General features: G+C 39.7%; 4 protein-coding genes and 3 long non-coding RNA genes across 16 annotated transcripts; 4 read left to right on the top strand and 3 right to left on the bottom strand.

Annotated features, from left to right (window-relative positions):
• The first annotated feature begins 6,359 nt into the window (after positions 1-6,359).
• Positions 6,360-9,052, top strand: LOC102082207 (uncharacterized). The gene is made up of 3 exons (XR_269301.4): positions 6,360-7,494; positions 8,703-8,794; positions 8,981-9,052. It is a non-coding gene; the product is annotated as an uncharacterized LOC102082207 (long non-coding RNA).
• Positions 9,053-15,029: 5,977 nt separating this feature from the next.
• Positions 15,030-20,685, bottom strand: LOC102082149 (piggyBac transposable element-derived protein 2-like). Its single transcript, XM_005469974.3, has 7 exons — positions 19,651-20,685; positions 19,044-19,527; positions 17,439-17,490; positions 17,086-17,330; positions 16,929-16,986; positions 16,596-16,752; positions 15,030-16,509 (listed from the first exon to the last, which is right to left on the bottom strand). The coding sequence occupies exons 1-7, from the start codon at positions 20,310-20,312 to the stop codon at positions 16,233-16,235; spliced, it is 1,935 nt and encodes a 644-aa protein (XP_005470031.2). The 5' UTR covers positions 20,313-20,685; the 3' UTR covers positions 15,030-16,232.
• Positions 20,686-22,543: 1,858 nt separating this feature from the next.
• On the bottom strand, positions 22,544-25,558 carry LOC109202603 (uncharacterized). Of its 2 annotated transcripts, XR_003220556.1 has the most exons (4): positions 24,988-25,558; positions 24,280-24,876; positions 23,698-23,936; positions 22,544-23,382 (listed from the first exon to the last, which is right to left on the bottom strand). It is a non-coding gene; the product is annotated as an uncharacterized LOC109202603 (long non-coding RNA). The 2 variants fall into 2 exon arrangements; XR_002062545.2 differs by having other exon boundaries at positions 24,280-25,558.
• Positions 25,559-29,606: 4,048 nt separating this feature from the next.
• Positions 29,607-38,022, top strand: LOC102081898 (uncharacterized). Of its 2 annotated transcripts, none has more exons than XM_005469972.4 (6): positions 29,607-29,723; positions 32,987-33,087; positions 33,325-33,657; positions 35,519-35,617; positions 36,228-36,358; positions 36,916-38,022. In XM_005469972.4, the coding sequence occupies exons 2-6, from the start codon at positions 33,036-33,038 to the stop codon at positions 37,060-37,062; spliced, it is 762 nt and encodes a 253-aa protein (XP_005470029.1). In that variant the 5' UTR covers positions 29,607-29,723; positions 32,987-33,035; the 3' UTR covers positions 37,063-38,022. The 2 variants fall into 2 exon arrangements, with proteins under 2 accessions (XP_005470029.1, XP_005470030.1); XM_005469973.4 differs by lacking the exon at positions 29,607-29,723 and adding an exon at positions 30,905-32,579.
• Positions 38,023-41,646: 3,624 nt separating this feature from the next.
• LOC109202422 (sodium channel subunit beta-3-like) lies at positions 41,647-48,981 on the top strand. Its single transcript, XM_019359803.1, has 7 exons — positions 41,647-41,733; positions 42,996-43,129; positions 46,155-46,328; positions 46,569-46,901; positions 47,845-47,901; positions 48,247-48,350; positions 48,633-48,981. Exons 3-7 carry the CDS (start codon positions 46,277-46,279, stop codon positions 48,768-48,770), a joined length of 684 nt encoding a protein of 227 aa, XP_019215348.1. The 5' UTR covers positions 41,647-41,733; positions 42,996-43,129; positions 46,155-46,276; the 3' UTR covers positions 48,771-48,981.
• Positions 44,922-61,311, bottom strand: LOC109202423 (uncharacterized). The gene is made up of 3 exons (XR_002062344.2): positions 61,220-61,311; positions 47,067-47,120; positions 44,922-44,959 (listed from the first exon to the last, which is right to left on the bottom strand). It is a non-coding gene; the product is annotated as an uncharacterized LOC109202423 (long non-coding RNA).
• On the top strand, positions 53,252-125,251 carry septin9b (septin 9b). 8 transcript variants are annotated; one of them, XM_005469971.4, is made up of 11 exons: positions 53,252-53,482; positions 82,316-82,993; positions 108,200-108,376; positions 111,842-111,970; positions 112,135-112,216; positions 112,685-112,822; positions 116,226-116,343; positions 118,974-119,069; positions 119,281-119,377; positions 122,722-122,773; positions 123,234-125,251. In XM_005469971.4, exons 1-11 carry the CDS (start codon positions 53,461-53,463, stop codon positions 123,448-123,450), a joined length of 1,806 nt encoding a protein of 601 aa, XP_005470028.1. In that variant the 5' UTR covers positions 53,252-53,460; the 3' UTR covers positions 123,451-125,251. The 8 variants fall into 8 exon arrangements, with proteins under 8 accessions (XP_005470028.1, XP_005470026.1, XP_005470027.1 ...); XM_005469969.4 differs by having other exon boundaries at positions 53,252-53,488; XM_005469970.4 differs by lacking the exon at positions 53,252-53,482 and adding an exon at positions 68,477-68,621.
• The last annotated feature ends 8,168 nt before the right edge of the window (positions 125,252-133,419 follow it).

Below are 133,419 nucleotides of genomic sequence, written 5' to 3'. Positions count from 1 at the left end.
TAGAAAAGTAAACAAACTCCAGAGGAGTAGATTCATTTAGCTGAGAAAAGTCATCAGGTTGTTGCCAGGTTTCAGTTAAGCAGAAAAAGTCAAACTTACGGTCAGATAGGAGGTCTTGGATGAGAGGTCCCTTATTTGTCAATGAACGAATGTTTAGAAGACCGAAGTTGAGTGGAGTATTTTCTTTTTTGCTAATCGCGGTGGGCGCCCTGGGCAGGTGGGCTAGAGATCGATGATTGACAGCCCGATCAGGGTTCCTGCGAGGGAGGCGAGTAGCAGACCAAAACGATTTAGTTCCATTGGAGTTATGGAAAATCCTGCGGGACCCACGATGGATGTATCTCCGGCGAGGCTGGAAAGTGATGCCTGGGTGGTAGTGGAGCTCCGCCGGCAACGGGAGCGACAGCTGCCCGCGAAGGCGCAGGAGCTCAGCGGCTGTATAGCGGAGCAGTCCAGCCGTAGGATGGTAGACGAGCGTCAGGAGAATCCAAAATAGTGCCGACCAGCTCAGGAACATCTTGGCCCACATCTTCGATTATGTGGAGGAAAAGGAGCCGAGCCGGCCGGAGCGACGAACAGGTAGGCTAAAATAGCTCAAACAGTTATGCTAGTGCAGCTCACTAGACCAATACGGCAAGGCTGGGATGGTCCATTTGACAGTGGTATAATGCAGACCTCAATGATACGTAGCAACTAGAACAGCTCCGGCAGAACATGGCTAATGACCTCAGGCGGATTAAAAACACTGCACTCCCAGGGAAACTGAAGCTCTGGTGCTTCCAGTTTTGGTTATTACCCAGACTACTGTGGCCGTTGACTATGTACGAGGTCTCACTTAATCATGCCAATCGACTAGAGAGGCTAGTGAGTTCCTACATTAAGAAGTGGCTCGGACTTCCCAAATGCCTCAGCAGCGTTGCACTCAATACGACAGGATACTGGCATTGCCTATCCCTAGCCTGGTAGAGGAGTTTAAATGTGCAAAAATGAGGCTTGAGATGTCATCACGGACTCCTGGGACCCCATACTGAGAGGCACTGCTCCCACTCTAGCAATGGGGAGGAAGTACCCCGGCCACATGTGTGCTACAGGCCAAATCTGCTCTTCGGCATCATGACATGGTGGGTCACGTCCAACAGGGCAGAGGAGGATTTGGTCTTGGAGCAGTAACACCTCGGTGGCAACAGGCATCTGTTACTGAACGTTGAAAAATGGTAGTGGAGGAGGTGCGAAGACAGGAGGAAACAGCCAGACATGCTAGAGCTGTAGCGCTGGCTAATCAGGGTCGCTGGATGAATTGTGAGAGTGTTGTAAAGAGTACACTTTCGTGAAGTGAAATCTGGGGAATGGAGTCTATTAGACTAAGTTTCTTCATCCGAGCGACATACAATGTGCGATAATTATCTATCTCTGACAAAATTTGTTTCCCCTGCGTCGGGACCTTGGCACAACATCGGACAGGATTATTTAAATAAACCAATGACATTTTGACTGATCATTATTTGTATCCTTCTGTAACTGTACAGAACTGTACTAACCTAAAACTTCCAAAATTTCAGGAGCAATAAGTCTTTGGACAGGGGGAACAAATTCTGGCAGGATCAGCCTGATATTATTTGTATCCCACTGTAACGTTACTGTATAAAGAGCTAATATCTCCAAAATTTCTGTAGTAGTTTGTCATTATAAGCAGTGTTTATGAACTAAAAATCACGAATGTGGGATACTGTTTGTCCATGATTTCGAAAGGCCAGTGCAAGCTCCCAACGCAGGGGAAACAAATTCTGTCGGGGATAGCTAGTTTGGCACGACACCGGAATTTCAAGACATGGAGGACCAACATTTGAAGACAGTTCTTCCTCAGCGTATTGATCTTAAACCTTCGACAATGTTGTCATCAATGCCAACATCTTGTAGAGCAATTATCATCTGAAGCATTTCAGAAACATCTAAACGACTCAAAACAGTATCTACTGGTAAATTATCCCTCTCTATCTGATCTGCTTAAATGAGCAGAACTGACTGAAGTTCACACCAGTCCGCCATCCTCCTTGACTTTTGACCTAGCACGTTGTCGCTAGTTGTAGCAGCTGTCCACGGAGCAGGTATCCAGGAAAACCAGTCGATGGTAAACGATCAGCCTATAGGCGCAAAGGTCCAACCCACTCACACTGATTGACAGACAAAGTCATTCTGCTGAAAAGTCGCATTATGAGTGTCATGGTCCTGGGTCATTTTAACCCAGTGTTCTTAGTTTTCCTGTGGTTTTGTATTATGTTCTTTATGTTCATAGGATTCTTTGGTTTGGTTTTGGATTCCCCCCTGTGTCCTTGCTTATATTGTGGTGTTTGTTCTGATACAGTGTTCCCATCCCTTGTGTTCTGTTCTCCTCATCCTCTCGTGTATTCATTCTTGTTCTCTGCCTCTCTCTGTGCTCATCTCTGTGTACTCTGTGTTGTGTTTGAGGTCCACATCTTAGTGTCAGTATCTTCAGTTTCGTGTCTTCCCTGCTCTGTCATAAGTAATTGTCCTCAGCTGTGTTCCCCGTGTGTTCCCACTTCCCTCATTACCTTCTGTGTATTTATGTCAGAGTATCCCTTTGTTCCGTGTTGCGTCGTCCCTCTAGGTTGTGTGCATTCCCTCGTGTCTTCCCAGTGCCTCAGCTCTAGTTTCTCCTAAGTATAGTTTTGTATGTCTATGTTCCTATTAATAAAGACCTGCCTTTTGAGTTATCCCCGCGTGTCCTGAGCCGTGCATTTGGGTCCTCTCTCGCCTTCACACAGCCGCCGCATGACAATGAGATAAATAGGCCATTGGGAAAAACTGGATTTTAAAAATAAAGACTGACTTTGAAAAAAGGACATTTTGGGATAGAAACGGCTAGAAATAAATAAAATGCCTCAGCAATATTCTCTGTTATTGGGAAAAATAATGACCATGAAATAATATTTCACAATAATAAGTAAATTTATATAGCAGAATGCAATATATTTCACAATAATGAGCTTTTTTTCAAAATGTGTTCCATTATTTCACAATGTCATTCTCATATTAAATATCTGTGTCTTATTTATTCACATAGTTATTTATTTCATCATGTCCTATTTATTTATTTAATTTTGAACACTTTGGAGTTCCATAGTCGAAGGGTAGAGTAGATGGGTTTAACTGGGTGTTTTTAATCATTTTTCATGGGTTTCCATGTTTTATCGTTTCTAATCTTTTACTAATATACAGTGTTTTATTATTATGGTTTTAGTGCATGCTTTTATTGTAAATATTTCTTGACTTGTTCCGAGGAGATGCCTCCTCTTCCACTGCCCCCCTCCTGATCACTAATGTGACACACCTGAGAGGTCTCGACTGCAAGAATGACCAATCAGGGTTCGCAGGCAGACAGCAGCAATTAAACCAGCCACGTCTCTATTTTTTTAAAATTGATTTGTAAATTGCCTGCTGCACACAGCTGATCTAATATTTCCTGACATGATGTTCTACATAACATTTGTTGTTCTTTAAAAAAAGATCTCCACTATCAATGCTGCTATTTCATCCTTCATTCTAAATCATCACATCATTTTTCAGCATGTTACATTCAGTAGACACATGTCAGTATAAAAGATGAGCGTGGCCAACGTAATGTCACTCACTGATTTATAAAGTCCAGTTTTGAAGCCTTGACTTTAGCGTTGTTATCTTGGTGTTTTGAAACCAGATGTCATGAGGATGATCAGACTGAAACTGAGACACCCCATTCATTGCTAGTCATTGGCCATATCCTCAACAATCCTCCTTCCTGACTCTAAAAATTATCCTAATTTACAAAATGGACTTGATGTTGTGTTTATGAACTTAACAACTGGACCTAAAATACCACAGAGCAAAGAGCTAAAGCAGTTTTTCATATATGCTTTTGTTAAAACTGAAGTGTCTGTTTAATTGTTGCTGCCGGTTTTAGGCAGTTCAGTATTAGTTTTTACACCTGCAAGCTACATATATCTTTTAAAGTGGCTAAGAATATAACATGGAATAACTTTTTAAGCTACCATTTGGGCTACACTTCTGATGAAGAGGAAGAATATGTGGAAGAGGACCCAGCTGAGACAGAAGAATATTTCCAGACAAAGGATGAAAAATTGATCTGGTCTTTGGTTCCTTCCAGTGACAGATGATGCACGTTAACAATAAAGAGAGACAAAAGCCACCGTGGTCCAACCGCATATGCAAGGTCTCGTATTGATGACATAAATTCCACTTTTGACCTGGTTTTGCCCAAGTCTATTGAAGAGGTGGTGCTGAACATGACAAACAAGGAGGGGTGACATGTGTATGGCACCAAGTGGAGAAAGATGGATCGAATCGAGCTGCAGGCATATGTGGGTATGCAGATTTTCGCTGGTGTGTACCGCTCCAGTAAAGAAGCTACAGCTAATTTATGGCATGCTGAGTCTGGTAGGACAATTTTCTGTGCTAGCATGACACTCAAGATGTTTCATAAAATCTAAAGAGTGATTCGATTCAATGATAAAGACACAAGAGAAGATTGTCATGCACAAGGCAAACTTGCTCCCATCCGATATGTATGGGATAAGTAGGTGTCTCTTCTGCCAATGATGTACAATCCAGTCACTGATGTGACTGTGGATGAGCACCTAGTGCTCTTCATTGTCGCTGTCCATTCAAACAGCACATCCCAAGCAAACCAGGGAAATATGGAATAAAAATATGGGCAGCATGCGATGCCAGGTCTAGCTATGCATGGAACATGCAAGTATACACTGGCAAACCTGCTGTGTAATTGCACTATGGTTTGTTGTAATAAAATTTGACACCAGCAGCTGGCAGACTGGTTATGGAGAACCAGCACTTCTGCTCCAGCTGTACCTCTGCAGCAGTTCTTCCTCAACCAGCTGCCCCTACTGGCCCATCACCCAAAAGGAGGTGCAAATTCTGCCCTCGTAAGACTGATCTCAAAACATCAAAAATGTGCCAAAAATGCAATCCATACATCTGCAAAAATCAACCCATTGATTTGAAAAAGAAAAAAAATGAAGTGCTTTAAAACTAACATGCCATCTTAACTTTTACATATTACAAGTAAGTAAGTAAGTAAAATTTTATTTATATAGCACATTTCTAGATAGAGATCACAAAGTGCTTTACAAGATATAACAGATTAAAAAGACAAAATACAAACAAAGTTAGCAAAAAGCAATTTTAAAAAGATGTGTTTTCAGCTGTTTTTTAAAAGTAATCAATGAATCAGCGGATCGTAAGTCCTGAGGAAGGGAATTCCACAGTCTGGCGGCCACAGTAGCAAAAGCTCTATCACCCCTAGTTTTCAGTCTCGTATACGGAATGACAAGTAGGCCCTGACTACTCGACCTCAGAGACCTACTAGGGGCATAGGGCTGTAAAAGCTCAATAATATATGGTGGTGCTTGTTGTTGAAGAGCCTTAAAAGTTAAAACCAAAATCTTAAAATGGACTCTAAATTCGACGGGAAGCCAATGTAACTGCATAAGCAACGGTGTTATATGTGAATATTTTGAAGCTTTCGTCAAAAGTCTTGCTGCAGCATTCTGAACGATCTGCAGGCGCTCCAAGGAACCTTTGTTTAGACAAGTAAACAGGGAATTGCAATAGTCCAGTCGTGAAGAGATAAAAGCATGAATAACAATCTCCAGTTCGGTATAGGATATTATAGAGCTCAATTTAGAAATATTTCTTAAATGATAAAAGCAAGACCGAACAAGAGATTTAACATGACTATCTAACGTAAGAGCAGGATCAAGGATAATCCCTAAGTTCCTGACAGATGGTTTTACAAACGTTGAAAGAGGACCAAGAGCATTTATTATACTGGGTATATGTCTATCTGGGGCACATAAGAGGACTTCGGTTTTATTTTCATTTAGTTGGAGGAAGTTTTCAGCCATCCAGCCTTTAATGGTTTCCAAGCACACATTTAAAAGCTGCAGCTTAGAAGCCTCTTCCGGTTTAAAAGATATATAGAGTTGGATATCGTCTGCATAACAATGGTAACAGATATCCTCAAAAGGGCTCAAAATGTGCTGGAGAGGAAGTAAATAAACTAGAAACAGTAATGGCCCTAGCACAGAGCCTTGTGGCACACCAAAAGACAGGGACGCAGAAGATGATCTATACTTAGAAACTGCCACAGTAGAATATCGTTCAGAGAGATACGAGGAGAACCATTTCAATGCAGTCCCAGAGACACCGACCCAGTATTTCAGCCTGTTAAGCAAAATATAGTGGTCAACAGTATCAAAGGTCAACAGTATCAAAGGCCGACGTAAGATCCAACATTAAGAGAACAGAACAAAAAGAGTATGGTAATTTGGAAGACATTACAAGGGTTAAACTAATGGATTCAGATATTTGAGTACTTCCAGAATTCCCACCTACAAAGTGGTGGCTAGTAGTAGTGTAGTAGTATCAATGGCACCAAGAACTGTAACCCTGTGAGTCTACAGAGATACATTTTCAAACTTGTCTAAGAGATAATTAACTTACAGTCAATTCAGGGTCAACTGATCCAGCCCTAACTATGATCTTTATAACAAAAAACAAAAATTTCCAGCCTTATCTTAAAAATAGAGAGGTCTGTTTTGTGAATTCAAACTGGGAACTGACTTTATAGCAAAGGGGCCTGGTAGCTGAAGGCTCTACCTCACAGTCTCAGAGCAAAGTGTTGTGATATGGTGATTGATGAAATCTTATCATTCAGGATTAAGGAGGATTTAAAATTACTGTTTACTAATTGGTTAACAATGTCATGGTCTGTGTGAGTAGATGTATTTTTCTATAGAGCTGGAGCTTCCACCCCTAAACCCTTAACGGTCTGCACCTGTTTGCAATTTGGACTACCTGCATAAAAGACCAGCGCTCTCAGTGAGTCCTTGCCAGATCTTATGCTAGCCTGCGTTAGTGTGAGGCCTCCAAGTTGTGCTATGCTTTTATTGTAAATATTTCTTGACTTGCCTCTCCCTTCACCGTCCCCCCTCCTGATCACTAATGCGCATGTTAAACACAGCAAAGTGGCAGGCAGAGTTAACAGCTCTGCCCATCCGGGGTAAATCCTGATCAATTCTGTTTTAAGAAGAAACTCCGGTGAAATAAAAGAATAGTGACTGCCGCTGCTCCTCTCTCCTTTAGTTGGCACCAGAGCGAAGAGGGAGACAGGACGGGCGAGGACGCTGCCAGTTTTTGCACCTTTTTTGGGGGGGACTTTTAGTGGATTTTATTTTTGTGGCTGAGGCCATTGGACTTTTTAGCTGTATTGTTTTTATGCTTTTAACTTTATGTTCTCCCTGGCCAGGCGTCTTTTAACTGTTTTTGTCTTTTTCTGAAATAATTTACATTTTACAAATCTTTTATATTTTTCTATTGCCTTGGCTCCCCAACTGCTCTGTCCACTTTTGAAGGGTTTCCCTTCTTAGAATAACACCTGTTGTCCACACGCTCACTCAGGTCGGTTCCTGCAACAATAAATGAGTAAAGATTGTATGACCCAGAGGTGCCATTTCCACACCCAATTTTTTTTTATATAATAATAATAATAATAATAATAATGCATTGGATTTATATAGCGCTTTTCAAGGCACCCAAAGCACTTTACAATGACATTATTCATTAACGCTCACATTCACACACTGGTGGAGGCAAGCTACGGTTGTAGCCACAGCTGCCCTGGGGCAGACTGACAGAAGCGAGGCTGCCATATATGATTACAGTATGTGCCAGAGCGTAACACACACAGTCTGATAGTTTCATAATTTAGAATTGGGGACTGAAGAAATATTTGAAACATGGATTGTTTTTACACACAGCTGCTGCAGATGACGGCGAAAGTACCATTTCAAATGTTTTTACCTACAAGTCAAAATCTAGTAGAGGGAGATTGTTAGTACAGGCAGACAGCAGCAGTTAAATCAGCTATTTCTCTATTTTTTTTTTTTATTTTTAACTTGTAAATTGTCTGCTTTACACAGCTGATCTAATATTTCCTGACATGATAGGGGTGTCCAAATTCATAGGCTGCATCCACCGGAGGCCGCATTTGTAGGCCGATTATGTCACAGCGACGCGACGAAGGCTGTCCAAATTCGTAGACTCGTCCGACAAATGCATCCTCCTTTTCTCCAGATTTGAAGGATAGGTCGGGTGTATCCTTCGTGGCCCACCCTATCCCAGAATTCATAGCGTGGCCCAGCCAATTCCAGTTTCCAACAATGGCGGCAGCTACTTAGTTTTAATATTACTCTTTGTGGGTCACAAAATAAACTTAAGATATTTTCAGGCAAGAATGCAGCTGTGTAAACTTCAAATATCTGCTCGGTTTATCAAGACATCGCACATTTGCAAAAGTACCCACCAGCTCGATAGCTAGCCAGCCCAGAACTCATTGCGGAATTTTTCTCGGAACAATAGCGGTCGAAGCGGGAGATGAATGCACTTTTAAATGTACGTATATGAAAATCTGGTGGTACATAAGTTACATTTTTATAGCGGTTGTGTTAGGCTTTGGGCATTTACAGAGTTGTTTTTTTAAATTAAAACAATCGTCGTAAAAAAATGCCCGTAAAGTAGCTTGTATGGTGGGTCCCGAGGTTTTTATTGCCGCTTACATACAGCTAATTTTGATTTTTCCAAATGTACCTTTTTGTGATATGTTATAGGGACCAAAGAGCAAACGGCTGAATTCATAAAAATAAGAGGAGAAAATGACCACCTCTTCACTGGGGTGAAGAATTCAGCCACTAGGATGGAGGTACAAGAATAAATCAATTTACAAATCATATTCATATGAGTACGGTTTTAATAACCTTCATTCTGTACAGAACCTGTGATGTCCAGATGGTATTCCTCTTGTGTTCTGCTGTGAAAACCTTTGGATTTAGGGATTAACATAGTTGTCATGGTTTTCTCTCTTCTCTTATTTTTTGTGTGTGATCAGGACAATTCTGAAGAAGATGGGCCTGCAGGGGAAAGTCACCGCCTCGCAGGCCAAAAAGAAATGGAACAACTTCAAAAAAAAAAAGAAAGATACAAAGTATGTTGTTATCAAGAAGATAATTTTTAAGAACAATCTAATAAATGTACATTTACTAAGAGATGTGGTGTTTTTTTTTTTTTTTTGGTTTTTTGTTGTTTTTTTTTTTTGTTTTTTGTTTTTTTTATTTGTCTAGTGTCATTTCTGATTTCCTCTGCCTTTAGGATTGCAAGTATCCAGGGTCAGGAGAGGGAATTAGTGGGAAGCCCACTGCTGCTACTTGGCCCTGGTTTGCCCTAATGGATGAGGTAATAGGACAGAGTGCCTTCCATTAGTTCTCCTGTCCTAATTTCCTCCATCCCTGAGGACGCTCCAGGGCCAAGTGCAGTAGTGGGTGACCAAAGCAAAAGGGAAGAGGAGACTGATGAGGAAGAGTGTCAGCCACCCACAACAGGGAGGAAGAGGAGAAGAGCTCATCAGAGAGGACATGAGATATCAAAGGGAGGCGGAGGAGAGGATGTAGAGATTTTTTTTTTTTCTATTCTCTAAATGAGTTAAGAAATTTATTTATTTGAATATATTTGTTACTTTGTTCTATTTATTGTGTTATTTTAAAAGGTTTTTGATTATTGAATGTTAGTTCCCAAATCAGTTATGCATTAAGAAATGTATTTGTTTGAATACATTTGTTACGTTGTTCTATTTGTTGTGTTATTTTAAAAGTTTTTTTATTATGAATAAATTGATTTAAAAAAAAATGTCACTGAACTCATTTTATTTACAATTGTTTTTAACATGTATGAACATAAAGCCTACTTTAAACAGTTTTAAATTGATATTTATTAAAAGTAAATAACAATAAAAGAATATTTCTAAAACATGAACATTAGTTAAAGAAGGAAAAAAATAAATACAAATTGTCATGGCTCTGGGTCCGTTGGACCCAGTATGTTGAGTTTATTATATTATGATTTGTTCTCGTATTCTCTTGTTGTGCTATTAGTGATTATGATGATGATTATTACTTCTGGTTTAGGTTTTGTTTTCTCGCCCTCATGTTTAGTTCAGGTTCCAAGTGTTTTATTCTGTCTCTCTTTCAGTATCCTGTCTGCATCCTCGTGTAGTGTTCTCTTGTTTTATGGTGAAGGTCTGCGTCTCTTGTGAATGTGTTCAGTTTTACCTGTTGTCTCGTCTTGTTAATTACTCCCAGCTGTGTTCACCACCTGTGTGTAATCTCCCTGTGTTTCTCTGTGTGTATTTAAGTCGGGTCTTCTGTCTTTGTAGTTGCTGGTTTGTCTGCGTTACTTGGTATGTTATGGTCTGCGTCTCTCCGTCCGTCATTCTGTGTATTTCCCCATGCCTCCCTGCATCTCTGTTTCTGTTAGTTTTTCCCAGTTTAGGTTTTCTTAGTTTTACGCTCATCCTCGCCATCTCTGTTGGATTTACTTTTGAGTAATAAACGCACTTGCACCAGAGCTGCCGCATCTTGGGTCCTAAATAATTCACACACGACTTGCCCCGGCAACCCGTGACACAAATATTACATTTTTCACACAGGACCTGTTGCTGGACCCTTTTTTTTTTTTTTTTTTTTTTAAATAAACTTTGATCGATTACACAAAGTCTCTGTCAGTGCTGCTGGATCTGCTGAAGCAAGATCAGACATGGATGGGGTGCTGCAACTGAGACCTGTGGTTTGTCTTTTCTGGTCGGAGAGTAGAGAATCATACAGGGTGGTCTGCAAAGAGCTTTAGGATGCTTCCTCCTACTGGATAAACTTACAATGTTAAATTTAAAAGCAACCTAATTAATTGGATGACCTATATTAGTTTCTACGAATAACTACGAATAAAGATTTCAAACTAATCCACCCATTTTAGGGTGGAGCTTTTGGTTCGGATGAGATGAGAAACATGCACAACATTATTTCAGTCTCCTACCAGTCCAACAAATCACCAGGCACTTAACCTAACTTTTGTGTTAGATTTGGCACTGACCCATTTTAGCTTTTAAATACATAAACAACTTTAAAAGGCACTTTTATTTCATTAAGGCTTTTTCACTTTGTGGGGAATCTCTATTTAAAAAAAAAAAAAAAAAAAAAAAAAATCTATTTCACTAAATTATAAAATGCTCTGAAAATTATGACCTTTGTGTTGTTGGTATGGTCCAATTAAGACTATAAATTGGTGCCAAAACTGAAATAATAAACACACCGTGAGCACACTAACACTGTGAGAAAGTAGTTCAGAGTGAACTTTGGACATGGCTTCTACATTCAACACAGATGCTATCACAAACAAATCCAGGCACCAATGTCGTTGGTGTTGAATAAATTTATTTATTTTTTATTATATTTGTGTATGCTGTATGCATTTTGTCCAATCCTAAAATGTGTGTTTACACCAGGAATATTTCACAGCGCTGTTATGTATCATTATGAATCACTCAGACTAACGTAAAATTTTCAGTTTCTTTCTTTATTGAATAAACTCTGGCCATGAGAGCCAGTGAGACAAAGGCTACGTCCACACATACACGGGTATTTTTGAAAATGCAGATTTTCTATGCATTTGGCCCTTTCATCCACACGTAAACAGCGTTTTTGGTCACTGAAAACTGAGATTTTTAAAAACTCCTGCCAGAGTGGAGATTTTTTCAAAACTCAGTTTTTGCGTTTAGGTATGGTTGAGGAAGACGTAGATTTACTCATGCAACGTCAAAGCTGTCCGCTGTGTTCATTCCTAAGTTGTGAGTCTACACCAACTAAAATACTGTCTTCCGTTATTAACATTTGAAATGATGAAAGCACTTGAAAAGTGCCACAAAATTAGCTGCCTCTCCAGAAAAACAAAAAGTTTTCGGAAGTAATTAAGGTTTTGTGACGGCAAAAAACCCGTCTTTCCCACCCAGGCTTGTAGACTTTTAGTGTTTACATGTGGATGAAAAAGTAACACAAAATTAGCTGCCTTTCCAGTAAATCACAAACTTTTCAGAAGTACAAAACCCTGTTTACTCTTTCCATTTGCGTAACTTTGTGCTGAACATTGGGGGGGGGGGGGGGGGGTCAAGATCTCTGTTTAAATAAATAAATAAATAAATAAATCTGGGTAAATTCCCAGATGATTAAACATGCAACTATTTTGCTGGTAATACCTGAAATGAGTAATGAAAATCAACAGCCTATTTATGCAAGATAATTCATAATTTTATTGGGGGGGGTTATATTGGTTGGGTCTGATTATTGGGGGGGGTCATAACCCCCCTAACCCCCCTGGAAATTACGCCCCTGACTCTTTCCCTCCCGGGCATGTTGGGCATGTTCTTGACAGCATTTGACTTTGTTTTGTTGTGTTTACATGCGGACGGAAATGTTATTTCAAAACTGTACGTGTGGACGGGATTTTTTTTTTTTTTTTTTTTTTTTTTTTTTTAAACGAAAACAGAAAATCTCAGATTTCAAAAATACCCATGTACGTGTGGTAGCCCTTAAATAACAGAAACAAACCATCTTTGTGGTGTAATTATTTTGTGTATTATTAATTTATTTTACTGTGTAAGCATATTCAACATTGCTATCAACACATTTTTCAAAAAAGCCTCTCTGTGCAAAATGGATTTAAAAACATTTACAACTGTGAGATACCGTTTGTCCGTGATATGAACAGGGGGAACAAATTGTGTTAGGATCAGCCTGATATTATTTGTATCCCACTGTAACTTTACAATATAAAGAGCTAACATCTCCAAAATTTGAGGAGTAGTTAGTCATTATAAGAAGTGTTTTAACTAAAAATGAAGATTGTGGAATACTGTTTGCCCGTGATTTGGACAGCCCAGCGCATGCCCCCAACGCAGGGGAAAATAATTCTGTCGGGGATACCTACTCTGGCATCCACCGTTGTGCAGGTGAAGCCAAAGGCAAGATATGCTTCATCATATTTTTGAATCTTTGGCTTGGAAGGATGTTGGTTTGGAAGCACACCTGGCGGTGTTTCATCTTCTCCTTGTGTATGTGTGGGAGCCCCATCAAAAACCTGTCCTTTATGATAGCAGTGTCCAAACATTATTTTTTTTTATTCATACTTCGCTCTCCTTGCTATGGCTTGGGGCACGTGGGAACCACTGCAATCTGGTTTTTAAGTCTGACGTCATTAGCCTTGTCTGGGCCCAAACTCTGCTGCAGGTCCATAAGTCAAACGATCACTGTGGCATCACTGAGAGTTGAAAAACTGTCTAAATTCTTTCATCTCTAATAAAATGATCAGTGTGGCTGCTCTACCAGGTGTAACAATGAAGTTTAACATCTAGGCATCCGTGAAAACTGAATTTATTACATTTAACGAAGTTAGCAGGGAGTTAGCTCGCTATCTTCCATCTAAATATAATATAGCATGTCCTGACTGAGGGATTTCTGAAACAAATTAAAACATACAGCTCTGCTATCACATCCGACATAAATGAAGACCGAAAACTAAACAGCAGTGATGTTTGTAGGGTTAGTGAAGTTTGGCTAATTGGTATATAACGATGTGCTACGTGATCGCTAGCGAAACAGCTATGTTAGCATAATATAAACAGTAAAGCTGGAGGATGAACACTAACTTTCTTCCATTCAATAAAAGTTAACGTGAGGATTCTCGATGGTTAGGAACAAATGCAATCGCATGGCAGGATGCTGTAAACAGACCAAACTTCAGTCAGGAGAACAACTGAGATAATCCATCCACAATACGAGGTTAGCCATTCATATACTGCTGCATGGGCTGGGCTGTAGTTATATCGTAAGGTTTTAGAATGAATAGCGGTAATAAAAACTGAGAGAGGCCAACAGTGATCACTGACTGTTTTTAGAGGCTTTTTGAGATTAAATAGATCAAGATACAAGGTATTAAAACATGTTTAAAAACACAAAAGCCTTATTAAATGCAGGGTAGTTTGGGCTCGGAAGCAGGATTCGTCACACCATCACTTAAAGACCGGATACTTAATCTGTGAGCTGTTCCGTGAGCAAACAGGAAAGGGAAATGGATTTTAAAATGAGGAGTGGAATCACTATTTTAAATCGTGTTTTTAAAAAAACATTTTGAAAATCAGTGTTTTAATTTGGAATTCGAAAATGGTTTTTGAAATTTTTTTTTTTTTTGTTAATTTTCAATTTGAAGGCTAATTTTTGATGTCTTCTTAATATAGTTCACATCTTTGCTACAGCTTCATTTTCACCTTAAAATTGATGCTGTAATGTCTTATAAATGCCCTAATTGCCCCTCCCCCTGTCCACCTGTTCTGTCCTCAGTGGTTTGGTGATAACCACTCTTGTCAGTCTGTTCTACGTGCTGCTGTTGACGTTTATCATCCCAGTCATGGTGTGGGTGCTTATCTTTTAGTGTTGGCTGTAAAACCATTATTTTATTCATATGTTAACCATATTAGGATATTTTTCTATCTTATATAGAGGTTCATATAATAAACTCTGAAACTAATAAAAGTATAAGGAGCGCTTCAGAATTGAACAAAGGACATTTTTACATGTTTCATTTTATTTAAGTCTTAAAAGTCATATTTTAACATTTATTTTCACATTTATTTTTGTGAACTTTGAACATTATATGTTTACACAAAAAAACCCAAATAATTCAAAATTGTTGAACTTAATTTTTTTTAAGTTTATGTTTGTGCAATTTATATATGTTTTACAATTTTTCAATTTTAAAGGAAATAGCAGGCAGACTAACGTGATTTTTGTTTTTTTTAAAAGGTTCAGCTCTGTTTGCAGTCTTTCATTGGACAAGGCCTTGTATCCAGAATGATCAAACAGTACCCATGATAAAAGGACCTATCACAAATGCTGATAAGAATAATGTTCAGATATGTATATCATAAAAGATCCTTTAGAATATAAAATTTAATAATACAAAAGTATTTATATATTTTTGAAAATATAATTTATATTTTAGATATTAATAAAATGTTATACATTTTTTTTCAATCATCTGCAGTATCGACCTGTCAAGTCTGTGTCAAAGAAATATTATAGATGTGGGAGTCTGACGGAGACATAAAATAACTAGCATGAATGAGTACCTTGAATAGTACCATATAGTAGTGCTGTTTGTGCTATAACTGTCAATATTAAAGGAGGGGAGGGGGCACACTGACAAGTTTTCTGTCTTCATTTATTTCATAAGTTATAGCAGAGCTGTACGTTTTAATTTTTTCAGAAATCCCTCAGGCAGAACATGGTATATTATGTTTAACTGGAAACTAGTGAGCTGCATGCTAACTTCTAACTACATTAAATTTGATAAGTTCTGTTTTCACGGACGCCTGGATTTTAAACTTAATGATTCTACCTGGTAGAGCAGCTACTGCATAAATTTTAATTTAAAAATTTAAATTTATCCAAATTGCAACTTGTAAATTGTAAGCGTGTAAAAACTGCAGATAGTCAGATTAACAGCAACAGTATTTTGTCTATATCTGCCATTGTAGAAATTCATCTCAAGTAAACAATAACATGGTACACAGAGTGACATCAAAAAAGGCGCACACTTTTGACGTTGTGTGAATAAATCTCCGTTTTCCTTGTCCAGACGTAAACGCAAAAACTGAGTTTTCGAAAATCACCGTGGCAGGAGTTCTTAAAAATCTCCGTTTTCAGTGATTGAAAATGCAGTTTACGTGTGGACGAAAGGTGCAAATGCAAAAATACCCGTGTACGTGTGTACGTAGCCTTTGTTTCACTGCTGCTGAGCTGTTTTTATTGTTTTCAGTGTTTATTTTACACTTCTTAGGCTAGGTCTACACTACTCAGTTTTCCTTGACCAAAAAAGCCATCTCAGTGTGGACGGAAGGCCAAAACGGAGAAAAAAAGATGCGTTTTCACACGAATGAAGTGTGGACATAGCCTTAATTTAACATTCACCACTTTCTTAATGGTTCAATGTAAATTTTTGCTGCTGTGCCATTGTTTACATCTACATCATCTCTCCCCTTTAATGCACTAATTGTCTTATGCAGTTTCAAACAGCTGGAACAGATTCTGTTTGGCAGGAACTTGTGAGTTCAACTTTCTCAAAAGTTTTCCACTTTAACTTCAAATTTCAAATATCTTACTCCAATGACCGATTACCAGAGTTTTAAATGAGAGTGTATAGGAGTTGGTCACAGTGATCAACCCACAGGGCATTCCATCTCAAAAGACAAGCAAGGCACGTCAGAGAAACACCATGCCATGATAGAGTTCAGGTCTTAGGAGGTTGAAAATGTCTCTGCTGATGAGACCAGTGAATGTGGGACGACGGTGGAAAGAAAAAACTCCCTCCTTGAGGAAGAAATCTTGGGAGGAACCAGGCTCTCTGGGAGGACCCTTCCTCCTAAGGGCAATGCTTACTAATATTTGTCCTCCAGTCAGCGATGGTGGGCTGGGACGACTGCTTTTCCTTCTCAGCATGATGATGACCTTAACTTCCCCTCCACACCCTGTTTTAGAACTCAGAATGAAGACAAAACTGGTTAACAAGGAAATAGCACATTTAAAAATTCTCTCACTTCAGGATGAGATGCTGTGTTTTCTTACATTTCTCTTGTAAAACAGGATGTAGGCCGAGTGCTGCTGTTCCTCACAAACTGCAGATCCAGTTGTGTGGAGCACCTGTGCGTCATTATAGGTGAGCCAATTATCTGATGTAGAGTATGGACTCTCCTCAGGATGGACAGAATACAGATGTAGTGTCCTGAAATCACATTAAGACAAATGAATCAAACTTCTGGAAGTCGACTGATTCAAGCAAACAGTGATTTTGACTTAGTGCTTCTCAGAACATCAAAAGCTTTTGTGTGCGAGTCCTTCACTGAAAAGTAGCAAATTCTGTTAAATCATTTTCTGCTTGTAACAAGTCAGTTGTTTTACCTGATTCTGTGCCTCCATAATGACTGATGATGCTGACAAGACTGTAACAGCCACCACCCTGAGAAGGAACAAATCAAAAGAGTGTTAGTTTCATGAAGTCTCACATCAGTGCGATAATTAAGCCGATTCTCTGAGATGTTCTGCAGTCTGTTTTTACCTGTTTGGATGACACCACCAAGTCCCTCTGCAGCCTAACAGGATCATACACCTTCCGAAGCTTGTAGGTTTGTGTAAAGCCAAACCTCTTCAGGTTCTTCAGAGAATTCGGGCAGGAAAAAAAAAAAAAAATACAAACAAGGTAGAAAATAAGAATGAGTGTCAAACACAAACAGAAGATGGGAGAAAATAATTGCTCAAGAGTTGTCTTAAAAAACTCTGTTTGATGCGCCACTGTTTGGAAACCTGGTCAATCGATCAATTCGGATGTGACCTTACTCACCTTGGCAGTGTATCAAAAGATGACTTCAAGTTACAAGCTCAGCAAAGCACCTCTCCAACAGCCAAACCCACCTGTTCCCTGATTGGACTGTTGAATTTGATTGACATGACATTGACCAATCAGCTGAAAGGAGGAAAAATTGGGTCAAAATTCATACTTGTAAGATAAAACTGACACACAGCCAGGGAACTTTAGTGCAGAATTTTACATAGTTTTTTGTTTTGTATCTGTAACCAGAACTTAACAAAACAAAATTGTAAGTTGTGTAAATATATTTTTTACAGTCACACAAATTAGCACAAGCACTAAGTCATCTATAGATGCACAAACAAAACATTTTCAGATATTTTGGTTTACGAGGTTACAAACTCAGTTCACAAGTACGCATTTGATTTACAAATACAAAATATTTATGACCACAATTTGAGCCCATACGACAGTGATCACGGACCTTTTTTGGGGTCTTGTTCAGATTGACCCAGCATAAAAAAACAAAAAACGCTGTAAAAAACGGCATTTGCCCAGACAGAATCTGGTATTTTATGCCAGAGACGGGCATCTTGAACGCCCCTTCTGAGTGACGGAAAAAACGCCGTTTTTACCTGTCTTTGAACGTCGCTCTGCAGAAACTGCGGCAAGCCATCTAAGCCAATATTCGGCAATTTTCTAACTCGTTTGGTTAAGAAAGGGCATAAAAAATGCTATTTAATAATTCAAAACGCTATTAAAAACGGCGTTTGCCCCGACAGAATGCTGTATTTCACTCCAGCGGGGGACTGGCAGTGTTTGTTAAACAACAGATGGTGTAACCCTGGGCTGGGAAAGAACAACTCTGCAACAGATACATTGAGCTGTTAGCATGTGTGGAGGCAGCATGTGACTCTACCCACTCTGTGGTCAGCAGACTGCAAACGCAATCTCTGGGACTCCACACTGCCGACCTTCACCCAGTATGTGACCTGCCCCACCATAGGGAATAAAACTTTGTACTTACTGTATACGAATGCAAAAGAGGCATACAGTTCATACCCCCCCCCCCCCCCCCCCCCCAACCTGGTGCACCTTCTCCCTTGTGTATGAGCCCTTAGTGTGCAGGGAGCCACCAGTCACCCACACAGTGCAGAGATGGCCAGAGCAGAGCATGATCAAGCAATTAAATGACAGAATGCTTTTTCTGAAACAAGTGGAGTCCCTTTCTTTTATCAAAATACTGTTTTGCTCAGTTTAAAGTAATACCACTGTATAATAGCCTACAACTTTAATAATGTTAACCCTCTACTGCATGACTTTTTAATTTTTTGGGAAAAAAATATTTCACCCTATTTTGGGGGGAGCTTTAGGGTCCCTACTAATATATCAATCATAAAATTTGATTTGATCCCCCCCCCCAATAGATGTTGGTTTGTTGCTTCAAGGCAACATTGTGCGATAAGGGTAGTCAAACGCCAAGTTATTCTATAATAATATAAGTATTATTAAGTATAACTTTTATTTGTCCAACAAGGACGAACAAATAAACAAACAACAAATAAACAATGTAAACATTTCACAGAACTATAAAACACCAAAATACATCCAATATTTCATCAGGGATCTCTGAGGGATCTGTCTTGTTCATTCCGTGTGGAACATCAGGAAGCAGTTGCAGTCGGGGGTGAAGCAGAGGTGCACATTGCATTTGTGGCACCATTGCGCCCTGGCACCCTGCATCGTCCCTTGTCCTCAGTCATGATCAGCCAGTGGGCTGTTTGATCCAGGCGGACATCTTCGACTGGAATGGGAGCTGTGCATCCTTTCTTCCTCTTCTCCTCATATGCGCCAGCAATGGACTGGCTGGGACGACCTCTCTTCTTCTCCAGGCTTTTTCCACACATGCAGAGGCCCTCTGCAATGTAAGATTTGAAGGTATAGAGCCTCATTTGGTCTTTCTTCTCCATACCAGTGCCTTCACAGTCTCTTCTGTAGAGCAGCCAGGTGGTTACAATGATCATGTCCAGGAAGTGGAACACCAGCCGGTGGTACCATTTCTTGGATCTAACTTTGTTGCGGTAGAGTGCAATCAGTGAGTCAAGCAGGTCCACCCCACCCATGTTCTTGTTATATTCTTGCACCACAGCAGGGCAGGGGACAGTGATGTGTTTCTTCTGGTTGCGATCCCACCTGTAATGATAATAATAGATTATTTATGTATTTATTCATTTATTGCTTGACATTTTAAAACATAGTAACAGATAATCTATTTAGCAGAAGAAGATATTATAAGATAATATAAATTGATATCACCTGTCAACTTCGGTCACAGGGTTGGCTCCGATGTGGTCACTCAGAAGGGTCACAGAGCGGTTGTCATACCACTTGACAACATGCAAGGTGGTTTCTCTCACCATGGCTATCTTCTCTTCGAATGCCCCATGTCCTGCTCTCTTCAGATCAGCATCGCTCTTCAGGTTGATCCCAGGTAATCTGTTACCACGAACAGTGCCAGTGCACCGAATTCCCTGCTCATTCAATGTGACTACAAGAGGGACACTAGTGAACCAATTGTCAAAGAAGAGCTTGTAGTTCTCTTCCTTGGGGATTGGCAGGGCCAATCGAAGGACGACATTTCCACTAGCTCCAACATCTGGCAGCTCAAGATGTTGGTTGACTCTCCCAGTGTAGACCTCAAGGTTGTATGGTATTCCATTAGATCCTGCCAAGATGAGAATTTTATAGCCCCACTTCTTAGGTTTTGATGGTAGGTACTGTTTCAATCTGTTTCTCCCCTTGAACGGCACCATCTGCTCATCTATGGTGAGCTTCTCACTTATTGGGATGGAGACCAATTTGGATGTCAGGTGAGTGACCAGAGGACGTATTTTGTAGAGGGGATCAACTTGTTCCTGTCCCTCATTGTTGTTGATGTGGAGGGACCTCTTGATGGCTTCCCATCTGTTGAGGGTCATTGTCTCTGCTACTCTGGACACTCAGGTGGCTTTGTTCCAAAACATTCGAGTTGCTGGCAGGCCAAAGAGGGACATGTAGACCACAGAGTCGAGGAACTGCTCTAACTCGTTGGTGGTAAGGTTTAAGTGCTTGTTGGGGTCACACTGAATCGAATACAAATTGGATTCCTCTACAATAACTTGAAGAATGTCTTCAGAGAAGAACTTTCTGAAGTATTGGAGGGGGGACAGGATGTCATCAGCTTTTGGCAGCTGGCCCTGCCAGTCTGGGTAGGCATCAACGGATGTGTGTGCTTTTCTCCATCTTGGGAGGTGAGACACTTCACCGTCCTTTTCATCTGAATCCCCCTCTTCCTCAGAGTCACTAGCTTGTGGCTGGTGTTCTTCTGAAAAGAAGAACAAAGTATTAGAAAGAAAGAAAGAAATGCAACAGGAAGGTGCACATGCGCACGCGTTGCCTTGAGACAACGAATGAAAATTAACCGTTTTATTGTATAAATAAATTTAAAAAAAGTAGAATGAACAATCAAATACACTTCTTAACATATTCATGCACATGCAAGTATTTTTTATATGCATTTATTTCACTTTAAACATGTAAAATAGTGATCTTTATCTTACCTCCTAATGGAGATGCCTCTCATGTAGTGCAGCTTGCAGAAAGGGGTCCCTCTCCCCCCAAATGAAAGTCACACCACCTTCAACTTATCATTTTATTGGACAGAGATGTGCCTGGTAGCATTATTTGGAAAAAAAAAAAGTTGTTTTTTTTTTTAAGGGCCAGTGTGAGGCATCAAAATGTGGTTTGTTGTACGCTATGCAGTAGAGGGTTAACAGCGTCTCAGGAATATTTTTGCTCTTTCAACATGCATTTAAAAAAACCAAAAAAAAAAACCAGATATGCAGTTTGACTCCACCGTCATTGGCCTCATTCAGAATGGTGAGGAGTCTGCATACCGGCAGTTGAGCGGCTGGTACTCTGATGCAGTCAGCACAAGCTGGAGCTGAACATGCTTAAGACTGTAGAGATGACAGTGGACTTCAGGAGACATCCCTCAACATAGCCCCCACTCGCGGGGCGATCCACACTCACTTGCTCACTTGTCATTTTAACGAGATTAACTCTGACAGCACTACTAGAAATATATGGCAATCCTGTGTTGTGTCATTTTACATCTTCACTGTCAATAGATTGTTAACATATTTTGATCTGGCTTTTTTTCCTTAACTCAATAGACCTGGCACACATTCTACAAAGACTCAACTCCTGTCCACTCTTTACTTGAAGCAGCTAAAGGGGAGTCTGAGTTAGTGCAATGAAGGTATCTTGAAGTTAGTCACTTAAAATCTCACCTTTTCCCCTGCTTTTTCAGAGATTACAGGTCCATGTGTTACGTTTAGTTAAACTACCCTTCATCCAGTAGTAAAAACAAACTGTAGAAGCACTGGTGGCTGTATCCTTTGTGCACACACATTAGTGAAAATGAAATACATTAATTTGTAGAGTGATTGATCTATAAACATGTGCCACTATGTAATCCTGTCATGATCTTTGCAAGACTTAAAAATGGTTAAAGCTTTAAAGCTGTAGGCCAGACAGTGACGGTTCTTTTCAGTGTTTTCAGTTCCTTATCAGCAGAGTCAGATAGCATGAATATGAGGAGGCTTGTAGTGATGAGAATAGGCAAGCAGACTATTTTCCTGAGGTCGGGCTGAATGAACCTAGAACACAGGGAGAAACCTAATCAAGAAGAATGTACTTTAGCTACATATTGAAGCATAGAGAAAAATGACAGCGTAATACAGAAGGTAAGGGACCACAGGAAAAGCAAAGCAATCACTGAATTAAGACTGACCCAATTGCTACCAACAAACTTAGTCTAAGATATAATTTTCTTTACTTCGGTAATTATGCAGTTTGTGCCTTTTATGTACAAAATATAATTTAAATGCCAGTTCTCTTTATCTTGCTGAAATTGTTCATTTTTGGCTAAAAAACAAAACTGTTGCTTTCCAGCCATCAGCCACTTTCTCTGAAATCATTCCACTACATTTACAGAAATCACTAGAAAGTTTTTATGTCAACTTTTATAAATGTAAAATTAGGGTAGGAGTCTTTATTTTTCATAGTTCATAGTCAGCACTGACACATGTTCACATTTCTCAAATGGAGAACAGGTTAAAACCTATCAAGAACAGGTTATAGTCAAAGGTCAGCTGCCAATCTCAGAGTTAAACAACTCTGACTTCAAAGTTAGTCGGAGTTAAACCTGTGCTTTGTTCATGAAAGCAGCTGAACAAATTCAGAGCTTAGCTTTCAAGTCTGAGTTGAGATGGAATCTGAGTTCTCAGTTTGAATTTACCCTTATCTGTTCTCATTGAACCATTTACCTTGACTTAAGCACCTACCTGTGTACTGAACAGCCCTCGTCAATGATCCCAATACCAGTATTTGACATTACAATACTTTATTTCACTTTTGTAAACTAAATGTGTCTTTCGGTTCAAAGTTTGAACATAATATTTTGTGCATGGCTTGTTGCATGCATACCCCACTCTTGTCTTAACTGAACCATAAATGCAACTATATACAGAGAACAGTCACATTTGTTTAAAAAAAAACAACAAAAAAAACAACTTTTATACTAAACACTTTCCATCTATACATTTTAAAAATGTACAATTCAGGAGAAGGCAGGGTGCCAGGAGCAATCCCATTCAGGAACAGTGAGAACAACCCAACTTCATCCCAAAAGGCCACAGGTTTTAACCACAGCTTTCCAGAGATACTGTAAAGTAGTGCAGCATCAGTTCATGTAAATGCACAACTATGCCTTTCCGAAACCCGGGGATACTTTTAATGCAGTGTTTATAAATTGTTTCTCATCTGCAACACCTCTTGGAAGATAAAGGCATAAGCTGCACGTCGATGCGTAGGGTATGCGGCACATCCATGACTCCTGATCATAAAAGTCAGTGTTGCAGGACTGTGGGAACCCCAGTGGTGGAAGGAAGTCAGCCCCAGTTACAAAGACCAGCAGATCTTCAAATGTGTGGCCCACCTCTTGCTCTGTTAAAATACATACAACTAGTAAACCGCACAATGTAGGTTCATAAAAAAGATAAAACCAATAATTTTGTAAAAATAGTTGCTGTACAATGTTTCTTTTCCATTATAATACTTTATCATCTAAAAGGTCAATTTTAAAACTTTTCCTTATGCTCTAAGAAGGCGAGGATTTTGCAGAGTGCTAAGGTTTTATTGCACCCAAGTGTTGTTTATATTTCCTTGTCTCAATTTTGTATTGCGGACACTGTATGTAACATGAGATACCTCAAGTAATACACACAGAAACAACACAAATGTTGGATTCTATGTACACACCTTGAATGGCCATAAGCCACCATTCCCACTGAAAGATGGTGGTTTCCGCTTCTTCGCGTTTGTTACTCCCTGCAGGACTCCATGCAATGGTGAAGAGATTCTGGAAGCTGTTCCTCGTAAGTTTTTGTCCACCATTTGTAAACACAGGAAGGAACTGATTCCAGAATCTCTTCACAGTTTGTCAGAACTGACCACGTGAATCCATGCTGGCAACAAACTGCTGGATCATGCTAGCAACCCTGTTGACCACAGATTATGTTGTCAATTTATACCACATTGCAAAACTTTCAAATAAACCAAAAAAGGTTTGTTTTGTTAATTTAACCACCACCTTAACTGCAATACAGATATCAATTCAGCAGATTACTGATGTGTTTAAGTGTTAACTATTCAACTCTGCCAGGTCTTGTGGGGTGCTGCAGTTGGAAACCTTGAAAATCAGGCAGCTCCATAAATAAATATGTTTAAAGCATTCACCAACTGTACTTATATAATTTTGTTTAAGAGGTTCCACTTATGAGTTAAACTATGCATTGTGTTTCATGAAAATTGATTGACACCTCAACATGCACACAACTTTACCTTTTCTATGTTGCGTGTGATGCCTTTGTCCATCAAGACATCTACATTAAAGTTGTCAAGAGACGTCTTCTGGCCTCACATCATAAAGAACAGGTGTCTGTTCAAACGGTGAGGGCCTGGCCCATTGTGTGCAATGGACCAAGCAATCAGTTTTCCAGCTGTATAAAATTTGTTGCTTGACAGCAACTGTTGGCTATAGCTGAACAACAGATTCCCAGGCTTCCCCTCGAAAATCCCAAGGGAATTCTGAGCTTCTACCAAAAGTAACCTGCAGGGAAAGTGAGTAAAATATTTGTGTCATATGGGGATATCATGTTTATGACAAAAAACAACAAATGCATGCTTTCCATTACTGTATTGGAGAGATGGCACTTTAAGTTTACGAAAAAATTCCCGCCTTGGACCTCCATAATCCTCTGCCATTTCACCCATAAATTCAATATTTGGCAATTTATGCCAGGCAAAATATGATTTCGAGAGTGCCGTGCAGGCACTATGGAGGATTTTCCTCCATCGAGCTATTGTGGTAAAAGAACAGCAGGTGTCGATATGGGTTTGCTGGAAATCTTTCAGCACTGTAGCAAGGTCCATCTCATCCTGAAGAAGTTAAAAAAAAAAAAAAAAAAAAAGCAATCTGGTCATGACTACATGATGAAACACGTTATACACAGATACAGCAGTTATGGTGGTGTTATTCATTACACATACATCAGAATCATTTTGTTCAGGGGAAGCCAGCATAGTGTCATCCACGTCAGATACTTCTGAGTCTGCAGAGTCAATGTAAAACTCTTCCCTAAACAGAGCACAAATGTGTTTGATTTTTTTAATATCATGTACAAATATTGAAATTGAATGACTCATCTGATAATGTGATTTCACATTGTTTTAGGTACTGTACAGATACAGCCACTTAAAAAAAAAAAAACAGCAAGTACAAATACCAATATCACCAACTGTCACACCTAAAGAACAACCAGTTAAGAAATGCAATGTAACACATGTGGAAAAGCTAAACAGAAACAGAGGGAGGTAATCAAACCATTGGGGTAGATTCAGAATACATCAATTTTATCAGTTCAATACATGAAAGCGTATAAACTTCTACATAAACTACATAAACTTCTCCAGTCTCACCTCCTTATAATTACTTACTGATTGATCGTCAATATTTACAATCAATTTTATGCTGTGTGGTTTATAAGTTACAGTTGACACTTAAGTTTTATCATGTTACTTAATAAGAACCACCACTTGTTAACCTGTGGTTCCTGGAGGCCATGCCTACTATGGTGAGCTGTCTGGGTGTGGGTTTCATGCAGAACACTGCAATGGAATAACCGCGTCATATTTCATAGCAGTAAGAGCACCCAAATGCAGGATAGGCAGATAAAACTAAGGAACACAAAAGAAAAAAGTCACGAGGCTGCAGGCAGACGGACAAAAACAAAGTGAATTCCAGAGGGACATGACCAGTATTGCAACAAACTCCAGGAACACAAGAACACACAGGGACAAGTTCACAGACACTGACTAAGAACATGGTACAGTGTACCTGAAATATACTGAGTGAAAATCAATAACAACGCCAACTAACGTTTAAAACGGAGAAGATGCAAAGGACAAAAGATGAAATAACATAACAGTTGAATATTTATCAATATAGACTACACAAAAAGATCCTAAGTATAACACTGATAGAATTAGTTTGTACAAGTTACTGTGCGATCGAGATACATGTTTATGATGAGGTGGAATTTTAAAGTGCCATTTACCTGATAACCTGACTCCTGTACATCACGTCTGCTATGGTCAGGCGTGTCAGTGCCACGCAGCACACTGCAATATGGTAAATATTAATGATGACCATGTAATGCATTTTAAGTGCTACAGTCCAAAAGCAGCTGTCAATAAAAAACCCCAAAAAACCAACAATATTTACATTGGCATTTCAGCCTGCACTACTTGACCACCAGTTGACTCCTCACTGGCTTCTGTAATCTAAAACATTACAGAAACATTACTACAAAAATTGTTATTTTTTTTTAAAGAAATAAAATGGCACAACACAACAAATGAGAAACAGTAAGAACAGAGGACAAGTCAAAGAAACCAAAAAACAAGACCAAAATGGATGAATGCAGAACCACACAGAAGATCCCAGATTCTATTTGGGTAGGCAGAACTTAAGCTATTCAAGTACAAGATAGGATAACTAAAACAACGTTAAGGAGCAAAAAAAATAATAAACCAGAGAAACTAAAAAAGCCAAAAAGCAAAAACCCAGGAAACACCAGGGATTAAAAGAACAAATTGAAAGAAAAAAAAATTCTGACTAAACAAAAATTTTTATGAAATAAACGTTTTATGAAATAGATAAACATCAGCCCATATAAAAATTGTTACACCAAAGTTCAAGCTTGCTATACTGCATTTCACAGTTATTAACAGTGTATCAACTGATGGGGTGCATTATTTATACATAGCTGTCTCACAGAGTGATCAGATAAATGTCTCAAAACCTTAAGGGCATCACAGCATTTAGTATTCTGAACAGTGACATTTTACAAGATAGCTTAGACAATTTATGGGTGACTGGAGAGCCACTGAGTTACAGTAATAGTACTAACAATAAATTATGGCATATCAGCCACCTGAGTGAAACATTTGAATACCTTTAAACGGATATAAAGATTCGAGTGACACAGAAGGTTTCTGGTTCGAATTTCTCTGGGTGTCTCATCTTCAAGTGGAAGAATGAGTCGCTGTCCATTCACTTTGCAGAGCTCAAACTGCACTGGTATCTCAGGAATATTTTCCCGTAGTGCCTGCCTGAATTCCTCGGCATTTAGGTTGATGGGAATGGCCACCCAAGAAGCATGCGTGGCATCTGCCAACAGATTTAAACTAAGTTATCCTGCCATTTTTACTAAAAAGTTCTTTACTGAAAACGACAAAGGCTAAATTGTCACATTGTAGTGTGTCAATGTCAATTTATTGGTCCAAGGAAATAGCGATAAAAAGGTGATAATCTTTAAAATCTAAATGTCAAAATCTAAAGTTGCTAAACAAATGACACCATGACAATTTAAATATCGACCTGACTACCAGGAAAAAAAATGTTGTCCAATCAATTTTTTTTTTTTTTTTTTTTTTAAATCTCCCACTGTTTGTAAGTTAATCAGAAGACTGAAATAATTATGGGGGGTGGTATTTTTTAGATATGACATGTCCACTGCAGAGGACATAGGAAGGCCAAACATGTAAAACTGAACTTTTATGGAGCAGTCTGAAGTCAGGGAACTTTAGTGGTTTCTTCCCCCAAAACTGCAAGTCACTGCTATACTGAAGTCTTGAGTTGGTGATTGCCTGATCAAAAAAGTAGACAACTGCACGTACTGTCCATTTCTGAGTGCGAGAGGCCATCCTGTAGAAAGTCAACATTCGGTCAACAAGGTCCACGCCACCTATGTTGGTATTGTACTCAGCAAATGCCAGTTGCCTTGGCACCTTTACAAATCTTTTGTTTTTCTTGGACCATCTTGTGCGTGTGTCCTGAGGTTGATTGCCATAGGCAGAGGATGCCATTACAACTGACTTGTTGTCCAACCACTTAATGACAGCAATTTCAGGAGGACTTCGTCTGAGTACCATCTCTGATGCACCTCTTTCCTTCTTCTTGAAGAGCTTATTGCCTATGATCTTCTTCATCAGACAACTCAAGATCTGAGTTTCCCTCAACAAACTGCAATAAATTTCTTTCTTCTTCTAAAAAGGACTCCTTTTCTGGTCATTTAAAAAAAAAAAAAAAAACAGAACAAGATGGAGGAAATGACTACAAATGTCCATTATGGAGGACATTTTTTAAACACTTCAATACTATACTAAAATAAAGTTAGAATTAAGCGTACTGTGTTTTAATGTGTTATTAAGAGACTTATCTAAAATACGTTAACAACATTTATGGCCAAAAATTGCTGAACAAAAAGTTTTATGCACTTACTTTAGTTCGTCCCATAACATGTGCTTGCAGCGATGGCTGCCATGTTCCTTGATGAAAAAACTAGTTCCCAAAGCCCCACCCCTTCACATTTGGTCTGTAGATACCAAAAGGAGGTAATTCTGTAGTCATAATACTGTACGACATGGAATGGAAGGAGATGCGGACATAAATACACAAAAGGATAACGAGGGACATGGGAACACAGCTGACACAGATAATCATAACGAGACAGGGCAGGAGCAAACACAACATGACGCATACTGACGGGAGACTGTCAAAGTAAAACAGGAAGTACACAGAGGCGCAGACAGGAGGGGAGGAGAGAACCCGGGGAGAGCACAGACATAACGGGCTGGGGAAAACATGGAATAAAACACAAGGAGGACAAACGAGGCATGGGGACTCACAGATACGTGGAGGGGGACACATGGGGTAAAGTCACGTGGGCAAATCTAATAAGCAACACCTTAACAGAACAACCTAGGGACCCTTAGAATAAACAGTGGACCTAAAACATAATAACATCAAATGACAGCAATACAAGAAACACAAAATACCGGGTAGAAGTCCCGGGACCATGACAGTGCTATTTGTATTTTCCTATTGCAAACAGTGTATAACCAGGCGTACCCTGTATTACTTTGAGTTAGCAGACAGGCCATAAGACCGTTATTCACTTAAACTCTGTATATAAAGAATGAAGTCTTGAGCTTAAAAAAACATCTTTGAATCAAGCCAAGATCAGTGAGGCGGTGAACCGTTACAGGGCAAGTCATTTACAAACAATCACACCAGACTAGAAATGGAAGACTTCTGATTTCACCTGATTGACTGAGGAAATGTTTGTATCCATATAACACAGATGTATCGAGTCCATGCAGTAATTGTAACTCTTGGCAGTTAAACAGCATTTATTCTCACTTTCACTTCTCATGTTTATTATATATTTTGAGGATAGCACCAAGTTGTTACATGTTTATGTATGTGTGTCAATCTGTGTGTGTTGTTCTCAAATGTTACCAATATATATTAAGGTCACTTAGACAATGATATGTAGAAGTGTCTGAGACTCAATAATTGATGGAACTGTATGTTTGATCTGTGGTTTGACAGAGCAGTCAGGAAACGCTGGCCTTACTGTTATTGTACTTTCTGTTTAAATCATCATTTAATTGGTATTTTGGATTTTTATTGCAATGAATTTGTTATTTTCTTATCCTTAAGTGCCTTTGTTTAGAGAACATCTAGACATAGCAAATTTCATATCCTTTTTCTAACCACTGGTAAATTCATGTCGTTGCCACCTATCACATGATTCTTTGAAATACATAACATGTGAGGACTTTTTTGTGTGTGAGCCATGAAACTGATTATGTAATTTTTCACAGTTGTACTTTGCAAGTTATTTGCCAAACCAACCGACTCTACACAGCCGTGGTTGGTAAGATTTTTTTGTTTCATTTTTTTCATCTAATAGGAGCTTGAACAAAAGCTCTAATAACTAATTAGGTACTAATTTAATAACTCTAATAGGTCTGTGTTGCCTTGACGTCAGTGATATATCTCATCAACAAAATACCAGAGCAGGACAATAGGACAACTGGACACTGGAAAAAATTGAGCAATTGTCCAGTCTTATTACATATATGCTCAAAGGTATAAAAGATGGTAACGTAGTGTAGAATGTAGAGAAATACAATTAATCTAGCATATATCTCAGTTGCAACACCACTTGGATAAAAACTTAAAAAGTTGGTCGTAGGTGAAATCACCAAACAAAAATCAAAAGTGAACTTTTAAAATTAGATCCTTTTATTAAAATTAAATAAACTAACTTGATAAAATCATTAGAAGTAATAAAGGTGTTTTAGGTATGTATTATTGTAGGGTCTACCTTACAATATTATGCTATATACTTTTTAAGCATAATTGAATGCGTGGTGACCCTTTGTGGAGTCGAACTCAACTTAAATAGTTCTTGCAGCTGGTATCAGTTTTCATGACTGGGGCACGCATGTTTAGCCAGCGTGCAGAGTAATTGTGATAATGTACTTTTCAGGTTTGAACATTTAAGACAGGCATGTGGTCATCTTTCTCGCAAAGAGTATAGAAATCTACAAAAATCTCACTTCATGAAAATGATCTTAAACAGTTTAAACCTTTGATGACATCATGTTCCAGGTTTTTTTTTTTTTTTTTAATTCACCTGAGTGACAAAGCTAAATAAGTTGGTCTTTGTTACAGCTGCACCCTACAAGCTTGTTCTTTGGTCTGTGACACCTTTTATCGTTTCTTCTCTGTCGTTTTTGCCTTTCAAAAAAAAGCCTCTTAATGTGAAACTGACCTTTTCACAACTGTGCCTGTCTCTTTCACGCAGACAGTGTGTGCCTACACATTTTATCTTTAAAAGAAGACTTTATATAAGGTAACATGCTAAGTGATACAAAAGGCGCTGTATAAATAACATTTAATTGAATTATATTAGAACTTGTTTTCACTTATCATTACTTTTAGCTCATGATGGTTTCTTTCATCTCCATTTTGAATTTGTTTATGTCTAACTGAGAGAGGTACAGACAAGCATGTAAACATATATCTGCATTTGCAAGGTCACTACAGCACTAGTGAGAGGTTAGATACCTGGATTCTCAGAGGCCTGTCAGTGTTGAGCAGACTGCCTGTTGAAGACAGAACAAACAAATGTCCTGGTACCGCTGGCACACAATTTCAAATTTAAGTTCCCTTTGTTTTGTTTTTTACAGAAGTCTTAGTTACCACATAGCTGGTTATGTGCGTGTCCGTGCATCCTCCCAGCCTGTAACATGCAGTAGGCACTATAAATTTTGCTGTGCATGTTGTATACAATAATGTCACACATGGCCTCTTAAATGACATCAGGGAAATATCAAAAATAAAAGCTTTATTGCAGTTTGTGCACCCACATAACCACTGGTGTGCTTTCACACACCTGGAAAACTTTTATTTCTATGATTGTGACTGTGAGAAGAACTTTTGGTGTTTTGTCTTTTGACAAAACATCCACATCCCACTACCACACAAAATGTTGTAGGTGTACATTGTGGTTTTAGCTTAGCTGCAGAAGCAGAGGTGGGGCAGAGCATTTCAGAGAGCAGTGCCAGGTTGAGCTGAATGGTACAGCTGCTGCATATCTTCTAATCAGCTTTTCCTTTTTACTTAGCAGGCTGAAATTTTGAGACACAGAGACCACAGAGCAGCCACAGCCATACCAAGCTACACACCTGTCTAAGAAGGAAGTAGCCTGAGTTGTCGCTTAGCGTATTGTGGCAGACTGGATTTGAGCAGCACATGGCTTTTGTTTGGATACAACTGCATGTGGGCTTAGGCTGCTCTCAATTAAGATTATTTCTTCTGAAAGTCATAAATCCCTGCAGCTCATGAAGTTTGGATACGGACCCAAGATCTCTGGGAGTATCCCCAAAGCATCAGAGTTTTCCACATTAATGCACATGGAACAACAGTGGTAGCCTAAGCTTTTCCACAAAGTCATAGTTTTGCTGCAATATGGAACACACCAGCTTTAAAGCAAGTTTTTGTAAAGGAAGAACACACAAAACTTTCATGGTTGTTGTGATGGAGGAAATGCTGAAGGGTGATGTGACAGTGTAGGATGGGTGAGATGGAGGCAGATGTCCCACTATGTTGATTCCTAAATGGAGAGGCTGAAAAAAAAGCTGCTGTGTCGTTACTGTCGAGGTGTCCGAGAGTACCTGTATAAAGTAACTACAATATGGCAACACACAGATGTTACAGATGGTTCTGAAATCCCCAAAATAATAAAGAAATTTTTACAGATATTAGAACTTGCTTAAAGTGAACATTTCACTCCCCAAATGTTGCATTGTGAAAGGAAAACATCTCCAAACAATTATGTAATATAGCCAAAAAATAACTCCATGAAATAACTGTCCATACTTCCCAAGTCCAACAATCAGAGAGTCATAGTGGATCATCTGGTTGAGGCACCTTGAGGTGACCATTGTGAAGTGGTGTATGAATAAAATTGAAATGAAATAAAACTGAAAAAGCTCCACAAATAGTGGACCAAAAAGCTTAGTTCAGTTTCATTAATCGTCACACTCAACAATAAGTGCATTAAATGGAAGGCAGTTCTTTTTATAGTTTTTATTAACAGTATTTCTTCATCTTATGTTATATATTCCTTAATACTTATGATACTCTGATGATGAGCAGGAATGTGAACCGTGAGACAAGTTGAAAATCTACTGCTATTGTCTGTTGTCAACTTTTGTAAAAGGTGATTTGATTTACATCTACATTATTTACAAAATATTGAGGTAAACTAGGTTATGTTTTAAAAAATTTAAATTTTTTTAAAAAGCAGACATTGTGTCTTTGTTAGTAAAGCACAGAAATGAGATTTTTTTTATTGCTGTCATATTCTTCGTTGTCAGATTGCGCATGGCAATCTGCTTTTTGCTTTTAAATGGTACATCTGAGTCATTTTAAAGAAGTTATTTACAAACTTGTACCATATTTTTTCTCATGGACACATTTGGATCAAGATTTAAAAGCTAAACACGACTTCACGATCTAAAACTGAAACCAGTGATTTTATCCTACAAGATGCGCTAATCATCAGTCCAGACCATACATACAGGAAACATTACTCACTGTCTCTTTTGTCTGTGTGTGTGTATATAGAGAGAGAGCATTAGAAGCACAAGCAGTTTATGCTGCCACTGCTGCAGAGATGATGCGACTGTGTTGGGCCCTAGTGCTGATTTTTTCCTATTCCACTTCAGGTATGTTCATTTACTTTCCTATTCTGAAGTTTTCATTTTGTTTATGTCTGGATGAAATAACACTAGCTGAGAGAGGACTTTGTCCCATTTCTTAATTTGTTTCTGGTTTTAAATTAATGTCACATTACATTTTGATATGTGTCTATGAGTGCTTCCAGAACAACTGGTATTCAGCCACTGTTAATGCAGGTATCTTTGACATGTCCTTAATCAGAGACTTTGTCTCTTTTATAACAGAGAGCACTATAATCATCACAGAGCCTGGTGAGAGCATCACTTTGAAGTGTTCCTCAGAAGAATGTCCCCAAAACAATGGTCGATATGCTGGGATGTATCTGTATCATAGGTTTACTGAACAGAATGAGGTGTATTTCTATAGCAACCATGTTAACAGCAAAGTTACTGTGCGATCGAGATACAAAGGCAGGATGGAGTCAAACGGAGCTCCCATGAACCACAGCATCACCATGACCAATCTGACTGTGGATGATTCTGGTGTCTACACTTGTGTCTACAAAGAATCAGTAGACAAAAGTGTTGAGTGCAAAGTCTACACGGTTTTTGTAAGAGGTGAGTTTTTTCTTCTATCTAACTCCAAAATCTTGTCCAGTAACTAAAAGACTGCTGAGGTGCTAATCACAGTGTACTGCAAATGTACAGTACACAGTTACATATTCAAGAGGTGATTTTTACATTAAGAAATAGCAACAGTATAGAAAGTTGGTTTATATTTACCTACACAGTGGTGACATTACACATGGATGTGGTTATCTGGGCTCCAGGAAAGTCAGCTTTTTATAAACCTAAACTCCAATATGTAGTATTTTTATGTAGTATTTAGGCAGGATAGCACTCTATAAACACCACTGCTGCTGAAAAATATATTTAAGAAAGTTATTGTATCAGCAACAACTGTTTCAGTTTAATACTTTTGCATTTCTGATTCTGTAAAATATAACCTTTTTTTTTAAAGTCCACTGTGTAAAATGTTACTAAAAACAGCACACAGTGATTTGCAAATCTCATTTTATTCATAAAAGAATATTTAAACTGAAAATGTATAAAATTTAAAGAAAAAAATAGGTCAACACATCTACAAAACATTAGGACAGGGTCACATTTAGCACTGTGCAGCATACCTACTTTTTTTTAACAACAGACCAGTTGCTGGACTTTAGGAGAGTAATGTTGTCCCATTTTTGTCCGATAGCACTCTAGCTGCTCAACAGTCCAGGTCTTCCTTCCCATATTTTTCTTTTTATGATGCACCAAATGTTTTCAGTTGGTGAAAGTTTGGAATACAGGCTGAAGAGCTCGGCACCGTGTTGTCCACATTGGAACCTACGGTTTGTTGCTCTAAACCCTGTATATACCTTTCAACATCGATGGTGCCAAATGTACAAGCTTTCAGTTCCACAGGCACTAATGCATCCTCACTAATGGTCCCTCTCTTCTTTAGTCTGGAAAAGTTCATGTTTTCCAAAAAATATTTCAAATTTCAGTTCTTTTGTCCACAGAACAGTTTTTGACTTTGTCCATTTTAAACTAACTTTGGCCCAGAGAAGATGGCAGTGTTTCTAGATCACATACACATATGGCTTCTTTGCCTGATAGAGCTTTAACCTCCTTTTGAGGATGGCATGGTCAACTAACACAGCCAGTGATTTGTGGATGTGTTCCTGAGCCCACACAATGATTTCCAAGGTATCATAACTGTTTTTACTGAACTCCCACCTGAAGGCCCGAAGATCACTGCCATCCAATACTGATTCTCTGAATCTTTTGATATTATGTAATACAGATGACGAGATATTCAGTCTTCATGGTTTTACATTGAGGAACATTATAATTTTTTTCCGATTAGTGGCCCTCTGCCCATCTTTACTTCTTAGAAACTCTGCCTCTCTACAATGTACTTGTACTTGGTTATAATACTGACTTCCTGCGAATTAACCTAATTAGCAAGAGGTGAAATGTTCCTGCAGCTCTTTGTTTTTGCTACTACTTAATTTTACAGTCTTTTTTGCCTTCCACCATAATTTGAGACAAATTGCTGCCATCAAATGAAAAATGATTTAATATTTTTCATGAAAAAGTAAAATTTCTCAATTTAAATATTTGACATGTTTTCTGTGTTTATGAGATTTGCAGATCATTACATTCAGTTTTAATTTACACTTTACACAACTTCTTTGGTCGTATACAAACACAGGGCTCCTGTTTAATGTGTCTTCTATATGTTTCATTACTCTGGTTTGTAAATGATGTGACCTAGTCCACTGTTCTTGTCAAGGTGACATATACAAAAGCATACCAATTTTCTGTTGTCCTTCCTGACTATGAAGGATTTTGTATCAAAAAATTGTTGCTGTACAATTAAAGTACAATTAAAGCTATTCTAAATTTGTATTTTATTTTTTTTTCCATACAGCAATAACAAACAAACATAACAGAGAGCTCCAGACGACCGCAGAGAAGAGACGTCTACCTGGTGGTAATCGTGAGCCTAATACTACCGAGCATCCCAAAGGTCAGTTCGATTCTCTCAGCTAACAGCCTGTCTGTTACCTCCCAGTGCTGTTATCAGCCAAGTGAAGTGCACTGCATACAGATGCTTCCATTGCCACAAATAAGTTTGCACACTTTATGAAGCTATGAAAGACAGAAGTAACAAAAACAAAGAAAACTATTTTATGTTAAGCTTTACAATTCTGACATCTCTTATGGTTGTGGTCACGAGATCTTCAGTAGAGCTGAACTCAACTTACAGTAGATATAAAACATAATAGACCATAATTCACAATTATTGATGTGCCATTTGGGCTTGGTGACACCCTCAACAGTAATGCTGAATAAAAGTAATATAAAAGGCTATTGTTTTTTTTGTTTTTTTAAAAACAGTGACAACACAGATTTTAATTACTTTTAATTACTTTTCCTCTTCCTATATGATATACAAAGAGAAGAGCAATCTTCCTTTTATTTTTAGATGAGCTCTTCTTGAGGTTTTTTTTGGAGAATTCTGTATTACATTGCAGATTTAATGTTAGAACAGTGTAATGAAAGAAGTTCACCAGGATGGTAAATTTCTTGTGCAGCTGAATGAAGACATCACTTTTGTTTTCCTGTATTTCACACAGAACCATGTCCCAGACAAAAGGCGCTCTTGTCCACTGCAGAGGAGAGACATCTACCTCTGGTGTTAATCATCAGTATTTCCACCATCATCCTGCTGTTCATCATAATCTTAATCCTACTGATGATCCAGAAGGCGAGTTCAGTTCTTTCTACTTAAAGCTTTCTATGTAAGGTACTGTTATGTAATCCAGCCCTGCAGCTATGGTCTGCAGCAGTGGTTATCTTGCATCTGCAGACAATGTACACATTTATTAGCCTCACCGCAACCAAGAATGACTGCTGTAAACACTGTAAACGCTCTTGCGCTGACTTGCTGATTATATCAGAAACCACTGAATTATCTGTTTGGATCTTGAAGTGCAGCTGTGAAAGTGCTGCAGCTCCTTGGAAAGTGCATCACACTGTTCACGTCTTTCGCTCTGTTGGCTCAAGATGAAAATAATTTTTCTTTGTTACAAAACTCAACGTTAATGATACGCTAACACACCTGTCCTCTGTAAACTCCACTTCTTAAGAACTCCACTTGGCTTTGTACCCACTGTGAGCACTGTTTTGTTTTACCATGTGTCATATCATTTGTCAGAAATGAAAACTTTCTAGAAGTTAACTGGATGTACTTTTTTAAAAATCTGCTTAAACCATCATGCTATTTATACAGAAAACTGATACAGTGGTTTTTACTATTGACAGGCGAGAAAAATGAGAAGCTACAAAAGAAAAGCAAGACCTTCCCTGCAAGCATCCAATGATTATGTGTATGAAGTTATGATGAAGACCAACGGGTGGCCAGCAGCAGCTCCAGTGCAGCCAGCACAAAACCCCTATGAGCTTGTTTAGAAATGTAGTCGAATATTATTCACTTCTGGAGGGTTTCTTTTTAAGCTGTTGATGGGGTGTTTTTTTTTTTCTTTTGTTTGTTTGTTTTTGGTTGATTTTGGTTTTTGAAGTGATTTAAATCACAATGAACGCACTCAAAGTGACCATTCATAGTGTTGCATTGCCTCTGTTCCCTGATTATTTGAGAATTGAGAGGGCATTTGAAAAAAGCATAAATACATATTGTGATATCATAGGCACAGGGTTTGGGTTGTCACTTGTAAGCACCTAGGCCTCAGACAGCCATAATAAACATCAGCAGCCTGATTATTGATCTGTTAGTTTAGCACAAATGAACACAAATGGTGAGTGTTTCTTGTTTATGTATTATAACTTGGAGGGTGCATGCGAAGACATGTGAAACATACTTGTGGCCAAAAACAACCGAAGGTGGGCGGGAGGGTGGGGATGGGGAGGGGGATGAGTGGTTTATATTTCTATATGCAGATATCTCACATGATTATTAATTGATCTGATAACAATCGCATATAAATAACTGACATAATTAGAGTTCTGAAAGTGGAGATGAGACTGGATGATAACTGGTTAGACTGTTTATTGGAGTGGAAATAACAGACATGTTTTGAAACAGTTGTAGTTTTGTTTGTTTGTTTGTTTTTCGGTTTGTTTGTTTGTTTCTTGACTTGTATGCTTTATTATTGTTAATTCCAAACCTTCTCCATAATTTGTGCTCTGTGCTCTGGAATATAACAACAGTAATCTGAGGTATATAATAAAAAAACATTCAATGAAAAATATTCAACACACACACACACGCGCACACACACATACAAACAGTATAACTGGTTTAAGTAAATGCTGCAAGATCTTTATTGTTCAAAGGGGAGAGTGTACGGTATGTTCTGAATTAAACTCATTTGTCATTGCTGTCAATAAAAACCTGCATTATGTGGTGTTTGCACTTTCATAGAGTGAAATTTGGTTTGATTTCGGGTCTTGTGAGTGTATTTCCTAGGCATTGTTTCCCCACTTTTTCAGGTTTCCGGGCTATTTTCAACAGTGTCTTCTTCATATCATCTGGACTGAGAGGAATGTTTGCTTTGAGAGTGCTGATGGAGCAGTATAGAGAAGGTCAGGAGTTGTACTGCATTTTGATAGAGTGGTGAGATTTTCAGTAGGAGTCCCAGATGGGCTTAAGGTGAGGGTGGAATTACATCAGGGACTGACTCTGAGCATCTTATTGTTTGCAGTAATGGTGGGTAGGTTTACTGATGGGGTCAGGCAGGAGTCTCCATGAACTGATGTTTGCAGGTGACATTGTGAGAGCAGGGAGCAGGTGGACGTGTGCTCTGGAGAGAAGAGGTATAAAAGTCAGTAGAAGGACGACAGAATACATGTGAATGAGTGGGAGAAAGGTGTAACAACAGAGCTGTGGAAGTATAAGTAGTGAAGGTAGCTGTGTTTAAGTATCTGGGGTGTGCCATTCAAAACAACGGGCAGTGTACAAAGAGATGAAAAAAATAGGCAGGTTGGAGTGTGTGAAGACCAATGTGAGGGGTGATTTGTGACAGAGGAATAGCAACAGGAGTGAATGTGAGACCTGCTATGGTTTGGTTTTACCAACACAAATTTGGCAAGCAGTGTAATTTGTGAATATACATTTTAATGGCAGTCCCAGAGTGGAAAAAAGAATATGACCAATAAAGGCCACAATCTATTTGAACTCTTAGATTATTCATTCATTCACCAGTTAGTTTTGTTTTATTTGTTTTATTTATTTAGTTTCCTGCAGAGTAAAAGCCAGTGACATAGCTACTGATAGTCTCACTTTTAACAGCAAGAGAGCAGCATTTGACAGTTTTTCTATTGTAAAACACTTCCGGTAGGATCAGCAGGACCAGCACCCCAATACAGGAAGCCTGTATCAGCTCTGTGGTTAAAAGGTTGTCATTTCTGATCCTATAGGTCTTACCCAGAAGGCAATGCACAATTCAGATGGAGCTGATATGGGTGGGGGGACTCGCCCAGCTCTAACTACCTTGAAGTCTATGTGTCTTTCCTGCTTCCCCTGATAAGATGAGGGGAACTTACAACTGTGGACACCTTAGGTCCAATCTGCAGAACTGCTCACGTTTTAGAATACAAAAGGGAAGAACCCCATATCTCTTCTTCACTTAACTGTTCACCCTTTCCCCCCCTAGTGGACGTCACATCCACTGAGCTGACATCTGACTTCACCCATGCAGACATCCATGTATTTGTCTTTTGATGAAATGAAAAAGTTTCACTTTTCATAGGATGTTGATGCTCCTTATAACTGAGTTAGCTGATAACTTATGACACGTTCATGTTAATATGGTAACTTCAGGTTCCAAAAAACATCTGTCTTGGCAGCAGCCAGAATACTGATGGTCAAGCTTCAAAATGCAAAGGCTATAAACAATGTGTCACATCACAGCGACCACCTCCATCATTTCCAACATCAGCCCTTCTAATTTATCAAAACTGGGAATATGCTCAAAAGATAAGCACATAAAGGCATTTTAAACTTTAACCTATTGGGGGCACCACAGAGCTCAAAGTTCAGATAGAAATACTGCCAGGGCCTCCAGTTTGTGAACGAAATGTAAAAACTTTATACAGTTATTTTTTATTATCAGTTTCAGCTGTGCTTTTTATGCTATTTCTAAATAAAAAAAAACTCTGATGATGAAAATTTGTTTGTACAAGGTCAGTATGAGATGGAAAAGAATACATCTTAAAGCTTTGTTCAGAAGGGAGTATCTTGGATCGTCTGGCTGAGTGGTGCGACACAAACAACCTGCTGCTTAACACCGAGAAGGTGTTAAGCATCGTGGACTACAGGAGGAATGCTGACCCACATCCACCCATCCACATTAAGGGGACGGCTGTGGAGCGTGTGAGCAGCTTCAAGTTCCTGGGAGTCCACATCTCCGAAGATCTCACCTGGACGACCAACTGCTCCAAGCTGGTCAAGAAGGCTCACCAGCGCCTCTTCTTCTTGAGGACTCTGAGGAAGAACCACCTGTCCTCAGACATCCTGGTGAACTTCTATCGCTGCACCATCGAGAGCATCCTGACCAACTGTATAACAGTCTGGTACGGGAACTGCTCTGCCTCGGACCGGAAGGCGTTGCAGAGGGTCGTGAAAACTGCCCAGCGCATCGCCGGAGCACCACTTCCTGCCATAAAGGACATCTACAGGAAGCGGTGTCTGAAAAGGGCTGGGAAAATCATCAGAGACCCCAGTCACCCATCACATAGACTCTTCACCCTCCTGCCCTCTGGGGGGCGCTACAGGAGCCTCCGGACTAAGACCACCAGGTACCGGAACAGCTTCTTCCCCACAGCTGTCAGACTCCTGAACTCTGCCTCCTGACATCTGACCCACGTTAAACTCATTGACTGAACATACACACACCCACAACCACTAGCACTTTACCACTACTGTATAGTTCTGTGTAGATAATCATTCTGTACATACGATAATTTTTAATCCCACAACTGTTTATAACTTACATAGTTCACATTCTGTATAACTGTATATCTCAGATTTCTGTATAGTTTTTGTTTTATATTTATATCCTGTTCATAGCCTGTACATAGCTTGTACTCACTACAGCCTGTACATACTTATAGAATATTCATAACATACTTCACACTGTGTACATTATAACATACCATAATAGACCCATTTCTGTAATATACTTACACATCTCTATTATTGCTAATTTATATTGTAATATATCTATATCACGACTAAAGCACTTTCTGGATGGATGCAAACTGCATTTCGTTGCCCTGTACCTGTGACATGTGCAATGACAATAAAGTTGAATTCTATTCTATTCTATTCTATTCTATTCTATCTTCTCTTCTGCTACAAATTTTCCAGCCTTCGCTCAGTGATTCCTGGGTGCCGATGAGCCCATCATGAAGAAGCAGTCCTGTAGTGTTTCTTCGTCTAAGTACACAAATGACTCATTTTATTGTCCACAGCTTCTGGTTGGGATAAACCCAGATGAACTTCTTGACCGTGACAGGGTCCTTGACTTACTCAGTGTACCCCAGGACATTTGTTGTGTCGTCTTTCAGGTCATGTTGTTCCAAATATAAAAACTTAGTCTCTCAAAGCAGTCCTAATGAAAGGCCAGTTTAGGCCATATTTTTATCTTTGAGGTGGTAAGAGCACTTTTCCTGAGGAACCGCATGCTGGAATTAAGTGTAGGAACACGGCTGTGGTAATCTTACATATTGTTATGTGTGTTATAAAGTACAACCGAATACAATGAACAGATTTTACTTTAAAACTATTGTTGGTCCTCTTTTCTTTTTAACATGTGACATATTTGAGTCTTCTCAGAGTTATTTACACTTTTGCACTGCCTTTTTTTACGTCTTTACATTTCATTTTATAAGCCAATCCAAATCAGTAAAGCTTGTTACAACAAATGTAATGATAGGTCACAAGGAGCACATATCACCAATCCATATCAAACCATACAGGAAACAATGCTTACCATCTCTCCTATCTATGTGTACATACAGTGTTTGAAAAACCGTGATAAAAGTCAGCATATGCTGTCATTGCTGCAGAGATGATGCTGCTGTTTTGGACCATGGAGATGATTTTTCCTTATTCCAGCTCAGGTATGTCCATTTAATTTTAAAAAATATTTTAATATGTTAATATTGTTTAGATTTGCCTGCATCGAGATCAACTGAGAGCAGATCATTTTCTTAGTTTCATTATCTGTCTGTATACAGATACTGTGGATATATCACTCTCTGAGTGCTTCCAAAATAAATAAAAATGTTGTCACTGTTAATGCAAATGTATGTGTCTTATATTACACACACTCTTTTTTAACACTGGGCACTAAAATTGTCAAAGAGCCTGGTGAGAGCATCACTTTGAAGTGTTCAACAGAATGAAGTGCCCTGAGCAATGATGGATATGCTGGGATGTATCTGTATCATAATTTTACTGAACAGAATGAAGTGTGCTTCAATAACAAAATTGTGGAGCGACCAAGACTCAAAGTCAGAATTTGGGTAAATGAAGCTTTCATGAATTACCACATCACCATCACTAATCTGACCGTGGATGATTCTGGTGTTTACACTTGTGTCTACAAAGAATCGCTTGACAGGAGCGTTGACTCCAACGTCTACAGAGTTTTTGTGAGAGGTGTGTGTTTTGTTCTTCTATTTGTTAAAAACTCCACAATCTTGTTGAGTAATTCACAATGCTTCAGAGTTGGCTAATTGCAGTGTACTGTATGCATGCATACAGTCCCATTTCCATCTTCAAGACATGATGCTTATCTTTTTCCTCAGCTAAGAAAGTGAAAAGTGCAGAAATGTCTAAGAATAGGAAGAGCATAGAAACTTCCTTTACGCTTACCTACACAGTGATGATATTACACCCGAATGTGGTCATTTGATCTACATGAAAGTCAGCTTCTCATAACCCTAAACCTAAATCTCACAACACAGTCAGTAATTATCCCATTTGGAATGGGTTAGGGTCTATAAACCCCATTGTTGATTAAAAAGCATATAAAAAGTTACTGTATTAACACAAGTGTGGCACACCTACCCCTGTAGGTGTAGGACTTTTCATGTTAACATAATCTTTTATTGTTTTATTACTTTTTACAGTTTTTAAAATGATCTAAAAAGAGAATTTCACAGGTGGCATAGATAGAGATGGATGGTATACACCCTTCTAGCTATCTGTATGACACATACAACGAGAATAGAAACCTTTTTAGGGCTAGATGGGTTGTTCTTCAGTGCGCATTGCATATTGTTACAACATTATAATAAAAGATGTAACCCAGGGTTATAGAGTAATTACAGGAAAACAACTAATTTGTTATAACCCATGTCTTCCTATATTTGCACAGGAAATGCATGTACAAACCAAGAAGAGCTCCACACCACAGCAAAAAAGCGTTATCTACTACTGGTGTTAATCATCAGTACCGGTGTCCTCGACATGCTCTTAGTCATAACATTCATCATACTCATCGTCCAGAGGGTAAGCTCATGTCCTTCTGCTTAAAATTAATCTTTTCTGGAAAAAATAGTTTTGAAATCTATTCAAACTGTCATACTACACACACACAATCACTACAGTCTTGTTTTACTATTGACAGGTGAAACAATGGAGTAGCTGCAGGGCAATCCACTGATTATGTAATCAAAATTATACAAACATTGGTGTGCAACCTGCATCAGCTCCAGAGGAGTCATCCCAAAGCCCCCATGGGTTTCCTTCGCAGTGCAGTTAAATATTACTTTAAGGATTTTCTTTTTGTTGTTGATGATGTTGTTTTAACAATGTAGTAATTTCAATCAAAATAACTGAGACAAAATGTCAAACATTATCATGCTTAACAGCTAAACAATCAATTCACTCCATGTGCATGAAAATATTTGAATGGTGCAGAGAGATGACTACATTAAAGGATTTATAATCCTTTAATTTGTATCTACCTAAAAGTTGTATGCCCTCCACCCCTATCAGAAATTATACATTAGCTCATTTATCTTTATATTAGTACAGCAATTTATTTAATATGCTTATTCTTACTGGAAATTACTGTACTCCCCAGGAGGGAGCTCAGACTCTCTGTAATTAGTCATCACTAAGTAATCAGGGATGACTCTGACACTAGCCCAAATCCTTTGCTTTGGGGACAAACAAAAATACCTGATTTAAAAATTTTTGGTGCATTGTAATTATAATGATTATTTTGTCACGATCCTGGGTCTTTTGACCCAGCGTTTTGAGTTTTAGTTTATTTCTGTGTTTAAGTCATTTAGGTTTTCTGAGTTCATCTCTATTATGCCTAGGTTCCCATTACAGTTCTTTGTTATTAGACTCCACTTGTATCTTCAACCCTATGTTAAGTCTCCCTGCCCTTCATGTGTTTCATGTCTGCATGTCTTTTGTCGTCAAGTTCGTGTAGTCATGTCTGCTTTTCATTATGTTTCCTGTTTTATTTTGAAGAGGTCCTGTGTTCAGTGTGTTTAACTTTATGTTTCCCCTGTGACGTCGTTATGTTCATGTGTGTAAGCTGCTTCCCCATGTGTACCCACTTCCCTCATTAGCCTCCTGTGTGTATTTAGTCTGTGTTTTCTCATTCAGTCTTTGTCGGGTCATCTGTTGTTTTCCATGCTATGCTTGTAGGTTTGCATGTCCCACGTCTCAGGTATTCATGTCCAAGATTATCTGTGTTCATGTTAGGATCTTTCAAGTTGTGCTTTAGTTCACCCAATTTAGGTTTAGGTTTCAGTTTTGCCCTTGCCCTTTTGTTTGTAGTTTTTTGACAGCCCTCAATAAACAGCTCACTTTCTGTTACGTCAAGTTTTGTCTCTTTGCGTGTCTGCATTTGGGCCCACCTCGTCAATCTTACAGTCCGTCACAGCGAGACTGTGACAATTTTCTTTGTCCCCTGATTGCCAAAACTTGATACAACATTTAAAAAACAACAACAAACAAACAAAAAACATTCTAATATTAGGTGTTACGGTCATTACTGATGATTTCATAGATCTCAGACCACAACAAACCTGAAGACTCAGATTTTGGGCTTATTAGAGTTTAATTAAATTTAATTTTATTTATAAAGCACCAAATCACAACAACAGTGGGCTCAAGGTGCTTTATATTGTAAGGTAGATCCGATAATACATACAGAGAAAAACCCAATAATCAAATGACCCCCTATGAGCAAGCACTGGTGACAGTGGGAAGGAAAAACTCCCTTTTAACAAGAAGAAACCTCCAGCAGAACCAGGCTCAGGGAGGGGCGGCCATCTGCTGTGACCGGTTGGGGTGAAGGAAGACAGGATGAAAGACATGCTGTGGAAGAGAGCCAGAGATTAATAACAAGTGTGATTCAGCAGAGAGGTCTATTAACACACAGTGAGTGAGAAAGGTGACTGAAAAGGAAATACTCAATGCATCATGGGAATTCCCCAGCAGTCTACACCTATTGCAGCATAACTAAGGGGAGGATTCAGGGTCACCTGGTCCAGCCCTAACTATATGCTTTAGCAAAAAGGAAAGTTTTAAGCCTAATCTTAAAAGTAGAGATAGTGTCTGTCTCCCAAATCCAAACTGGAAGCTGGTTCCACAGAAGAGGGGCCTGAAAACTGAAAATGCATGGATTTTTTTGCGCGATCATGTAAAACTAGATCTTCAGTTTTTTCTCCACTTTGCCCACAAGAGGGCAGAGTTGTCATGGCAGCAAATATACAACTTAATAAGCACTCATATAAATGAGTGTAGAAACAGAGACAGTGATAGATAAATATGAGCATAAATAGATAAATATAGAGATATAGGTATAAATATACATATAAGTATAAAAGGACAACTAAATGTGTGTGTTTATATTTCCTTTTTTGGTTTATGCCTGTTAAAAATTAAAGAGAAATGTTCGATTTTAAAATGTCTCTGTTTAGATTTGGTTTAACTCCATCTCAGATCAGCTCTGTGAGAAGGATGTTGCTGTTTTTCACTAATGTATCAATTAATGTACTTAATATACGAAATATTTGAGCACTAGTATTAACCACGTGTTTCCTGCTTTTATAAGTCTTTAATCCAGGAATAAAATCCCAGGGATTCATGTGGCTAAAATGACCATTTAATCTGGAAAGCAATATTTATGAGTTAGTGTTCGAGTTAGACAAGGAGGATGAATTCAGTACTTTGTATCAATCCTGGAACTAAACGTAAATGTATCTTCTGGCTCCATTATGGCAGAATTCATGGTTTATACATGAAAATAATTCCTATATGAATGAATAAAACTATATGAATAGTTTTATTACTCTTTGGGATTCGTAGTAATAGCATGAATTAAAACTATTGTTGATTAACTGAGTTCCCCTCTTTTGCTTTTTAATGCTTGGCACATTTATGTGTCTTATTTTTTTGAGTTCTTTATACATTTGTAAACCATTGTTCTATTCGTACACATTTTCAGAGTGTTACACAAAGCTACACGCTGTCTAAATGAGTGAATGTAATGAATGATTTCATCTCACAGGATGCACACATCATTGATCTACATCAAAAACCATACAGGAAACACTGCTTGTTGTCTGAACTGGTGTGTAAGTACGCGGAGTGTGTGAGAAACAGAGACTTTATGCTGTTAGTGCTGCAGAGATGATACGACTTTGTTTGGCCATATTATTAATTTGTTATTATTGCTATTCAGGTATGTCCATTTACTTTTCTTGTAATATTTTCTTGTGTTGGTATAGTTCAAGACTGTTTGGAACAATATTTGCAAAAACAGCAGACAAAGATATTTTTATCCATACTGACTTATTAATGTTGATGTTTATATATTATATTATATTATATTATATTATATTATATTATATTTATTATATTATATAATATTATATATTTTTACACCCACTAATCAGATATTTTGTCTTTTTTTTAATAACAGAGAGCACTATATTCATCACAGAGCCTGGTGAGAGCATTACTTTGAAGTGTTCCTCAGAAGAATGTCCCCAAAACAATGGCCAATATGCTGGGATGTATCTGTATCATAGGTTTACTGAACAAAATGAGGTGTATTTCTATAGCAACCATGTTAACAGCAAAGTTACTGTGCGATCGAGATACAAAGGCAGGATTGAGTCAAACGGAGCTCCCATGAACCACAGCATCACCATGACCAATCTGACTGTGAATGATTCTGGTGTCTACACTTGTGTCTACACAGAATCAGTAGACAAAAGTGTTGAGTGCAAAGTCTACACGGTTTTTGTAAGAGGTGAGTGTTTTCTTCTATTTAACTCCACAATCTTGTCCAGCAACTAAAAGACTGAATAGGTGCTAATCACAGTGTACTGCAAATGTACAGTACACAGTTACATATTCAAGAGGTGATTTTTACATTAAGAAATAGCAACAGTATAGAAAGTTGGTTTATATTTACCGACACAGTGGTGACATTACACATGGATGTGGTTATTCGGGCTCCAGACGAACCCTAAGTGATCAAAATAAAAAGACAGAGTTAAGACAGAAGGAGATCCATTGAGCCACGACACGACGCTCCTGACCGTGGATGTTTCTCGTTCCTACACTAGCGTCTACAAAAAATCAGTCGAAAAGAGTGTCAAGTGTAAAGTCTACATAGCTTTTGTAAGAGGTGTGGTTTTTTCTCTTCTTCTTAAAAACTCTCTATTTTTATCCTGTAACTTGCATCTCTGTAGAGCTGGCCAAATGCACCACATTGCATAGATTTGCATATTCAACAGACAATGTTTTGTCATCTTGAATTTTGTGAACATGAGAAATTGCAGAAATATCCAAGAAAAAGCAATATCATAAAAACTTACTGTAACCTAACCTATGCAGTGGCGACATTACACTTGAATGTGATCTCAACTTCTTTACAACCAAAATTTAACTCCAATGGGCCAAAATATGTAAATAAAAGGCTCTTACTTTTATTATTGTCTTTCATATTGTTTTAATACTTCTTCCAGTTTCTAAAATGATGTGAAAAAGAAAATATCACTAGTCTACCAGTATTTTTATAATTTATAATGTTCTTCTCTTTCTGGGTTTTTTATGGTTTCTGAGAGTTATTTAACAAGCAAAAAATTTATTGATGGAAAAGTACAAAAGATTGTCGTGTACAAATTTTTAGGACAGCTGCAAGATTTGAGACATTTGGTGTAACTTACATTTTCCTGCATTTTGCACAGCGGTACAGGTAGTGGAGAACTGTTCCTGTGAAACTACCCCTATGATACATCCCACGAGTGAGTTCAGTACACCGTTATTGGTTTTAAACAGCCAAATTTCTATGATTTTTTGCAGTTGGCTGCAAAATATACAGGAGTTGTGGTTCTAATTTGACATAAAATAGTCCACCCTTACTTTTATTTTATTGGTTGTCTATATGATACATACAGTTTAGTTTTAGATGACCTCTCTTCAGGGTTTCAGAGAATTCTGTATTGCATTGCAAAGAGTAAAAACAGTACATTTAAAGACGTGTGACAAAAAAACTAAAAATAAAAAATTACAGCAAATTTCTTGTGTAGCTGCACTAAAATACCACAGCTTGTATAAGCAAATAACCAATTTTCCTATATTTTTTACAGCATATCCTGGACAAGATGACCAGCACATCTTGGTGTTCATCATCAGCATCTGTGTCCTCGGCATGCTGTTAATCGTAGTCTTCATCCTATTGATCATTCAAAGGGTGAGTTCAGTTCTGTCTGCTTAAAGGTTTTAAAGTAAGGTCATGCTCTGCAAGCTATCATGTGCGGCAGTGGTTATTTTGTATATCTGAAGATACAGTAAGTTTTCACATTCATCAGAATCACCGCAAATGCATAGAACTGCTGTAATCATTGTAAATCTTCTTGCCCTGACTTCATGATAACATCTAAAACTGCTGACTGCTCTGTGTGCATCTTGAAGTGCAGCTGCAGAAGTTTGCACACACATACATAACTATTCTGTGGTGTTTTACTACCAACAGGTGAAACAAAAGCGTAGCAGCAAAATAAGACCAAGACGTTCGATGCAAGAATCCAGTGACGTGTACGAAGTCATGACCAAGAGTGACCTCTCCCCTGTCTCAGAGCACTCTTCTGAAAGTCCCTATGAGTTTGATTAGCAATGCAGTCAAATGTTATTGGCTCACTGAAGTCTCATGAAGTCATTTCAATCACAGGTCAAAATGTCAAACATTTGTTTTCTTTTTACACTTTTTAAACACTGGTTAATTGAAACCACTTGAATTATTTCAAATCATTCTTAGTACTGATCAGCATTATTTTCACTGTTACATTTCATTGTATAGTATTGGTCTATATTTGAATAATGAAGCCAAGGGCGTCGATTTGGCATGGACGGAGGGGACATGTCCCCACCAATATCCAGCGATTATTGAATTGTCCCCACCAATAATTTGATCTCTGCGAGTAAAGAAATACAAACCCGATAGAAAGAAAAAATCGATCTGTCAGCGTCAGTCACCCAGCGGTGCAGAAAGAGTTAAATTACGTTCTCTACTGGAGTCCTACCTCATGTGACAAATATGGCCAATGTGATTGGCTGTGCCTTTCAGGGAGCTCTGTTTAGTTTTAGCAGCGGCAAACCTGAGCTGCGAGGAGGACAGGACGGTAGCAAAGAGGAAGAACGTGCATATAAGAAAGTATTTTTCAAAGAAACCTGTAAGTCACTTAAAGTCAAGTTCACTCATAAAATGTGTCCGTCATAATAACGTTACAGGCAATACCAGGCCATACATGCCAACACTCCCGATTTTTCCAGGAGAATCCCGAATTTCAGTGCCCCTCCCGAAAAGCTCCCGGAGCCACCATTCTCCCCAATTTCTCCCGATTTTCCACAACAAAATTGAAAAACCATATCCTAGATTGGCCCAGCCAATTCCAGTTTCCAACAATAGCTGCTACTGCAGCTACTTAGTATTAATATTACTCTCATTACTCTTTCTGGGTCGCGAAATAAACTTTTAACATGTTTTCAGGCGAGAATGTAGCTGTGTAAACTTCAAATAACTTAAACATGTTATTGTTTGGCCTTTTTCAGTGTTTTATTTGTTCATGAGTAAATCGGTTTGGCTGAGAATAAAGTTATTAGATTAGATTAAATAAAACTTTATTAATCCCTCGGGAGGGTTCCTCTGGGGTTTTCACACAGCTGAATAAATGTCAAACAGAAAACTGATTAAACAGAAGTGTGAGATGGTCGAGAATCTACGCAAGCGTCCGGTTATATTTTATTTTATTTAGACAGCAAGGAGCAGACGGCAGAGGTGACGTAATTATGAAGGCTAGACCCCCGAATTTCACGGTCGCTCATTTCCGGTCTACCCGGCTTTCGGAGGACCCGGCCCACTTAGCCTGCAAAGGCCGGGTCCTCAGTTGGACGCAGCCTCTGAATTTGGACACCCCCGGAACAGGCCGGTGACATTTAACTTATTTTTTTCCGATAAGTAAACACTGTAAAAAAACAAAAAAACAAAAAAAAAAAAACCCTTTGAATGTCTCCCTAATTCTGAGGTCTCAAGGTTGGCAGGTATGTGCTAGGCTTTGGCCCACATCAGTCTAAAACTGTATGTAACCATGAAAAAAGTGTTGCCATGTCCACCACGACAGTATAGTATAGACAGTATAGTATAAACAGTAGTATAGACTCCTTCACATAGTGGACATTGAGTTGTTGTGTGGGGCACCAGTAGTCCATGTCTGTTGCTGTAACAGTAGTTCATGTTTAGAATAAAAAGTCCCAGCTCACTGATTTGATCGGGGCAATAGTGCCTAAAAGGTTGCATAATTTTGCTGAGAGATCTTTTACTTTGTGGTAATCTTAGATGAGTGATTTTATGGACAAAACCCACCAGGTCATTCAGTGTTCCCTTAGTGCTAATGTGTAAGAGATGTTGGTGTACTATAACTGAAGTAATGTCCTTAAAGTCATATTCTTTTATTGTCATGACTCTATTTGAAGCTTTTTTTTTTATTTTTGTATGATACCTGATTTATATGGAATATGGCTGAAGTAAACTAAAGTCTAAAATCAGTCATTTATTTAATAGTAATTTAACATTATATAATTCACATATAAAACTATGAATTGTAATTTTAAATGGTTTAAAAGCATGTAGAATAGCATATGTAAGCAAGTATATTTCTCCCTTTTTTTCTTTTTTTAATGAAGAAGCAAAGACAAAAAGGAAAAAAAAAAAAAGAAACAGCGCAGGGTTCGGTGGTTGAATCATCCGTCCCCACCAATGCCAAAACCAAATCTACGCCCTTGAATGAAGCACAAGTACTGCATATAGATAAAGGAGTTGTCTGTAACTTATATAGTGTGGTAACTTAAAGCTTTTTTGTACTTACAGGGTAGACACAATCTTTTTTCTTTTTCTTTTTTTTGCTTATTTAATAGAAAATAGACTATTGTACTCAAAAATATACACTGATTAGTGTGTAAATACATCTTCCGTCAAATTAATGGATTCTCATGATTAATTAGAATTAATCCATTAAAAAAAGATAGGAATGGGTATAGGTTTGCAGCTGAGATGGACATTGTTGCTCTGCTTTTATATATGTGGCCAAAGACCAACCGTATACGTGGTACACCAAAACCAGAGGAGAAAGGGTCTCGTAGACATTTGCATGCCATGGAGGTAAGTTTTTAGTCATGTCTGCACCTTTGGATTTAACATATACCTATGTTTCACCAAGAAAAGGCTAAGGAAAGACATAGCCAAAGTTAGCTTCACTGACTCCTCCAGAGAAAATAGATATAGATGTTTCTTCCCTGGCATATTGACAGCTGAGGTAAAACGTGGACTGACAGCCTACCCAGAGTGCAAAAGTTTTTGAGGAGACTCAAGAGTAAAAACATAAAATATTGCAAAATATTTAATTGACACATATTTTTTTTATTTATTCTGAGTATTGATATTATTCAGAGTTAAAATATAGTTTGTGCTATTTGTTTTATTGATTTATTTTTTTACAGACATTAGAAAAAACATCCCAGCTGACTGTGACCATTTTGGGATACAGTCTATATTTACTCCCATCTAGCTTTGAAACTTTTACACGCAGTGACTTTAAACCCTATAGAAAATACTAAGCTACAGTATCTTTTACCTACACTGCTACAGCATCATGGTTATCAAACTATTTGTAACTGATTATGAGGCAAATACTTCTGAAGGCTAATGTGTAATAAAGCATCATTCTGATTATTTCATCTGTACAATGTAACAAAGGAATGTAAATTCTATCTAATCTATTTCTTTCACATCTTTTCTAAAAGTGTTATTTAATTCAAATATTTCATATCTCACTCTTTTATCTCCATTTGTTGTCTTTGTTGCCACAAAAAAATTAAATTTATGATGCTCTTTCCAGTGTCCTTGAGCCTTCCTGTCCAACTTCAACGTGCATTCTTCTAACATGGGAGTTTCCTCAGTTGACATAGTTCACCTCAGTCTGTCAGGCTATGAAAACTGGTCCATGTGCTCATGCTGTCTTTCATTTCCAACATCTGATATATACTTTTCTAGTTCTCGTTTTGATTAGCTGACAGCCTAAATACTTTTTACAGCATGCAACACTCACACACGCGCTCTCTCACACATACGCATATTTCTGAGCTCCACACCGATTTATAGTTTTGTGTTAACCTAGCTTTGAATAAAGTACATTTGTTTTAAGTAAATCTCTTGCCAGATTCTTACAAGTTTCATGGTAGAACATTATACTGCAGGATTTTGTATTAATAAAATGCTTTTATTACTTAAAATTGTATTCAGAATTAGTCCGCATTGCTTTTACTTGTAATAGACGCTTAATTATTTTTAGGCTTATTGGGTTTGACTATGTGGTTCAACCAAAACTCCCCCCTCACCGTTTCAAATGAAAAATGAAACCTATTACTGAAAAAAACTCTTCTGTCCGTTTGAATACAGCATCAAAAGCGTTGACCTAATTTCCAAATGTGGTCCTAACACCAGCTGTGACACAGCCAACCACAAGAGAGCAGCATTTTACAGCACTGCAACATACTTCTCATATCCATGGCTGATTTTAGTGTATATCGTGTCTTTCTGAGAGATCGTTTAAACATGACTGCATTTAGACTGGTTTAACTCTACATAAAAAGAAGAAAATGTGAGTTTTGTTATGTCAGAAAGATATGTGTTCATTTTCTTCTTTCTAATGGGAAGTATGTGGGAAATATTGCCTAAGCATCACATAAGCCTGTAACGGACACAGCCTACTAGCTTCCTTGGTGCTAAAACTTCCACCCTGACAACAACCACTGAAGCCGCTTGCTTATTTGTTTTTCGTCAAAGAAAAATAGCTTCTGGATGAACTCCTTTATATCTCTGATGCGTTTGTCACATAGATTTTATATCAGTGTGACTAAGTAAACAAATTTCCCTTGGGGTAAGCAGCCCAACACTGGATAGATCCTGTTATCTCCTCTTTGGATACGTGCGTAAAAGCGCGTCAGTGGACCTCTCCACCCGCCCCCCTCGTGCGCTCACATTTCTTTTAACATGGTCTTGCGGTCTCGAGAATCTCAACATCCCACTAAAGTGCACATCATTGAGCTTAGCGGCATATCTGCATCAGCGCTGCCTGCAGTCACACAGTGACTCAGAGCTTTCTGCAGAAGAACAAGTGCGGGGAAACTGAGGCAACAAAGTCAACTCCAATTTCTTTGGTCGACGTGGTGAGAAGGACGACCGACAGTTGCAGCTTCTCTGCTTTTACTGACGAATACCTGAAGTGCACCAGCAGGAAACGCAGAGCATGAAGAAAGCTCAAAATTCAGGTACAGGTGAGTCACGAAAAAGCATCCTTTGGAATATCACGTGCACTAAACTCTTCAAAAAGTAATTACAAGGGTGATTTTTGTGTGTAATTAATGGCACAGATTGAAAAAAAAGATTTATTATATACTTTTAAAGTTTTGGATATTGTAATACTGCAGTCAAGTACTTAAACGTACATTTCTGATATATCTTAGATAATTGTAGCTTTTCTGACTTTTTCTTTTCCGATAAAAGGAAAGGTCTTACATCTTAAATTCTACAGATCCAGGTTATCTTTTTTATAGTTCTTCAACTTCTGTAACTCTGACTCGGGATTTACCACATCTGTTGTTCTGGGCCAATCTGTTTTGTGGCTGAGGTAGCAACACTCAGGGGAGCACCTCAGGGTCTCCTGGCCTTTACAGTCTGATGTGCATCATCTGTCCTTTCCAGTCTGACCTTCTGAATGGATGCAATGGACCCTTCAGGCTGAGCTGCCTTCCTGGACTCGTTGCTGTCTGTGCGTCTGTGCGTCTGCGTTAACAATCATTTCTGACGTTTGCTTGCACATGATGTCAGATTACATGGTTTTGTGTAGCCTATATGTGGGACCCTGCCTTGTAAGTGCATGGCACAACATAGTCTGTGCGTGTTATACAACATGTCTCTGGCCTTGCTCAAGCCCCATCTGTGTGTTCACTCTCCTTTAACATTGGGAACTCAGGATGGGCTCTGGGGGGAAAAATAACATGCTCTAGATTAAACAGACAAAAATATGTGGCACAAGCTGATGCTGTTGGGGCTTGTGTTGAAAACAGGAGACAGGGTCCACACTGTAAGTGCTTGGACACTTAATGCATCAGGCTCTGAAAATAAGCAAATTGAAATAAAACAATAGCCAAAACTTTATTTGTGTTTGACGTGTTTACATGGAAAAGGACAGAAATGCTTTGAGGAGTCTTCCAACTTCATAGGGCTCAAAAGTAAATGGACACCTAACAGCTTTAAATATTTTTAAATTAGTGCTTGACTGTTTAGGGAATAAAGTTGTGGGAAAAGTGCATATGGATCTATTCGTGGCTACACCTGCACTGACACAGTATTACTATGCAATCACATTCAGTGATTACTATGACTGTGTTATATTTAACAGCTTGTGGTTCCACTAGCTTAGTATATGGTGAGACTACTGAGGAGGCGGGCAGAAATAAACAGTGTCCAGTGTTTTTTCAAACACTTACCAGAGAAAACAGTCCAGGAGGATTATCACTGCTGAGTGAATAACACAAACATTTTATCTCAAAGGTCTCCATACACTTTGATCATTAGAGTGTCTAGTCTGCTCTCCCTTTAGAAGAAAGAAAACCCATAAGACCTGGCAGCCACACTCACCCCTTTTCAGCTCAAAGCTTGTAACTCCAGCATTTTTTGCAGCATCATGACCTTAAGGTGTCAAATTTTCTCCCATGCTAGAGCATTTCATGGCTGAACTGAGTGAGAACCCAATTAGTAGTATTAAAAATACATTTCCCCTAATAAATATGCTTTAACAGGAAGTTTTTTGGTCTTTCTCCTTTTGCATATCTTTTTTGCAAAGTTTTAGTTGAAGTGTAACATTACCAGGACTGCAGATGTGTGAAGTTGTGCGGATGTATTCTGGAGTGTAGCTATAATCTGGTGCATTAGTTCAAACAGCCTAAGATAACAGACCATTGATGTGTAAAATCTTTCATTTTTCTTAATTACTTTATACCTACCTTCAAAGCTAAGGTTAAAAAAGTCCCAATGAATACGCCTGAGAAATGGCAATGCTTTCAGAAAGAGCAACCTTTTAGGAAGTGTCGGAAGGTTCTTTAATTTTCCCAGTCCCTGATGCTGAATTTTATACTCTAAGTGGGACTGTTGTGTTGTCCCTGGTGAGGTCACATATAAGATTATGTTAGCTTGTTCTGATTTATTAAAGTCCGGTGAGACTAAAAGTCTGTTGGGCTTGTTGAACTGGATGTGCACATGTTGTTCTGTAGTTTCATGTAATGTAAACCTCAATGAACAGTGAGATCCAGCGGAGTCAAAGAAGCACTGTTGTTGTTTTTTATCCACCTTTTTTCTCTTGCTCTTCCTACGCATGAGAGATCCCAGTCAGCTGTGCTATATTGTCATGCTTTTTGAAAACAGCCTAAGCTTGAGTGGACTTTTTTTTTTTAATGGTGGATTTTTGCTGAGGGCTGGTTGTGTGTATTTGCTCGACTTTAATAGAAGATTTCACAGAAAAATGCAATGAAGCAGGAGATGTCGACTTGTGGACAAAATACAGGACACTGAAAAATGTGCAGCTGATAATTAATTTCACATTGCACACATGTTTTTATAGGAATTTTGTTTTGTCTCTCGAAATCTCTACTGCAGTGCTTTGAAGTTGATATATCAAAGGACACTGCAATGGGCACAGCTTTATTTTGAGTACACAGTCCTACCTTTTCTAATATTATAAGAAAATGGGAAATTATTAATGAGTCAACTTCTCTGCAGTGCACCAGCCCGATGATGGCCAGGATTTAGCCTGCTGGATTACATGTAGTGGGAGGCATGGCCCACTCACTACAGTATACAGTAGAGTGAGCTGATTTTTGTTAGTACATGCTATACTTCTCATGTGACTATTTGTGTACCAGCAGTCAGACTTTTAGCAAATGTTTATTAAATGTAACTGTCATGTTAGAATGTTATTTTCCTTAAAAATTTTGTACATAATACAATTTAAAACAGAAGTACTGTCGTTGATAAGAATACCTTACTGTAAATATAATTAGCCTCTATTAAGTCAGTACAGACAAACAGTTATTAATCTAAAGTTTTGTTTTTTATTTGTCAGCAACCTAAAACTATTGATAAAAAATGGGGAACTTCCATCTATCCATGAGAACAGGTTGGATTTTGGGACATTATGACTGGATTTAAAGATTAATGAGCTTTAACAGCACAGTTAATATAAAAATAATCACGCGAAAGCATTTTAAACAGACATTATTAACACATTTACATTTAAATACACATTAACTGCACAGCCTAATCGTTTCTGGCGATGAAGGACCCTGGAATGTACCTCTTACCTTTTTTGCTCACTAGTGATTTCTTGGTGTTAAATATATTATCTCTCCCTGCTGGTAACCCAACTCCTGCATGTGTGTCCATTTCACACTATGGAGAAGCAAAGTGTGAAGTCACGGTGGACCGGCGTGTCTATTACATGGTTTCATGTCAGGTTGGAGAGGGAGCGTGTTTCCAAACAATCACAGTGGGATTCATAGTGACACAATTTTCAATGACTGTCATCTAAACATGTGACTTGCACATGGTAACAATAAATTTTCAACATCACGGTCTTTACCCACTGTTAGTATGATTGTACCACTAGCTAGCTGCTTGCTCCCCTTGGCTTATAGATGTTGCTCAGAAGAGAAAATAGTTCCTATGTTAACAGGTTTGCTCTAAGGTTTGTGAATTTTTTTAAGTAACTGGGTAAAAAAAATAATAACAATAATGAATTGGATGGATGGACAGATGATTTGTGAAGGGATGCTTTTGCACCTTTCAGATATTTTTTATTTTTTGGCTTTAGCAATGCATGACAAATGTCATCTGGTTTCATATTATCAAAGGAAATGCAGACACTTAATCTCTCCAAAAACTGGACAACTCACACCAAAAAACACTAGTTGGATATTTGATCATAGGGTGATGTGGCCCTACTGATCTAACCGCAAAGATGAATTTTGTGACGATTGGCTGTAGTACTATTGTGTCTAACTGGTTTCTTTAAAAATCCATCACACTTTAAATTCCACATCATGCAGCCTCCCACTAAACCACACCAGTAGGTCCCCTAGAGAAAGAGCATATGAGGGAAGTCAATGCAGCTCTTTATTTCTTCCTAACAATGGCTCTTTAGTGACAGCTAAGCTAGATTCCCTTCAGTCTGAGTCACATATTGGCCTGGACTGCATTCACTACTTCTCCCTGTGATAATAAGGCCGCCTTTGGAGACTTTGGTATTCATCGCTATGCGTCTGTTTAATTCACTACCTTAGAGTCAGGCTGCCAAGTTTTCCAGCTCATATAATCCTTATCACTTTAAAACCCTTGCTTGAGCGTTTGACTGCTTTTATCAGTCTTCTTTCATGACTGCCATGTACAAAAGCTCATTTTTATCCCATAGTGGCGCTCTGAGATAGAAGTTACTCAGCCAAGGTTTTACTCACTGAAAGGTCTGGACTTTTTCCCTCAGATATTAGCCTAAAACGTTCCCACCTACTGCAGGAAGTGTCATTTGATTTTGCTCTGTCTCTTAAGGTTTTACATCTCACTTTGTCTCTCTTAATATCTATAAGTCACATCTGAATAAAGTTAGCTGTCAGCTCTGGAAAGCTGAGCCATTCCTCAACAATGCATAGCCTACATGTTAAAAACAGATCTCACTCTTTGTTGCTGATGAACAACCTGATATACCCTTGCATATACCCTTGCGCTTAAGTGCATGGACACAGACGCACACATGCAAGTATGACATCATTTGCCACTGTGTCAGAGTTTGGCTATAAATAGAGAAGGCGGACGATGACGTTTCAGCTTAACAAAGCCCCCCGTGAGTAACATAAGGATGAAAACAGGCCATGTCACTGCTGCTTATCATGATGAGCAGCCAGCCAGTCGTGAAAAATGTTGCTGCATGTTCATTAAAGAAACACCTGATGTTACAAGCAGATGTCATTAGTTAAAGCATGGGATGATCATAATGAGGGCATCCACTGTCCCTTTACATGGTTATTACTTAGTGTATTACAGGGACAATTTTTTTTACAGTGAGAAAATGTTTCCTCTGAGGTATCAGACAAAATTCCAGTGATATAAGGTATCCATGTGAAAATATTAGCCTTACCCCTTTCACAAAGTAAAAAGACAGAAAGGATGATGAGTTGTGGAGGATGATCAATGACCACTAACAATCATCCATTTTTGGCCAGTATCTTTATCTACATCAAACTGAGATGCAGTTTCCATGAACATAAAGTTGAAATCATGTCATCTTATTTATTGAGCTGCAGAATACCAGAATGCAGTTGCAGTTATCAATTATAACTGTGGATATATATTTAAAAACAGACTCCAAACCTTTTTATTCACCCAGGCTTACACAATAGGTCCCATTCTTTTGTTGTATTATGTTGTGTTCACTGCTTTATGGCGTGGTAACCTACACATGTTTTTATGTTTTTAATCTTCTTGAGTTTATATGATGAAATGTGCTACATAAATACACTTTTGAGGCTTTTCTGTGTGATGTTTGTATTTTGTTCCCTTCTCTGCATGGCTTCTATTGAGTTACTTCAGCTTCCTTCCATTGTCTAAATACATCCATTGAATTAAACTAATTGGTGTGGCGGATTAATGGTATGCCATAGGTGTGAATGACTGTGTGTCTAATGTTGTATTGCCCTGCAACACACTGACAACCTGTCCAGTGTGTACCCCACTTTTTTCCCTATGACAGCTACATTAGGCTCCAGCTAGATTGTGACCATCAACTGGATAAGCTGAGGAAAATGGATGGACAATAAATTCTACCTTTATTATGTGAAAATGATAACATAATAATTTGCTCAAGATCTTGTATCACTTCTTGCTACTGTAGCTGCCATTACTACTATTATAGGTATTATTTGTGACTGTTGTGATTATATACTTAAATAAAATGAAATTCCAGCACAGATTGTTAAATGTGTTTAAAAACAGCAACTCCATTACGTCTTTCTCCCACTGCAGACCACTTGTGAATTTTTTTGGCCCACTCATATCTGGGTCACAGTAATTTAATAATAACTGAAGTCACTCTTATCCCAAAGTCACAGTGTAACAGTATCTGCCTCTAAAATCCAGCATGACTTGGGGTCTGTTAAAAATCTCACTAATCTTTTTTTCCGAATCTCTTTAGAAAAGTCAGAAAAATGTTAATGAATTCTCTTTAACCTCGGCTCTGTGCAACACACAGCTTATGTAATTGAAACTCTGTCTTCTTGCATTTATTTGGGACGTATTTCTTTGCCAATCTCCACATGAACACCGCAGAGCTCATGTGTCAGGCACTCGCTCTGTGTGCATCTGTGTGCATGTGCCTATGTGTATCTTTGCCTGTGTGTGATGAGTATGTGTGTGTGCTGTCTGGGTCCGAGTTGTGGATTTAGACATCAGGAGCTTGGCATGCTGATTACAGAGGTCTGAAGCCACAGGGAACCACAGGAACTCTCCTCTCTTTCTCCCTCCTTTTTCTTTCCAGCATTATCCCTCCATCAGTTCAGGCTAATTTGTAGAGATGGAGGTGAAAGCAGGAGGCCTGGGGCTTATGCGGCAGGATTCTGTGCCTTATGATAATCAGCCAAATCGCATAGCTTTGCTCCTCTCATCCGTGCTGTCTAAGCTTACCTTAGTCATTTACCTAATGCGCAGTTAACCACTGTGGACTGTAAGTTTATAATGCACAGTGAGGTATATTACACACTGTAGCAAATGTAGCATTGCTGACAGGCTGTTATTGTTAGAGTCTAACAAATCTCATATGGATTTGGGAAGTCAGTATTTCAGGCTGTTTTTGTTCTGGCTTCTGTGATAATCAGAACTCAAAAATGAGCTTTTTACAAAAAGAAGTCCTGCAAGGTTAATAACGATGCACAGCGGCTTCGGCTACTGTCTGCAGCATCTACTTAGTGTCCAAATATTTATCAGTTGCTGCAACAGACGCCTTATTTCCTGCAAGGGATCAAGAACTTTTAGGATATCCCATTTTATGCAGACTGCTGCCAGCCCACTATCACATCTAATGATTACTTTATGGTGAATAGGAAATAGCCAGCAGTGTTACCACAACCATGCTGGGATGGACAGACATGCAGACTGCACTACTAGCACTTTTACAGCCTCCAACAGTCCAAATGACCTGAGAATGGGATTTAAATTGTCAGAGAACTGGGAGAGAGGAGCCTGTGTGAGTTATAGCTTAAAGAAATGGGCTTTCCTGTGAACTGGATTTAGCTGGATGGACTGTGTGAGCGTGTTTCGCTGTGTGTAAGTGTGTGTCATGGATTGGTTCACTTCATGACTTTTTCTGGTTCTCACAGAGGATTGCTTGAGTGCATCTCAACGGGGATGTGCCAGCTGCTGAGTCAACATCAGTAATTACTTTGGCTAGGCTTTTTGTACTTTGTTATGACTGCTAATATTATGAGCTGTGAAACATCTTCTCGGGCGGAGCCTTAACTGTCTTGCGCTATTGGATGGCTTGTTTTGAAATTATGTACAGACCTCGGAGATACTCAAGGGATGAATCCCACTAAATCTTGGAACCCCCTTGAACTTGTGTTTAGCGTCACCACAAGTTCTGTTCAGGTTCATAAACACGCTAACATGCTTCAGTAAGCTGGTGATCATGGTAGACATTATACCTGCAGCACTGCTATATTTAATCACAGCCTCACCGTGCCGCTGGTGTGACTGCGAGCTGCTCTTACTTCCAGGCGGTGAGTGGTTTATGCCACGGCTGTTCCACTTTGTTGCCTTCAGTGGCCTCTAATGCATCTACAAACACTTTTGCAGGACAATCTGTTGCCTTTTCCTTTGTATAATCTCACCAATACAGAGGGTAGCAGTTTAAATAACAGGAAATACTTAGCAATACGACATGATTAATAGCGAGTTTGCTGACTTACGGCATCGTCATTAGATCGGGAACTGCTCCGTTTCTCTTCTGTTTGTTCTTGTGTTGTTTCTATAGTTTCCCTTGCTGTTCATTCTGTGATTGTGTCGGTCGCACAATGAGCAGTGGGAGCTTGTTGAAAAAGCAGAACCATCTTAAACTCCCAATTTAACACACAGAGCTGTGCACACTCACAAGAGTGGAGGCCATGTAGCTAGCCATAGTGGTTCTCATATCAGTAACACATCTGAGATTTATTTGTTTTTATCACCGTAGGTCAAATTTGTTGTGTTAAATTTCTTTACATCCAAGTCAATTATGACCTGTTTATTCTTCTTGCATTTTTTTAATATGATGAAAATAGCCAGAAGCATGCATAAAAACAATAACAGATTTAACGACTCCATCATGATTGGATTATAACCACAAAATAAACTCAAATTTAGTTCTTTACCTACAGGAGCTCTAAACATTGTGACTTGCATGTTTTAAAAAGGCGGTTTACGGTTTCTCGTGGCTGATTTCTTGACAAGGAATACAGACTGAGAAATGGAGACCGTAGGTGTTTGTATTGCAGATTCAGTCGTGGTTTGAGACCTCTAGTTGCCGCTCTATTTTTTCTCATGTTTTCAGTCTTTCGCACTAACATTTTGTAAATCCTTCTTTTGAACAACCCCAAATGTCGAAGTGGCTACATGGAAATCTCAAAGGGGGTTTCCCCACAGAGATTTATAAGGTTCATATAAATGAAAAGTTTACAATACTTAGACAGTCGTTTATTCTTTTTATTGAATCCAGCCTGACTTGATTCACTTAAGCCAACAGGTCAGCAGTTCAAAATCTGCATGATGATGAATGGGAAGCAGGCTGGGTTGTTCAGCTTCCATACATACCTGACATGTATTATTTCAAACATATCTGATGCATTGAATAGAAAAAAAAACTTCACCCAGTAGATTGTCTGCAGGGCCGTGCAGCTGGGCCGGGAGTCTACAATCTGGAAACCTGGGATAAGATCTTCTCCCGTTCTTTCTTTTTTCTAATTCCCAGATTGCTGTAACGATGAGCTCTCGCTGTCTAAAGTGTGTGTGAATAGCTCCTGGGCTTTTTGTGATTTAGTGACTGTTATTTTCAGTTCAGTACTGTAGCGTCTGAGTTCTTTTCTGTTTACAAAAATGCATTTCCTCGTGGTTTGTTTGAGCACATGGGCCCAGTTCTAAATTTGGCTTGTGTAGATGAGTGATGTGAAGTGTTGTGTCTTCCCTGTACATGCCCCAGGTTGTGTGTGTAGGCTGGAGCAGCAGAAGCAGCAGGGGACGTAAATGAGGAGGACAGCGCCTTTCTCTCTCTCTCTCTCTCTCTCTCTCTCTCTCTCTCTGTGTCTCACTGTGTGTATGGTGGAGATGAAGCAGGGGGAAGATGAGCGCTGCATAGCTCTGTGGTGAGGTCATCAGACTGTGGCTAACAGCACCACATCACTTTTTGTTATTATTGTTTTTTTTAGCTCTCCACCATCTCCTGAGTGCAGATGGGATTCTTGAATACTGAACGTTTGGAGAAAAGCGAGCTGTGCATGTGTGTATGTGTGTGCAGTTAGGCATGTCACTGTCTGTGTTATTACATATGAATATATGTGTTTGCATTGCAGCGTGAATGTGCAGTATAAATTGCAATGTATTTCTGTATGTCTGCCTGTGTTTTGACAGGTGCTTGTCTGTTTACTTGAAGCCAGATTTATTCTTACGTGTAAATGAGGTGTAACAGCAGAGGTCCATACTTATAAACTTTGCTCTGGCTAAAGTGCACCTTCTCTTAAATGTAACAGAACATCATGGTCACAACAGCGACACATGAAGATCACAAACATGATGACTGGTTATTGTGGGCTGAGTTTGTTTTCTCCTACATGACTCTAAAGACACCGAACAAGTTCAAGACAGACTCAGTTATTCTTTGTCTGAAGCCGATCTCGCCTGGAAGGCTCGTCTGTGCGAACATCATCACTCTCACGAGTAAATTCAAAATGTAAATAGGATAATTTGGCCTTTTAATAATCATCACATGTAAAGTAAATATGTGACATGTAAAGGTAATAATTCACTTTAGTTTGTAGCACAAGTGTTAGCAGGAACATTCATAATGGTTTTCTTGTTCTGTCCCTGTAAACCATACTTTTGTTACACTGCACAATGCCAGGACCCTGAAACTCAAGCAGCCAAATTAAATCCAACCATCATTCATTTCATTTTAAACTGTTCTCCCCCATCTCCCAGTAAAAATATCTTCCCATGAAAGCACAATGTTGGTAGATTTTCTTTTTGCAACTCTTGCATGGCAGTGGCTGTATAACTAGCTGAAAATAAACACTCAACTATAAATCAGTTTTAATTTGCCAAGTTTAGTTTTGTCTGTAGAGTGTGCAGTCCGAGTGTAGATCCATCTAAAAGGTGTTTTTCACTCCTGAAGACACAAGAAGCTTTCAGCTCTCACCTTTTCTCCTCTCTCTTTCCCCTCAATTTGCCTCTTTCACCGCTTCCCCTGCTCGCTCCTCCTCTTCTCATTTCATCTTTTATCTTCTACTCACTGTTTCTTTCTCCCTCATTGTGCATCGCTGCCCTGCAGGCATCCCTTTAGTGTTGGCTTACATGCTGGCGAGCTTTTTTCCCCGGCTGTTATATAACTAAATTTAGCATGTTTGAGTCACGTTTTGCCCATAGCTCGGGCTATGCAGTGACGGCTTACATTAATGTGCACCCCAAGGCTCTCCATCCACTCTTAGTCAATGTGTGATAACGTTGCGTTCATCTGGGCAGGGTGTGTGGGGGTTGAGCTTGTTGCACATGAGTGAACGAGCGCACGTGCCCTTCTGTGTCTCATGACCATCGGCCTCATTGGGTGAAATTATAGGCCGAGTATAGTGTTTGTGTATTTAAGTCAATGAAATCACTTAAATTCATAACAGAGGCACATACGGATAATAGAGGCTGATTGTGTGTGTGTGTGTGTGATAGGAGGGTATCTCTCCAGCAGGTTTCAATGATGGAGAAGTGTTGAAAGGTATGAATGAGGGAGGCCTCTGTCTGTCTCTGTCTGTTCCCCAAAACTGTCTGATTTATGTCTTTTACAAGCTCAAAGAAACAAATTTCCCATAAACTACTCACAAATTTTGTTTTGCAGCACCCAAAATAAAGTCTTTTAGTCTGTCACATACATCTAAAATGTTTGGTTTTTGCTATACAAAAGAGATTCTTTCTAGGACCAAGGCCAGTTTACTATGTATAGCTAAACAGAAGGCATATGTAAGAGAAACGAGGCCATAAATGTCATGTTTATTCACTGGGAACATGAATTCTCTCAAAACTAACACAGTTAAACCCATTTTTATGAGCTGTTTGAAGCTAATAATCTCCCTCTTTTAACTTGTAATTTACATTCAAGCAGGAAAAGCACATTTAAATAAATAAAGCTGAAAGGTCAGTGTCACTTTAAATAAAGATCCAAAGCACTGCTGCGAGTCATCTTCCAGCAACACTTCCCCAAACTAGGTTATGTGAGATTATTAGGGAAAGAAATGGTAATTAAACTCATAAATAAAATGATAAAATATCTGAAATGTTATTTTGGGGCTTTTTATCTTTGTTTTCACTTTCAGGTTAAATAAGTAAACGAAGTCATGCAATGTCTATTTATCCTGAAGTTATATTAATTTTATCTTTCCTAACCTTAGCTCCTGCATCCACATCATCAGCACCATTTAAAGGGTGTTTCCATGTAAATGTGCACAGTCCTGTGTACTTATAGATACCTGCACACATAAATCAGAGAAGAAGAGTGAGACATATACAACAGGGAGAGAGTGCAAGAAAGATGGTTCTGGGGCATAACTGCCATTTGCCTCCATCCAAAAACACAAGAAAACAAAAGTAGCTCTTAATGCAAAACGCGGCATTTAAACACATTTTACAGCATCAAAAACTACATTTCTGTTGTGTTATATGTGAGTGAGTCAACGAATGCATAAGCACATGTTGTGTGTTTGGTGTGGGGGGTTTTTTTTTCTGACCTTGTGATTAACTGCAGCTTTGTAAGTCTGGAAAATCATCGTGGGGCAGAAAGAGCCAGTGGCCAAAACAGACATATCTCTATTTTTAAACGCACACTTTTGTCACAACATTGACTTCCTGCTTGCGCCAAGACGGTCACTCACAATTTGTCTGTGTTTTTATTCCGATTTGGGGTTTAAAAGGTCTCCTCCATCAGAATTTTATCATCATCTAAACTCACCAGACGGGTGGAATTCAGAGCTGGGGTAATTGTTCTCAGCCCTTGAAAAAGTGGCTGATCTGAGGCAGACTTTCCAAGGTAAAAACATTGCAATGTATAAATGCATATGGATGTTTAGAAATCTTAATTACAACCAACTTATGAGACTAACCCCTAACCCTAAGATTTTACCAGAATCTTCTGCCAGGTGTTTGTATTTAAAGCCCTTTGTGCACTTAGGATATTTTGTGTAAACTTCTATAATCCATGTGTTTTTACTTTTAAAATAGTTATTTTGTTTTATTAATCTTGTTAAAAATATATAAAATTATTGTTTTTATTTTAGGTATTATTAAAACTTTAATTATTGCAATTAGCCACAGAGCCTCCCTGGAGCTAAAGCTACTTAAATTCTCACATCGCACCTACACTTGAATATCCCTAATCTGTTTCTTCTGCTCTGCTACTCACCTCCCTTTTGCAGATGTCAAATGATGGCCCCCGGGACTACAGAAGAGTGGAAGCTGTGTATTTCTTTGTATGTTAGTGGCGCTTCCTGTTTTGGTCAGGATGATCCACCCTCTACCATTTGTGTTCATTTCATGTGGAAAAGCGTGTTAAAAAATGTGAAATAATGTGAATAATCTTTCCCTTACAAGCCCTGAAATTTGAAACACAGACAAAGCAAAACAAACATTTGGCCACAAAAGACTGAAGATGAAAGTCCTCTGGTAAAAGGGCACTCCAAATAGAAAAAACCTTCTCATCATTACAGGAAATACAGTACTGCGCAAAGGCGCCAGACAAAAGGAGCCAGACCTAGCTGTAATTTTTTTTTAAAGTTGTCTTCTGCAATAATTCTCAAGGTTTTATGAATGTTTTTCTGTGGACATTGGCTGCTTTTTCACTCACTTTCAGACAAGTCCTTGACCATTTTCAGAGAAATGTGTGTTTTGTTAGGTCAGCCACTTAACGCTCACCTAAAAATCCTCTAAGCATAAAAAGGCATCTAACTCAACAGATGAACCAGTGTTGTATTTATTCATAACCCATTTTACTTACATCTTCGGGCCCTTTCTTACTATACTGATTGTCACTGTAGTTCTTTCTTTACTTTTATATTGTTATTTGTTGTAATGACCTGACAGGACCCGAGAAATATATCTGACTCATCCGAAATGATCTCAGTGGAAGTAAACATGGTGAAGGCTCTGTCACGGTTGGGTTCTGCATTGAGATCTTGTCAAAATTGATGGACTTGTGAAAACATAAAGTTACCATCAGATTTTGATCTACCATGCAGTACCATCAGGAAAGCTTGGGACTGAAAACAGCTTCATTTTTCAGCATCACAGTGATCCAATGCAGTGAACGCATACCTGGATAGAAAAACACACAATGGAACTCTATCAGTCGTGAACTTCTGTTCCAAGAGCCAAGAGCTCAACATCGTTGCGGCAGTGTACAATCATCTTGACAAAGTACAGAGCAAAAGGCAGCCAATATCCAAAGAAGAGCTCTGAATGCCCTTCAAGAAGCCTGAAGAACTATTCCTTAAGACTGTTTAAAGAAATTACAACAAAGCCTGTCTAAGAGAGTTCAGGCTGTGTTTGAAGAATGGAGGTGGTCATACCAAATATTGAATTTCAAGCTCATTACAATTGTATAAACTCTCTTTTTGCCTTGCATACTTTCCATTATGTTTGCACATGTTTCAGTAAATCGCTGCACGTATTTCCCATTTTCCTAACAAAATATAAAGAAATGACGGGTGGCTCGAGACTTTTGGACAGTACTCCTTACAGGTTATTTGACCACTTTGTCTGAATAAGGTCTGAATAAAGAGAGATGTTGTCTATCCGCTTGTTTTCATGTATTTTTTTGTGGGTGATACAAAGACTGTTTTGGTCAGGTTTATGTTTTCTGCTGACGTTAGCTTTGCAATTTAAAGAAGGGCTGTTCCTTCTAAGAAAGAGGAAGTGGGTTGTTGCATGTTAGTTTATTACTCCTCATTCTTTCCCAGACACAAAAACAAAGATGGATGCGTATGAGTTTGTTTTGCCAAGAGAGCAGCTCCCTAAGTGGCCCTTGACCTTGTTGAGCAGCAAGCAGAGGGTCAGGCATGATGTGTGAAGTATGTGTGCATGCTGCTCTGGAGCACCAGTGATTTCTGCTGCTAAATCTGGTTTTGGTTTCACAGAACAATTATGCTTTCAGACTGTGAAAAATGTTGTCATTTCCTAAATGCTGAGCTGAAAGACGCAGACACAGAGGTCAACAAGCTTGTTGGTGGAGATCTCGTAATGACGATTATTAGCAAGTTGCAAAGAAGCCTCATTGAGAGGCTCTTCATTCATGAGTGCCAGCACTGAAGTGTTTTTAGACGAGGTTGGATGAGAAATCTCTTTAATCCACTTAGAGACTCATCTGTGGTTTGAAATGTTGGCCTCGGTGAATGTAGGGTTTGTATATCCTGATAGCATAATTAGTATAGCAGTGATGACATGGAAACATGTAGTGTGTGTTCTTGGAATAGTGCAGGGAGTCCTTGTGGACTGTTAAGAGTATTTCTCTTGAAAAAGTGAGTTTATTTTCACATGAGGACCTATGGCCAAGTGGGCTGAAGTTCTATTTCAAAGATACAATACAGCCTCAGTGTCACGGGAGCAGGCGAGATAAAGAGAAAGGAGGACTAGGTTTGGTATCATGGGGATAATAAAAAAATACTGGAAAAAGAAAAACAGGGGGGAAAAAGGCGACAGTGAAAAAGTGTCCACTTATGATAAAAGTCTGTGAAATATGTGTGTAGGAGAGAAAAAGAAAATCAAGAGAGAGAGAAAGAAAAGAAAGCAAGAAAGAGGGACTCCATATGACTCGCACATGGCTGTGGTTGTCTGTTCTGTTCACTTGTTATTCTGACAGACTGAAGACATTAAAACTTGGAGGAAGTAAGAGCAAGAGAGACGGAGGGAGGAAGAGGAGGGAGGAGAGAGGGAGGGTTGGAAGAGGGGGACAGGGTGACTAAGTCAGGAGAAAGGGGAAGTCTTCAAGCAGAAAAAAGAGAGGGAAGGAAAGAGAGGAGAGAAAAGCGAGAGGGTTGCATGTGGCTATCTGAGGTAGCCATTGAGTTATGGAGCGAGACAGAATAGCCGGTAAGTTAAACGTTTTGTTCAGCGTAGCTGATACTCAACGGCTTTCCTCTGGAGAGGCTTCTTTTCTTTTTGTTAGACTTGAGATGGAAGCAGCTTCTTAGCCGTGCGACAGCGTTCAGCTATAGCCACCCTACTTGCGTTTGCTTTGCTTGATCTGTTGTGGTGGGAGCCGCTGCTTAGAGACCTGTGTCTGTTTGTGTGTGTGTGTGTGTTTGTGTGTGTGTGTGTGTCCGTCTACAGGTCAACTTTAACCTCCTGTTCTACGTCTCATAGATGTTGCATGAGCTACAAGCCTTCAACTTTTCTTCTTTGTTTATCATTGACTGAACGCACAGCCACATGTACAGTAGGCTGTAAAGTGCTCAAACTATTTCTATCAGCTATCACACACAAAGACCCAGTGAGTAAACCTCATGTGATGAGCTGTCAAATATGACTTCCCAGAAAGAGAAATCTTCCAGTTGCTGCTGAACTGAAGCTGCCAGCTTTGGGTACAGTTGATCCACATACACAGTCCATCAGTAGATAGACAGAGCTGAGTCTTCTTGCTGTCATCACAGCATTTTAAGCTGCACAGCCCAGTTGTCAGATTAGTTCTAGCTGGCACATGCAGCTTATTTTAAGTAAGTAAGTAAGGGGGATAGGAAGTAGAGCTCATGTTCCTGCTAATATGATTTAGCTCTGGAAAGAAAACTCTTTAAACTTTCTTGCATCTGCTGCTACGTAGTTCTCTTCAATTCAGGAACTCTTTCCCAAAAATGATTGATTCCTAATAACTCTTATTTAAATGTATGGATTTGTTAGTGCTGATGGAGATTAAGTGGTGCTTCTGTTCTGGAGCTAAATCTTTAATGTGACTTATTGAGCTTTTTTAAATAATTAAATCCTGGCATCAAGATGAGCAACAGTCTCTTTAATTCAGTTTTTATTAAGGTGTTTGAGCTCAGTCAGTCGCATTATGCATAGACACACATGGCACACCTATTTTTGTTTCCACTTGATGGCACTGTTGCAGTGTCATTTTATCTCCTGCACTGTAGTCACCATTTCTCTCAGTTTTGTGAAATTTCCCTTGTGGATGATTCATATTTTACAGATGAAGTGATTCTTATGGGAAGTTGATGAATTTAGTAAAGACTGTCACAATAACTGGGAGGCGGTCATGGGCGGTGTATTTGAGATATGAGGTGACAGAGCATTGTTTTGCCAACAAGAAAACATTGTAGTTAGATATGACTTCACCCTGGTCAATGCAAGACTTCCTCTTATTAAAGGAAGTCTTGCATGGCTGTTTCCTGGTTTTCCGTCTGTGCTGTGTGGTTTAGTTTGGACCTGTTGTCTTGACAGCTGCCCCAACCCTTACACCACCCATCGCTGATCCTCTCAGCCTCTGTTTTGTAAATGGTAAGAGCTAAGACTGTGATCCCTTAAAAGTGCAAAAATAATCCTTGTGTGCATCTGTAACACAACCATCTTGACTTGGTGTCTTCTGCGTTCCTTTTCTTCATCTGTTCGGGATTGAAGTAATACGTTCAATATGAGATGTCATCTACCATGGCTGTCCTGTATGGTGAACACATTGACTTGTTATAATTGCTTTGAAAATACAACTAAAGGAAAATGAAACAAAGCCTACGACTTGACATAAGAGATGTGTCAAGTTGCTTTATGTGTTGGCATTTAAACTGGAAGGAAATAGCCATCACTGTTGCGATTACATTAATTGCAGTATTTTGTGGCCTGTTTAGCATCAAATGACAATAACTCAGTAGATGTAAAAAGAATATTAAATAGGACAGTTAAAGCCCTCTTTGATAGTTTTAAAAAGACAAGTTGATACACTTCCTTTGGGAAATAAGGCAATAAACATCCCCTCACATTTGTTAAGATGAAGAAGTTGTATGATGCATTATATAAACTCTAAACAAAAAGTTAGTCTGTTCAGGTTTTCGTTCAGGTCTTTGTTAACACAGTGATGACCCAGCAAGTTCATCCAAAGCTCAGACTGTGCAATGCTCAGTAGAGTCCAAGCTGCATCTCAGACTCTGCAGGCCCCAGTTAGCATGTTAAATGTTAAAGTTCATGACAGTACAGTTAGAAAAAGACTGAACAAGTATGACTTGTTTGGAAGGGTTCCCAGGAGAAAGCCTCTTCTCACTAAGGAGATCAGGAAAGCACAGCTTAGGGTTTGGAAAGTTGCTACTGAACAAACCACACTACTTGTGTTCTTCTGAGAAGTGGAGATGTCTGGCCGTAGCGCACAGCCCCATGTTTGGTAAAAACCAAACATAGCATATCAGCACAAACACCTCATACCAATTGTCAAGCACAGTGGTGGAAGAGTGATGATTTGTGCTTGTTTTGCAGCCACGGGATCAGGGTACCTTAGAGTCAGTGAGTCGACCATGAGACCACATCGGTCCGATAGATAAAGCAGCATGGCTGAAAAAGTATTGAAAAATTGAGGTGTTGCTATGGCCCTGTCAAATTCCAGACATCAGCGTGATAGAAATGCTGTGGTGGGACCTTAAGAGAGCTGTGCATAAATAAATACTTGAAACTTCAATGAACTGAAGCAACACTGTAAAGAAGAGCAGGCCAAAGTTCTTCCACAATGATGTAAGAGACTGATAAAGTTGTACAGAAAAGGATTACTTCAACTTATATCTGCTAAATGAGCTTCTACAAGCTACTGAATCATGGGGTGTGCTTTTTCCCTCTGCTTTCACAGGACTGTATCTATCATTAAAAATGCAGTCCACTTTTTTTTACAACCTTTTGGTTTATATGAATACGACGTTTGCTTTTCTCCTCAAAGTTATTATATTTTAAAATACGTCTTAGGTGTCTAATTATGTTTGTGGCCATTCGTATTCGTAAACGTCAGCACGCAACGTTTAGCATTATTTTTTAATTTTAGCCTTCAGCTGAATCTGAGCACACAGTCTGCAACTTCTGTCTTTAATTAACTGTTCACTCTTTTAGCACATGAATATGAGGTTGTAGAAGTGCTGTTGTGCTGTATCCACTCTGAGCCCTGTATACCCTCACCCTAAAAGACACGTGCACATAACCCCACCCACATCCACAAATACATATGAACCCGGAGTTGAAGGAAATCAAGGAAATCACTCAGCTCACCATGTTCCATAAAAAAGGTGTACAGGATATCCTCTATGAGTGAACGCCTCGCAGTTCTCCTCCCGCTGCTCTCCCAGTATCTCACCTCATATTGTTTCTTTTATTATTACTTAGTAATGATAAATGAGGGAGCCATGAAAACAGTCAGTGCATAGAGTAAAGGAAACTGATAGGGAAGCCCCACCTTCGCTCCTCCTGAGAGAGGATTTCTGACAGGTGATGTTATTCAACATGATGGAAACCTGGGTTATTATAGAGGTGAGAAAACAGAGATAAACAAACTCCTCTGAAAAGTTCATTCGGGTACGAACAACTGTACAATAGTAGTAAAGTGTCAAAATATGAACATAGAGATAGCTGTGTATAGGGAACTTGTGGGAACATTTTATGGACAAAATACTCAGGCTTGCTTTTCATCCCTCATGACGTATGTCTCACCCAAAAAGTGTGTATATGAACTCTTTAAAGAGACTTTTAAAGAAAGGAGAATAATATTTTTCCCAATTTTTATCCATTATTAATGTGGAAGTAGTCTGGTAACTTCCATGTGACCCTTTGGTCAGACTCTATATATCTGTGTCAAAATGCCATTCGGGCTTAGGAGGCCAATTACTTACACAGGGACTAACATCCAAGTCTGCAGACCACGACAGCCTCCTGCCACTATAAATTGTCCACGCAAATTTTAAGCCAATTTATCTTACTACGATGGAGACAACATGAATCATTTTATGTTCTCGATAGTTTTTCCAGTGAACATAGTTAAAGCAAGGCCTAATGTGCCAGTGCTACCCTAGGTAACTGCAAAATGTGTAACTTTGATCCAGGCCTAATGTCAAATCTATAGAGAAAACAAAGTGATTAAATTACTTATTTCTTCCTAAGAGTATCTGTGATTTTGCTATGTTAGAAATACGCTACATCTCCAACACTTCAAAGTAAAAATTGTATTTGGATTCTTTGATGCATTAATCTTAAAATAAATGTGCAATTAAATGCTATGTTTTGGGAAAATCCCATCAAGGTGATCTCAGCGTGAATCATTAAATCCCACTCAAACCCCACTGATGAAAACATTAAACTGCTCTGGGAATAACGCATTGCTTAATGGGTTGAACACTCGCGCACAGGTAAAAGACACGAAGCAAACAGTTCTGGTGTCTTTCACTGCCAAAGAGACAGGACGCTGAATGATTCTGGCTCGGTTTATTACAGAGCTCTTTCAGAGACACTCGCAAACAAACCTGCGCCTGCAGTCGCAGTCAGTTTATACAAAGGCACATTTTCATGTAATGTTACTTACAGATTTGTCACTCCAGATGTCACTCTGGATTTTTGAGCTCATGCTGTTGCCCTGCCTGGATTGTGTATCCATGTTTGGATAAATACACACAAGCTTGAATGAGGTGTGTGTTTCACAAGCCGTGTGTCCCTTACTGCAACTACTGCAGGATCATGTTGCATATGGTCCACAGCGCAGCGCAATCCACAGTCAGCACACAGAGAGAGCCAACACACACACTGATATACGCTATAAAGACCTGAACACACAGCTTAACCCTTATTTTACTCTGCCCTTTATTAAGGTGGACTTAAAGCTCAACATGTGAAAATAAATGTTGCTATTTTACTGATGGATTTGGAATACACTGCATGTGCTGTGCTCTGTTTTTTGTCCTGAGACACCTTCACAGCAGTTGTATGAGGTAATGACACTGCACCACAAACACACAGTGTTATTCTGCATTACTGTCGACCTCTCGGGTGTTAGGGTTAGGGGCCACTGGGTGGGCTTGGCACCCCGTTAGTGCACCTTAAAATGGAGCTTTTCATTCAGATAGGATTCCGCAAATGCTTCTTAAAAGCTATAAATGTGCCACGCAACACTTAAGCCTCTTTGTCCATTCTTGTGGTGAAAGACGCCATTTAATTTGTGATATCTAATGTGTGACACTGAAGTGGGAAATACCAGCTTCCTATGGTTTATTTTTTAGTTTCCTTTGAATGCCAGTTGGGAATCATCTGCTACATTAATGCTTATGACTTCTACCATTTGTGTGGAAACTGTAAGACTAACCCAGGATCAGAGTGTATTTGCCACAATTCTCATTTGCAGTCATTCCTGTCTCTAAAGAGGAAGTTGTGATAAGCTGCTTACTCATGACCAATCATCCATTATCGTGATAGCATCACTGCTGCATTGACTCCGCTTTAGATTCCTGCATAAGAAAACCAGTAGGACATCCCACAGGGAGACAGTGGAAGTGGTTAAGTAAACGCATGGATAACTTTGATATTTCACCACTTTGGGTTGTTTTGTCAGCACCTTTTCAACACGATTTCTCTATCGCTACAAAGATCAGTCACCAAATTGGTTAGAGCAGCCTCAAGGACGAGCAATGTAACCATATCTACCACATCAAAAAGCAGGCTTTTCATCAGTGTCACTGCCAGAAGAAGTGCAGTAGTGCTAGATTACCTGTATCCACCAAGCTTGAATTCCCATGTTTCTGCTGATAACACAGTCACACAGGGCGGGCTGGTGCACAAATCACTTGCTGATTGCCCAGAGGCGCCATTGTATATCCCTAATGTCAACTTTCTCCTGGAAGTCTCTCAGGTTTTCGTGTCACAGGAAAGCAGCTACTCCTGAAGTGACTGCACTCTAATTAACATGTCAGCCAGTTTTAGAGGTTGTTTACCCAAAACTGAAACCTCAAAGGCTCACTTTAACTGTAGTCCCGCTCTAGCTGTGCCATAATGAAGGTATTCTTTATGAAGGTGATCATAACAGCCACAGTTGTAACAAAGATGTCTGATCTGAGTTTCATTTGGTTTTTGACATGCTGTCCACTTTGGCTCTCAGAGCTGTTCAGAGGCTGACTGAGGAAATCAGACCTCAGGTTGGTTGGTTGGAAAGGGTCTCAGAGTGTGACGTCTGTTGTCTACATGAGTGTGCATGTATGAGTGTGTGGGGGGCAGGGGCAACACACGTACACAGGACATTCGGGAGAGGGGTGGGTGTGTAACTACAGGGAGGAGGAGAAGGGAGGAGGCTTGCCTTTTCTCTCTCTCTCTGAAGTCTGAATGCAGCAACATAGAGAAGTTGGTGGGAAGTCAGAGAGAAACAGCTGATACTTTAAGAGAAACTTGTGGGCTCCGACTTGTTTCACACTGATTCTATTTTTGAGTTTGTTCAGAAGCAACAAACTTTCTTTAGAAGTTGAAAGAAAAAGTTTCTGCCTGAAAAAATGTCTGATTCTGGAGTCAACCCACACTTGGAGGGAATTATTTCAGATTTTGAAGGTTTGTTATGTATTTTTCTGCATTTTTTCCATTCCATCTGTAAGACATTTTCATTGGCTAAAGGCTAATATTGATCAATGTTTATATCCAGGTGGTGTTAATGTACATTGTGCTTATCTTAGTTTCAAATATGTTTTTGTGGGTGGGGGCACTTGTGCATGTATTTTTTTTTTTTAAACATAGTGCTGGATGGATGCTAGCTTCCTGTACCTTTTGTCTGTTATTGATTATACTGTTACAGCAGTAACAGAAAGAAATGACACAATACCATCACCGGAAAGCCTTCAGCTGTAAACACTAAAAGGGAGACAGTGAAAACCTCAGCAGTAAGAACTAACATCTGTCTAACCCCTCATCAAAAAACTCACAACGCTGTCTCTGCTTGTCAAGCCAGTGTGGAACTAGCACTGATTGCCTTTGTCCTCCTTTTCCTCTGCTATTCTGTCTTTCTTCCTTCCTCCTTGCTTGTTTCTTTCCTGTTCCTCCTCCTGTCAGTGCCTACAGCTGCTGTTTGGCCTGATGCTTACCATCAGACGTCATGGGCTGATGCTGACTTCTGTATCCTTGAGAGTGACCAGATTATTGAAAGTACACTTTTTTTTAGGCTAGCAGTGTTTGAATTGTTTAAGTAAACCAACTTCTACCCAGTAATCTGGTTTACAGTCATTTGATACATCTTTGCATGATTGTGTTATAAAGCTGTAAACGGGGATAATATCCATAGATTTAAAAAATATAAGGTGGAATGACTGTTTCATGCTTATTGTGTGTTGTGTCCCGGCATTCTTCCAGAGGTATTTACATGTGAGCTTGTTTTGGTCACATTCAGCTAAGGATTTTTTTTTTCTTTAAAACACTTTTTCAATTATATTAGAAAAGTCTCATCCACTGAATTGAATGCACTGATGCAGAAATTAGACAGACACTGGCAGCAGATACTTTGCATTGGGGCCTCTGTGGATTAGGCTTGTTAGGACGCATCCCATGGATGCTTGATCAGATTGGGATCTGTGGAGTTTGGAGGATGTGTCAAGCCTGGGTGTTTCTCATTTCCCTTCTTGAGCATTTTTTGCTGTTTCACAAGCTGCATTATCTTGCTGATGGAGAACACTGCCTCTGGGGAGTGTCATTACCATGGCAGGGTGTGCTAGGTCTGTAACAGCTTTTAGACTGATGAAACGCCTCAAAGCGACATCCAGATGAATGTGAACTTTGCATTGGTGGTTTTAATGTTGTGGCCATTCAATGTGTTAATACACTGACCACATTTTCCATTCAGGGTAGAGAAAGCTATACAGAGAGGTGCACAGCAAACACTTGACTGAGTAAATCTCCATATTACCCCACATCATAATGCTTTCCAGTACATTGCACTGCACTATATCTCACACTGAGGAGAAAATGGGTACCGAAAGGAAAAGGCAATTTAATTGATGAACCCACTGAAGATGTAATAATTCCTCTTCGGATAGACAAAATAATGGAATATGGGTGATTGAAACCTCCATAGAAACTACACACTGAAACAATATTATGACTTTCTGAAAGGAAGAGAACGTATCTGTCTAACCTTAGGAACAAGTCCATATTTATATATTCACAGAGGCCTTTGTACAGTGGGCCTCTCATGTTTCTCCCAACCTAAACTGAGCCAAGATATTTCGGCACATTATCTGCTTACAGGTGCAACATTTTTGTCCCGCGTGACATGCGTAGACAGAGAGGAAATTAACATTGAAATGAACAGAGTGTCTGTGTGTGGCACGTTTTCCAAACTTGGCAAAGAGGCAAGTGTGTTATTAAGTTGGTATGAGTGGATTATGTGCATATATACAACACATTCTTTACTGTTCTCTGTGGTCCTGTTCATTCTGAGGCAGACATATTACAGTGCAGGTGGTAAGTTATTGCTAATATGCCAGTTAAATAAAGCAGAGATTTCTTTAAGTATTGTATGTATGTATTCTCTGACCTGCAAGGAATTAGATTCCAGCCCCTTGTTAGTGAGTCTGTGTTTGCTGCTTGTGACATCATCACACCCAGAGCCTAGAGATACAGCTGACAGCGCTGGATCGTCACATCCTTTATCTGTTAGTTTACTGGCAGATTCAGTGTACCATCCTGCAAAAAGTTCTTCATTTGAACATTATCATTTCTACTTTGAGGTCACTAAGCTCCAGTGAATAAAGTGTTTAATCTGCATTTTGTCAACCACTTTCTCTCCCCCTCACTCCCTTTATGTCAGGACTTTAAGCCCAATCAGTTTGTTATCCACTGGTAAGTGGAATGCAACAATTTTCTTTATACCTTCACTGATCACTGATGTAAATCAGTTTATTCATGTGGAATACAGTTAACCAGTGGATGATCAAAGTACAAGAAAAAGGATTTATCTGTCTGAGGTTACAGCCTTGAGAACCTAAAGCCAAAAACTGGGGTAGCCTTTCAACATCAGACTCCAATCAGTTTGGAAAGTGTGCACATTAAAAAATCTAACATGTGAAATTGCCTCTTGGTTCTGATTAGAGCTCAGACCTTGGTTTTAAGCATCTGCTTCATCAACATTATGGCAAAAAATACAAATAAAAATGCAAATTTTGATCATTTCTTCACTCTCGCTTCTCCTCTCATGTCTTTCCACTTCACCACAACACCTATAACATTCCCAGAATTTCATTTTCCTCGGCCAGACCAGTGCAGACCAGTGCAGTAAATCTGACACAGTGAGATGTACTGCTCCTGGGCACCATTAGCTAACCTAACACCATCAGTGGGCAGCTGAAGGAAGTGTGTGTTTGACAGTTTAGCATTAAGGTTTTGTCTTACCAAGCAGAATAGCATAGTGTGAAATTCTATCGTTTATTGTTTGGCCTTGTCCTGTCAGTTAAAGCCTCGGTCATGTTTTTCCTTGCCTGACCACATCGATATATATTCAGTGGCTACTGACATCAGATAAACTGCACTGTGTATAAAATGGTCTTAAATAACCAGTGTGTGACAGACAGCAACTGTCTTAATCGCTTGACTTATGACTCTGAGGCTAGAATTACTGGACCCAATTGTGAGTTCAAGGCTATGTAAAATGAAGTACGCCCTTTATTAATCAAAATACTGATGTCCTGTTTTGTTTATGTTGCTGTTGTTGTTTGCACTGCAATATATGCAGTATATATGCAATGTACTTTTATATACATTTACCGTCTAAAAGGAAGCTACCACAATACTCAAACGAATGAAATGTTTGCAGGTGTGCTGTAAAACTACGCCTTTTATTTGACAGTCCTTTATTTGTAATTTTCCCAGTTTTGTCATCTTAGTTAAAAAAAAAACATAGTTTTCTAATCTGCTCCTGTTTATGGTGTTAATTTGCTGTTAAAGCAGTTTGCTGTTAATGCAAACTAAGCACTTTACCCATCTGTTCCACATTAGATGCCTTACAGCAGTTCAGATGCATAATCCCTTCCCTTTCCCAGCGGACTTTTATGGGGCTACATACAGAACAAGTGGTGAAGTTCATTAACAGGAACTGAACATCAATCAATTTAAAAATAAAAAAAATCAGTGTTTTTAATCACTGAAATAAGAACCAGTCATCTCTAAAACCTGCCAGCACCATATGCAATATATTTCATGTTGTAAGATTTTTGTCAATTATATTATTATATTTCCAGTCTTGCGACCTTTGCAGTCTTATTGCAGCAATGCAATAATGTGTAAATTCATCCCTTAACAAATGATGTGCACCTTTGACACACCAAATCAGTGTGGACAGCCCTCACTCCCAGCTCATGCCAGTAATAGAAGCGCTTACAGTTTTGTTTTGGCTTCTCCCACTTGCTAGTGTTCTGCCTTTCCCTCCTTTCTTTTGTGTTTGTTTTCCTCCCTCAAAGCCCTGACTATCTCTTATTAGTCCATCTGCACTGAGATGATACCGAATGTTTGCGTTCATTTGTTGGGATGTCCTTGAGAGTGAGTGATGACACTGATGATAAAGAGACAGCGTGGCTAGGCACCTGGGCTGCATATAGGATAAATGACTGTGAACAGCTGCTTCTGTTTTTGTGTGTGTGTGTGTTTTGTTTTGGGGTTTTTTATAGTGGTAATCCTGAGATACATTGTCTGAGCTGCGTTATCTTCCCACAGGAGATAGTGTGAGATACTGGAACACTGGGCAGTGATAGGTAGTGGAGGGACGTGGGGAGATGAGGCCTCTGGCTCCTGTTAATGAGTTTCCTCTGGGGTAGACTGGACCTCTCATTTCTTGCTCATAGTCTGGGAATGCTCTTTCACAGGGAACTATGCTCTTTCATCCATCTGTCAGTCCTGCAGAAATACTATTTCTATTGCTATATGATCCTGTACTTAGGATATTCTTTTTCCCTCTTTTTTCTTTGGCTAAACAAGAAAACAGAACGAGGTACCACAGACTTTATGAATAAGAATATAAGAGTTGACTGATGAGTGAATGAAAAATGCCCCCGAATGCCCTTTTCCACTCTCTTTATTCCTAGAAAAAAAAAGCACAGAAAGATTTAAATACGCTTGTGCTCTTAAATTATGTACACTTGGCTGCACGGCCTCTAAATACAAACAACCTGAGAGCAAAGCACTCAAATCCTTTGCTCCAGTCACGTGCCTGAAGGCATATAATCACAAAGCAGCCAAGACCAGAAATACTAATCTGCAATCACTTAACAGGTCACTGGAAAACATTTTGGTTCAGCTCTCTGATTTTGGTCAGACTTGTGAATATATCCCCCAGGTTTCGCTTCTCACACTTGCAACTTCTCCAAAGTTAAACAAAAGTCTACAGCAAGTGTCAAGAAAAGTTAAGAGTGTGCACGGGTGTCTGAAGTCCTGACTGCAGAGGAGGTTAAAAAGAATGCCTCACTGATTAGACTCATGCATGTATCACAGCCTCTTCACTTCCTGTGAAATGTGCAGACTGATTTTGGCACACCGACTCATTTTCTGGTCAGAGTTGAAAGTAGCCATAACCTTGGACTCCCTCTTAGGAATCATCAAAAACAAGACAGCAGGCGTAAGAAGGGCATAGTTCGGTTTGGACACCATTTACAGATTGCATATTCAAGTAATAGACTGTAAAGCTGGATAGTGAACTTCAGGCAATAAGAAACAGAATTGTGAGAAAGAATATTGTTAAAGTGTTTATTACTAGTTGTTAATGATCTTTTGTCAACATTTCAACTTTTCTTAGTAAAACAGATGTTTTCCACACATAACACAGGCGTTGCACAGCTACATTATATGCAGTGACTTCAGGTTTTATCTGCCTAATGGCTAAGACAACATTTATAAAACCAGTCTTCTACACAGTAATAGTGCCAAGGATGAAAGGTAACTGTACCTCAAGGTCCAGATGAGTGGTGTACAGGGAGGTGCGGGGAGTTAAAGGGATTTGTAAGACAAATCACCACGAACTCCAAGATGTGAGATCAGATTTATTTATTCCCGCAGTGCATGGGAATTTCCTTGGTGTGTCCAACTAACACAAAACGAGAACAAGACATTGGCTTTGGCCTGAATTTTTCTTAGACAGCAAATTGTATCAAATGTCCACCATGCTGGAAGGAGGCATCTCATGGCAGTAAATCAGATTAGGGATGCCGGCTGATGTGCGCGGGGAGACAGCTTTGATGTGATTGTGTTGAGTTCCACAGAGTTTTGAGAGCAGCAAAGCTGCAGCACTGTGTCCTCCCCGTGTGTGTAGTTGCTTAAAAATAAACATGTATACATTCCCTCAACACATACTTACATGTCTTTACAAGCGTTTTGAACAAAACTCCAAATAGTTGCATAAAGACATAGGCACACTTGGGAACACCGCAAGCCACAAACAGATCAAATAATCAGCACTGTGTTTTGGATTGTAAGAAACTAGAGATGCTCTTAAAGGGTGTGCGTGAGTGGACTAGTCTTACTAGTATATCATTATGATGCCAGCTCCTGGCCACTGGCTTGGCACAGCAACTCTTCGACGGGAAGGAGTCAAATTCAAGTTGACTCTCAGCCAGCGCAGTCTTACCAGGGGGTGATTCCATCCTTCAGTGTCTTCTTGGACAGTGCAGTTATTTTCTCACATCACAACTAACCTTGGGGAACTATGTGCCTTTATCTGTGTGTTGACTTTGCTCAAAAACAGGGAGTCTTGGGACTTTTTTTGCCCAGATGCTTGGCAGTCGATGTTTGACTGATTGCGTGTGCTATAACATGCCGTGAAACGCTTCGAGTGACTCTGTGTGAAAGCCTAGAATTTTATATTGTAGCGTACCACACACATAGCAAGCAAGGTCGTGACAAAGAAACGCATGGACTGGCTTAAACATGTCAGTCCATACGGCAGCGAAAAACTTGCTGCTGGTGATTGAGAATGAAATTAGATACAGTATACGGCTTAATTACTAGCGCATGCTGTTTCTATCGAGTGCCACCAAAATTGTTTCTACAGCTTCTCCACCCTCAAACTCCAGGCGCTTTACTAGTTGGGTGCTGTTCATAATGCCTTTAGAAAAACAGTTAACTTTTTATATTTCTCACTTAATTGGTTTGACCTTTTTGATGGCTTTTTTATGACTTTGTTCCTGCTACTTGTAAACGTCAGTCTCCACCCACCAATTGTTTGTAGAAAGATGAGCTTGATTTGTTTAAGAAATTGTACCAGCAAATTAACGCACTTTCAACATATCGTGCTCTGTTTTATGTGAAAAGTAACTATGTTAAAGTACAAGTTAGAGATACTGCTTGCTTGCATGCATTTGTGAAGCAGAAGAGTGTTTTTCCTCTTTTTTACTTCATTAAAATTTCCACACTTGTCATATATGTTTAAATCATAATATGATTTAAACTATTTTGATGCCAGACAGCAGTAAAAGAGCAAACTGCTACTTATGAATTGAAGCATTTCTATAAGGAATAACAATAGCTTAGTTATGTTGTCCATACATTTCTGAAGATTGTTTTTGTACTTATGTACTACTATTTGCTTACTTTAGTTACATATGTAGTGGGTAACTCTTTTACCAACATAGGCCAATACTTTTCTGTTATTTAATTTGTGTTTTAACTAGATTTTGTGTTGTTATTAATCAGCGCTTTTTATCTTATTTTATTGTAAATTCATCTACTTTTTGCTTTTTTTCTAAATGACTTGTAAAGCACTTTGTAACTGCTTGCGTCCACTTGAATGACTGTTTGAATAAAATGCTGTCTTGGTCTCCTTCATGCAGCCCTGAAGAGGTCCTTTGAGGTAGAGGATGTTGACACTTCATCTCACTCTTCACCCGGCTCCCGCCGGACAACCAACTCACCTCACCGTAACGCCATGTCTCCCACCAGCATCTACTATCGTGACCTCGGCTCTGCCACCCCGGCCGCTAACAACAACAACCTCAACTATACCCAGCCCCGCTCTATCATGGGTGGAGGAGGTTCCAAGACTCCGGAGCCTGTGTCCCGCCGTTCTGAACTCTCCATCGACATCTCTTCCTCCAGCAAGCAGGTCGATAATGTCACCAGCCCTGCTTCAACACGCTTTGTGAGCAACAGCGCCCTGAAACGCCCAGAAGTCCTGGGGCACTCCAAGACGCCCGAGACAAGCCACAAGAGGGAGGTGACTTTTGCCAAGACGCCAACTGACTCCCCGGTCTCACGCCGCAATGAGAGCAGCATGAACAACAACGGGACCAGCCGAGCCCCTGAGCAAAATCACACCCGCAAGTTTGAGCCCCCTAGTCCAGGGGATATCCGTAAACCTGATATCAGCATCACTAAAGCACCTCCCGAGAACAATGGCCACCATCCAGCAGTGCACCACCCACACCACCCCAACCCTCACCACAACACCATCGTCACCACTTTCCGCTGCTCCTCGCCTAACCATGGACGCAAATCCCCCAACCCTGACAGTAAGTCTGCTTTCACCATATATCAGTCCAACCCACGCTTATTCCACTCATATTTTTCCTTCTAGTCATGCCCTGAAATTATGTCTGCCTTTTTGAAAAAACACATCTGAAACACAGTAACTTTATGGTATCTCCATGACATTTGTTAGGTTACTTGTTAGCCTCTCATCTGCTCCTTGTATCATACACCCTTAAGGCTGTTGTTTCAGATAGATGCTGTTGGTTGTTGTTGATTTGGAAAATTCTCTTTGACAAACTGCTCAGATTTGTTAACATGCTGTCTACTCATGCATTCTAACGTCTTTAGTAAAGTGGTGCTTTGGTGCATTGATATAGTTCACCAGCTTGTGTAATTGCTTTAGCATTGACTTACCATATTGATGTGGGAATATCATCAGTGGAAAAGAGATTAAAAGGATTATAAAAGACTGTCTTAAAGTCAAATAAAACCAATTACATTTTCTCATGTGATGAGAAAGCAGCAACTTTTCAATCCTGACTGCGAGTTTACATTTGAAAATCCCCCGGTGAGAAATGTTGTCACATTTTCCAGATTGCATTTTATTTGATCTCTGATGTTATTGAACTTCCTTTTGGACTTTATTTTTTCCTTCTCCCTTCTGCACAAAGTGACCCAAGTATCAGATCTCTAACCAAGGAAAAAGCAGCAGCAAGAGCAGCTGGTTTGATTAATCTGATGTCTGCGTGTCTGTCAGTAATACAAGAAAACTTATCTTTGGAGGCCTGTTTCTGGGTAGAAACAGTAGACTGGGCTGTCTGTATTTGTGGTTATCCATGTCTCTCCTGAATAGCGTATCAGAGCCAGGGTAGTTTTGTAATATAATGAAAGCCTGACCTTTATAGTAATTATGGCAGCTAAATAGTATTTGTCTTAAATACAAGGTAAGAAAGATGAAGTAAGACCATAGCGATAAAAGAAATGATTTTATCCCACAGGACTGTGTAGTATTTTTGAGGAGCCGCTTAAAGCTCAAATGACTGATCATGATACAGAATATAATTTTTGGTTATGTTTATGTTCAGGTAAATGTGGTATTTGACAAACTTAAAACACCATCTTTATGTACTGGGTCTCTCTATGGTAGAGCATCACTTCCTGTTCATTTTACAACGCGCAGTTGTGTTTTTTGCGAAGCCAATTTAATTAAAAACCTATAGATAGCATCTCAAAACATTTATTCTGTTCATCTGGACATAGTGTTTTCTGAAAACTCTACATCCAGCTACATGCCTTGCGCTATGCTATGTGCCTTGCACCAATTCAGTGTAGAGCAGCTACCTGAACGCTACTCCCACAGAGCTCGATTGTCTTTTTAATATTTTTACTTCTTCACTGATACAGTAGCTCCTCTGAAAAAGAAAGCCTCAAGTCATACTTGGTTCCCTGGTATAACTCTCAAATGCGCACCTTAAAGCAGATAACTTGTAAGCTGGAGAGGAAATGGTGCCTCACTAATTTAAAAGATCATAATTTAGCCTGGAAAGCCCTCTGTAAAGCTAGAACATCTTCACTGATTGAAGGAAATAAAAACAACCCTAGGTTTCTCTTCAGCACTGTAGCAAAAGTCAAAAGTCTGCTGGCAGTAGTTAAAACGTTACTGAAAAAGCCACTACTTGACCCAACTGTCTTAGGTAATTATAGGCCAATCTCCAACATTCCTTTTATCTCAAAAATTCTTAAAAGAGCAGTTGTAAAGAAGCTAAATGATCATCTGTGGAGGAACAGTTTTCATTGAAGAGTTTCCTTCAGGTTTCAGAGCATACATTTTTATTGATATGCAGATGACACCCAACGTTATCTATCCATAAAGTAAGATAACACACACCAATTAGTAAAACTGGAGGAACGTCTTAAAGACATAAAGACCTGGATGACCTCTAACTTTCTGCTTCTAAATTCAGATAAAACTGAGGTTTTTGTACTCATCCTTAAAAATCTTAAAATGCAGTTTCCAACCAGATTCTTACTCTGGATGGCATTACACTGGGCTCCAATAACACTGTGAGGAACCTTGGAGTCATTTTTGACCAGGATATGTCCTTCAATACACATATTAAACAAATATGTAGGACTGCTTTCTTCCATTTGCGCAATATCTCTAAAATTAGGAACATCCTGTCTCAGAGTGACACTGCAAAACTAGTTCTTGCACTTTATTACTTCTAGGCTGGACTACAGTAATTCGTTATTATCAGGATGTCCTAAAAACCTCCTGAAAAGCCTTTAGTTGATACAAAATGCTGCAGCAAGAGTACTGACAGGGACTAGAGAGAGAGAACATATTTCTCCTATATTGGCTTCCCTTCATTGGCTCCTTGTTAAATCCAGAATTGAATTCAAAATCCTGCTCCTCACATACAAGGTCTTAAATAATCAGGCCCCATCTTATCTTAATGACCTTGTAGTACCATATCACCCTATTAGAGCACTTCGCTCTCAGACTGCAGGCTTACTTATGGTTCCTAGAGTATTTAGAAGTAGAATGGGAGGGAGAGCCTTCAGTTTTCAGGCCCCTCTTCTTTTGTACCAGTTTCTAGTTTGGATTCGGGAGACAGACACTATCTCTACTTTTAAGATTAGGCGTAAAACTTTCCTTTTTAATAAAGCATACAGTTAGCGTTGGATCATGTGACCCTGAATCATTCCTTAGTTATGCTGCAATTGGTCTAGGCTGCTGGGGGTTTCCCATGATGCATTGGGTGTTTCTTCTTCAGTCACCCTTTCACTCCCTATGTGTTTGTACATCTCTCTGCTTCTCTTCCACAGCATGTCTTTGTCCTGTCTTCCTCCTCTCCACCCCTCCCTGAGCCTGGTTCTGCTAGAAGTTTCTTTCTGTTAAAAGGGAGTTTTTCCTTCCCACTGTCACCAAAGCACTTGCTCATAGGAGGTCATATGATTTTTGGGGTTTTCTATTTTTTTCTTTGTATTATTGTAGGTTCTTTTCCTTACTATATAAAGTGTCTTGAGGCAACTGTTGTTATGATTTGACTGAATTGAATTGAAAAGGTTTGAGCTGTTTCAGCATAAGTGGCAGAAGTGAACATAAAGATTAAAACTTTTCTTCTGTACCAATGAACAAATACACATTTCTCTCACTGTCTTCTATTGTCTCGCTATATGCTGAATGATTACATCTAAAGCTCTGTCTCAGCAGCCCAAGGAAACCTTTGTAAGTGTGACCAAATTTTGAAAGAACAGTTAATTGTGCATCCACAATATTAAGCAAATATATAATCAATCCGTGGATGGCACAGTGGCGCGGCAGTTAGCATTGTCACTTCATAGCAAAAATACCTGTGGAAGGTCAGTGTCTGTGGGCATTGTCTCCAGGTACTCTGACTTCCTTCCACAATCCAAAAGCATGGATGTTAGAGTAACTGATGATACTAAATTGGGCATTAGTGTGAAGGTCTGTTTCTGTGTATTAACACTGGGAGAGCCCAGCAACCTGTTCAGTGATGGAGACAAATATGGATAAGGAATGTATGAATGGGTAGCTTTGTGGAGTTTTTGGGATAAAACTTAAACGTGACATTTTCTTTTTATTTCCTTGGAGTGTAGATTAGTTGGATCTGCAAATTAATTTGCAAATGGCTTTTAAAGATCATCATTAGCATTCATTTGCAAATTTACTACAAATCTCTCTCGCAGATTCCGGTGATGAGTAAGTATTTTAATCCCTGGGAGTAACCACTGTCACGTCACACTGTTTTCACAGTGTCATTTATTAAATTGTTATTATAGAAAAACTGGATTATGGCCACAGACTCTACACCCATCTGCTTTATTTGTTACGTTTTTGGCTGTACCTTTAGTCACGAATGCCAATTAAATGGCCATTAGCTTGCATCATTCCAAAACTAGTATAAAAATGCAAAACTATGCTGTACTGGATATATCAGCTTATTGCTATTATCAACATTGCCAAGTATTTTGCAATTATCACTTGATGAAACATAATGTGTGTGTTTTCCTGCTTATTTTAGACATTTAATTTTATATTTACCTGGTTTGAAATATTACACTAGTTTTACCATGAAAACTGCACTTTATCATTTGGCATTTGTTGTCAAAAAGTGTCCCAGTGCACTCATGTGCCTGTGCTGTAAGTATGTCACGTTGTACTTATAGTCTTTTTTTATTGCATATTACTATAAATCTCTTGACGGTGTGCTGAGAGTTTTAAATGGTTCTCTTCGATATTATGGGAGTTGTAGCCACTTATTTGTCCACAGGGAGAGGCCCAAATAGGGGTCTAAATGAGGGGTGACCTGCCTGGAGGGCCCTATGGCTGTGAATGGGCCCGCCCGCTTCTGCAGAAATGCAAAAGAGAATTGTGGCAAAAACACATCTGCAAAGTTTCACTTATAAATGCACTACTGTCACAGATTTGAAATTTCTGAAGTGTATCTGCCACATAGATAACAGAGAGTTATTTGCAACACTACAACTACTGATTATGATTTGATTATTTTTTCCATATGACTTTTTACAAGTGTTTTGGTTGACTCTGTTAAATGCCCTGATTTCCGGCCTATTCAGTTTTTCCAGAAAGATGACATTACACATCATTTGAGTGCATATGCACACATGCACGTGCGCACACACACGCACACACACACATAGTGTATGCTGTGCTTGCTTCCTTCCGTGTTCTCTCAGTGTGATTGTTTCCCCTGCAGCTGACCTCACAGCAGAGCACTTCCTCTCACAGGGTCATGTGATCTAAGTTAGTCAGCTTCCTCGACAATATCCCTCCGTACTTTGATGTGAGCATTAAGGGGAATGAAATACGCCAGGATGTTTAGGTAAAAGGTCAGCATGAAAAGAAATGTGCACGCACATCCACTGCTGTGTGACCTACAATCACTGGTAGATCAATGAATAGCACATACGTCATCTGAGGAGGGTTAAGTCAACAGAGGTCGCACAATTCTGTCAAATTTTATTATACTGCACCAAATCATAGCAACAGATGTCATCTTAGGCAACTGGACATACTAAGTTCATTATGGTGTTTTAGCTAGGGACGTGGACGGCTGTTCTACTCCCAACAGATGCACAAAGACTCAAATGCACATTTGGACTTGACATTAACACTTGTTGGAGTTTTCTTATATTTATCTGTAAGCCACTGTCTTCGGTTTATTCACCCTTTTAGTCTATTAGGTTCCTTAAAAAGTTTATTGTTAAAAACTGTTTCATTACAGAATTCTAGTCAAAATTTTGCTGATAATAACCAAGGAGCTGAACTGGGAGACACATGTTTAAATCTCAAACAAATTCAGAATTTCTATCTTGTATAATGTGGTGAAATATTAAAAGACCTCAATATTGTGCTCGATTCAGCTGTGATATATGGCAGCTTAAGTACTTGAAGCAGAAAGAAGCAGATTTTTTAAAGTAACAGCTTTAAACTGATCCAGCACGTCTTAGAAACGTAACAACAAAGCTTCACTTCAGGCCAGAGGCATTCTGATGGGTATCTGGTCCACTTGTTATCTTGACAGTCAGGCCTGCTATTCATCAGTTCATTGCAGAAGGAGCTGTAATATCTCTGGACAGAAATGCTTGAACCACCTGTAGTCAGAATTTTTTTAGCGATTTTTTCTGACACATTTTTCAGCTTTAATACAATTTCTTCTTGCCGGCAAAGCCTTCATTTTAAGATCAAACATGGACTTTTATAGTAACTCATTAGAGCGGTTGACCATAAATAGTCTTTATCTCTGGGATGATGGGACTGGTATAGGTTATCATTGGGGAAGGGTCACATCCAGTAACCTCATTTGCTCACTTCTTTAGTATTTTGTTGTGATAAGGGTGAAGAGGACATTCAGAACATCAGAAAGTGTCTTTTCATCACCTGTTTTTTGTTTTTTTTTACTGTTACCACACTAAAAATACAATTGGAAAGGAAACCAAGGCTATGGCTTTGAGAGTAAATGTGTATTTAATGGGTGTTACTGAGGAGTCGCTTCATGTCGTGCCATTGTGTCCTGTCTTCCTGTTGTGATGGTACGGAACAAAAGAGATATCCTCATTTCGGCTGGACAGAATGCTTTATTGCTGAGCTGGAATATGCCTGCCTATTGCCTTAATAGATTCCTATTATTATTTACATTTCTGTTCATAATTAAAATGTAGTCACTGTGAAAGAAAGACCAAGTGAAGCCATTTGTCTTTAGTTTGGACTGACCTTCTGAAAGTGGGGAGGAGGCGTCCACAGAGGGTGGAGGGCGATTTGTCTCTGCTTGTCTATAGGTCAAAAAAGGCCACACACGCACACACACATGCACACACAAACAAGCATGCTTTCTTAATCTCTCTTTTTTCGTGTGTGTGTGTTTTTGTTGTCTCTCATCGACACACACACATGCAAACATGCACCCTCCGGCAGAGGCACATGCGGGGTCAATCCTCTCCCAGTGTAATTACTCTGGACTGATCCCAGACCATTACTCAGTGTGACCCTTCGGGGGGGGGGGAGGCCTTTACCTATGTGCTTGTGAGGAGGAGCTGTTCCTTACTGGGAATAAAATCCTACTTAAGTTTGGTTGTTCTTTCATTAATGCCGAGAATCATTTTGTTTGAATTGTTTGAAAATCTTCTCTTCTGTTTGGTTATAATAAGATTTTTTTTAGATAGAAGTACATTTTTGCCAAATAATTCAAGGTCCTTGATCATGATGATGAGAAATGTCTGTGGCTTAAAATGACGCTCTTGCGCTGAAGGGGAAACTCTTCATGTCTGTGTCTTTGGCTGTGCTTCAAATTAATGAGCACTTTTGCTCATGTGAAGTCAGCAAGCCTCCAGTTTACATCTATTTTTTCAGTTCAAAAATGCCCTGCAGTGACAGCAGTGACAAGCGTCAGTTCCTATTATCTTGTGTATGACTTTCACTGTCGCTGTGCTTCCATAACAAGCCACCAGGAGGCAGTGTGTGATTAGTAAATCTTGAGTCTGGGTGGCAGGTAAAATAAAGCTGTGTTTCATGCTTTTTCAGACAGTTTAATTTACAAATGAAAAATGTTATCATACAACTGCGCTTTCTCTCATGGCTGGAGCTTAATAAAGAAAAAAGCTCCGGGGTCAGAAATTTGAACCACGCTGGTGCAGAAAAGAGATGTCAGGCTTTTCCATTCATATGTTATGAATGTTTTTAATACACCAATATATCAGTGGGATAGACATTTTTTCAATAAACTGCTTTGCAGTTCTTTGAAGTGTGCAGACACTAAAAAGACTTGACATGAAATGTTTTCCTTATTTGCAATGAACATCTTACACTGGAAGGTGGAGCTGAATAATGGGAAAGGGACAGCCCTTCTGCCCCAGATAAATAGTCACACACACACACAGAGACACAGACACACACAGTTCCCCTCTCACCCAGAAAAGGCTTTCGGAAGTTAAAGTTTACACTGAGCATCTGGGGGAAGTCAAGGGTTAAAGAAGTTTCCCACCACTGCAGAAAGACCTCTGTCCTGTTAAGTCATTATGCCAAATCCCCAAACTGCTGTAAACACCCCCTTCTTCATTCAGTTACCCCTGCATGCTGTGAACCCGAACATGTTCACATAGTTCTCCTTCACTTATATTTTAAAGCATATGTATACCCAAGCATGCACTACTTTGCATATACTAATCTCATCTGACTAGGAAATTGACTTTTGGCAAAACGTTAACAGCTCAGCTTTAGATTTTCACACACGCACACACGACAAAGAAGCAGCAACCTTGCCGTAAGAGAAAAAGACAGATAGTAGGATATGGGCCATCAGAGCCTAATGAAGGAAGGCAAGATAGCATTTAGTCTGTTGACATTATCTTCATTTATCTGGCCTTCCGGCGTATGATTCTTCCTTGTTATTTATCTAGATATGTGGCTAGTGATTCATTTGTCTAGGAAAAGCTGATGGGAAAATCATATCTCTTATCTTGGTCATGAAATTAAAGAGGAGTTTAAAATGGAATATGGCGTGCTATTATCAGCTATTGTTTTGTTTTTTCAGTAAAACTTTGATAAATTTAAAGAACTGATCTTCAGATATCTTCAGATGGTGAAACTGAGCATTAAATCCATTATCATCATATCAAAAACATTTACAAACAAACCTAAAATGTGACCAAAATGATGATGAATTGCATTATCATGATAGTAGGCAGTATTAAACGTATATAACTCAAATTCTGAAGCTGACAAAAACAGTATTTTTTCCCCACTTTTAAATCTGGTGGGCTTGTTTGGTTAACGCCTCTTGTTCAGTCAGGCTGTGATTAATGGTTGTGTGTGAGTCGGGGTAAAATACATTTCAGATCATGATTGCGTAGAGTCGTTTCAGTGCAGAATAAAAGTTCATGTGTTTGTCTCCACATTTTCTACTAATGAGGTTTTATCCACTTGTTGGCTGATAGAGAATATACTGAGCTCTATGTGTAAGAGGGGATGGGGGGCTGTTTTGTGCATGGACAGACAGATGGCCTTTTGCATCACAGACTTACCATCTGCTGAAGCAAGTAAGGTGGAGGGACTGGTGTGTTAGTATGTCTGAAGTGAATGTGCATGGAAAAGGACCCCAAAATAAAGATTGTGCAGTCTTGTCCCTTATTGTGCACCAACAACAGGTGATTATCTAATGGAGTGCACAGCAGATTTTGGTGAGTGCAACAGAATAGAAAACAAATTTCATCTAACTAATTAGTGTTTTATACCACATGGAGTAGCCAACATTCAGGTAACACACAGTGTATTTTACACAAAGTGTGTTTAGGACACTTAGAAACAGCACAGCACAGATATAAAAATGTGATCTTTATCCATATAATTTCAGAATTTCTCCATAAATAAGTATAAGTTCTGATATTACAGGCACATGAGTTGTGCCTGTGGGCCTGTAGGCAACGCTGAACTGTGCTGACTTTGCACATGTGAAATTTAAAAGTATAAAATTTCAATATCAGTAAATGACATTTACTGACAGAGAATGAAGTTAAGAAAAAAAAAAGCTGAAGTGCTACATAACTTTTTATATTAATAATCTTCATCGCCTCTTTTGCGCTCTTACCTTTTCACCCTGCTGATTAATGTGTTAGATTAGCTTTGTAAGCCTGATTCAGACATGCTGCGCTGCTGACTGATTGGTTTCTCAGTTCAGAAAGGGCAAGCATCATTACTGATGCTCAAGTCTTTACTTTCCAGTAATCAGCACAGACTCTAAAAGCAGTGATCTGAATCTTTTTCTATAACTGGGATTTACAATGATAGTTTAGGGATTTAGATAATATGCCTGCAGCTTTGTGGTTTTCAGTGCAATTACCTTGTTTGAAGAACCCCGTCATCTGTTGAGAAAAGAAATCTACCAATCGAGCTTGAAGGAACTTTGGGTGAACTTTCCCGTCCAGCCTTGATGGTGTGAAGGATTCGGTAATGGTACACAGCCAACTGTAGTCATCAGCATCACTCAGTGGAAGAGTGGGCAGATAAGGGTGGAAAACACAACTGCACAGAGAAATGACAAGTTTCCTCAGATTCATTCGTCTCTCATGCACCATCAAACTGAGGTTCAATGTTCAGTGGAAGCCTTATGTGGTATTTTTGTCCTGTCGACAAACGAATGCTGACACCAGTTACAAAAGAAGGATATTTATAATGTCAGAAGCTGAACTTCATTTTCCGTCTCTATCTGCTTCCATGTCTGTGCACATCCCAGGTTTCTGTTTAGATTTAATTAGCATCATAACATAGTTAGATGTTTCTCGAAGACATGCCGTGACCGCACAAACAGTTTAATCACAGAGCTCCTTCCGTCCTGTTCTCATTTTTAGAATTGAGTCATCTCCAATCCTGGCCCCTGCAGACCTAGCAGGGGGCTAGGGATTCCCCACAAGGCCATTTCTCTGTAGTTTTTCTGTTTAGTGGTCAGCAGGGAAGACTAGAGGACATTGTGAGAGATCACACACTGGCTTGTATGGACTAGAAGAGGCTGCTGGTTTGTCTAACTCCTGGTCTTTTACTTGTGGAAGTAAGAAAGAGGTGCAGAAGGAAAAGTGCTTTCAGGAGATATGACTTCTACTTGCAGTGAGATGTACAACAACCACAAGACAGAACCCCTGTGTGAGTATCTGTTCATTCACTGTCTTTTTCATATCTGCAGGAGAGCTTGGCTGTTTTGGACGATCTCCTTACGGAGGCAGAATAACTGCCTGGTTTCCATTAAGGCCAATCACGGAAAAGGATGAACAATGAATCCCCCTCAGATGGGGATGCAGGGAAATTGGTGCAGGAAAAGAGTTTTTTAAAACATTTTTTCAATTCACATTTTTGCAAACATCAGTGTTTTAATGTCTTATGAGACACCATTCTGCACTTCCTCTTACAATATTGGTTTCATTCCTATGAACTGGAAAAACATGTTGTTCTTACCAGAATGGTGATGTGGTTACATTTTAAAGGAAACATCTTTATAGAAGAATGAATGGGATTTTTTTTTTTAAATATGGTAATTGAAAGTGGAAGAGGCTTCTACTTCTCTTTGTCTTTTTAACTCGTCTCTGTATTAAGCAGTCCAGCTGGGAATGCTTTAGTGGCTTTTTAAGAGAAACAGTAAACCACAAGCAGACACATCTCTTTAAACAACTGCTCAGACCACAAAATCACTTTATCTTCAATGGTTCATCATTGTTAAAAACAAAAAGAAAGAAAGAAAGAATGAAGCACATTCGTTTCTAGTTTAGTACAGTAAAAAGCTAATAAAATACAAGCATGAGCTTGTATACAGCATACGTTATAGTAGCCTTGAGATAAACTGTCCAAGCTGCAGGCTGAAGAAAAAAACCCGGAGGAGTGAAATATTTTACTGTCAACATGTGAAGTAGCTGGAGATATATTTGCAGATTAATCCAGCAGAGCTGTTAATGTATGTTCATCGATTTTAACCAGAAGTTGAGTCTTGCGAGAACACTTTTGGGTGTCCTCGCTCGTCACACATGCTGTCTCCATTTGCACCACAGGAGAGCAGAGCAACCACAGCAAAAAAACACAACAGGAAGTCTCCAGCAGACCCAGCTATCTTCCCCATAGATATCTAGGCCAAGCCAGATGTTCTTCTTCTTTCCCCTTCTCTGTCTTGTTCCTTATTTTCCCAACCACCCCCACCCGCTACTTCTCCTGCTGCTATCTCTCTTCTCTGCCTCCTCTTTCCCTCCCGGCCTTCCTTCCCTTTGCTTTCTGCTCTCTCTCTCCTCGGCTCCCCCACCTCTCCAGGGGAGGATGTGTCACTGAGTCCGCTGAGTCATGGAAGCGACTCTTTTAATCAGCTCAGTATGTGCTCTGCCCTGATTGGGTGGCCTTCAGAAATCAGCTTTGGCTTTAAGGCGAAGCTCGTATTCCCCTCAGCCATCCCTACATATTAGCATTCGGTTACCACAGGTTTTAATGGCTTGACGTAGTTGAGCTGAAATTAAAGTGAAAGAGGAAACTCCTTAGATTTATTTATTTAGATTTACAGTGAAGCAGTGACACATGGATCAGGCCACAGATAGCACTGTGTGACTGAAGTAGAGGTGATCGTTTTCATGGGTTATTTTGGTCGTCTGAATCACTTATTTGTTGTGCAGATATGAGTCATAGCATTTTAACATGGGATGCATACTACACTCTAAATATACACTGATAAGTAAAGAAATCTATAATGCACAAACACACATACTGCGCCTGCTTTTTCTGAAATGTGTCTTTTAGGCTCTTTGCAGCACTAATAAACCATCAGACCTCTCCTTTGATGTTTGTTTCCTCCAAGAGGAAATGGGAACTTCAGACACTGGTGTGTCGCAAGGTCCATACTGACAACATTGTTTATTGTCTGGTGACAACTGAAGGAGATATATCTTCTTTGATAAAACGCAAATTTGTCAAAAAGCATGTCACCCAAAAAGGCATGGGGGACAGTGAAAACATTTATCTTTTTGGGTTTTTTTTTTTTCCTTTGGTAGAAAAAGTTCATTAGATTTATATTCATAATTGAAACTGATGACAGCTGTGGTTAAAGCCCAGGACATAGCCTAAACTGAACCTGGAAACAGAACTGCTGCATATAGCTAAAAGCTGTTAGATGCTATAGTCATATAGATCACAGGACAATTAACCATAAATTATGTCTCACAAAGTTATGCTGGTGTTCTAGATACAGACATCAGATAACACTGTTGAGCCAGTCTTGTGGTAAAGCTAATGTTTTATCATCGTCCGAGTGAAGGAAGTGAATGTAAACTTTCTGAGCAGTTGCTCAGTGTTAAATCAAGTTACCTGTTTCTACGTTTGAGATGTGTATCTTAAAAACTCGTAGCTTGTATATGCAAACTGATAACAGCAGTGAATATGTTTGGGTACCTGATACCCACAACACACCATATTGCATGTTTGCTTTGGTTTCATATTCACAACAAAACCGCTGCCAAGAGTCAGATTCAGCTCCATTTTTGACAGGAAGGAAGTATTTCTGCTGAATGTTATGAAAACCTCTGTCAGACCTTCAGCCTGCTTGCTGATGGAAAAAAAAGCAGAGCCAAGTCAACAAAGGAGCAAATTAATCACGCTCTTCTTCCAGTAAGTTAAGATGAAATCCACTTTGTAGCAGAAATCTTTCGTTGTCTTTATTCATAAAAATCTGTTCTCAGAAAACAGCTCCTCGCACGCTGACTGCGCTATTAGTATTTCTCAGTCGGAGGGATGGATTTGATCAATGTGAACCTCTGTGTTGTGGGAGAGGAGGGACACAGGAAGCAGGAGCGCAAGGCCTACAGATTTCCAAGGAACATTCGGGATTTGGAAATACTTTCTGCTGTTTTGCAGCCAATGCTTACTTCAGTGCAGCTTCACACAAGTACAGTCTAGTTCTTACACGACTATTTCATACACTGAGCGGTGCTGGGTTACAACAGCAAAATAAAAACAGCATGTGTAACAGGGGGAACATCCAGGACATTCGTTTTCTGTTGGAAGTACAAGTAGTTTGGCATCACTGGAAATAACCGTATTGAGTTTTTGGTTGCAGGTTATAGCTGCAAAGACTACTCTTACGTCTGCCAATTAAATGTGTACCTAAAGCCCACTGAGGCAAAGCTAAAGCCCAGCTGGCTAAGCATAACAACTGAAAAGAGAAGGAAACAACCAAAGTTAATCATTCTTTGAGTCTTTATATCAACCGCCTTAGACCACAGGAAGGCACTATACCTGGTCAACACATAACCCTCCAAAACAACACTCACTAATTGTTTGGTAAGCTTTAGAAGTATTACTGGGGGTGGGGGCGTTCTACCAAACTATGAGTTTATTTCCTTGTTCCCAGTTTTTAAGGGGAAACTGAAGCTGAAAAGGGAACGGTGTATAAAACAAGTAGATCCTTTTACAGCATTTTTCACAAAATATTCCTTTATATAGTTTTATTTTTATAAACTCTGAAATGTTCTGAATTAGTCATGGTTTTGGTCATGAGTCAGCTACAGCTGGAGGGAGGAGGATGCATGTTGGTGTGTGTGTGCTGCCTATTATTTCAGAAAGAGGAGCAATGCGTTGAGGACTGAAGGAAAGACCAAATGCTGTCAGTGTGCACACACAGATAATCTGTTACCCTCCTTGCTGTGAAGCAAAGCAGTTGGGGGTGGTAGAGAGCATATGGGCACACATAAGGACAGGGAAGTAGGTATTGCCTGTTGTATTGTGCAAACACACACTCTTCTTTTGTAATTTCCCTTTCCCATAAAGACATAAAACTTTATCTATAATAAATGTGGTTTAGGATAGCTCGCTATATCCACAATATTCTTCATTCACTTTCTTTGAATGAGGGGTGTGACTGCCGAATGCCTTCTTAGCCACTTGGGATGGCAGTCACATGACCACGTGTGGGCGTGGCCGGGAGGAGAAGCGGCAGCCTGGCCTCTACAGCTGAATCTGTGATTGAGAGGAAGAAAGAGAGAAGGAGAGGAAAGGGTTGGGTGAGTTGTGGATTTTTATGTTTACCGTGTACTTTTCTGTTTCGCACTAACAGTGGGGAATGGTTTTAGAAAAAGCATAAAAGGGGGCAGGCTGTAAGAGGGAGGGAGAGGGAAACAAAAGGGCGGTGTGTCGGTGTGTGGGGAGGGGGTAAATGTGTCCTCTGGGGCTGTTTGGTGTCAGAGTTAGTTTGCCAGGTGCTTCATGTGTGCTCAGCAGAAAGTAAAGTTTTGAAGCTGGGAGTAGATTAGATTTTTTTTTATTTTTTTTTTTTGGCAGGAGATCTGTACAGCTAGCCAAATTTAGTGTGAATACCTTAAATTTTCTCCCTTTCCCACTCTTCTTCTTTCCTATTGTTCAACCATCGGGAAGAGTTTGGGGGGTCAGCATTGCTACTCTTCCCCCTCCTTACTTTCCCCATTGCTACTCTTCCCCCTCCTTACTTTCCCCCCTCCTCCTACCCTCTCCCTTTCTTTCTTGCTTTCCCTCCCCATTGTGTCCTCAACTCTGAAGCATGCATGGGTAGTCAGCCTCGCATAAAGAGGCAGAGTGATTGACCAATCAGGGTAGCCCCTATTCCTCTTTAAGTTGCATGTCTCCAGGGTTCTCTGTAGTAAGGATCCCTTCTTTTAGCCTCAGCTCTCCTCACATCAGAGTTTCAAGGCTCAGTTTGATCCAGTGCAGTGGATTAGCCAAGCACCGATGGACCTAAGCTGTTGTGATGTGATTTAATTTTGTCAATCCCTTGTGTCTTCTCTCCAGAGAGTTTGTTGCCAAGTTCAGCTAAAGGTGAAGAGTCAAACAGGTCATGTAGTGAGTTTGAGATTTGCCTTGAGACTTTCTCAGGGAAGGACTTGTCTCTTCCTCTAACTCCTGTCAGTTGCTTCAAGTGGGAAGAAAATTGTGCAAGGATGTGATTAGTCACTTTGCTTTTTTTTCACCCTTTACGACAGGATAGCTGTTGAAATCCGCACTACATCTCATACTTTTAGGCATCTCACATGATCTTCTCTTACCCGTTTTTTAGTACAGTAGCTGAACAGTTGCTTTGTTAGATACAATGCCCTTAAATCCTACTCATTTCATAGCTAATGTAGCACACACAAAGTCTGCAGATGGATCTTTCCGCTCCATTTGCTGTCTTGTTACGTATTATTGGAAATGTTCTTGTTAACCAACACGAAGCAGCTGCATTTCATCTTAATGTCTGATAAGTAAAGAGATGCATTCATCCTTGCGTATTGAGTCTGCATGAATAAATGCATGCATTTTGTGTTGCTACCCTGAAGTCACTGTAGCACCACAATACCACCAGAACATTATTGAATTAGGAAATTAATTTAAATGTGTTTTTCCCACAGCAGTCAGGCTGCTGTCACTGTTATGGCTTATCACACAATGCATTTGATATTACTTACTCCTAATGCCTCACATCTGATTTACATGAAGCATTATTACAAAATCCTTTGGTTAAAGTCAGTCATCCATTGTTTACATGCTACTAATCAGATTACTGCAGCTGGATAATAATAAGTAATTCAATCACAAGAGATAAACAGTTCATTAGGATTCTTTGGGGCTAGCAGCACAAAATAAATGCAGGGGGTTACTTCCCCTTCTGTAATTAAGTCTTGCATTATCGTGAGCTTTGGCAAATGGATCATTTTCAGAGACTTATTGTTGTTTTGCGAGCACATAAAGACTTCAAACCTGATCCTTTAAAGGTATAAATCCACCCCTGTGGACACACAACCCACTGCTGGTGTCATTTTTGACATTCAACACACTTCTGGTGTTCTTGACCAAAGAATTTTCCCTGAAGGAAGAAGTGCTGAGCGGAGAGGAGTAGTGTGAACTTGTTTTTCTATTAAGAAACAGGCTGAGAATATGTTTTCACACATTAGCCTGCACACCTTTTACCCACATGTTAAAAGCTTGCGTGTCTTTCTTGTTTTTATTTATTCTTGTCTTTGTCAGTTGGCGGTAGGAAATAACTCTTTGTAAAATGCACGTGTCATAAATGTCACATTTAGTTAAAAAATGGCTTGTTTATCTGCCCACAGCTGACATTTTCTGTCTGCATGTATGTCAGTGCCTGGAGGAAGTCAGACATGTCACGTCCTGTCAGAGGTGACAGTTTGTGGGCCTGCCGACACTGGCTGGGTGGAGGGGGGAGAGTGGATTATTATTTACGGTGGTCTGCTCTACAGAACTGCACCAGTCTATAATATTATGCTCTGCTGTGGCATCTTGACTCTAAACTCGTAATTGAAAATGATAAAATTTGGCCTTTGGCTTGCACACAGATACCTCATGGTTCTTTAAATTAGAATCAATTTTTAGCTTTTGCTCACTCTGAAGTCCTGACTTGTAGCTTGTCTATATAATTGCATTGGAAAGGGTCAATTAATAGAGACCCGATTAGCTGGATGTTTTTCCTGAACAGATAAAGGGTACAACAAAACTGTCTTTAAGTGCAGAAGCCATTTGTGCACAGCATGTTGCTTCTCATTTCCCCCAATTAAGTGCTGCACATTGATATATGCAAACAAGCCAGCCCCTTTCCCACTTGATGCTTAGTGGTTGCTTGATTTATTCCTTTATGGTCTTTGTTTGTCCTTTGCCCTATCCTACTTCCCTTATTGCAGCTGTGGATGGTTCTGTGGCGAGACCCTCCTAGTTCCCCTTCCATGTTTTGCAGAAACACCCGGGCTTCTGAGTTACAGCTGTGGTCTCTCCGTCTGCTGAGCGCTGCCCAGAACAGCGGGCTCTCACAGTGGTACTCAGCACCACAGTGTCTGCCCTGCTGCGCTGGGCTTTGTATTCTCATATTGTTTTTCAGCTTGTCACTGATATTGTTTCATTTGGCTCATGTTTCTTTTCCTTTATTCTTTTCTTGACTCGCCCTTCACCTAAAGGGTCCTCCATTTACAGCTTTCTCTGGTCATCTACTCTCACGCTTTCAATCTTTGTGAGGTATTTTGGTAAAGGTCCTTACCAGACATTTACGAGTGGCATATCAACACCATCTGCTTTTGCTCCACATCGGGACAGCGGCTGCGTTCTCAGTGGGCTGTCATGTTACAAGACTGAAAGATGAAGTGGGCCAGTAGCATTTTCCAGACCTTTTCTTGAGTTCTTATTTTAGTTTTGTGTCAGCTCTGTCCTTGACTAACCTCACAAAATCAAGCCATTTTACGCAGAAAGGAGAACCTTTAAAAGTGGATCTATTAGGGTTTTGTTTTTTTTCCCCAAATTTCCATACATTCTCTTTTTAAAATCATTTTGTGATCTTTAACAATGAGCAGGGGAGCCCGAAACATCAGGCTTCAGATTGCTGTAAGCATTCTGTTTCAGACAGTTTTTTCTACTCCTGGATCATTATCATGCCACTGAGACATAATACAGCAGCCTCTCAGACTTGCTTTTGAAACCTTCAGTTAATGAGGGGCAACCAATGAGAAGAAAGTGTAAGGCAAACGAGCTAAAACAGCTTGTTTCAGGCACAGTATAAACTGAGGGGCTGCAAAAAGGCCGAGCAGAGAAATAAAGATTATTTTGAAATAAAAATCATGCAAAGCTAGTCTACTAGAATTCAAGAATGCAAATGTAAAATTGGAAATAAGGATAATAGGTCCCCTTTTAATCATTGTGTTCCTGTGGTTTGAACTTACAAATTGGGGGGATTATGTTTGAGGGATGTCCTCTGTCAGTGATACACACGAGAGCCCAGTGAGAGGCTCCACTACCCTTCCAACTTTGAGCTGTCAACCTCGCTCTGTCACTGCCTTCTGTAAACATGTCATCATGTTATCTCCATCAAACAGAACACAGGGAAGGATTAAGCTGGGGGCCTGTGCTGCTAAAAGCGCACATACGCTTGACATACAAGTCAGCTTCACCAGGTAAAAGCTGTCATAGGCTTTCATAAGGATTTAAGAAGGACTTGTGGATTGAGCGTTTGCAATATGGATAAGATGATACAAACACCACTTGGAAATAGACCTTGAAGGAAAAAGGAAATGTGAGCTGCATTTGTAGCATTCCCACACGATACGCAGTCGTGTTATTTAGACTAGTCGACTTTATAGCTTTTGTGTGTTTAAACTTCAGACCTGCGTTTGGCGTATGTTATCATTATGACTGGAGTCCTTGACAAGAATACGTTCACGCTTATGAGATTTCGGTGATTCAGTCTTGTCACATTTCTTTGAAGACAATCTTGTACGCCCTTGTAGCAGGAGTTGATTGCTAATATAGGCATATATTTGAAGTGTAAATGCAACATTGTATGCCCTTTTTTGTTTTGTTTTGTAATTGTGTTATTTTGTCTCTGTGTCACAGTTTCTATAGGCTACTTTTGTCTGATATTGCATGCAACTAAAGTTATTGGTGAAAATGGTCAGTTAAAAAAACAGCAGCTTTGAGTAGCACTGGGTCTTAATGCAATTTTGCCTGAAGATGAAAATCTTTTTAAATTCTTTAACTGATATTCAGCATAGAAATATTCCATTTAATTATTAGAGGATGCTAAATTGTGCATATATTAACCCTGTATTCATGCAACACTTGTATTACTGTGTACTCTTGTGCCTACCTTCTTCTCTCTGGTCTATCTATTGAACTCTAGACAGCAGCTGGCATAAAATTTAACGATCTCTTCCTCTCGAGAGCGAGACACCAAAGGACCTCTGGAAATGTCATTTCTGGTTTAAGAAGAGAGGAAGAATAGAGGACAGCAACAGAAAAACACACACACATGGGAAAGGAAAGGATTAGGGGATTCGACTCATGGGAACCATGACTTTAAAAAACATAACAGAGCATTCGGAAAGCAGATGGTGTTAAAAAGCTGTCAGTAATGGTGTGTGAGTGCGACAACAGACCTGATCTTCCTTTTACCCAGGGTTCACCTCCCCTTGGGAGTGACTGGACAGCTTTTGAACACAGGAAGAAAGAGGAGAACCACAAACTGTAATCCACATTTACCCTCATTATTAAGATTAATTGAATGAAAGTGGTCTTGTCAGTGATTTAAGTATGAGAGCTAATCAAGATTTCCCAGAGAATTATTTTTTTCGTCAACAGACATTAAACGCTTCACTTAGAGTAAAGAATCCGACTCTTTAACAAGTAACTTTCAGGGAGGTAATCAAGATCTGAAAATGTAAAGTTCAGTAGAACTTTAAAAACTCAAGTTAGTCCAAGACATAAACCAAGTCTTGTGTTTGTATTTTATTATAACAGAGATGCTGCTTATTAACATTGCTGCATGTAAACAAAAATTCAACCAATGCAATATATGTAGGACTTCTAGCCACAAGTAATTTGCAGACCATGTCCTTGGTTATTTTGGCATTCTGTTGAGCCTCAGTGCAACAAAGTTAAATACTCTCTGACTGCTTCAGAGGATGCTAGCAAAAAGTTTTTCATAATTCTGTCTTTCCTTTCTATGAGGCTAGAAACATTTGTAGCGTTGTAGTTGCATGCACTTTAAACCATTTATCTGATGAACTGTTTGAATCCAGGAAAAAAAGGAAATTATGGCCAGCTATAAAATCCTCACATACTGGGTTAAGCAGGCGGCATATGGCTGTTGCCGGGGTCAGGTTTGAGTGCATCTTGACCATTTGCTGCTCTCTCCCCAACCCACACTCTTTGTTTTCCTGTCTACTCTACTGTCATCTCAAAAATAAAGGCTAAAAAGCCCCACAGTAAATCTTTAGGGGGGGCGCTGTAAAATCCTCAAAATGCACAATTTCCTTATGAGTAGTGTCAGTCATCGACCACAGCGTTTAAACAGTTTGGCTCATTTGCGCTAATTACATGCTGTACATGCACTGATTCATTTTGCTCATTTCTTCTATCTCTCCTTCACCTCCTGCTTCCTTTTCCCTCTGCAGCCTTGTCAGGGTCTTGGCTGTAGTCGAACAATAACAGAGAAAAACTTTCATGTAATTTAAAGCAGGGCTGAAAAGTGGTGATGTGGCGTCCGCGGATCGATGGAAACTGAATTTCTTTGGTTTGAGGAGGCTGTTCGAGAAGACAATAAAGGCTTTGTTTCTTGGGAAGGCATGTTCAAGTTTCACTTGGTGAATATTAAATGTAGAGTTGGATATGATATGCCTGATGGGATTTTAATGAAGGGCTTGGGAGGGAGTGTTGAGTTATGTGTGAATGTGGAATGGGAAGGGGATTCTCTGTTACAGCCAAACAGAATATTATATCTGACTGAAGAGTAATACTGTGTGTTAGTTTTCCAGGAAGGTTATATTACAATACAGTGGGTTTGGTGTCCAGGATAGCGCTTTTTGATCTGTCAGCTGTATTTCTACATAGTATGCATGTTTTGAAATCTCAAAGTGGTCTATCTTTCTACTCTTACAATATAAGAAGTGCTGCCTGAAAGCCGTTCTGTGTTTTTGTCTACAAAAAACTGCTGGTGTTGAAGATAAACGGTAATCATTTCTATTCTATAACTCCTGGATGATGAGCACTCCCTCACTTTCACTCCCTCCACAATCTTCTGAGGACATAAGCTGATAGAGATTGTTTGGAAATTAAAATGTCTTTAATCCGCCCCCTGACTGGTACGAAGTCTGAGTAATGCCCAAATGGGGCCATGTAAGAATAGCGCAGATAACTTTCCAGTTAATTACCAGCGAGCGAGGGGTTGTCACATGTCCTTGATAATGCACCTTCACCTAAACCACCCAGCTAAGGCAAACTATCAGCAGCCGTGTGCTACATGTGACAAAAGGCAACTGCATGAAATTCAACAACTTGGTTCTCCCAGAAAAGTTCATATTTCTTGTATGAAATAAATTGAAGACAGACACAGTTTATTTCAGGCTTTGTGAAAGCTTTTTCATATAGTAGATGCAGATATTTATCTATTTTAAACTGAGATGCTCTGTAGCACTGTCACCTAAATCTAAGAGGTTTTCATATTTGACTCTCCTGATCAGTATGGGCCTTTATGTGCACAGTTTGCAAGCGGTCTCTGTAATTGCATGAGTTTCCTCCATGTACTCCAGTTTCCTGCACCAGCTCATAGACATGCACGTTAAGTCAATCGGTGATTCTAACTTGGTTGTGGATTTAAGGCAAAAGAAGTCTATAAACCAAAGCACTTTCTGTATGTATGGTTAAATATGACTTGTCGTTTCAGGCTGGAAAAGCACGATGTACATGCCAGTCCATTTCTATTACATAAGGTATCAAATGGGATAGCAGTGGAAAATGATAAGAAATAATAGTTGATTAAACAAATAGTTGATTTATTCAGCAGTTCATTTCTATAAGATTGAAAAAGTTCAAAAAAGAAAAGTCAGAATGGGGGCAGATAAGGTCTAAATATCCTTTGCAGTATCTGCATATACAGAACTTTCTCTGTAAGGCTAAAATATCCCCGATGACATGACTAACAACCTCGGGATTACTTTCACACACTTGACAAGGTTAAATTCAGAGAAATGGAGGATACTGTACAAGTGCTAAATAGTATTTCTTGTGGCAAATTGATTGATCCACGTGAGTACAGTTTGCTGGTGTATGCCTTTAAGCTGTACAAACCGTTTCAGTGCGGATGTAAATGCTGTGGTTTGTCTGCTGTGAGGCCCTCTGTGACAAACAGGAAATCTTTTAGAAAACGCGCACAACTGAAACTCGTTTTAATGGAGCAATTATTTTGTAGCATGCAACTCCTATTAAATAAAGACACATTTCGCCATTAAGACAACATAAAATATGTTTGTGAAGAAAACTGTGTCGACTTCTAAAGAGCAAGAAGAAAACAGCAAGATGGCATCTTGAGACGAGTACAAATGAACGTCAGCTTCCCATAAAGTGCCCTCATTTGAAAATAACTAACAAGAGATTGGAGTAATCTCTTTGATGGGATCTATCCATTCATGCAGTGAAAAGGCTTGAACTCCTCTCCATTCATTAAACAAAGCTCTGAAATCAGTTAATTCCAAAGTGCTGCCTTTTCATATTATGAGGCAAAACATCCTCTGTCTAGTGTGTTTTTTTTTTTTTTCTTTTTTCCTCTTCAAAGTGATCTTAAGACAGAATATTTTTGCAGATTAATAAAGCTGTTTTCATTTGAAGGAAGATTCGAGGCAAGTGAAATAAATGTAATGTGCTTAATCAGTATAGGTGCTCAGCTGAGGCTCCTTGATGCACCGTTGTAGTCCTCTGCACTTTCCCTTCAGTTGCTTGCATCTCACAGTTTGATATGTTGTTCCATTATGATGACTCCGTTGAGTCTCTCTCATGTAGACGCAGTCTTTATTCAACGGCTGTGGCAGCCAAATCATGATCTGAGTCACAGGCTTTGTTTCTGTTCATTTATGAATGAGGTTTGGCGATAAATGTGTTTTGCCACTAGCAAGCGTTATTGGTGCTTTTCTTGTGGAACTTTACAGGATTATAATCAAGATCTGATGAAGAAATGGTTTTGGCAGAATTGTCTCTTATGTACGTGAGGACCATAAGTAATTCTTAGTAAAGTAGATGCCCGCTAGTGGTCAGTTAATGCGTAGCTCAGCGATTAATTATATTAATCAATTAGCTGTGGGTTAGCTCAGAGATTAAAAATGAAAGTTCTTGGTTCTTCTTGGAAAAGGAGAAGTTACTTTAAAAACAGCAGGTTTCAGTATGCTTGACAGCAGAGAGCTTTCAGGTACTCTTCTGGTATCGATACTTGTTCTCCTTTTCCCCTACGTGTATCACACATTTTCCTGATTTTACAGGATTTCAGTACCCTGGCTTGTTTACCCCACATAGCTGGTGGCTGTCCATTATTAGAAAGCAGACTTATAACGTAGTAGGTGGTCTGGGGCTGGCATGGTCAGGGTGACCAGAAGGCAGTTTGGCAAATGCTCTGGATGTCATCATTAAAGCAATCTTGCATTCTGTCATTCAAGAAGCTACTGTTGCATTCACACTTGATGTAATTTTGCATAGTTAGCCAAACAACAATTTGTAAAGCTGTACAAATATTCTGAAACACAGGCTAAAGAAATACCAATCCAAAAACCTTATTGTATCATGTCCAAGAGACAGCAGTTATGTGTTGGGTTTCCTGAGGACAGCTGTGCTGCTCTAAATGATCACACTGTGCAGTATTGCCAGAAGGTTTACATTACAGCATGGGTTAAACTGATTGATTGATTTGTTGAATTTTAGCCAAGCCACATGGGTAGTTCGTCCACTAAACATTAGACCGTCACAGTCTGAAAGTCAGAGGTCTGATGGATACCACAGAGACTGCTGAAGGTGCAATAACCTTACATGTGGTCCAAAATTGTGGCTCTTTGTCTCGCTTAGAGAAGAAGTGGTCATTGAGTTCAGAGGTACTCAGTATTATGCGAGTGTGTAGAAGGTTGAAATTATATGTTATGTTAGTAGACATTCAGTTCAGTTCAGGTTTATGTATATCACACAAGCTCACACAAGCTTCTCAGTGTGCTTTGTATTATAAATCGAAGACCCCATATTTGAGACAGAACCAGTCAAATAGTCCAATGCTCCCCACTGAGCAAGAACTTGGAGAAGGTGGGAAGGAAGAACTCAGTTTTAACAGGAAGAAACCTGCAGCAGAACCAGGCTCAGGAAGGGGCAGCCATCTGCTACACCGGTTAGCTGGTTGCTAAGTGGAAGAAGGTAGAAAAAAAGATGACACAGAGACACCATGAACAGGAAACAACACAAACTACGGGACGATGTAGACAGATGTTAATGACATGCATTAGTGACGCATGAATGCACAGGGATTTGACAAAAGTGAGTGGAGAATGGGACGTCCCCCAGCAGCCTGAGCCTATAGCAGCATAACTAAGGTTATGGTGGTTAAGGGCCAACCCCAACTGTAAGCTTTATCAAAAAGGAAAGTTTTCAAGGTAGTCTTGATAGCACTGCAGCCATTCCTGTTTGAAAAGTCTTATTTACCTTCATAGCTTATCGTCATGCATGTAGTTTACCTACTTTTTGTGTTATATCTATTAAAATAACTGTGTATCAGTGAACATGTGTGCACTGCTTTTCTAATCTTGGCTAAGGGAAGCATGCATGAGTTGTAAAGTAGAAAAGTCTGTGGTTTTCAGGCTTGTGCTGACTAATGGTGTCCACTTGAGAGTGGACACCCACAATCTTGTGATTCTTTGACTTTCAGCCTCTGTGGGTAAATCTCTCTGTTTTTTGTGCCTGTAAACAACCAGCATGGTATCAATATAAAAACAACGCACACAAAAAAACGTTTTTGTCTTACCCATACCCAGGAACAGAAAAACTCTGAGCACTGAGCAGTATCAGAAAGTCCATTGTCATAACTGCTTCATTTATATTTATAGTGTTAAAAGGCGTGATGCTGCAGAAAGCATTTTATGGACAAGCTGTTGCTTTAGCGTGCCTCATATAAAGATAAAGCAAGGATGGCTGTCTCAGATTCAGTTTCAGGTACACGTCTGTGGTTTGTAGTGTCTTTGACTGCAGACCTCACGCAGGCATCACCACAAGCTGTCACAGTACAGGAAATGATGTCTCCTCCTACCATAGGATGAGTGAGTCTTGCTGTTGCTGCAAGCACATACTAGTACGGTTGGTAGGGTTGAACTGTTTTTTTATTTTGCCTGTTGCAGCAGTGCCTTGGCACACAGCCTTCGCCTTCAATTGATCCGCCTTAAAGTGAGGTAAGCTGTGATTTATATATGGTCGCTTCTTCCACCGAGGTCTGTTTCTTTTGTCTTGCTTATTAGTTTATCTTTACTGCAAAACACAGCTGCATTGTTTGACTGTGGCTCCAACTTCCACATCAATTTTTTTCTGAAAAAGTCAACAGCTTTTGTGCACTGGGTTGCTAGCGTGAGGTAGTTTCTGGAAAGTTTCTTGTTCTTCTAATGTCTCATTTACACAGTAACTTGTAAAAGGGGGTTGGTGCTATGAATTTTGAGTCTGGTATCCTGTTTCACACAGGAAGTCAGCCTCTCAGATGAGTATCAAGTATGATTTGCACTCCTAACTTGGTGTTCACTGCAGTTAATAAGGTTTCACTTGAATTTATGTTGCTTGTTCAAATGTACTAAATTTAAATGTTAACTTCATAGACTAATGTGCTCAAATATCAAGCTTTTGGCATAAACACCAACAAAATACACGAATTCCCCCCCCTCTTTGTGTCCCTTAGGGTCAGAGGTCAATCTGAGCCATAGCAACATGTCTGAAGCCACCAAGCCCCAACCTCAAGCTAAGGGGGAGAAGACCCCGATCAGCGACACCAGCTATGTGGGCATCGATGCCATCCTGGAGCAAATGAGGAGGAAGGCCATGAAACAAGGCTTTGAGTTCAATGTCATGGTTGTGGGTAAGTAAGACACACAACATTACCCAGTAAAAACCTGTGCTGTTGACTCTAACCTTGTCCTGTCAAATTAAATGGAGAAGTGGGGGATGCTAAAAATGCTAAATTATGGCATATAAAAAAGATAATTATAGTGAGTAAAGGTGGTCGCTTTCGTACAAATCTGTGGAATGATGTAAAGGCCTAATTCTAAATGTTTTCCTCCCATCTAGTCTGACCTCACACTTTAATGTTTATTATGCCTTCATGTTAGATTTGAATATAACTATGTAACCAGTTTAAACTAGCACAGATGTGTCCAAGAGGGCTTGAAGCTGTAATTGCTCCCAAATGTGGTGTGTTTGCAAGAGATATTGTCCCAGTCCCGATTTCAGCAATGAAAAAAAAGGGGGGGGAATCACATGGGAATCGTTTAAAACTTTTCAGTTTGTGCAGCAACAACTCAAAATGCAGAACAAAGCAACGAAAGAAGAGTTGTGGTTCAAGTAAGACATGAGTCAGCGTTTGAGACGCAACACACATCAGGATCACACATATCGCCAGTTAAAAGAGGACATGCTTGGTTTGCTTGCTGTCGATTCAGAAAATCACTTTTTATATCTATTAAGAGGTTGCCGTAAATAGCAAAAACATGACGAACCGTGCATGTTTGATAGTGTGGTTCTACTTCCCTTGTTCTGGTAACAGCTAACGTGGCGACTTCCTCAACAAGCTCTCTTTTTGAGTGTCCACAATTTATCAGACAAACACTCTCACTTGAGAGGATAAACTTAGGCTGTCAGGCTGAGTAATTGCTATAATGACAGCGATTACTCTGACAAGCTGAAGCACACACTTCTTGTACGTCCTCAGAGAGCAGCTACGCACCTCCAGTTAAGCCTCACCATCAAAGTGTCTGTACATCTCTCCGATCCTGCACCTGTGTGCATGCATGCATACAAGAGAAACAAACCTATGCTAATGTTGCTTATAAAGAAAGGAATGTTATCAAGCTACATAACAATCAGAGATTTTATCTTTTATGTTTGTTGGTACTGGCCTGTTGGAAGTAACTGAAAAAATCTGATTTGAGGCCCTTCGGGGCTATGTTTAGCACACGCTGTAAGGTGGCATGTCAGTGCAGCTTCATGGAAATGGATCATAGCATGGCAAACAAGGGCTGCTGCATAGCTACTGTTTATTGCATTGAGTGTGAAGTGAGAGTGTCAGATTTATATTGAGAGCATGACAGTGGAACATGACTCACCGAACGTTTATTTTCAGAGTAAACACAAAAAGTTTCCCCGAGTGAAACAGCAGCGTGTTTCAGTCTGTGTGAGATTTGCATCCCTGCTTACACATTTGTGTTGTCGCAGGAAAACTGCATATTTCTACCCAACATTGACATGTATTCGCTTGCAGTGCCCCAAATGCATCAAGGATAAATGAAAATTAACTGATATATTCTATCGCTGTTAAATAACGCTTACTAGGAAAAGAAAAGGCAAGTTTCAACCTGCACGACGCGTCTGATTGCCAAAGGGAGCTTTGGTACATCACTATAGCAACGTATCAAGTTCCTCTGACAATGTGTTAGCAAACACCTAGCACATGATTGGCATCTACTTCTTACTTTCAGATCAGTGCTGGCCTGCCGTTGGGTTCTGACTGTTTTGACAGCAGGGTGTGCATCATTTTGGTGATAATTGTGAGACTGTCTTCAGCTCTTTCTCAAGGCCATGAAACACAGTGGGAATCTGGCTACCGTGTGTAGTCAGATTACTACTGTTTTTTGTTGTTGTTGTTTTCTGTAGTTGTGATCGACCATGTTTGCCTGAACTTTGTTAGATTCCTTTTAGTTAACGTTAAGAGATAATCTATTCCCATTCTAATAAAGTTCCTGCTGGCTAACAGATTTGCTATTTGAATGACTGGTTGAAATGTAAAAGGTTAACTGGTGTTGGTTTTGTCCCTTGTGGTCTTGTGGTATTCAGAGAATGCATTTGACCCTAATTTCTCCCCTCAGCTACCTAGTCCTGGCCAATGTGTCTAAGTGTGTATGTCAGTAGAAGAAGGAAAGAAAATGTGACCATGTGCTTGTGGGTGAATGCAGCAGGGCAGACTGCATGTGAGGTGTGTGCTAAAGAGGCAGCGTGTTTATGTAAGGTGAGAGAGAGGCGGTAAAGGCCACCAAGAGGGGTCACAGAGGGCCTGGCAGCTTGGCGACTCTCCATATGCCCTATCGGATGCCCAGAGTCCACATTTAGGACAGGAAATGTGGGACATGGCACACAGAGTTGGTCGGTGTGCAGTGACCCGTTTATCCGTTTACTCATAATGTTTCAAAATGATGCCAGTATCAAATCAAGATTTTCACTTCCACCTTGTATTATTTTCGTCCAGCCAAAGGAAATCAACTCGTTGTTGTTTCAGCACAAGCACGCATTTGTTTAGTCGATGTTTCCATTGGCTAAACAAGCATTGAATAGCATCACAGTATCACTGTAAGTCACACTGTACAATCAAAGCCACCTTTAACTTCATAGACTCGTCATATTGGCTCCCTCTGTCCACAAGTTCAACATATTTGATATCTGACAATCATGTATGTCATAGTTTTAAATAATGAGGTCATCAGGCAAACAGCTAATGCTTAAGCCAGTCAGAGTAAAGTTGAGCTAGAGGAAAGGGAGCTACAGCAACTGTGAATTATGCAAATCTACCTCAGAGTCTTTAGAGTAAAAATGTAGAAGTGGAAATGAGCAGATTGACTAAACTTTAAATTCATTTGGAAGTCAAAAAAAGAAACCTAGCCGAACGACTCTGGTTATCATGCCTTGCAGGTGCACATTTTTTGAGATTATTAGATGTTGGAGTATAACTCTTGTACTGATGAATAAATACTAAATGTAATGTAATCGACAAGTATGATAACTATGCACTGTGGAAGGGGAAATGGCACTAATATTTTAATTTAAAATGTGCGTTTTTATTCATGGTATCAACAGTAGTGGACCCTTTTTTTAATTCAGTAAGAAAAATGACACTATAATATTGTATAATAAGTATGTATGCAGCAGCACTACTTAGTTTCCAACCAGCCTATCTCAGTAGACGATGTTCAGTAGAAATATATAATGCTGTAGACACAACGTAAGAGGATTCAGCCCCTAGTGGGTGATGTATCTTGTGTATGTCTGCATCTCTGTGTGTGGTCTGTACAATACTGTGGTCCCATTAGCTTCCAAAGGTGGCTCTTCTGGGGTCCATAAGGAGGCTCCCAATGCAACTACACACCCACTACACAACCCATGCAGAAGAGCGTAAGGTCCTGTTATAAGATGTAGTTTTCCCCACTCTGAGGTTTTAAAAAAGAGAAGCTGAATTGCGCTTTTGTCTTTAGAGGGATTTCCCTTGTGACTGCCTAAAATGGATGTTTTCCTGCTTTTACTAAATGTTGCATGTTCGTCTGTGTGTTTTTCGGATCAGGGCAAAGCGGCCTGGGAAAGTCCACTCTGATGAACACGCTGTTCAAATCCAAGGTGAGCCGTAAGTCTGTGCAGCCCAACGTGGAGGAGAGGATCCCCAAGACAGTCGAGATCAAGTCCGTCAGTCACGGTATGCCGTGTTTCGTAGCATACTGCCTGATGCTACACATATCGTATTAATAATATGAAATATGGGCTTTCCATCTAATCTGTCAAAATAAATATATAAACGGTAAATCTTTCTTGCAAAAGTAAAGTGTCCTAAATTACACTAATCACTTTTTCTTTATGTAGATGTTGAAGAGAAAGGAGTTAGGATGAAGCTAACAGTTATTGACACTCCTGGCTTTGGGGATCAAATCAACAATGAAAACTGGTGAGCCCAGACTTCATCTACCTGCCTACAATCACTTCCTCTACTTATTCAATTTGTCTCAAAGCTGAAATTCAATTTCTTTCTGTTTTTTTTTTTTTAACACTTTTTCCATTTTATTTTGTTTAATCAAGATGGTGGATTTCATGTTATTATTTTATAAGTTAAGTGTTGAGGAAATGTGATTCAGTTTTTGTGTAAATAAAATATGCATGATTTAATTAGAAGTTATAATGTCTCAAAAGTGTCTTTAGCGTTACAGGAACATTTGTCTCCCTGGAAGCGATGCTGCATGTTATAATCACTATATCGCTGAAAAAGGAAAAAAATCTTTAGTAGATTTGTCTTTACAAATTTCTTTGGAGCTTTTAAATTAATGTTGCAGAACAGAAGGAGTCATTGTAGCTGAATAACTGTTTACAAGAGGTTTTGAGGTAATAGTTTCTCTTTCCTTAATTTTCTTTGTTACAGCTGGCAACCCATCATGAAGTTCATCAATGACCAGTATGAAACCTACCTGCAAGAGGAAATCAACATTAACAGGAAGAAAAGGATACCAGATACCAGGGTGCACTGCTGCATATACTTCATACCTCCCACTGGCCACTGGTAGGAGCCTGTATTAAAGTGACACAAGCTCAACATCCTACTCCTGTTTTCTCACCACAACTACAGAGGGTCTTCAGGGGACCTCCCCCGACCTATTGTCTCTTTCTAGCTCTTTAACCACATCACTTTCCTGGTCTTTTTCATCTCACTCTCTAATGACCACATGTGGAACTCGTTCTCTCCTCAAAGATACATAAGAGTCACTCGAAGGGTCACATTTCACAAAGAAACTGAACTCTGTAGCTTCCACTGTATTCCTTTCATTATGATCCATCTCTCTCTTAAGTATCTCTCTTTGTCATCTGTGACTGAATAGAGAGATGTGATATTGAGCAGTTGACAGAAACCTAATGATGAAATCCAGTGTGACAGTGGTCACAGACGAGCGTGTTTCAGTGAGCCGCCATGTTTGCAAAAGATGTGGTTGGAGGCTAACGCAGAAACAAAATGGTGTGAATGATTCTGACATACCTAAGTCTGGACCAAAAGAGTGCAGGTGTCTCATTTAGCAACTAATGCTGTGTTCTCGTGTTATCTCAGGAGGAAGTAAGACACTGTCTCTTGAGGGTGTGTGATTGATAAAGCCACCTTGGCTTTAAAATATTTTACATATGTGAATTAAAACACTCAAAGCCTTAATGCGCACCAACTGTAAACACCCATTAACTGACCTTCTTACCGCAGATCCAACCCAGTCGCATATTTCTGTGCACCAATAACTCAACAGTTGTCCACTTAAATGTTTTTCAAGGATGGAGGGATGACATGTGTGAGCCCCACAGTTTGACAGACCCCCTCATCATCTGCTCATGTCACCACAGCTGTTGCTTCAGCGAGTGTGTGTTCGTGTGTACCCTTGTTCATGTAAAGCAGGGCCCAGGGAGTGGACTCCAGTGGGCAGTGGGCATGCTGAAACTTGCACGGGTGCACATATGTGGATACCCTGAATGTGTTTGTGGATAATTGTGCTTACAGCTGCAGAGTTCAGTCCACCCTCCTCTATTGTGACTGTGCATTGCTTCTCTTAGTGCCTAAATCCTCCAGCGTCATCTTTATAATCATAGTATTGCTGCCAGTCAGATACTGCTCATAAGCAGAGGTGCTTCACACAAAACTGTTTGTGAATCTGTGACACACCTTTTTTCTTAATCAAAAGTTATAAACATCTGTCAGGAAGTGATCTTCCTTACAGGTACCCAGAGAGTTGTGTGCAAGAATGAAGGAGCCTGGCGTGTGGTAAAGAGTTGCTGTTTGATGGTTTTATATGTACATGTAAAGTGTAAATGTTTAAAATAGGATACTAAAAACCTACAGCAGATCTTTGCAGTTGTTTTTTTTGTTTGTTTTTTTTAAAAAGCTTGATAGAAGTGATTCACAAACAAAATAAGAACTTAAGTGTCCCTGAAAGAATCACAAAACTCTTACCCTATTATGCTCTGTTTGCTTATTTTCTCATTTTAAATTCTCACAGTAATGTTAGCTGAACGTTTTTTAAATGAGGCCTGTTACCAATTACCCAGACACAATGCCAAAGGCTTCTGGATGCCTGCGCCATGTGACCAAGAATGACAGGAAGCGAAATGTCGACAGATTGAGCTCTCGTAAGCCTCTATCGTTGGAGATGTGCATTTCGGTTGCTACTGTGGTTTCAGATCGAAGAGCAGGGCTCAGTGAAGCAAGACACAGCCTTGGCATCAGAAGCCATTTCCGATAATGGCAGCATCAGCCATGTTATTTTCCCTCCGGGCAGCATTGTTGTTACTTCACTTAACATGTCGTCACGAGAAAACGAAGGCTCCACTTTGGCTCTCGTCAACTCCGAACTGGTTTTCTGACCCATTACTGAAATGGTGGGAGGGGAGTGCTGCTCGTAGTGTGGCTGGTTGTTTTCTCCTCATTTCATTTGACCACCGAGCTAACCATTCTCAGTTCATTTAAACGTCACTGCTATGTTCTTCGACCAGCTAGACAGAAGGATTTATTCATGCATTCACAGACATACAGTTGTACGTCTGTGCATGCATCCATGTTTAATTTATAGTGACTGTCCATGATGCATATGTTGCGGTAAGAGTGCATGTGTACATCTGAAAGTGTGCACGTATGCTCCATCATGCATGTGATGCTGCACACATGTACATATAGCCCCAGTTTATTTATGCACTGACACACATGGATCGTGAGCCACAGTTTTTCTTTTTTTGGAGGGGGGGATATCCTTCCTATCTGCGTATTTATTTCACGTGACATTTTCCCCCCTGAGCATCTGATGCTTCCCTTACTCGGCATCGTTCCTCTCTCTTTACCTCTGCTGCTCTGTTTCTCCTGTCCTCTCCCCGTGCTCTGTGTAGCACAAGCTCATCCCATTTTGATGGTGACATGTCTGTCAGTTGCTCTGGAGAACCTGCCAGGCATCCTTCCTTCCTCCAGCTGCCTCTGGGTCTTTGAACCAGGCTGGCTGAGGCTAATTGGAGGGCAGAGCAGACAGCATGAAGGGAAACTGTGTGCAGGAGCAACTGGAAGCAACATGGAACAACAGTGTGCACACTGACGGCCCTAATCATTGCTACGCTAGGCACGATCACAGGCTGCTAAAGGAGAAATGTAAACAACTTTAATCACACACATCGCGTTAAGATGTGAAAGATTCACAAAGCCAGTGAGGAGGAATGCTTTTATCTAAACTGGCTTTGAGTTTGGCGAAAGCAGAATATTAAGGACAAATGGGGAAAATGGTAAACCTGTTTTTGGAAGCAACTGTCAAGATGTGCAAGCCTCTCTGTGTGTTACAATGACATGGTTTCAGGGAGAACAGAAAAGACTGCAGTGGACCATGACTGCTCTCTAGTGGTTGTTCTCTTTCCTTACAGTCATGTCAGTTCTTAAATATAACTTCCTGTTGTCTGTTTGGAGCAGTGAAGTACATGTAATTAACCAAGTTTGCTATTTTTGGTGCAGTTAACTACTGAAAAGAAACAGTTTGGGTCTTTTTTTCCAGTTATTCTCAGTTACTGCAAGCTAGGGATTTGCTCAGTGCTCACACTGGAGAACATCATCAGGCACAAACTCCTGAAATTATTGATTATTTCTTATTATTAACAAACATTCGGAATATTTTAGAAGGTACCTGCCTAACTGATTAATCCTGTGTGTGGCGATTCCTGTATACGATTTCTAAAACCTAAAGTGACGTTCCTGCACTTTTATATAAACTATTATTACTATTCACTCAAAAATGAAACAAGGTTTACATCTTGGTATCTTTTTATCTGTAGTATGAATTGCTTTGTCCTTCCATAGTGTAAGACATCTTAATTTAGAACCTCCATGCACTTTTATGTGTAAAATATTAATTGTCTTCCTTAAAGTAAAGTTGAATTTTGTTGTCTTTTTCATCTTCCAGTCTTAGGCCTCTGGATGTGGAGTTTATGAGGCATCTCAGTAAGGTGGTCAACATCGTTCCTGTCATTGCCAAGGCCGACACGCTCACCCTGGAAGAGAGGGACTCCTTTAAAAAGACGGTGAGAGAAGTGTGTTTGCATGCATTGCTGGGTCTCGGTAACTCCATGCATGTTAGCTGTGTGTGAGACGTGGCCTGCAGTTGCCTGTAGGAGCGCTTCAGAGTGTGCTTAAGATAAATAAATGAAGTGCGTTGGTAGATCAGACGACAGAGTTTCATCATGAACACAGGTGTGTTCAGTAACCAGTAATAATCATTAATCACTGGTGTATAGAAGCTGCCAGGCTTAACCACAAACTGAAGCCATCTGTGCAAACTCACACTCCATCCATCCTGGGAAATACTCTATTATCTCTGTGAACTGTGAACATTTTAAGCTCTTATTAATTACAGATATTTAAAAACTGTTTATCTAAGCAACGATCCAAGAGATTTAAGCCCACTTTCCAGCTAAGCAGACAGGCTCTTCATTTGGCTACCACTGAATTATGGGGTGAGCATACAATACAGCCAAGTTCAAAGAGGTCTCCACTGTGCAATAAAACATGACTAGAATTAAATGAGTTCAAAATTTGCATTTTAGTAAACACTGAATATTCATCAGTTTCTCTAAATAATTTGCGATAATTTGCCCGTTTTTGATACATGAGTTTATTTTCTCATCGTTAAGTCCCATATTTTTTTAACGCCATGTCTAAATACTAAAACACTAAAAGCATATCTTTAAAATATTGTACATACAGTTACGATTCCCAAACTAAACAGCATAATGAATTTTATGATCTCCTGGCTTTTCCTCTATTTCAGCAATGTGATGGGCATTTTTCATTTTTGGCAAATGGCAAGAAATCTTTATTTTCACTGCACATGCGTCACTGCAGGTCTCACTGAGATCCAAGTTTTTCATTGGAAGTGACCAGGAGGAACAGGATTAGACATACGTACACCAGAAGGACAACTCAAGCTTGGAGGCAAAGATAGAGGATTTTTGGCAAATGTGCAGAGGAAGGATAGTGGACACACTGGACAAAGGATTTTGAAAATGTAGCTGCCAGGTAGCAGGAAAAGAGGAAGAGCACAGAGAAGATTCATGGATGTAAAGGAGGAGGACATGCAGAGGGGATGCTGTGATAGAAATGGATGCTAGAGATTGGGCGAGATGAATTCAGATGATCTGCAATAGTGATCCTTTAAGGGAAATTGCATTTTTTTTTCTGTTCAATGCTTCTCTGACCAAATACTTGCATAAACAATCAGCAAATGCTGCTATGCTAACACACCAAACTTTACTTGTTGAGTAGCAGCTTGCTAGCACTGTATCTTGTTAGCATTTTTAATAGTTTCACAGACTAGTCTGGTAGCTAGCATAGTAGCAGGGCTTTGTGTTAGCATATCCTAACGGATGAAGTTTTTTAAGCAAGTTTTAGCAAATGCGTCCAGGCTAACCACTGTAAATCTGTACAGGCGTTCACCCATTCATCCATTGAGTTTAATTTGGGGGTATATTTGGCTTTACAGTCAATGCTTTACAGTCAACAGACGTGAGACTTATAAACCTGACAATCTTCCTCTGTAGCCTCACACCGCTTACCTTCTTATCATGGCTTTCCCTGCTAAACAGATTCTTGCTTCAGGGTTGAGTCCCTACGCGATGCTGAATCTCTTCCTCACTGCGTTTCTCTGCTGGATTATTTTCACTCCACAGGAGGCAGACAGCCACCTGCCTTCCTCCATCTATTTCTCTGTGTCACATCCCTTCTTTTAAGAATGCAGACTTCCCAACAGCTTTATTCATTTTAGAGAGGTGGAAGCACAATGGGTGTCTTGGCTACCAGTCTCCCCTCTATCCCAGTAACGCGGTCCAATAAGTACAAAGCAGAGTCTGCTTTCTGGTTTCTGTGCCAGGCCCTGGCAGAGAGTAGAAGCCTCGGGGCTTGTAGCTGGATTGTTTTGGTTGGCTGCACATGCTCTGTTTGACCCTGAAGATTATTGACTAAAAGCTTCTCGTGCCAGTTTTTTTCCCCTCCCATTATCCCTGCAGCAACTTAACATGCAACCAGAACAAGCTGAATTTTTTTTGTTTTGTTTTTTATTAAATGTTGGGTCTCAGTGTGTTCAGCTATGAATGTGTGTTCACATAACCAACCGCTGATGTGGCTTTTTTGTAGAATTTCACTTGGTTTGCATCCTTTAATGTAACCCTGAGAAAGCTTCTAAGGATACACAATAAAAATGTTTGATCAAGGACCAAGTGGAAATTGTCAGAGTAGTAATTGTGGGAGTGAACAGTCATTCATTAAAAGGACATTTCTCTCAGAAACTTTCCTGCACCCGTGCCCGAGTTTTAGTCGTTTTAAAGACATGCTGAAAGTGAGGGGTGGAGATTTTATGAGCTGTACCTCTGTCTGGATGTCAGACTTCTCAAGAGTTGTTAACCAGCGTGTCCCCGCCCCTTTCTGTCACGAGTATCAACAGCTAGCTTATATTCTGTAATACTTGTTTGACAAAATGCTCCAGGACACAGTCAAGTGAGTTTGTGTACAACTGCCACAGTCTCACTTTCAATTTGTACATTTTAATTTGTGTAGACTAAAATATCTTCATTTATATATAATGTTATGTGCCGGTGTCATTTTTAATTTTTTCTTAACTTTACTGTTTTTGTGTGTCATTGTGTTCGGCTGTGTACAGATTAGGGAAGAGCTGCGAGCCAATGGGATCGATGTTTATCCTCAGAAAGAGTTTGATGAGGATGCAGAGGACAGGATGATCAATGACAAAATCAGGGTAAGTTGATACTGCTGTGTTCAGTCACTTCAAATTTTAATTGTAACGAAGCCTTTGTTAGATGTAACCTGTTTGATCTCCTCTTTGTGTATGTGTTTCTTTGGAAAATCCAAAACTGGGGAAATTGCAACAAGTCAAACATGACCTGAAAATAAGTCGGTGCAAACACTTCAGCGTTTTCTCTCCATGTTTGCATTTGTGCACTCAACAGGAGATGATCCCTTTTGCTGTGGTGGGCAGCGACCAGGAGTACCAGGTGAACGGAAAGAGGATTCTGGGAAGGAAAACAAAGTGGGGCACCATAGAGGGTAATATACATGAACTGTAATACACTTGCAAATAAAACACCACAGCTGGTTAGTTTCCCTGCCAGATAATAGAAAATGAATAACAAGGTAGAACAATGTAATCATTTATTTACTGTCTCAGTGTGGATTGGCCATGTCGACATGTAGCTGTCACTGCCAGTGCCACTAATTGCTCCAGCAAAACAGTTAAAAAATACTTGGCTTGGCCTAATAATGTTATAATGTCCATCTGCTCATCTGGTCAAACGTTAAAACGGCCCATTTCCTGTACTCATGACTGGGTCGCACCTGTCCAGATGACAGTGCCAAAGCCATCTGACCTCACGCAATAAATAATACAGCAGCATGTATGCTACAGTTGCTACAGTTACTACAGCTGAGTTGTCTCACCTTGCTGGTGCTGGTATTTGTGGTAGCAAAATGACCAGCAAAACCAGCAGACTGATTTTGGTGAACTCTCAGCATGTGGAAAGTTTGAGACTGCTGCTTGAAAACGTGGCCAGCTAGTTTAACCATCTGCTGTTTGAATACCAGGTGCTTGTTTACATAAGTTTCTCAGAGTCTGTAACTAGGGAGACGTAGGAGACAGGAGGAAAAGATTTGCAGACACTTTCTACGTCCTTTGAGATTACAGGAAGAAACATAAAACACACGCACACTGTCTCACAGACACACTTGCATGCAATAACTTCTGTGATGTGGTTTACATTTGTTGGCCTGTGCTGCACACTCACAGTGCCAAAGAGGTTCTTAGCAAGTAACTGTACTTGCATTACTCACAATTGTGCAAGAGTGTGTGTGTAGAGACGGAGAAAGAGAGAGGACATCTCTCTGGACACGTAGCGAAAAGACAAAAAGCCAACTGAAGGATGGCTCAGCAGGGACCTATCACTGTTTAATAGTGTCTCCTTCTAAGGACACCCTTCAGCACAGTCCTTGCAGAGCATCTAGTTCATTTGCTGTCCTATAAATGCATTGTAATGTATAAATCATTCACCAAAACCCCCTCAAGCTATTTAATATCATGTAAATGATAAATGTAAATGACTCAGACTATGTTTGTTTTGTGATTCTAGCTGGGGAAACGCCCAATGTTCACTATGAAATATGACCTTGAAATACTGTGTCTGAAGAACAACAAATGTTCACATAAACAAGAGCATTTCAATCATACAAGTATCTAAAACAGTATAGCAGCATGCAAGACTTGGCGTGGTGCTTTGAGCAGAAAACACTGGGGTAAAAATAAAAAATGATTTCAAAGATAAGGATTCAAATGTAAATAAACAAAATGCAGTGATTTGCAAACCTGTAGTTTATTCACAATAGCACATAGAAAACATATCGAATGTTTAAACTGAGAGACTGGACCGTGCTCATTTTGAATGTGATGGTAGCAACTGAAGAAAAAAGTATGGACAGAGCAACAAAGGGCTGGAAAAGTAAGTTGTACTAAGAGGAAACAGCTGGAGGAACATTTTAGATTAACTGAGATCAACTGGCATCGGGTCAGTAACATGACTGGGTATAAAAAAAAATGGATGGATGGGTTCAACCTACAAAAAGCTGTCTATACATTGTAGAATCATTTCAGAACAGTGGATATAAATTATTAATGAATAATAATTGCAATGACTTTGAATATTTAAAATCACTTAAAATGGACTGAGGCAAAGTGGGAAACTGTTCTGTGGTCAGACGGATCAAAAGTTGAAATTATTTTTCGAAAACACCGTGTGCCTAAAAGAGAGGGCCCATCTGGCTTGTTCATCAGCTCTCAGTTCAAAAGCCTGCATCTCTGATGGTGTCGAGGTGCATTAGTGGCTGTGGAATTATCAGTGCTGCAAAGTAAATACTGGGTCTAGAGCAACATACACTTCATTGAGATGACCTCTTTTTCAGGGAAGACCTTGGCTATTTCAGCAAGACAATGCTAAACCACATACTGGATCTATTGTAAGCACTGGTTCCGTAGTAGATGAGTCTGGATCCTGAACTAGCCTGCCTGCAATCCAGACCTTTCACCAACTGAAAACATTTGGAACATCATAAAGCAAAAATATGACAAAGACAACCCAAGACTGTTGAGCAGCTATAATCATTTATCAGACTAAAATGGGACAACATTCCTCCCCCAAAAGTCCAGCAGCTGCTCTTCTCAGTTCCCAGATGTTTACAGTTGTAAACACGGCACATTTTATGAAACATGTTGCAATTAAATTCAAACTGACCTTAGTTTGGACCTTAGTGGTACATTTTCTTAGTTTAAACATTAAATGTTTCATGATAAATACAATATAGGTTTATGAGATTGCAATCATTGCATTCTGTTTTTAATGTGCATGTCGTACGGTATGCCAGTATTTTCAGGTTTGAGTTTGTACTTCTAGTGTATAAACCTGCTTTATATTCAGAGGTGCATGCAGACTTTTCTTCCTCCTCAAAACATGGTACTTTGGACTTTTAACCTTTCAATTTTACATTCTGAAGATGTCCAGTCTACTCATACGAAAGCTTACAAATGAGTTCTGTAGAACCGCAATGTGAGGGAGATGGAGTACATGAATTTCAGGACAAATGCAGTCTTGTCTGGCTAAGAGAACAGTGGCTCAGTTCTAGTTAAGCCAAAGCAGTAAGAGAGCGGGAACAGGGAAGAGAAAGGGAGAGAAAGCTCCTGGACATGCCGGCACCATCATCATAAATTAGGCCTCAGAGGAGGCCTAAGTCTCTATATTATCACAAGCACTGAAGATACTGTTTATTTTCAGGGGCTGTTGGTAACGGGTATATTAGACGTGCATATCGATTGATATAACAGCTCCTCACTACTAGTTGAGGAGTAGAGCGTCTAGACACCAGCAGTGCAGCTCGTTACAAGTTAGTATCTTGTTCCCTTGATGCCGTTAATCAGCGCTCACGGGCCCAGCAGTTATTCCACTCTCCTACTTTCAAAGGGAATTAAATTTCCTGCCCTGGATTTCAAAGCTTAAGTAGTAGCCTCCTTTATTTCATTTTCACTAGACATAATCTATAATTCAAACATGTTAGGCCTACTAAAGGCACCACAAGCTTGTCATGGGGAATTTGTTAAAACGTCTTACTTAAAGTTCTCCAATACAGCGAAGAGCTCTGATGTGTTAAATTGCTCGAAAGTGGAGGAGGGAGTTATCATGGCTTAAGAAAATTGCTGTAGATGTCATGTTAGAGGACGCCTTTCAACTGGATTGTGAACAACGCTGCCATCTGGTGACCTTTTTAAGGAATTGCAAGCGAGCAGGATTGGAAAGGATTTGGGATTGTTTTGTGAATTTAGTCTCAGCGATTTGCTCTTTCTCTCTTTACAGTTGAGAACATTGCACACTGTGAGTTTGCTTATCTCCGAGATCTCCTAATCAGGTGAGCATCCATCACACTCCTACATTTTTTTTAATGTTTTTGTTTTTTAGGGGTATAGTGTGATTTGAATAAAAACCCAGCTACAGGTTCACCATTTTGCTAAATCAGAACTCACTCTATCTTGTAGATGTGCTGAAATGAATTGGAGACAGGAGTGATTCTATAAAGCTTCAATTTCTGACTGAAATCAATACAAATGAAATTCCTTTTGAGGTTTTGAGTGCTTCCCAAGACAGTGGTAGAGCGGCCATTTCTGCTCAGGTTCTTCCAGTGAATCTGTGCATTTAAGCTTGTTAGTGTAGGACTGACTCCTCGCACACAGTATGCAAATACATGCGATCGTTTCCACTACACATGACCATAAATATAGAGTGATACCTGTTGTAGGCATTTCCTGTGAAGCTTGCTTTGCGGTGCTTTCTCATTAGATGTAATACTCTCTTCTTCGTCTTGTTTTCAGGACACATATGCAGAACATCAAAGACATCACATGCAGCATCCACTATGAGACGTATCGTGTTCGCCGGTTAAATGAATCCAACATCCTTTTCACCTCTAACCCGCCTGACCATCCTGCTGTTCAGCCAAAGGCCAATGGCCAGCCCGAGGAGCAGCCCGCCACCCCGCAGCCAAACGGAGTCGCTGCTCAGCACGAAGCCTTGTCCCACGAGATGTAGAGGGTCTAATGTGGAGCCAAATTGCCAATTTATGATATCAGGACACAGCTCGGCACAAAGCATACACTCTCTTGCATATATTCTGTTTACATAAACAAGCCCAGATGTGTACACACACACACACACACACACGCACACACACACACACACACGCACGCACACACACACGCACGCATTCATGCTGTGAAGATCATTTTTATTACCAAGAAGGACTACCTAACTACGTCTTTTAATTTATCAGGAAGTTACAAGAAACAGAGCGGAGAGTAAATTCCTACATTTTTCCATCCATGGAGCTGTTTTCTCATCTTTTTACATCATTGCAGTTCAAAGCAAAATCACATCCTCGCTGTGGGCCACAATATCATACAGTGATCTCTTTCTTTCTTACTTTCTTTTAGTTCGTTTTCCCATCACGATAACTGTCAAGTCCAGTCTACATTCAGGATTGTTTACAGAAATCCACGGAAGTCATCCACACACACAGATAATCGAAATTATGGGTCGACAGAAGTGTTGGCGATCCAGGCTGCACGGATGAGGAGAAATGTCATATTGCGGAGTACAGTACAGCGTATGAGATGACAGTAGATTAGCTCTAAACTACACCTAACTTAGTGCCACTGACCCAGTAAGACTTGTGTTGTGGTGTATAGTATTGTATAGTCGCTAGGGTTAAGTAGGGATATGTAGATTAGGCTTCTAGTGTTACAGAGAAAGTAAAGATATTGTTGACACCTCCGCATTGTAGAATTAAACAGACAAGCCGTAGCAGTGTGGAGTAGCTTTTGGAAACAACGAGTCTTGTAATTTTCCAGTGTTTTAGGATGTTTTTAACCCCTCCCCCCCTTTTTTTTTTTTGCCAAACCATATTGTCTCTTTCCATATAATGCCAATGTTGTGTAATACAGTCATTTTGCATTGCTCTTTTACTGTTGTATTTTAATTGCTAATGTTCTAATTTTATTGTGTAAGATGGGGGTGCAGCTGTTATCCCATGCAGCCGTTTTGTCCTTTTTTCCTGACCAAATAAAAGTCCATTTTCTTTTCTGAAGAGAAGCACATACAGTATACAGTATAGATCTGATTTTATCGATAGGTATTTATGTGTGTGTTTAATGTAATCACTTTAATTCATCGTTGATTCCAGCTGTTGGCTTCCGGTTTGTTGCAGGTCTTAACCAGTGATGATAATTTAGATTTAGAATATGTTTGGGTTTTTTTGTATCATGCAGTATTTTGTACGCCGTTTGTGAGACTTTACCGTACCTGGCAACCAGTAACTTTGCAAGAATTGATCATTTTCTACATTGAGTTTTATTATTTACAATCAGTCATGCCAACAAATAATGGGAAGATGGTGACTTTTACATTGCAAGCTTACAGAATTTCATCAGAGGCAGATGTTCTGCCACAACTGCGACGGGCAATTTGTACCTAAAAGCCTGAAATGATACCTCTAAATGTTGCCTGTCATATCATACGATATACGATCACGTGATTATATTCTTTGGGAAAAAAAGTATTTTTCAAAGCTCATGGGATATTTTATAGAGACTACATCTAAACATACCATTCTAATTTCCAAAAGAGAGTCAACAGTATCATTGAAGTCAAAGATATTTTCATTACTTAAGAGTAAAGAGAAGAAAAAGAAAACTATTGTTTATCAAGAGAAAGTTATTGGGTTACACTGTTTACCGTTGTATAGTTCTTGTGTAATTTGTCATGGTATTATAGATCAAGGTTTATCTTTGATATGCTATCTCAAAGAATAAAGATTGATATTTTTATTGTTTAATAGTTGAGTTCCTTGATTTATTTTTTTTCTCCAAAATGTACAAATGAGGAAGGGTAGAGGTCATTTTTTGCTTTGCTTTTGATTTCCAACAATGAAATGAATGGACCAGTCCTCACAGTGTTTACACTCCTCACAGCATGTTAGTATCTCAGCAGTTACTGCCTACGGTTAAAAGGATAATCATTTCAAAAATTCTTATTTCAATTTACACCTTTTTTCATATTTAAGACTACACCTCATATACCTGGTTATTGAAGGCAGATCTTTTTTTTTCCCCACTCAGTTGAATGAAAGTCAAACTTTAATCAAGCAACACTTACTTTGGGTACAGCCGTTTAATTCAGTTCAGTTTTATTTATATATCAGATTTATTTATTTATATGGTGCATAATCACCATCCAGTAGATCCATCCAATAAATCAATCCACCATAGAAAGAAATCCCAACAATCAGGTGACCCCCTATGCCCTATGAGCAAGAACTTGGCGACAGTGGGAAGGAAAAACTCCCATTTAGGGAGGCAGGAACAGACCTCCAGAGTCAGGGTGGGGCAGCAATCTGAAGCGATCACTGAGTGAAGATGAAACACTCAGGGCATCATGGGAAGCTCCCAGCAGCCTAGGCCTAATAGTGTGTAACGAAGTGACGACTCGGGGTAATCCGATCGAGCCATAACTTTAAGCTTTATCAGAAATGAAAGTTTTAAGCCTAATCTTAAAAGCAGAGAGGGTGTCTGTCTCCTGAATCCAAACTGGGAGCTGGTTCCACAGAAGAGGAGCCTGAAAGCTGCTTCTCATTTTACTTTTAAATACCCTAGGAAGCACAAGTAAGCCAGCAGTCTGAGAGCGAAGTGCTCTATTGGGGCGATACGGTACGATGAGATTTTTAGGATAAGATGGGGCCTCATAAGTCAAGTCCTAATATGTGAGCAGAAGGATTTTAAATTCAATTCTGAATTTAACAGGGAGCCAAGAGAAGAGAAGCCAGTATAGGAGAAATATGCACTTTCTTTGTAATCCCTGTCAATAATACCTTGTTTACTCAAGATCAGCCAGGCTACTTGAGATGATAGAACTACTCATATTGAAGGCAAGCAGTAGAGCATCTCTAAAACTTTGAAGTAGATGGGCTTCAGTAGCAGAAGGCCACCCTGGGTAACATTTCTGTCAGCTAAGAACTGGAAACTAAAGCTGCATTTCACATGGGCTCATCAAAATTAGACATTAGGAGATTGGAAAAAGTTTGCCTGGTCTCATGAGTCTTGATTTCTGCTACAACACTGATGGTAGGGTCAGAATGTGACATAAGCAACATGAAAGCATGAATCCAGCCTATCTTGCATCAGTGGTTCAGGGTTGTGGTGGTGTAAGGGTGTGGGTGGTATTTTCTTAGTACACTTTAGACCTTTAGGACAAATAAGCATTGTCTAAAGCCACGGCCTGAGTGTTGTTGCTAACCATCCCTTTGCAACCACAGTGTATCCATCTTTTGATGGCTGCTTCCTGCAGGATAACACACCATATCACAAGTTCACTGTACTCAAATGGCCTCCACACTCACCAGATCTCAATCCAGCTTTGGGATGTGTTGGGAAAAGAGATTTATGTCATGCATGTGCAGCCAAATCTGCAGTAACCACGAGGTGATGTCACGTGACTATGAATCAAAATCTCTGAAGAATATTTCTAGCACCTTGTTGAACCTGCGCCACAAGGATTTTAGGCTGTTCTGAAGTCAGAGTTAAATATATCACTAACTATATCGCAAAGTCATGAATTATTATTTGTTGTACTATTTTTACTGTTTTTCACTTATCAAATTGTGCAAAGCAAGAATAAAAAATTCCAAAAACTCAATTTAAATTGAAGAAATGACACTGAGTGTTGTTAATAAAGTAATCTCTAAATGGCTAACTTTTTTCTGGTGGATATAAAGCACACCAGGTCTCACATATGCTTACTGAGCCGAGTCAGTCATTGTGATGTTATGATAGAGGTACATTACTGACAAAAAGAAATAATTTCCTTTTCTGAATGCAGTTCCTAATAGCCTTCAATCATGTAATATACTGACCATCAAGCACCGCATTCACAAAACAAATCCAACTGAGAGGAAATATGTCTTTGCAGTGGCATCACACCATGCCCACGTAGCACCGGTTTAATAGGGCTTTTCATTTACACCTCCTTTCACACTTTCTCAACTATTCTGTCGATTGTAATGTGTTGACACCGTTGCTTTTCGAAGGTCATTGTCATCCTTTCACACGTTGGAGCTCCTGCTGGGGCTTTTGCAGCCGTGTCTTGTATTAGAGTCAGTCTTCGGTTTGAAAGTCCTCTTTGCCGAGGACGACGCCGCTCTGGTGACAAATGACAAATGTGAAGGTGAGAGACAATGAAATTTGCAGAAAGATCAGTATCTATTGAAAACTCGCGTAACTTTGACACCTCTGTCTAAACAGTTTCCCTGGCAGCCACCCAGAACCATGAAGGTGAGTGATAATGACATCTCTGACACTGCTATGACAGTGCCAGATTCACTGGCTAGCAGAGGCAGACCAATTTATTGGTGCATATAAACTGACATCTGTACTTTCTCACTGCTGCCGTTCGTCTCCTACAGTTAGCTGTTCCAATGGAAAATCGTACATCAGAGCAATAAAGTGGGCAATAGGTGGCCTTTCACACACTGCCTAAAACTTTAAACTTTCAGAATCACTAGGCAGCAGTTACTAAGCAAGTGTAAAGCAGAGTGTTTACATTTAATGACACCAGAGCAGATTTGCTGTGAAGCCAAGCTGATTATTTTATGTCACAGTAATAGACTGTCTAAGCCAAAGATATAAACAACTTGGCAATGCCAAGTGCCTTGCTAGAAGCATCTGCACTTTAACAAGCTGATATGTTTCACCACATGGCCTTCATCAGCATTAAGAAACCAGTATGAAAGCATAACATACAGCGCCCTCCAAGAGCAATATATGTTAGTGGAAAGGGATAACTTAATTTCACTGTGCTGATGATACTTTAGGATATATGCATTCAGTTTTGTGATATCTTTATGAGATATATCTTACATGTTCTGTGTGCCTATAATAAATATTATGAAATCAAAGTAGGTTTCTATCACTGTTTTGTGTTTTGATCTCAAATTCACCAGCATAAACAAGCAAAAAATTGCCCGTCTCTACTCTTTTGGGGGTGGAAATCCACAGAGTCTGATCTTTATCAATATCCAGTGAGGTCTGTGAGACATATTTTATATTGTATAGTGCAAACACATTACCAAAGTGCTCTTTTTCTCCTTTGTGGCTATTGATAGGTGCAGTTCTCCAGCAATGTTTTTATGACAGCCTTGGAGACAGGAGGACAGCTACCCTCCTCTCCCACTGCATTACTGCAGAAGTGCCGCTAGCAGGCAAACCCAACGTTAGCACGGTTAGCTGTTGGCACTAATGAGAAGAGAAACTGAGATGTTGCTAATGCAGCTTGGTGCAGGTGGATTAAAACTTTTGCCAACTTCTTTTCAAAATATGAGTAAGATGATGAAAACATGGTGTTAATAATGACCGAAAACAAAACACTGTTGTGGCCTGGTTGGTTTGTTAGGTTAGGTGAGAGGAAGAGTGGCAGGATGTGGGAGGAGAGCAGGAATTTCATCTGAAGTCTTGTTACTGAAAAAAAAGAAAAAAGTGAGTTTCTGTATCAGGTATGTTATTATTTATTTCTCGTTTCCATCTTAAGTTTTGCCAACCATCTAATTTATACATTTGTGCCATTGTATGTGCAACAAATAAAAGTAGAGACTCCTGCTGTACTGTTTGTGATCTATTTCATACACTAATATAAGGATCATTTGAGTCAAAATACATAAGCTTTCTACAAAACAGAAATATGTTTATGCCATTTCAATTATGCTAACTGGCTGCACTATGGTTATCCAGCTCCCTAGCTTTGTTAAATGCTGTGCCTGCCTAGGGTCTGCACATAGAAATTAGGTAGTAGCAAACTTTTGTTGGTATGAGAGTTACTTTTCTTATGCATGGACTTGGTTAAAATAAAGCATAAAACTAAACTGAGAGATTAGTGAATGGATAGGTAAGTCAAACTGACTCTTACACATCCATTTTACAAGGTTTTGTTTTTGTTTCTGTATCTGTGGGAAATTTATAAAACATGACTTTGCTCTACTTATTTGTATTGTATTGTACTATCATATAAAATGCTTAGCTGAGGATATCCTTATCGCTCACTGTTACTTGCTGGTCCGCATTTCTCATTTAATGTGACCTCTGTCTTAGTAGAAATGTATATTATGATTTTGAATAAGTATTGGTAAATGGACTGATTCTTAAATAGCGCTTTTCTACGCTCCTGGAGTACTCAAAGCGCTCTATACAACATGCCGCATTCACCCAATCACACAAGTACTGTTTCTATGCTTTGAAGTGCTTCCTAACTACCATTCACACACATTCATACGCCGATGAATGTATCAGAGAGCATCCGTTAGGGTTAGTATCCTGCCCACGGATACTTAACATGTAGACTGGAGCCAGGGATCGAACCACTAACCTTACGATCAGTAGACCTGCTCTACCTCCTGAGCTACAGCCACCCCATAACTGCAATATACTAACCATATTTACTGGATCTATACTAAAATGTATAGATTCTGGGCTGCCATCATTCCTTCATCTGTTCGTTTGTTATCTGGTGTCTGGAACTACCACAGTCTTTACTGAATGGCAACTCAGGATGTTTCTGATCATCTGAACAAACAAAGCTCATTGCTGGCACTGATTGCTGGAAACGTCCTGCTCAGCACTTCAGAAAGACTTCTGACTCATCATCATCACCGCCATCGCTCATCACAGGCTTTGTTTCCTAACAAATAAGTCACAAGAACAGCAGAGACTGCCCCTGGGGGTGCTTTATGTTTCTGAGTATTTTCCACGGATAGCTGATGCAACACATATTGAGTTACATTGTGTTTTTGCAGACAACCAATGCTCAGTTCAGGCAACGAGCCAACGTGTAGTGTCACATTGTAAAGCTGTGGGAGGCCTGAATTAATTAGGCATTCGACAACACTAGCTACACGGCATCGTTTGAAGCTATATAAGATCAACCAAAGCAGATCTGATGTGTGTTTAAATTTGACAGCAAATGATGGTGAAATATGTTTTCCTGCTTTCTCTCAGACAGCGAGCGGCCCATCTGCAGGTGGCCGGCTGGGCTTGTGCCTCACTGATGAAGTGTCGGCTGGATTGACGGCGGTGATGGGGCAGCTGGAGTTTGACAAGGTATGAATGTGTGCCTTTTTTTCAGTGAGGCGGGATAATAATTCAGAGGGATGAAAAAAATAAAGGGCTTCACTGTAACTCTGAACTGATTAATTCTGATAAAGCAAATGGCAGCCAGACTCTCCCTCCATCACAGTGCTTTAGAAATATAGAAACTCCCACCAACTCTAAGAGCAGGTACATAATGTGTCTCAGCTGGATCATATCACCTAATATATCACTGCACTTCATCCACAGCCATACTGCGCTATTGCGGCACATCACTAGTGCCTATTGGCAGGACCACAGAGAGGTGGATTACATTGCATGTTGATCATTTAACAACAAAGATAAAACACCATTCTGCCTTTTCCATGCGACAGGATATACTTTTGTGTGTAAACAAATACTAAATAACAAAGAAAAGTCAAAGCCAGATTTAGAGAAGCAACAGAGAGAAGAAAAACAGGGTTCAAAAACACAGGCTTCCTTGTTCCTTCACTGGCTCCGTCGTTACCAGGCAGAGTTCTTCCAGCCAGACAGCCAATGAGCCACCAGTCTAGCCAGACAACCAGCATGCCAACCACATAGACTTCCACTCAGCCAGTTTACCATCTGCCTGGTAAGTTTGTCATTGAGTGAGCCAACGCCCGTCTGCACTGGTGAGGCACTAGTGGCTACTTTGCTTGCTTGTCTCAGTCCCAAAAACACACACACACACACAGACACACACAAGTACATCTTTCCTCAGCCACAGTCTCCTTCACAGCTACTTATACACACACACACATGCACACACAACAGGAGAGAACTCTCTTATTTCTGCCTGTTCCTCAGTCCTCAGCCGCAAAACACCCAAAACAAAAGGCTGCTACCCGTTGCCCAGCTCCCACATCCCCTGCTTCGCTCCGCAGCGCCTTCAGAGTAATCGATGCAAGGTAATTTGCCGGTAATTAATTTGCCGTTCGTTTGCATTTATTAAAGCTGTGCATGCTGACAGTTGTTTTGCGTGGCATCCAGCTCACCCCGGGCTAATCAGCACCTTTAGATTCGGCAAACTTATTTACACCAAAACAAATACGTGTACACAGACTAGCACTCTCTGTAATCCTCTGCCCGGTTTACCCTTGAGCCCTGCTGGACATGAAGCATAGTACCCCTGTTTATTGTTGATATATGCAAATGTGCCACATCCATCTGTTTGTTTAATTTAGATTTTGCTTGTTTCCAGCCATGTTCCCGCCCCTCCCACTCCACCACTCCCTCCCCTCACCCCCCATCCACACCTCCTATGTCTCCTGCTCCTCCTCCTCCAACCCCTCCTCGCTGTCTCCTTCATACTGCTCAGACATCAGAGTGCTCATCAGCTTAGATCGCAGCCAGCTCTGACGTGGTCAGGACAGGGGGGAGTGTCCACTGTCCCACCCCGGTCCGTATGCAAATTGGTCGTGTTTTGATTAAAAGACAGCTGCATATTTCATTAAAGTCACCAGTGTAGATAAGACAAGAAAAAGCATACCTCTCCAGGGATGCAAAGGTTGTTTAGCTGGAGTCAGTGTTGTGGGAGCTGCTGTTTAGTGCTGCTGTGGGGAACAAATAGAGGAGACGAAAGGGCTGCCCAGGGACTGCTTTGGGGTTTAATGGGGCTGACTGACTGGCACATAATTTAAAGCTCACACTGATGCAGAATGTGAATGAATGCACACTGCATGATAACCAGAGCAATTGACAATGAAATATAGAACCCCATCAGCCTTCAAGGTACTTTGGCATGCCAAGTCAGTTGTATTTCCACCAACCGCTGCCAGGCTGCTGCGAGAAAACAGTAAACCTGGTGTCTGTGTAATAAAATGGCTTGTCGTGTGGCCATCCCTCCACTCTGTGGCAGATAGACTGTTCCCTGTGGACTGGGTGACAGACAAAACGTTGCTTCCCCAGAACATTTTCAGCTTTTCAGAGAAATAAGTTGTTTCTGTGACAGAAGTCACCTAGACCTACAGTTACAGCTCTTCAGTGTGGTTTTACAATGAGTACAACAAACCTACACTTGCATGAAGAATTACCTGAATCCTTGTTACTGTTAGTCTGAATTAATAAACTCCTAAACGGCATCTTTCCCCTGCATTATTCTCCTTTTGCTATTACTGGTTGAGGGTGATAGTTGTCCAAGAGATGAAAGAGGGTGATGTATAGGCAGGTGGGCATGCTGTAGGGTTAAAGAGTGCAAGCAGGAACGCTGGGGGAGGATCTGCTGGCATCGAGCCAGCTCTGGTTGAATTCAAAGACATGGGGAGGAATTGAGAGGAGAAAGTGTTGGTTGCTCTGCATAAACCATCAGAAACAATAGAGGAAGAGAGCAAGTGGTTCTGGTTTTCTTGACAGGGCTGATTATATTTAAGCAGGAGTGAAAGTGCGGTTGCGGGGGAAAGGCATTAAAAGGGGTAGTAAGATGTCGGCAGGTGCATGGAGCGCTATTATAGGTGGCCCCACTGCAAAGCCAAGGACATATACCCAAGAGGAACTGATTGAATGCCATGCCAATAAAAGGAGGCAGTTTCATGCACCATTGACCGAGTTGGCATCCACGCAGTCTCACTGTAATGAAACCCCCTTTGAGGTCAAGATAATATGAATCACATTGTGTTGGTCTGCAGCCCGTACTGCTCAGAGAGAAAATGAAAGCCCAAACCTGTTTTTTTTTCTTCTTCTTCTGCTGTTGCTCTTAGACTATGTTGCATACGTCTGATGTTTTCATTGTATGTCAAAATAAGAAGAAAATCAGATTGTTTGTTTGACAGAAATGAAAAGATCAAATTCTGAGTCACAATAGGTGGGGAAAATAATCAGATTTGAGCCCACGGTGCGCCTACAGCCAGAGAGATTG

The sequence above is a fragment of the Oreochromis niloticus genome, linkage group LG6, assembly GCF_001858045.2.
Source record: "Oreochromis niloticus isolate F11D_XX linkage group LG6, O_niloticus_UMD_NMBU, whole genome shotgun sequence".
NCBI lineage: Eukaryota > Metazoa > Chordata > Actinopteri > Cichliformes > Cichlidae > Oreochromis > Oreochromis niloticus.
This window is presented reverse-complemented; position numbering and strand designations above follow the sequence as displayed.

Excerpts from the sequence above, each read along its gene's own strand:
- LOC102082149 (XM_005469974.3), bottom strand. The coding sequence starts at position 20,312 with ATGACCCTCAACAGATGGGAAGCCATCAAGAGGTCCCTCCACATCAAC. Across the intron at positions 17,491-19,043 it reads GGCGCAATGGTGCCACAAAT|CTGATTGGTCAATGTCATGT; the intron begins GCAATGTGCACC and ends TCCTCCTTTCAG. Across the intron at positions 17,331-17,438 it reads ACAGTCCAATCAGGGAACAG|GTTTCCAAACAGTGGCGCAT; the intron begins GTGGGTTTGGCT and ends TCGATTGACCAG.
- LOC102081898 (XM_005469972.4), top strand. The coding sequence starts at position 33,036 with ATGATGCGACTGTGTTGGGCCCTAGTGCTGATTTTTTCCTATTCCACT. Across the intron at positions 33,658-35,518 it reads CTACACGGTTTTTGTAAGAG|CAATAACAAACAAACATAAC; the intron begins GTGAGTTTTTTC and ends TTTTCCATACAG. Across the intron at positions 35,618-36,227 it reads TACTACCGAGCATCCCAAAG|AACCATGTCCCAGACAAAAG; the intron begins GTCAGTTCGATT and ends TATTTCACACAG.
- LOC109202422 (XM_019359803.1), top strand. The coding sequence starts at position 46,277 with ATGATACGACTTTGTTTGGCCATATTATTAATTTGTTATTATTGCTAT. Across the intron at positions 46,329-46,568 it reads TTGTTATTATTGCTATTCAG|AGAGCACTATATTCATCACA; the intron begins GTATGTCCATTT and ends TTTTAATAACAG. Across the intron at positions 47,902-48,246 it reads CCCTATGATACATCCCACGA|CATATCCTGGACAAGATGAC; the intron begins GTGAGTTCAGTA and ends TATTTTTTACAG.
- septin9b (XM_005469968.4), top strand. The coding sequence starts at position 75,014 with ATGTCTGATTCTGGAGTCAACCCACACTTGGAGGGAATTATTTCAGAT. Across the intron at positions 75,069-82,315 it reads AATTATTTCAGATTTTGAAG|CCCTGAAGAGGTCCTTTGAG; the intron begins GTTTGTTATGTA and ends TCCTTCATGCAG. Across the intron at positions 111,971-112,134 it reads GATCAAGTCCGTCAGTCACG|ATGTTGAAGAGAAAGGAGTT; the intron begins GTATGCCGTGTT and ends TTCTTTATGTAG.